General features: G+C 43.3%; 1 protein-coding gene and 1 long non-coding RNA gene across 3 annotated transcripts; one reads left to right on the top strand and one right to left on the bottom strand.

Moving 5' to 3' along the window:
* Positions 1-18256: 18256 nt before the first annotated feature.
* On the bottom strand, positions 18257-19118 carry LOC142652673 (uncharacterized). The gene is made up of 3 exons (XR_012847881.1): positions 19080-19118; positions 18778-18997; positions 18257-18307 (listed from the first exon to the last, which is right to left on the bottom strand). It is a non-coding gene; the product is annotated as an uncharacterized LOC142652673 (long non-coding RNA).
* A 20965-nt stretch (positions 19119-40083) lies between these two features.
* LOC142651491 (ethanolaminephosphotransferase 1-like) lies at positions 40084-120746 on the top strand. 2 transcript variants are annotated; one of them, XM_075826271.1, is made up of 11 exons: positions 40084-40393; positions 65984-66052; positions 71349-71457; positions 82708-82782; positions 89211-89479; positions 90398-90506; positions 95340-95388; positions 97165-97345; positions 104418-104600; positions 107641-107693; positions 120494-120746. In XM_075826271.1, the coding sequence occupies exons 1-11, from the start codon at positions 40337-40339 to the stop codon at positions 120504-120506; spliced, it is 1167 nt and encodes a 388-aa protein (XP_075682386.1). In that variant the 5' UTR covers positions 40084-40336; the 3' UTR covers positions 120507-120746. The 2 variants fall into 2 exon arrangements, with proteins under 2 accessions (XP_075682386.1, XP_075682385.1); XM_075826270.1 differs by lacking the exon at positions 120494-120746 and having other exon boundaries at positions 107641-107994.
* Positions 120747-133797: the final 13051 nt, after the last annotated feature.

The following is a 133797-nucleotide window of genomic DNA, read 5'->3' on the forward strand; positions in this document are numbered from 1 at the left end:
GCTGCGCATTACCTTTTACACAATAACTGTGGGGTCAAAATGCTCACTACACCACTAGATGAATGTCTTAAGGGGTGTAGTTTTTAAAATGGGGTCACTTCTCGGGGGTTTTAACTGTACTGGTACCTCAGGGGCTTCTGCATACATGACTTAGCACAAGAAAAGCTCCAGTAGGCCAAATGGTGGTCCTTTCCTTCTGAGTCCTGCCATGGGCCCAAACATCAGTTTATCACCACAAATGGGGTATTGCCGCACTCAGGACAAATTGGGCAACAAAATGGGGTGTTTTATTCCTTGTGAAAATAAGAAATTTTGAACAAAAATTACATCTTAATGGAAAAAAATATCATTTTTTTAATTCACAGCCCAATTCAAATAGGTGCTGTGAAAAAACGGTGTGGTCAAAATGATAACAACAACCATAAATGAATTCCTTGAGGGGTCTAGTTTCCAAAATGGGGTCACTTCTGGTGGGTTTCCATTGCTTTCATACCTCAACACCTCTTCAAACCTGGCATGCTGCCTAAAATATATTCTAATAAAAAAGAGGCCTCAAAATGCACTAGGTGCTCCTTTGTTTCTGAGGCTTGTGTTTTATTCCACGAGCGCACTAGAGCCACATGTGGGACATTTCTAAAAACTGCAGAATCTGGACAATACATATTTAGTAGTATTTCTCTGGTAAAATCTTCTGTGTTACAGAAAAAAATGGAATAATATTGAAATTCAGCAAGAAAAATGAAATTTGCAAATTTCACCTCCACATTGCTTTAATTCCTGTGAAATGCCTGAAGGGTTAAAAAACTTTCTAAATGCTGTTTTGAATACTTTGAGGGGTCTAGTTTTTAAAATGGGGTGTTTTATGGGGGTTTCTAATACATAGGCCCCTCAAAGCCACTTCAGAACTCAAGAGGTACCTTAAAAAAAAGGCTTTTGAAATTTTCTTAAAAATATGAGAAATTGCTGTTTATGTTCTAAGCCTTGTAACGTCCAAGAAAAATAAAAGAATGTTAAAAAAACGATGCCAATCTAAAGTAGACATATGGGAAATGTGAACTAGTAACTATTTTGGGTGGTATAACCGTCTGTTTTACAAGCAGATGCATTTAAATTCTGAAAAATGCAATTTTTTCAAAATTTTCTCTAAATTTTGCAATTTTTCACCAATAAACACTGAATATATCGACCAAATTTTACCACGAACATGAAGCCCAAAGTGTCACGAGAAAACAATCTCAGAATCGCTTGGATAGGTTTAAGCATTCCGACGTTATTACCACATAAAGTGAAATATGTCAGATTTGAAAAATGGGCTCTGAGCCTTAAGGCCCAAACTAGGCTGCGTCCTTAAGGGGTTAAACATTGTTCACATTTTTTTTATTTTTTTCACGAGTCAGGAAATATTATAAATTAATTCTAATTTATAATATTTCCCATTGCTGGTCACTAGATGGAGCTATTCCCAAAATTGCAGCATTGCAAAATTGGGTAAAAAGCCCTCGCTCTAGTGAGCTCTCAGCATCCCCCCCCCTCCTTTATCCTGGCTAGTGCCGGGATAAACGAGGGGTTTGAACGGTCTAACCTCCTACACTGTGTGTCGCCATTTTTTGAGCTAACACACAGTGTAGAAGGTTTACATACAGTAGTAAACGTACACAAACACGAACATACATAGAAATCTCTTACCTGCTCCTGCCGCCGCGGCTCCCTCCGGCCCGTCCGCTCCGTCTGCTGCCGCTGGTCCAAGTGCACAAGTCCGGAAGCCGCGACCGGAAGTAGTAATCTTACTGTCCGGCCGCGACTTCCGGTCCACAGGAAAATGGCGCTGGACGGCGCGCATTTCAAATTGGACTGTGTGGGAGCGGCGCATGCGCAGTTCCCACACAGACGGCGTACATGTTAGTGGATGGAACGGGCCCCGTTCGCAGTCCCTATGGGACTGTGGCTGCCGTATTCCATGTCTGTATGTGTCGTTAATCGACACATACAGAAATGGAAAAAAAATGGCAGCCCCCATAGGGAAGAAAAAGTGTAAAAATAAGAAAAAGTAAAACACAAACACACAAATAAATATAAACGTTTTTAATAAAGCACTAACATCTTTAACATATTAAAAAAAATATTGTGATGACACTGTTCCTTTAACAACACCCCTAGCTACTACTGCTGCATGTTTGGGTCACTTAGGAGACCCAGCGATGAAGCTGAAAGCTGCAGGCCGACGGCCATGAAGAGAAGTTGGGGGTGGCCCAAGAAGGACTTTTGCACCAAGGCCCATGAGCCTTTAGCTACGCCCCTGGCATGCATCATATGTTCAGCTGTGAGAGCCACTTGTTGAGAAGGATCTGGGTGTACTTGTAGATCATAGACTAAATAACAGCATGCAATGTCAATCACCTGCTAAGGCCAGCAAGATACTGTCGTGTATTAAGGGCTTATTCAGACGAACGTGATATACGTCCGTGCAACGCGCGTGATTTTCACGCGCCTCGCACGGACCTATGTTAGTCTATGGGGCCGTGCAGACTGTCCGTGAGTTTCACGCAGCATGTGTCCGCTGCGTAAAACTCACGACATGTCCGTTATGTGTGCGTTGTTCACGCATCATGCACCCATTGAAGTCAATGGGTGTGTGAATATCCCGCGCAGCACACGGAAGCACTTCCGTGTGACGTGCGTGATTCGCGCAACAGCAATAAAAAGTATGAATGAAAACAGAAAAGCACCACGTGCTTTTCTGTTTACAGAGTGTGATAATGATGGCGGCTGCACGAAAATCACGCAGCCACGCATCATATGCAGCTGACACACGGAGCTGTTAAGTACCTTTTGCGCGTGCAAAACGTCGCGTTTTTTGCACGCGCAAAAGGCACACGCTTGTGTAAATCCGGCCTTAAAGGAGGCATGGACTCGCAGGACAGGGATGTAATATTACCACTTTACAACACATTAGTGTGGCCTCAGCTAGAATATGCAGTTCAGTTTTGGGCTCCAGTTCATAGAAAGAATGACCTGGAGTTGGAAAAAAATAATAAGGGTATGTTCACATGGCTTATTTTCAGCCGTTTTTCGGGCCGTAAACTCCCAGAAAAACGGCTGAATATATGGAAGCTGAACGCCTCCAAACATCTGCCCATTGATTTCAATGTGAAAAACAGCGTTTCGTTCCGACTAGGGCGTTTTTTTACGTAGCCGTTTGAAGAAATGGAGCGTAAAAAAACGCCCCATAAAAAGAAGTACATGTCACTTCTTGAGCCGTTTTTTGAGCCGTTTTTCATTGGGTCAATAGAAGGACAGCTCCAAAAACAGCTGCAAAATACACGTAAAAAAACACTTGATGCTTTCCCTTGAAAACAGCGCTGTATTTTACAGGCGTTTTTTGTTTAGTGTGTGAACATACACTAAGGGGTGTGTAGAATTTTAGTTATGAGGAAAGATTAAAAGAATTACATTTATTTAGTCTTGAAAAGAAGACATGATTAACCTGCACGAGCATATATATAAATCATACAAAATATGATGAAAGCTGTTCCATGTCAAAACCCCTCAAAACCAAATGGGACACTCCCTCCATCTAGAGAAAAAAAGGCTCAATCTCTAGAAGAGACAATTCTTCTTTACCGTAAGAATTGTGAATCAGTGGAATGGCCTAAATGAGAAGCCGGTCACAGTAGATGACTTCAAAAAAGGCTTAGATCATTTCTTAGAACAAGAAAATATTAGCGCTAGTAATGAGCGAAACTCTCAAGTTTCGTCTAGGATTCGGGCCTGGGTTTCCTTTCGGTCCAAATTTAAACAACAGTATTAGGACACCCTGAGGTATCCTAAGGCTAAATTCACACAAACGTATCAGATTCACGCGCTTGAAACAGCATTATGCGTCAGTGTTTTTTTGCGAGTGGCATGCGTTATTCACGCGCTCGCAAAGCACATCTTTTTTTTAATTTTCAATTGGATTGATGTGCATCCATGTGCGGTACGTGGTTTCACCGATTGACTTCAATGGGTGCATAGGTGCGTGTTAACGCACTAATATAGGACATCCAGTGAGTTTCACGCAGCGGACTCTCGCTGAGTGAAAACTCCTGCATGTGTGAATAGCCCCATTGAAATCAATGGGTCCGTGTGACGTCTGTGATTTCCATGCGCAGCACACGGACGTTATTCACGTTCATGTGAATGGGCCCTAACACTGTTTATTAACATTTAAATATTTACATTTTAGTTTTTGCGGGTTAAAAGTTGGTCAATGTCCGTGAGTAACACCTGAGTGCAGGGGCTCCATCATTACAGGAGCCATGCACTCTGGCGCACGGAGCCCCTAGATGCGCCAAACACCAGTTTTTTTTATTATAGATAAATAATTAAAAAAAAATTATGTGTGGTTCCCCCCTTTTTTCATACCCAACCAGATACAATAAAGCAGCAGCAGAATGGCATTACTAGGGTGGAAAGGCCCACAGTTTTTGGGCATTCCCAGCCTAATAATACCAGCCTTTGGTGCCTGACCTTGACTAGATGGTCGGCTACTGGATTGTACCCGGGTCTTCCCGGTACTCCTGGTGGCGGTGGATATCGGGGTAATAAAGGGGGGTTAGTGTTAGCGTTTAGCCTTAGTCAATCAGATAGCGGCTATAACTAAGGCAGTATTATTTAAGTTTTTAACATTTTTTATTGAAATAAAACCTGCCCCACACAACCCTTGTTGACCATTTTATATTAAAAAAAGAAAAATAATGCTGGTCATCGAAGTAGTCCACCGTAGTCCAAAGAGATCCTAGGGAACCTGTAAAAAAAAGCACACAAAAAATATTTATAAACATAAATATACAGTACAAGTATTAAAGCTCCAGCGCTGCTTCCCTGGCAGAGTAAACCAGCCAATGACTTCCCATTGGCTGGTTTACATCACTAGACCCAGGTGACTAGATTTCATTGGCCTACTTTCAAAAGTAGGCCAAAGAACTCTAGTAACCCCAGTGTTTCGTGTACAGAGTCCCGGAGATGCGCCTCAATTGTGGCGCATCACAGCACTCCGATGCGCTAGAGTGCAGGACTCCTTATGTAATGATGGAGTCCCTGCACTCAGGGGTTTCTCGCAGTCAGCTGCCGACCGTGAGTAACCCCTTGTACGCCAGCTGAAGTGCAGGAATCTCTGCCCTCTGGCTGGTTTAGGGTTACACTCGGTCATGCAATACTAATAAAATAGCCGGCTGCCATTTTTAAGCATTCGCCTGAAAGGAATCTCAAAAGTTGCGTTTTTGGATGAAAACAAAACTTTTCTTGGTGTCGAATCCCAGTTCTACCAAAACGTTTCGTACATTTCTAGTCCGCATTTATTTCAATCTATACAATTCTTGGAATGTTGATCCAGTCTGACCCCACTTAAAATCAGGAGGAAACTTTTTCCTCTTTAGGGCAGACTGGTTCATGCCATATGGGCATTTTTCATTCATTTTCTTACCTTCCTCTGGATCAATAGGGGAAAATAAAGTTCTATAGTTTACCCATATCCATTCCCTTTCTCCTATCCTTTGGTTGAACTTGATGGACATATAGTATGTCTTTTTTCACTGACTATCAAGAGATCAATAATATTACCATCAAGAAACGCTATAACGCCTTCAAGGCCTAAGGTTGCCAGGATATGTTTCTAAATTAGACCTGAAGAGTACTTCTGCTTTCGAGAATCCGACAAGTGGAAATCCACTTTTCACACTCGCTAAGTTTTGAACTATATCTGGTGATGCCTTTCGGGCTTTATAATGCCCCTGCCACTTTTCAACATTCTGTTAATGATATTCTTGGAGATTTCTTGGAAATTTGTGTTATTGTTTAACCTGACAACATTTTTATCTTCTCTGCATCATAGGAAGAGCACTGTACAAACATGAAGAAGGTTCTAGGCTGTCTAGATGTTCACAGACTGTTCGCAAAGCATGATAAACGTGAATTCTGTAGAGACACTGTTACTCACCTTATCTGGTTCCTGCAGCAAGTCCCCTATCTTCCACTGCGGCGCTGCTGGAGAGGGCCACTGCTTTCCTTCTCTGCATGAACGGCAGCATCGCCAACCGTCACTTGAAGATCACCTCAGGCCTCGCAGCCTATTTAAAGGGGACTTCGACTTGTGCACCTTGCCTGTACATCAAGGTAAATTCTTTTGCTATTGTTCTTATTTCATTTTGATTCTGTTCTTTACTCCTGATTCTGACCTTGACTTCGACCTAGTTACTGGATTACGCTCCTGTCATGTCCCTTGGATGTGCCACATGTTTCCTATGGTTCCACTCCTGATATCAACTCCTGGCCTGACTACTGACCAGTTCCAGGGTTTCCTTTTTATGGTCCCCGTCCTCTCAAGATTTTCTACAGCCCCAATACTTATCAATACAGGCTTTTTTTTACTGTTTATTGTCGAGGTAGATGCTTCAGAATGAGCTGTTACAGTGTAAAGGATCTGCCAGACACAGCTTCTGTGTCGACGCCCGTGGTTAATCAGTCTGCATCTACTCCTAGGTCAGATAGAGTGACTCGATCTGCTACCACTCAGGTTTGTAGGCTTAGGAGTGGGAGAACCTATCACAGCCTGGCCAGACGATTCTAGCCTCCGCCCTCGGTCTATGTATACCTTCACTTGCTTCTTGTCTTTGCCTGTGATTCTGTCTTGTTTCCTGGCTCTGCTGTTCCTGCTTGTACTATTGACCTCTGCTTCAAATTGACCCTGGCTTTACTGACTACGCTCCTGCTCTGCGTTTGGTACCTCGTACACTCCTGGTTTGATTAGGCTCGTTCACTACTCTTGTTGCTCATGGTGTTACCGTGGGCAACTGCCCCATTTCCCTTAGCTTCTGTGTACCCTTGTCTATTTGTCTGTCGTACACTTATTGCGTGTAGGGACTATCGCCCAGTTGTACGCCGTTGCCTAGGACGGGCCGTGCAAGTAGGTAGGGACTGAGTGGCGGGTAGATTAGGGCTCACCTGTCTGTCTCCCTACCCCGTCATTACATACAGCTATCCTCTCACGAAGTGGGGTCAGTATGTCTCATTCACCCTATCACCTTGTTTTCAAAGAAATTGCGGATTTTACAGATAGAGAACTGTTAGCTATTAAACTGATATTAGAGGAATTATGACACCTGTTGGAAGGAGTGGCTAATTCATTTATCATTTTCACCGACCATAAAAATCAGGAATATTTTAGAACTACCAAAACATTAAGAGCCGACGGGCTCTCTTCTTTTCCAGTTTTTCATTACATGCAACTTATTGCACAAGAACAAAGAATGGTAAGGCTGATGCCATACCCCATTTAGACTTTTCAGATGCAATCTTTCATTACACTAAAGTTCCGTTATTACAGGAGAAGAGCTTCCTCTCTACCTTTCCTGATCTGATAACCCTTCGTAAGCATTCTTGCCCACAGTCTGCTTCTGAAACAAGCAATGAAGAACATTGTCAGTCTAAGGCAGGGGTCTCAAACACGCGGCCCGTGGGCCGCATGCGGCCCCTGAGGCTGTTTTCTGCGGCCTGCAGGACACAGAGCTGCTAGTATAGTCTCTGCTCCGGGACTCTATGGACAGCGATGTCAGGGGCTTCCCCAGAGCCAGAGTCCCAGACAGAGCGCTAGTATGGGCTCTGCTTCGAGACTCTGTGGAATCCCCTGATATCACTGTCCATATAAGGACAGTGATGTCTAGGGCTTCCACAGAGCCAGAGTCCCGGCAGAGCGCTAGTATAGGCTCTGCTCCGGGACTCTGGGGACTCTGGCAGTATCTACAGAGGGCACAGTAGCATTATCTACAGAGGGCACTGTGACAGTATCTACAGAGGGCACTGTAGCAATATCTACAGAGGGCACTGTGACAGTATCTACAGAGGGCACTGTGGCAGTATCTACAGAGGGCACTGTAGCATTACCTACAGGTGTCACTGTGGAATTATCCATAAAAGGCACTGTGGCATTATCTACGTGTGTGTGTGTGTGTGTGTGTGTGTGTGTGTGTGTGGCCGTATCTACAGAGGACACTGGTATTATCTAGGGGGGTGGCATTATCTACAAAGGGCACTGTGGCATTATCTACAGAGTGCACTGTGGCATTACCTACAGAGGGTACTGTGGCATTACCTACAGAGGGCACTGTGGCAGTATCTACAGAGGGCACTGTGGCATTATCTACAGAGGGCTCTGTGCCACTATCTAAAAAGGGGCTGCCCAATCTTGACATTCGTGTGTCTGCCAAATGCTGCCAACTGAGCCGCCAGACTACATTTAGCGACACTTAAACTGGAAAACTGGATTGTTAAAATAAGCACGTGGAGAAAACTCGCAAATTCCGTTAAGTTTGAACCTAGCAGTATTATTACAGTAATGTAGTATTGTTATAGTAATGAATGTAGTATTGTTATAGTAATGTAATGTTGTTATAGTAATGTAATATTTATATAGTAATGTAGTATTAGTTTAATCATAGTAATGTGGTATTGTTGTAGTAGTTCAAATAACTAATTGATTAAAATAATTTTGTATTGTATCAAATTTGAAAGTAATGCGGCCCGTCAACTTCACAATTTTTCTATATGTGGCCCACTTACCCGGCCGGGTTTGAGACCCCTGGTCTTAGGGTATGTTCACACGGCCTATTTTCGGCCGTTTTTCGGGCCGTTTGAAAAACGGGCGCGTAAAAAAACGGCCGCAAAAAAGAAGTGCAGGTCACTTCTTGGGACATTTTTGGAGCCGTTTTTCATAGACTCTAAAAAAATAAATGCAGCGAAAAACGTGAGTGGCCCCGTATTTTCAGACGTTTTTGACTCAGCGTGTGAACATACCCTAAGGCCTTCTCTTCCATAATCAAATTTTTGATCCTTCAAACCTCAGATAGACTGTGATCTGTGCTTGATTCTCAGCCCTGGTGGTGAGTTTACTGGCGTTTTCCTGTTGACCTCCTGTGATTCCCTGTGTTTTAACTGGCTTTGTCTTGTCTCCGCTTGATCCAAAAATCTCTGTACCATCCTCTGGCTTAACCCTGACCTTACTAATGATACTTGTTTGTGGACCCGACCTTGCCCACCTTTTACCTAACCTGCACACAACATTTATTTAACCCGTCATCTGCAGCCAGACTTTCTATTAGGGACTATCCTGGGACCGTGACCTGGAAATCCTACCGGCAAAGTACATAGATCCCTGCAGGAGTTAAGTGTCTGGAACTGGGGATCCTTTAGACCGTTCACTCGGGGCCAGCCAGCAGCAATTCAATAACAGTCCCGTAATCCATTTTCCTTGCCTTCTGTCAAACTGGTGCAGCTCCATTTCCCAAAAATTTCTCAGTGTCATTCAAGTCTGTTCTCGCTACGCTGTGCTACACTTCATCACCACTCCTTAGTCGCCACCCAAGTTCCGGCTACGCTAGTCGTGGGCCAGCATCTAGGTACGCTCTAGGGCTTATAGTCTAGTAGAGAAAGTTATATCCACATTCTCTTGAGTTAAGCTGTGTTACTGTTCACTCCACAGTGGGTGAACGGGAAACATTCTATGCAGAGAAACTTCCAGAGGAGCTTTTGCCCAGAGGTCAAACCACTACCAATCACGAAGTAATGAGATATCCTAGCGATATATATCATCACTCTTACCACTTTACTATGTTTACCCATGCACATATAAATGATACATAATATTGTCAAGTAGAAAAAATATTAAAAAGTGTTAGAAAATCGATTGAGGCCTTGACTTATTTTTTATTGAATCACTGTATGCAAAGACTTCCTGTACTTCACAACTGTTGTAGGGGAAAAGGTATATTCAAACATGCAGGTCTTGCTGCGCTTGCCATTGCGTGCACATACTGTATGAACCCAGATTTATTGTGGTAGCAAGATGGACCTTGGCATAATGTTTTACTGCTTTTGCCTTTTAAATTTAAAGTTAGATTTAAAAACTATGTAAAGTGTGTGGAAAGCATGTTTGTGAAGACAACAAAATGATTGTTAATTCCTCATTCTGTCAATCTTGTACACTTTAAAATGTTAGAATTGAAAATGTATACAGTATTTTATCTTGATGTTTTGCTATTGTAAACATTACCACTAGATGGGACCATATCACAGTATGAAAACCGAGTCAAAGAAAAATTTTGTTTAATTAGATCCCACATTTCATTCTTAGGCTGGGTTCACACGACCTATTTTCAGGCGTAAACGAGGCGTATTATGCCTTGATTTACGCCTGAAAACACGGCTACAATACGTCGGCAAACATCTGCCCATTCATTTGAATGGGTTTGCCGACGTACTCTGCCGACAACCAGTAATTTACGCATCGTCGTTTGACAGCTGTCAAACAACAACGCGTAAAATGACTGCCCCGTCAAAGAAGTGCAGGGCACTTCTTTGAAACGTAATTTGAGCCGTTTTCGTTGAAGTCAATGAAGAACAGCTCAAGATTACGGGCGTCAAAGACGCCTCGCATAATGCGAGGAGGAGCTTTTACGTCTGAGACGACGCAGCTGTTTTCTCTTGAAAACAGTCTGTCTTTTCAGACGTAAAAGGAAGCTAGCGTGTGCACATAACCTTTACAGGTAAGTAAATAAACTAACTTTTTCTCTTTATATTTACTACTGTTACAATAAAAAGCACATTCTCTTTCCCCTTGTCCCCTCCTTTCTAACATACTGTACTGCCCGCAAATAGAGCCATATGTTGGGCTACATGCACACATTGCGTATTTTGTTGCGGAAAATAAGCAGCAAAACCGCCAGAAATTTGCAGGAAAAATAAATGCACCGTTTTTTACATTTTGCTGTGTAAATTGCGGCATTTTCATGCTGCGGGTTTGCTGCGTATTTCATGGAACTACAGGGATAGAATTCGCAAGCGGAATCGCAAGATAAATTGACATGCTGCGGTTTCGAAAATACGCACCGGGTCAATTTATTTCCCGAAAAATACTGCAGCTTGGACATGAGATTACCTGGAATTTCATTGTCTATACTGGTACTGTATTACTCTGTGGTTTTGCCACATGCAAACAGGGCCGGCTTTAGGGGTGTGCGAGCAGTGCGAGCGCACAGGGCGCTGCACCCTCCCAGGATATAGGGGGCGCCACTGGGCTCTGCCTCTACTCTGTGTCACGTTGCGGGTTTGTGGACCCACTAGGCTGTACCACCGTAGCGGGGAGGCAGCTGGATAAACAGGGAACCCCAGTAATACAATGTCCCGCACAAGGGTACCTGGATAGTCCAGACAGTAGCCGCAGCTCTGGCACAGATGGAGATGGGTGCAGCAAGTAACGCCAAACGTGACAGATGACACAGGTGCCGCAGGTTACGCCAGACGTGGCAAATTCTTCCGGACGTGGCAGATGACACAGGACGTGGCACAACTCCGACAGGAACAGGAACAAGAACAGCACGGGATACAGGAACAGGTAACAGGGCACGGGTAACAACTGGAACGGGAAACACTAGGGGACCATTTGCAAGACAGACTTGGGATAACTAACAACGCTTAGGCAAGGAACAGTAGGGCTGGGGCCTTCTTATAGACCAGGAAATCATGGGAAGTTGATGATGATGATTTCCACTTATGACCCTATGGGACACAGCAAACCGGAGCGGAAGTGAGCGCTGGCGTCTCCTAGGAAGGAGATGTTGACCAGCGCTCACGGATCCATGGCTGCGGGCGTCGGGAGGTGAGTAAACCCGACGGCCCGCGGCCATGGACGCTACACTTTGTGCTCTGTTCTTAGTTACACAGATAGAGTACATAGCCGAGGAGCAAGAGGAGGAAGCTCCGCCCACATCTCTTCCTGCACGAAGCCAGTGATCCTGTCAGCATGGAGACATGGTAAGTTTCTATGTGTGTCTGTGTATACAGTGTGTGTGTGTGTGTGTGTGTGTGTGTGTGTGTGTCTGTATGTGTCTCTGTGAGTATACAGTATGTGTCTGTGTGTATACAGTATGTGTCTCTGTGTATACAGTATGTGTCTCCGTGTTTGTATGTGTATATGTGACATTGTGTGTGTGTGTGTGTGTGTGTGTGTCTCTGCATGTGTTTATGTCTCTTTGTAAAAGTGTGTGTTCATTATTAAAGTATAACAGATAAAACAAAGATATCTGTGCTGCCTCCTATATACCCTGCTGCCCTCTATATATCCTGCTGCCCCCTATATATCCTGCTGCTTCTTATATACCCTGCTGCCTCCTATATATCCTGCTGCCCCTATATATCCTGCTGCCCCTTATATAACCTGATGCCCCCTTTATATCCTGCTGCTTTCTATATACCCTGCTGCCCCCTATATATCCTGCTGCCCCTATATATCCTGCTACCCTGCTGCTTCCTATATATCCTGCTGCCTCCTATATATCCTGCTGCCCTCTATATATATCCTGCTGCCCCTTATATAACCTGCTGCTTCCTATATAACCTGCGGCTCCCTATATATCCTGCTGCCACCTATATATCTTGCTGGCCCTATATATCATGCTGCCCCCAGTATATCCTGCTGCCCCTTATATATCCTGCTTCCCTTCTGCTTCCTATATACCATGCTGCCCCTATATACCCTGCTGCCCCTATATACCCTGCTGCCCCTTATATACCCTGCTGCCCCTTATATAACCTGCTACTCCTTATATAACTTACTGCCCCCTATATACCCTGCTGCCCCTTATATACCCTGCTGCCCCTTATAAACCCTACTGCCCCTTATATACTCTGTTGCCCTTATATATAAACCTCTGTGTGTGTGTTTATATGTGGCTGTGGTTATAGTTATCATCTACAACATTATCTGTACTCAGAGATTTATCGCTGTGTTATCAGCAGTATTACATAGGACTGCAGGTAACATCGATTACATTATCTGTAATCAGAGACTCATCATTGTGTTTTATCTGTAGTTTTACCTAGGACTGCAGGTAACATCTACTACATTATCTGTACTCCGAGACTCATCATTGTGTGTTATCAGCAATATTACATAGGACTGCAGGTAACATCGACTGCATTATCTGTAATCAGAGAGTTATTACTGTGTTTTATCTGTGGTGTTACATAGGACTGCAGGCAGCATCAACTACATTATCTATACTCAGGGAGTTATCACTGTGTTATCTGTGGTGTTACATTTACTGCATTATCTGTACTGGGTATATATGGGTCTGTTTGTGAATGTGTCTTTGTGCTTGTATATATGTGCCTTTTATGTATTTGTATACACTACCGTTCAAAAGTTTAGGGTCACTTAGAAATTTCCTTATTTTTGCAAGAAAAGCACAGTTTTTTTCAATGAAGATAACATTAAATTAATCAGAAATGCACTCTATACATTGTTAATGTGCTAAATGACTATTCTAGCTGCAAACGTCTGGTTTTTAATGCAATATCTACATAGGTGTAAAGAGGCCCATTTCCAGCAACCATCACTCCAGTGTTCTAATGGTACGTTGTGTTTGCTAACTGTGTTAGAAGGCTAATGGATGATTAGAAAGCACTTGAAAACCCTTGTGCAATTATGTTAGCACCGCTGTAAACAGTTTTGCTGTTTAGAGGAGCTATAAAACTGACCTTCTTTTGAGCTAGTTGAGAATCTGGAGCATTACATTTGTGGGTTCGATTTAACTCTCAAAATGGCTAGAAAAAGAGAGCTTTTATGTGAAACTCGACAGTTTATTATTGTTCTTAGAAAGGAAGGCTATTCCATGCGAGAAATTGCCAAGAAACTGAAGATTTCCTACAACTGTGTACTACTCCTTTCAGAGGACAGCACAAACAGGCTCTAACCAGAGTAGAAAAAGAAGTGGGAGGCCCCGCTGCACAACTGAGCAACAAGACAAGTACATTAGAGTCTCTAGTTTGAGAAATAGACGCCTCACAGGTCCTCAACTGGCAGCTTCATTAAATAGTACCCGCAAAACGCCAGTGTCAACGTCTACAGTGAAGAGGCGACTCCGGGATGCTGGCCTTCAGGGCAGAGTGGCAAAGAAAAAGCCATATCTGAGACTGGCTAATAAAAGGAAAAGATTAATATGGGCAAAAGCACACAGACATTGGACAGAGGAAGATTGGAAAAAAGTGTTATGGACAGACGAATCGAAGTTTGAGGTGTTTGGATAACACAGAAGAACATTTGTGAGACGCAGAACAACTGAAAAGATGCTGGAAGAGTGCCTGACGCCATCTGTCAATTATGGTGGAGGTAATGTGATGGTCTGGGGTTGCTTTGGTGCTGGTAAAGTGGGAGATTTGTACAAGGTAAAAGGGATTTTGAATAAGGAAGGCTATCACTCCATTTTACAACGCCATGCCATACCCTGTGGACAGCGCTTGATTGGAGCCAATTTCATCCTACAACAGGACAATGACCCAAAGCACACCTCCAAATTATGCAAGAACTATTTAGGGAAGAAGCAGGCAGCTGGTATTCTATCTGTAATGGAGTGGCCAGCGCAGTCACCAGATCTCAACCCCATAGAGCTGTTGTGGGAGCAGCTTGACCGTATGGTACGCAAGAAGTGCCCATCAAGCCAATCCAACTTGTGGGAGGGCCTTCTGGAAGCATGGGGTGAAATTTCTCCCGATTACCTCAGCAAATTAACAGCTAGAATGCCAAAGGTCTGCAATGCTGTAATTGCTGCAAATGGAGCATTCTTTGACGAAAGCAAAGTTTGAAGGAGAAAATTATTATTTCCAATAAAAATCATTATTTCTAATCTTGTCAATGTCTTGACTATATTTTCTAGTCATTTTGCAACTCATTTGATAAATATAAGTGTGAGTTTTCATGGAAAACACAAAATTGTCTGGGTGACCCCAAACTTTTGAAAGGTAGTGTATGTTCCTGTCTGTGTATTTATCCGCCGGTGTGTGTGTGTGTGTGTGTGTGTGTGTGTGTGTATGTGTCTGTACGTCTATATATTTACCTGTATGTATATATTCCAGATGTGTGTATGTATATTTGCCTGTATGTCTATATATCTGTCTTTATGTATGTACAGTATATATGTTCCAGTATGTGCGTGTCTATACATGTGGTTAATTTTTGGTCTGTGTAGGGGGTGGCAATAGAGAGTCCCGCACGGGGAGCCATCCAACCTAAGGCCGGCCCTGCATGCAAATAACGTGTGGCAAAACCACACATAATATGCATCGTGTGCATTGACCCTAAAATGTTTTATGTTGAATATTCATAAATATTCTGCCGTGATGTAAAGATATTGTAATCGCTCATGTCAGTCCCTCTGTCTGAAACACATACTAGTGCAATTTATTTTTTTATTTTTTTATAGAAAACCTATTCTATCAGTATGTTTATGGAGCGTGGGAGGAAACTGATGCAAACTACGCAACGATACAGCACGTCGATTGGCGCTCATTCGTCCCCATACATGCATCGTGTCGGCAGCACATCCTCTGTTTACACAGTCAGATGTGCTGCTGACTAGCAACCAATTTTTTGCTGCATAAAAGATGCGATCAGCCAATGAACGAGTGTTTGCTCATTAGTCGTCTGATTGCTGCCCTGATTACACAGCGCAATGATCAGGAACGAGCGTTCGTATGAATCCTCATTGAGCCGTGCAATAGGGCCTTAAGAAATGAAGCTCTTAAAGTGTAGCTAAACTTTAAAATAGTGACATGTCAAAAGTTTTAATCAGTAGAGGCCTGAGTACTGAGACCCCCACCGATTGCTAAAACGAAGTGGCAGCAGCGCACTCGGGTGAGCGCTGTGTTGCTTAGTTTCTCATCAGCTTTCTTTGGCTTCCTTGGAGCGGTGTATAGGCTCAATGGAAAGCTGAGCGAGCAGTGTATGGACTCATAGACTTTCTATTGAGCCCAGACACTGCTCAGAGGAAAGCCGATCAGAAACAAAGGGGCACAGTGCTTACTTCAGCGCTTCTGCTGCTTCATTTTAGCAATTGGTGGGGTCTCAGTGCTCGGACCCCCACCGATCAAAACAACTGACATGTCATTTTGACATGTAAAAGTTTTTTAAAAGTTGAGTTAACCTTTAATTTACCAAGGGCTCACTGTTTCGATATCGTGCACCCTCAAACGGTTTGATACCGTTATTTCATGTATTTCGATACTAAGCTGTGCCGCCATATTGTAACACATGAATGTATGAGAGCGGGGCTGCCGCTGTGTGATACAGTCATTGCCCTGCTCCTGAGTCCTGACAAGTGCGCGCGGTCAGCATGATGTGATGCGGCCGGCGCTGCAATAATTATTGCCGGCACTGAAGACAGAACATTGTGGGCGCACTGCAAAACACCCCATTGTTCTGTCTTCAGTGCCTGCACCACTGCTCATTAGTGCAGTGCCGGCCGCATCACCTCATGCTGACCGTGCGCGCGCACTTATTGTCAAGAGTGGGGCAATGGCTGCATTACACAGCTGCAGTCCCGCTGTAATGGTGGAGATCAGAGAAACCTCTCATCTCTGCCATTATTCCCTTGAATGCTGCGATCAAAGCTGACCGCAGCATTCAGAGTAAATGAGAAGGGGGATGCCCTTTGGATCGCGTCACAGGGAATCCCTGTGATGGATCGATACCATATATGCGCAGTATACAACCTATAGAGTGAAGGGTACAATTAACACAACACATAAATGATGAAAAATATATAAATTTTATTGAAATATCACAATATTAAAAGACGAGTCATGCAAAGCATGACTAAAAACGTCTATCAAATGCAGAGGGCATATGTACACAAATGAAGTATGACAAGGGCATGAGCATATAGGTGGTATACACAAACAAATTCAGTCTATCTGGACAATAGTATAAAACATTAAATAGGTAATGGCATAAACAATGTAGTGTTAATCTCAAAATATGTCCAGAGGGCTGAAGTGAAGTAGAGCTGCAGCACCAGTGCCCCTGTAACTAGACACCGTCCAAATGAGGTTGAACTCATAGTGAGATACAATCAATAGTGTCAAAGAGAGGTTTAGACAGAGCAATATGTAAAAGGTAAAGACATGCACATACCCATGTTGAGCACCTCTGCAGAGAGAGAACGTCAGACCCGACGCGCGTTTCGTCAGAATGCCTTCGTCCAGGGGTGGCGTCTCTCCTGCGGAAGCCTCCCTTTTGAGAATCGTCTGTCCAATCGCATACGAGTACAGCACACTGAACGTCACAGGGGGTTTGTCAGTATTGGCGTCTTGCGCCAGGTGTGGAGATGGTCAGCTGTATGCTTCCGACCGCGCGTCATTAAAGAAAGCGTGGATCAGCGGCGTCTGACGCCGAAGAGACACGCCCACCTCGATGTAGACACGCGAATCGCAGAACAGTCAGACCCCTCCCCCCCCCGACGCAAGCGCACAGAGAAATCCCACTGGGAGGTAAGTGAACAGACCTGTGTGTTACGTACCCGTCTGGACAGACTGAGCCCGGAAGAGGGGCGGTGTAGAATAAAAAATACAATAATACAACTGTGGAGCATAATCGCATATATTGACACTATAATGGTTAGTGTGATAACGAAAAGTATGTGTAGACAAACATGATAGAAAATGTGCAGAACTGAAGCAGAAATACGTAACTTGTGATGTTCCAATAAATTAACGCATTTATATAAAAATAATAATCTGAATAGTCCCATTAGAATTACATGAACATACAAGCAGGTAATTTGCATTTGTTTAGAAAATGTAATAATATATGTTGTGCAAAGAATAAGAGATATGTGTGTGTTGACATGAGTGGTGTGAAAACACATAAATACCAAACGCAATATATGAATATATTAATGACGTGCATTAAAAAATTGTGTAAAAAGTGATGTGAAAATAACACATACAAAAATAAATAATGGAAAAATAATAATAATAAATATATAGCAATAATGCAGTAATAATGTGTGTGTGTGTGTATCAACAAACAATAACATTTATTGAATACCAAATTAATAAATAAATACAATAGAAATATATGTTTATATATGGTGTCTAAAAAATAGTAAACAAATATATATATATATATATATATATATATATATATATATAATAAAAAATATATAATTAAAATATATATAAGTGAAAAATGTGCAACAGAATTGTATATATAATTAAAAAATGTGCATATCAATACATATTAAAGACATATAAATATAATGAAACAACATATTACAATATATATCGTGCGAATAATGCGGTATGCATCAAAAAGAATAATAAAAAATACAAAATACTGAAAAATAAATATAGAATATGATATTATTCTTCATGAAGTTGATAATTTTCATCACAGCATTCACCGCTCATTTCTTTCCAGACATGGTAGAATAGATATACTCTATAGTAAAAAGGGAAACAGTTAGACAAGCACATAGAAATCATAAAACATACTTAAAAATGACCCGCTGGAGGTCAATGGTCAAAGAAATGGAGCGAAATTCAAATTTTCATTAAGTCCAAAAGGACGCATCGTCCCCAGAGTCCAGATCCACTTTGATTCACATTTTGCCAAGTTTTTAGAGATTTCACCCTTTCTAATATTTGGTTTGATACAGTCAATCCCTTTTACTTTGAATTTTGTTGGGTCGCAAGCGTGGTGAACCTTGAAGTGTCTTGCGACAGGTTTCAAGGTTTCGAGACTCCCTATATCTTTTGCCGCTATAATATCTCGAATATGCTCTCTCACCCGAACTTTGAGCTCTCGGGTGGTAAGGCCAACGTATATCTTAGGACAAGGGCATGTGGCATAGTAGACCACTGCCCTAGTTGAACAGGTAATAGAGTGTGTAATACTGTAAGTACATTTACCTGCTGAATCCATGAAAGACGTTGCTTTCTCAATATTAGAGCATGCAACGCAGTGTCCACAGGCCTTACAGCCCCACTTCGGGCCCTTAGTGCCAAAAGGGAACTTCAGACTTTTTTGTTGTTGGTAATGGCTTCTGACAAGATGATCTTTAAGATTCCTTGAACGTCGGGCAGATACACTCGGGTATTTGGACAGTGATATATTTTTCGATGGTAGGGTCTGTGAGTAAAATAGGCCAAAACTGCTTTAAAATTTCTTTCATCTGAAACCAGCCTGAATGATATTCAGTAGTGAATCTTACCTGCATCTCAGATTTGTTTTTCGGTTTAGGGAATGCGCAGACAGCCCAGGGTCCATTGAAGGACCCCCAGGGCTGTCTGACCATATTTGCTGTTGTTAGGGAATACTTAGTACACAGGCAGTTGTTAGGACATGCCTATCAGTACACAGGCTAATGTACTGGTATATAGATATATGCTAGTACATTGAAGTTTAAAAATAAAAAGTAAAAAAATAACGTGATAGGAACATGATGGGGTTAATTACTATTAATGTAAAATTCATCACACCACGCGCCTCACATCAGAAAATGGAAGAACTTTATTTTTAATTTTTATTGTTGGTAAGAGTATCGTTTTGGTATCGGGTATCGCAATACTACACAAAGTATCGGTATCAAAGTTCAAATTCTGGTATCGTGACAACCCTACCCTGTACTGCTGCAAAATGTCTCTACCAGTCGTATTACTACTACTGCCACTCTGTGTGCCAAGAATTGAATTGAGCACGGGGACAAGCAGTATCTGATGGTGACCATCCCACAAGAGGAATGGCGCAGTAACGACAGTCACAGTTCAATTTAATTTTCAACTCAAACTACTTTACTTCTCATAGGTAACTGGCCTCAAAAACACACGCAGATGTTTATAATTGGTTACACAGTTAATCAGGCTGGCGGTTGCAGTTATTTTTCTCACTGACGGTCTTTCTAACTCTCTCTGACACTGCCTGTCACACGTTCGTATGTCTAACACTCTGGTCATTGCCCGTCTACCACTACTCTCCCTCACGGCTGCAGCACCCAGCAGTCTCATACTCTCTGCTAGTTTCTTTCCCTCTCTGGGAAGCACACGGCACGCTTCTTGCTATTGTAGACTAGTGTGAAGTATTCAGTCTTAGTTTCTGATGTCTCAGCAACCTGCAACAGTCTCAGTAATACCCAGCTCAACAACCATGCTGCTGGGAAATCCACCCTTTGTTGTTGGCCCTGAAACTCCATCCACACATGTGATCTTGCGCTCACAATGCCTCCTACCTATAGTCACCCACAGGGCTTCCAATCCTAACACCTGCATAAACAAGCAGCATGGCATGTGAAGGCGGTAATTCCCTCCAGCCATGGTGCTTAACCGACTTTAATAACCACCAGGCCTTTACAGTGTACAAATAACATGCATTTAAAAAATAAAATGTTGTTAATAATACAGAACACATTCACAGAGCCTTCAAAAAGTCTCTTCTCTCCTGTAAAAGAAACAAATCACCAACAACACAACTTATACACATCATATAGTTGCAGAAATGCACAGCAGATTGCGTCCATGACAGTCTATTCTGGGTACATCTTACCCGTAGTCACCTCTAGATTCAATGCTTCTAGGGGAGAATAGCTCAGTGTATGGTATGTATTGGAGCATGCCACTATTTATTTTCTCAGCAGTTTTATATGAGTCCAAGAAAAAAATATCCTTGTGCCTCCTTATAAAATTAGGGGCACACAGAGGTACAGCATGGGCCCTTAGCAATTTATGGGCACCATACAACATGGATCAGTGATACTGCAATGTGCATGAGACTCTAAGGTGGCTGCTGAACAATACAGAGGTTGCCACATGATACATTGATACCCAGAGCAAGGTTAGAAAATACAGCAATAGTTAATATTTTTGCTGAAGCCTAAGATTTAATGAATTCTCTGTATCACCATACCTCCCAACAGTCCCGGATCCGGCAGGACAGTCCCGGTTTCTCACCACTGTCCCGCCGTCCCGGTGGTCTGCAAAATGTCCCGCTGGGCGCTGCATCCAAACAGCTGATCGCTGCTGACTGCAGCAGCGATCAGAAGTAGTCAGGAGTCTTGCGGCGGTGTTCTCACTGCGATCGATGCCGGCCCGGGAGTGGACCAGTCCAGTCACATGACCTGTCATCTGACCTCACCGGTCAGGTGACTGGACTTGTCCACTCCCGGGCCGGCATCGACACCCGTGAGAACGCCGCTGCAAGACTCCTGACTTCTGACGGTGAGTGACGTCAAAAGCAGAGTGGAGAGTGGCAGCAGTAGGGCCGGCTACCTCTACCGCTCTCTGCTCTGGCGACAATGTGGCACCTACAGGGGGACTGTGTGTGAAGCTATTTACAGGGGGCTGTATCTGGCGCTATCTACAGGGGGGCTGTGTCTGGCACTATCTAAAGGGGGGCTGTGTCTGGCGCTATCTACAGGTGGGCTGTGTCTGGAGCTATCTACAGGGGGCTGTATCTGGCACTATCTACAGGGGGCTGTGTCTGGAGCTATCTACAGGGGGGCTGTATCTGGCGTTATCTACAGGAGGGCTGTGTCTGGCGCTATCTACAGGGGTCTGTGTCTGGCGCTATCTACAGGGAGCTGTGTCTGGCGCTATCTACAGGGGGGCTGTGTGTGGCGCTATGTACAGGGAGGCTGTGTCTGGCGCTATGTACAGAGGGGCTGTGTGTGGAGATATCTAAAGGGGTGTCTTGTCTGGTGCTATCTACAGGGGGGTCTTGTCTGGTGCTATCTACAGGGGGGTGTGTGTGGAGCTATCTACAGGGGGGCTGTGTCTGGCGCTATGTACAGGGGGGCTGTGTGTGGAGATATCTACAGGGGGCTGTGTCTGGCGCTATCTACAGGGGGGCTATGTGTGGAGCTATATACAGGGGGGCTGTGTCTGGCGCTATATACAGGGGGACCGTGTATGGAGCTATCTACAGGGGGCTGTGTGTGGAGCTATCTACAGGGGGCTGTGTGTGGAGCTATCGACGGGGGCTGTGTGTGGCGCTATCTACAGGGGGGCTGTGTCTGGCGCTATCTACAGGGGGGCTGTGTGTGGAGCTATCTACAGGGGGGCTGTGTGTGGCGCTATCTACAGAGGGGCTGTATCTGGCGCTATGTTCAGGGGGGCTGTGTCTGGAGCTATCTACAGGGGGGCTGTGTGTGGAGCTATCTACAGGGGGGCTGTGTGTGGCGCTATCTACAGAGGGGCTGTATCTGGAGCTATCTATAGGGGGCTGTGTTTGGCGCTATCTACAGGGGGCTGTATCTGGAGCTATCTACAGGGGGGCTGTATCTGGAGTTATCTACAGGGGGGCTGTATCTGGAGCTATCTACATGGGGGTTGTGTGTGTGCTATCTACAGGGGGGCTGTGTCTGGAGCTATCTACAGGGGGGCTGTGTGGCGCTATCTACAGGCGGGCTGTATCTGGAGCTATCTATAGGGGGCTGTGTGTGGAGCTATCTACAGGGGGGCTGTATCTGGCGCTATGTACAGGGGGGCTGTGTCTGGAGCTATCTACAGGGGGGCTGTGTCTGGAGCTATCTACAGGGGGCTGTGTTTGGAGCTATCTACAGGGGGGCTGTGTCTGGAGCTATCTACAGGGGGACTGTCTGGAGCTATCTACAGGGGGGCTGTATATGGAGGTATGTACAAGGGGGATGTGTCTAGCGCTATGTACAGAGGGGCCGTATCTGGAGCTATCTACAGGGAGGCTCTGGTGGATGATTTTTCCATTGACCGGTAGCAGAGTTACACAACTGGGAGAAAAAATCCCCATCATGTAACTCTGCTACCTGTCAATTGAAAAGTCATCAACCACAGGGTCTCCCTCTTGACTTTCATTGTTCTCAGCCTTTTGGTTTGTCCTGCAGCTGCTGCCGCCGTGATGAGCAAATGTTATACCCAAGATAGGAAAAGTAATACAAAGACGATATAACCTGAAATATAATATCTGTGATATCCAGACAGTCTAGAGATCCGCAGTGAGAATGCGCGTGTTATTTGCAGAAGGATCTGGGCGTGATTTGATGTGTTGATGTGGGATATTGGGCGTGGTTTGGGTGTGTGGCTTAAAATGTCCCTCTTTTCCGAATTCAAAAGTTGGGAGGTATGATATTGTGTGTGGAGCTATTTACAGGGGGCTGTATCTGGCGCTATCTACAGGGAGGCTGTGTCTGGCGCTATCTACAGGGGGGCTGTGTCTGGCGCTATCTACAGGGGGGCTGTGTCTGGCGCTATCTAAAGGGGGGCTGTGTCTGGCGCTATCTACAGGGGGGCTGTGTCTGGAGCTATCTACAGGGGGGCTGTATCTGGCACTATCTACAGGGGGCTGTGTCTGGCACTATCTACAGGGGGGCTGTATCTGGCGTTATCTACAGGAGGGCTGTGTGTGGCGCTATCTACAGGGGGCTGTGTGTGGCGCTATCTACAGGGGGCTGTGTCTGGCGCTATCTACAGGGAGCTGTGTGTGGAGCTATCTACAGGGGGGCTGTGTGTGGCGCTATGTACAGGGAGGCTGTGTCTGGCGCTATGTACAGGGAGGCTGTGTCTGGCGCTATGTACAGAGGGGCTGTGTGTGGAGATATCTAAAGGGGGGTCTTGTCTGGTGCTATCTACAGCGGGGTCTGGTCTGGTGCTATCTACAGGGGGGCTGTGTGTGGAGCTATCTACAGGGGGGCTGTGTCTGGCGCTATGTACAGGGGGGCTGTGTGTGGAGCTATCTACAGGGGAGCTGTGTCTGGCACTATGTACAGGGGGGCTGTGTGTGGAGATATCTACAGGGGGCTGTGTCTGGCGCTATCTACAGGGGGGCTATGTGTGGAGCTATATACAGGGGGGCTGTGTCTGGCGCTATATACAGGGGGACCGTGTATGGAGCTATCTACAGGGGGCTGTGTGTGTAGCTATCTACAGGGGGCTGTGTGTGGAGCTATAGACAGGGGGGCTGTGTGTGTAGCTATCTACAGGGGGCTGTGTCTGGCGCTATCTACAGGGGGGCTGTGTCTGGCGCTATCTACAAGGGGCTGTGTGTAGAGCTATCTACAGGGGGCTGTGTGTGGTGCTATCTACAGAGGGGCTGTATCTGGCACTATGTTCAGGGGGCTGTGTCTGGAGCGATCTATAGGGGGCTGTGTGTGGAGCTATCTACAGGGGGGCTGTGTGTGGCGCTATCTACAGAGGGGCTGTATCTGGAGCTATCTATAGGGGGCTGTGTTTGGCGCTATCTACAGGGGGGCTGTATCTGGAGCTATCTACAGGGGGGCTGTATCTGGAGTTATCTGCAGGGGGGCTGTATCTGGAGCTATCTACATGGGGGTTGTGTGTGGAGCTATCTACAGGGGGCTGTGTCTGGAGCTATCTACAGGGGGGCTGTGTGTGGCGCTATCTACAGGCGGGCTGTATCTGGAGCTATCTACAGGGGGCTGTGTGTGGCGCTATGTACAGGGGGCTGTGTCTGGAGCTATCTACAGGGGGCTGTGTGTGGAGCTATCTACAGGGGGGCTGTATCTGGTGCTATGTACAGGGGGGCTGTGTCTGGAGCTATCTAGAGGGGGCTGTGTCTGGAGCTATCTACAGGGGGGCTGTGTCTGGAGCTATCTACAGGGGGGCTGTGTCTGGAGCTATCTACAGGGGGACTGTGTCTGGAGCTATCTACAGGGGGGCTGTATATGGAGATATGTACAGAGGGGCTGTGTCTAGCGCTATGTACAGGGGGGCCGTATCTGGAGCTATCTACAGGGAGGTTCTGGTGGATGATTTTTCCATTGACCGGTAGCAGAGTTACACAACTGGGAGAAAAAATCCCCATCATGTAACTCTGCTACCTGTCAATTGAAAAGTCATCAACCAAAGGGTCTCGCTCTTGACTTTCATTGTTCTCAGCCTTTTGGTTTGTCCTGCAGCTGCTGCCGCCGTGATGAGCAAATGTTATACCCAAGATAGGAAAAGTAACACAAAGACGATATAACCTGAAATATAATATCTGTGATATCCAGACAGTCTAGAGATCCGCAGTGAGAATGCGCGTGTTATTTGCAGAAGGATCTGGGCGTGATTTGATGTGTTGATGTGGGATATTGGGCGTGGTTAGGGTGTGTGGCTTAAAATGTCCCTCTTTTCCGAATTCAAAAGTTGGGAGGTATGATATTACTGCTTCTCAAACTTTTCTACTGGGGCCTCAGCTGCCAGAACATGTGCATTAACCCCCTTAAGGACACAGCCTATTTTGGCCTTCAGGACACAGCCGATTTTTGCAAATCTGACATGTGTCACTTTATGTGGTAATAACTCCGGAATGCTTTTGCCTATCTAAGCGATTCTGAGTTTGTTTTCTCGTGACATGTTGTACTTTATGATACTGAAAAAATTTTGTCATTAAATTCAATATTTATTTGTAAAAAATACCAAAATTTAGAGAAATTTGCAAAAATCTGCATTTTTATAAATTGTAATGTACCTGCTTGTAAAACAGATAGTAATACCACACAAAATAGTTACTAGTTAACATTTCCTATATGTCTACTTTATGTTTGCATCGTTTTTTGAACGTGCTTTTATTTTTCTATGACCTCACAAGGCTTAGAACTTTGGCAGCAATTTCTCACGTTTTCAGGAAAATTTCAAAAGGCTATTTTTTCAGGGACCAGTTCAGTTGTGAAGTGGCTTTGAGGGCCTTATATATTAGAAAATCCCCATAAATCACCCCATTTTAAAAACTGCACCCCTCAAAGTATTCAAAACAGCATTCAGAAATTATTTGAACCCTTTAGGCATTTCACAAGAAATAAAGCAAAGTAGAGGTGAAATTTACAAATTTCAATTTTGTTTTTTACGAAATTCATTTGTAATACAGTTTTTTCTGTAACACAGAAGGTTTTATCAGAGAAATGCAACTCAATATTTATTGCCCAAATTCTGCAATTTTTAGAAATATCCCACATGTGGTCCTAATGCGGTAAAGGACCGAAACACCGGCCTCAGAAGCAAAGGAGCACCTAGTGGATTTTGGGGCCTCTATTATATTAGAATATATTTTAGGCACCATGTCAGGTTTGAAGAGGTCTTGTGGTGCCAAAACAGTGGAAACCCCCCAAAAGTGACCCCATCTTGGAGACTACACCCCTCAAGGAATTTTTCTAGGGGTATAGTTAGCATTTTTAGCCCACAGGTTTTTTGCTAAATTTATTGGAACTTGTCTGTGAAAATGAAAATCTACTTTTTTTCTGAAAAAACATACGATGTTTTCGTTTTTACAAGGAATAAAGGAGAAAAAGCACCCCAACATTTGTAAAGCAATGTCTCCCGATTACGGCAATACCACATATGTGGTAATAAACTGCTGTTTGGACCCACGGCAGGGCTCAGAATGGAACGAGGGCCATTTGGATTTTGGAGCGCAGATTTTGCTGGAATGGTTTTCGGTGCCATGTCGTGTTTGCAAAGCCCTGGAGGGACCATAACAGTGGAAACTTCCCAAAAGTGACCCCATTTTGGAAACTACACCCCTCAAGAAATTTTTCAAGAGGTATAGTTAGCATTTTTAGCCCACAGGTTTTGTTGCTAAATTTATTGGAACTGGTCTGTGAAAATGAAAATCTACTTTTTTTCTGGAAAAACATACGATGTTTTAGATTTTACAAGGAATAAAGGAGAAAAAGCACCCCAACATTTGTAAAGCAATATCTCCCGATTACGGAAATACCCCATATGTGGTAATAAACTGCTGTTTGGACCCACGGCAGGGCTCAGAAGGGAACGAGGACCATTTGGATTTTGAAGCGCAGATTTTGCTGGAATGGTTTTCGGTGCCATGTCATGTTCCCTGGAGGGATCATAACAGTGGAAACTCCCCAAAAGTGACCCCATTTTGGAAACTACACCCCTCAAGGAATTTTTCTAGGGGTATAGTTAGCATTTTGACCCTACATGTTTTTTGCTGAATCTATGGGAATTATGCCGTGAAATTGAAAATCTAATTTGTTTCTAATAAAATGTAGTTTTAGCTCAGATTTTTTCATTTTTACAACAGATAAAGGAGAAAAAACACCCCAATATTTGTAAAGCAAACTCTTCTGAGCACATCAATACCCCATATGTGGTAATAAACTGCTGTTTGGACACATGGCGGAAGTTAGAAAGGACGGAGCGCCATTTGACTTTTGGAGCTCAAGTTTTGCTGGAATGGTTTGCGGCCCCATGTCACATTTGCAAAGCCACTGAGGGGCCAAAATAGTGAAAACCCGGCAAAAGTGACCCCATTTGGGAAACTATACCCCTCGTGGAATTTATCTAGCGGTATAGTGAGCATTTTGACCCCACAGTTTTTTTGCTGAATTATTGGGATTATGCAGTGAAAATGAAAATCTACATTCTTTCCACTAAAATGTTGAATTGTTTTCATTTTCACAAGGAATAAAGGAGAAAAAGCGCCCCAACAATTGTAAAGCAATTTCTCCCGAGTACGGCAATACCCTATATGTGGTTATAAACTGCTGCTTGGATACACCGCAGGGCTCAGAATGGCAGGAGTGCTACTTGGCATGTAGATTTTGGTTGATTGTTTTTTGGGCGCCATGTCACATTTGCAGAGCCCCTGAGGTACCCGTACAGTAGAAACCCCTGAGAAGTGAATCCATTTTGGAAACTTTACCCTTCAGGGTAATCATCTAGGGGTGTACTGAGCATTTTGATCCCACAGGTGTTTCATAGATTGTATTAGAATCAGGCAGTGAAAATGAAAAAAATAATTTTTTCCCAAAAATATGTAGTTTTGCACCCAATTTTTTTCCCCACAAGGGGTAATAGGAGAAAACACATAATTTGTTACCCAATTTCTCCCGAGTACGGCAATACCCAATGTGTGGCCCTAAACTGCTATTTGGGCACATGGCAGAGCTCAAAATGGAAGGAGTGCCATGTGGCTTTTAGAGGACAGATTTTGCTGGACTGGTGTAGGGGCGCCATGTCGCATTTGCAGAGCTCCCTTAGGTACCAGAGTAGAGTGTAAAACCATGAGAAGTGACCCAATTTTTGAAACTACACCCCTCAAGGCATTTATCATTTGCCTGGATATATGACAGGGCTTAGGAGTGAAAGGCGCATGTGAGACCTATTATGGTGATTTTCGCAGCATTAGCCCACAATAGCAGGGCTCTGGGGTCAAATAGGAAAACAAACCCCCAAGTAGTGACCCCCATTTTGGAAACTGCACCCCTAAAGGCATTTTATTAAGGGGTGTAGTGAGCATTTTGACCACACAGGTTTTTTTTTTTCTATTAGAAATGAATGCTCAGTGGATGGTGCAAAGTGAAAATTGCAAATTTCCACAGGTATGTGCCATTTTAGTGCACAATATTTCGTGCCCAGTTCGTGCCACTGAAGACAAATACCTCAAACTGTTAAGCGGGTTCTCCCGGGTATGGCGATGCCATATATGTGGACGTACACTGCTGCTTGGGCACGCTGCAGGGCTCAGAAGGGAGCGCCATTTGGCTTTTGGAGCGTGGATTTTGCTCGCTAGTTGTTCTGTTTGGGGTATTGCTGGTATTTGAGTTTATGATGTGGGGGAATATGTTATCTGTGCGGAGTACATCAGGGTATAATAAGAGGGTATAATAATGGTGTAAATAAATAATAATCCGCAGATATGTGGCCGGTGTCGCACTGATAAATGGCGCCCGATCTTATCCGCTTTTGGACACTTTGCACATTTTGCATCGCCATATTCTGAGAGCCAAAACGTCTTTATTTTTTCTCCCCCGGAGCTGTGTGAGGGCTTATTTGTTGCGGGACAATCTGTAGATTTCATTGGTACCATTTTGGGGTACATGCGATTTTTTTGATCACTTTGTATTTCATTTTTTTGGCAAGCCAGGTGACCAAAAACCTGCAATTCTGATGTTTTTTATTATTTATTTTTTTACGGCGTTCGCCATGCGCTATGAATGACAATTTTACGTTATTCTGCGGGTCGGTACGATTACGGCGATACCAGATGTATATAGTTTTTCTTATGTTTTGCAGCGTCTGCACGATAAAATCCCTTTTGTTTCAAATAATTTATTTTTGGTGTCACCATATTCTTAGAGCGCTAACTTTTTTATTTTTCCGTCAAAAAAGCTGCGGGAGGGCTTGTTTTTTGCGGGACAGGCTGCGTTTTTTAATGGTATAATTTTGGGGTACATGCAACTTTTAGATCCCTTTTTTTATTCTGTTTTGTAAGGGGTAGTGACTAACAAACAGCGATTCTGGAATAGTTTTTTAATTAATTTTTTTACAGTGTTCACCGTACGGGTAAAATAGCGTGATATTTTTATAGTTTGGGTCGTTACGGACGCGGGGATACCACATATGTGTACTTTTTTTATGTTTTTTGTTTTTTTCTATAATAAAAGACTTATTATAGGAAAAAAGGCTGTTAGTGTTTTTTAACATGAAAAGTATTTTTTTTTACTTTTTTACAACATTTTTATTAACTTGTTTTAACTTTTTTTTTTTTGTCCCACTAGGGAACTTGAAGGCATGAAGCCCTGATCGCTATTCTAATACACTGCACTACCTACATAGTGCAGTGTATTAGAGCTGTCAGCTATTCACTGACAGCAAGCCTATTAGGCTTCGCCTCCCGGCGTGGCCTAATAGGCTTCCGTACTAGGAAGCGATTGTTATGCTATGGTTGCCATAGCAACCATCGGAACCTTCGCGGGTGCCGATGGTTGTTATTAGCAATCATAGGGTACGATCTAATCACTTAGATGCAGCGATAGCTGCATCTAAGGGGTTAATCGGCCGGATCGGAGCCTTGCTCCGGTCCTGGCCGTTAGGGCACGATGTCAGCTGTGACAAACAGCTGACACCCGCGCCCGTGGCAACCATCGTGGTTGCCGACAGGCTACAAGCCACTTCGATGCATCGATCACGTTGATCGATTCATCGAAGGGGTTAATCGGCCGGATCGGAGCCTAGCTCCGGTCCTGGCCGTTGCAGAGGGGTGCCGGACATCTGATTCCCGGCGGTGATAACGCTGGCTCAGCTTCTGAGCCAGCGTCATCACATACCCACGTCATAGAGCTGTGATTGGTCAGTCTGCTTTGACTGACCAATCACAGCGATCGCCGGCAGGAGACCGCTATGAATGGTCCCCTGCCGTCTTACTGTGCCGGTCAACTGTCATAAACAGTTGACGGCACAGTTCTGTCACCTTGTCCTTTGACAGGGTGACAGTTTTTAGCCAGGACGCACCGGTACGTCCCTGTGGCTTAAAGCACTTCAATGTAGGACGTACCGGTACGTCCTGGTGCGCTAAGGGGTTAAGATAAGCAGTGAAGGAATCAACATTGTTACTGAATTAGATTGGTGCACTAGAGGTAGGACTTTGCAGCTTATGGTCACTTCTGTCAAAACTGCCTCCCCAGCTGCACCCCACCTGAAGAAGGCCTGACAATTTTTTTAGATATAACGCTAGGAAAGTGGCGAGTTTCTAAACTGTAACACTAGTTCTCTGGATTTCCCATGTGTGAATCTGGCTTGTTACGTCAACGACCAGGAATGTGCTTTGCAGATACAGTACTGTATCAAAAACTGTAAGGGTATGTGCACACGGTGAGAGGCTTTTACGGCTGAAATGACAGACTGTTTTCAGGAGAAAACAGCTGCCTCGTTTCAGCCGTAATTCCTCCTCCTCGAATTTTGCGAGGCTTCTCTGACAGCCGTAAATTTTGAGCTGTGCTTCATTGAGTTCAATGAAGTACGGCTCAAATTACGTCTGAAAGAAGTGTCCTGCACTTCTTTTGACGAGGCTGTATTTTTACGAGTGGGCAGATGTTTGCCGACGTATTGTAGCCCTATTTTCAGACGTAAAACGAGGCATAATACGCCTCGTTTACGCCTGAAAATACGTCGTGTGAACCCAGCCTAACACTCATGGCAGGGAAAGGGTGAATGTAGTGTTAGCTGTGCATTCGAAGATAACAGTAGTTCTACAATTCTGATTTCCAAGGTCTGAAGTCCGTAGGTTAATCAAGCTTTCAAATAACAATTCTTAAAGGGCCATTATGCTGAAAACTTATGTTACTTTCTAAATCATTCAGAAAATATAAAGTATCTGTTTTGTGTTGTTAATATTTTCCTCTGTTACTGTCTCAGAGAAAAAGGAGCCCTTTTTCTATTTTCTTTGTTCTCTGAACCAGTTTTCACATGTGACTCAGTTTTCACATGTTTTGCAACTATAATACACATACCATTAACCCCTTTAGGACGCAGCCTGTTTTGGCCTTGTGGCACAGCCGATTTTTTCAAATCTGACATGTCACTTTACGTGGTAATAATTCCGGAACGCTTTTACCTATCCAAGCGATTCTGAGATTGTTTTCTCGTGACATATTGTACTTTATGTTAGTGAAAAAATGGTCGATAAATTCAAAATTCAAGAAAATATCAATAGGCCATTTTTTCAGGGACCAGTTCAGATCTGAAGTGGTTTTGAGGGCCTTATATATTAGAAAGTCCCCATAAATCACCCCATTTTGAAAACTGCACCCCTCAAAGTATTCAAAACCACATTCAGAAAGTATTTTAACCCTTTAGGCGTTTCACAGGAATTAAGGCAAAGTAGATGTGAAATTTACAAATTTCATTTTCTTTGCCGCAATTCATTTGTAATAAAAAAAAAATCTGTAATACAGAAGGTTTTACCAGAGAAACGCAACTCAATATTTATTGCCCAGATTCTGCAGATTTTAGAAATATCCCACATGTGGCCCTAGTGTCCTAATGGACTGAAGCACCAGCCTCAGAAGCAAAAGGAGCAGCTAGTGGATTTTGGGGCCTCCTTTTTTTTAGGAATATATTTTAGGCACCATGTCCGGTTTGAGGCGGTCTTGTGGTACCTAAATAGTCGAAACCCCCCAAAAGTGACCCCATTTTGGAAACTACAACCCTCAAGGCATTTTTATAGGGGTATAGTTAGCATTTTGACCCCACAGTTTTTTTGCAGAATTTAGTGGAATTAGTCTGTGAAGATGAAAATCACCTATTTTTCTGTGGAAACATAGAATTGTTTCATTTTTACAAGGAATAAAGGAGAAAAAGCACCCCAACATTTGTAAAGCAATTTCTCCCGATTACGGCAATACCCCATATGTGGTCGTAAACTGATGTTTGGACCCACAGCAGGGCTCAGGAGGGAATGAGCGCCTTTTGGATTTTGGAGCGCAGATTTTGCTGGATTGGTTTTCAGTGCCATGTCGGGTTTGCAACGCCCCGAAGGGACCAAAACAGTGGAAACCCCCCAAAAGTGAACCTATTTTGGAAGCTACACCCCTCAAGGAATTTTTCTAGGGGTATAGTGAGCATTTTGACCCCACAGGATCTTTTTTAGAGCTAAGGTGACCAAAAAACAAAGATTTTGGCGCTTTACATTCTTTATTTCTTACAGCGTTCACCGTGCGCAATAAATTACATTTTACTTTATTCTGCGGGTCGGTACGATTACGCCGATACCATATGTGTATAGTTTTTTTTAAGTTTTGCAGCGTTTGCACAATAAAATGACGTTTCTATAAAATAATTTATTTTCTGAGACACGCTATTCTGAGCCGTAACTTTTTTATTTTTTCGTCAAAAAAGCTGTGGGGGGTCTTGTTTTTTGCAGGACGGGTCGTAGTTTTTATTGGTACTATTTTGGGGTAAATGCGACTTTTTGATCACTTTTTTTATTCTATATCTTGGGAGGGGTGGTGACCAAAAAATAGCAATGCTGACATAGTTTTCCGTTTATTTTGTTTGCGGCGTTCACCGTGCGGAAAAATTAACATTACAGTTTCATAGTTTGGATTGTTACGAACACGGTGATACCAAATATGTGTACTTTTTTTTTAACGTTTTCATTTTTTCCCTATAATAAATGACTTATTATAGGAAAACAAAAACTTATTTTTACACTTTTATAAAACATTTTTATTAACTTTTTTTTACTTTTTACACTTTTTTTTTTGTTTATTAACTTTTCTTTTACTTTTTACACTTTTTTTTTTTGACCTGCAGCTTTGATCGCTGCTAGAATACATTACACTACCTATGTAGTGTAATGTATTCCAACTGTCAGTGTGACGTCACAGTCACTCAGAGGCTGATCTGAGCCTATGAGGCTGATCCTCATAGGCTTCCATACATGGCAGACCCGGAGGCCGTTGCCTGGCCTCCGGATGCCATCACAAGCATCAGCAGCCCCCAGAATTGAATGGTGGCTGCTAATGTGCTACAAACCCCCTACATGCGGAGATCGCAATCGAGCCCCGCATGTAACGGGTTAATTGCCGAAATCAGCGGCGATGAGCCGCTGATCGGCAACACTGGAGTGTCAGCTGTCGGGGACAGCTGATCTCCAAGTTCCCGATGCACACTGTCGCCGACAGTGTGCATCGGGAACGACACAGTGACTTCCTGTCACTCTGACAGGAAGCCTATCAGGACCAGCCGAAGGTTGGTCCTGATGGGCTTCCGTCCATGGCAGACACGGAAGCCATTGTTTGGCTTCCGTTTGCCATACTATCGGCAAACCCCGCAATTTCGGACCGGTGTCTGACGATATGTTAGAAACCCCCAAAATTCGGCGATTGCACCCGATCGCCGAATTTAAGGGGTTAAGTCGCCTAAACCAGCGGCAAAGGACCGCTGGTCGGCAAGAGTGGAGTGTCAGCTGTCGGCGACAGCTACCCTCCCGGTTCCCGGTGCACACTGTCGCTGACAGTGTGCACCGGGACCCACTCTGTAACTGTACGTCCTTGTGCGCTAAGACACTGGCAGCAGGGATGTACAGTTGCGTCCTGGTGCGCCTAGGGGTTAAAGAAAAGGAAACATTCGCCCGCAATGACAAAAAAAGTTGAAACGTAACGTGCAAAAATTTGTTTGACTTTTCTCATTACTGGTATATAAGTGATATATACTAGTATATAAATAAGTGACGAGAAAAGTAATCGTAGCTTAGGCCACTTTTATTAAGTAAACTAATTTAAATGGTGCAGATTTACACTTGCTCACAGCAGATGTAGATTTGATTTTCTGGCAGTTTGGCTGCATTCCCATGAGTCAGATACGCTGCAAAAACTATGCAGCGTATCCAACCTAAAACTCGCAGTGAATTCTGCCCCAAAAATATGCACCAAATTGTGCTGGTGTTTTCGGGGGGCAATCTCCACTGCGGAAACCAGAGCTTGTAAAAGAAACAAACCTTATATTAACCAAGGGCAGTTGTGATGGTGACGTGTCCCTCTGTTGTCCATGCAGTCCGGCCTCCTGGGACGATGCTGCTGCCCACGTGACCACTGTATCCTGTGATTGGCTGCAGCAGTCTCATGGGATGAAACATCATCCTAGGAGGCCAGCTGCTATGACAATGGCCCAGGATAAGTATAAACTTTTTTATGAATTTTAAATTAAAGAAAGGTTTTATTTTTCATTTGCAAATTTTGCAGCAAATTCGCAGCATTTCCGCTGCGAAACTCGCAACTTAGCTATTTGTTGCGGGTATTACATCCCCATTGAAATCAAAACCCGCAACAGAAGAGCAGCAAATCCACAGCATAAATTGGCATGCTGGGATTTAAATTCTGCACCGCATGGCAATTTATGAAAGTTTTGCACTGCTGATTTTTTTCTGCAGCGTAAGCATGATATTTCTTTAAATGTCATGCACTTTGCTGCTACTGTAAATGCTGCGGAATTTCCACACAGAATTCATCCTTTGAGAGATTTAAATGCACCAAATTTATTGAGCCGTGTGCCTTTTAATAAGTCTGGCATATATTACTGCAATTAACCCCTTAACTTTGACTGGTGTAAGATTAAAAAAAAAAACTTTCTAGACCCGCAGAAGGTCTTCTGGTAGCACTCACACTTTTGCTGTGGTCATGATAATTCTGCACAAGACATGCGGATCCATCATGGTTGCTTCTGCCGGTTACTAGGCAGCCACATACACTTTGCAAGCTCTGCACTTGCTAATACTTAACATACTATTTTTCGCCAGTTTCCCATTAACTGAAATCAAAATGGACCAGATTTTCTACTAATCTGGCATCCGAAAATAATACTGGCAAATTCATATAAGCACAAATATGTATACAGTTGAGCATGGGTTCAAAACCAGAACGCTTTGGAAATGTGTTTGCAGGCACTGATATGGTGTACGGCAAAACCTGACTAAGTATTAAAAAAGTATTGACACATCTAATGGTCCCTGATAAAAAAAAAAAATTGGTTTGACAGACCATCTTGCAAACAACATTGCACACTTTGCTCTTTCAGTACTTGTGTATATATACCTTCAAACATATACTATATAAATATATATATATATATACTAGTCCTTCTCAATGAATTAGAATATCATGAAAAACGTAATTTATTTCAGTAATTCAATTCAAAAGTGAAACTCAAACTCATATATTATATAGATTCATTACACACAGAGTGATCTATTTCAAGCATTTTTTTTATTTTCATGTTGAAGATTATGGCTAACAGTTAATGAAAACCCAAAATTTAGTGTCTAAGAAAATTAGAATATTATATAAGCCCAATTTCAAAAATTATTTAATATTAAATTATTTAATACCGAGATGATGGCCTACTGAAAAGTATGTACAGTATTACTGCATCAATGCGGCGTGGCATGGAGGCGATTTGCCTGTGGCACTGCTGAGGTGTTATGGAAGCCCAGGTTGCTTTGATAGCAGCCTTCAGCTCGTCTGCATTGTTGGGTCTGGGGTCTCTCATTTTCCTCATGAAATCAGCATCTCCATAAAGCTTGTCAGCAGAGGGAAGCATGAAGTGCTCTAAAATGTCCTGGTGGATGCTGCGTTGACTCTGGACTTGATATAACACAGTGGACCAACACAGTTGCTCAGTGGTCCAAAGTCCTGTTTTCAGATGAAAGTAAATTTTGCTAATCTGTTCAATTAACAATGTTATCTACACCATAGTGTCGGTATATGCGCCAAACAAGGGGCAGATTCGATTTTTCCACAAGGTAATGCGGATTGTATCGAAATTGCAACAGGGGAGACTTATAATGTGAGGAGACTTTAACTTGACTGCTGACCCCGATGTGGATGCAACCTCCTCTGCTCATGGCACGTACTCAAGAATTGATATGTTCCTTGTCGATAGGGAGGGCCTACTGATATCCCAAGCTTCCACTATCGAAACTATAACCTGGTCTGATCATGCAGCAATTACTTTATCCCTGGAAGAGAGACATGGTGTGAGCCGTTCATATTTATGGCGGAATAATACTTATATTATGTCACATTCCAAGTATAAACAGCTGTTTGAAGATGATTTGAGCAAATACTTTCAGTCTAATGTTAACTCAGTTTCAGACCCTAATATTCCTTGGAATGCTCACAAAGCTTTCATTAGAGGTACATTTATCAAATTAGGTCATCGAGATAAAAAAGATAGAAATGCCCGTATTACATCTATACTGGATGAGATCAAGCGGTTGGAACTCCTAAACAAAGCTCAGAAATCTATAACGCATATAATGCAACTTAACGAGTTGAGACAACAACTTCGTGGCTGTCTTCTACATACATATCAGAAACACCTAAAGACCGTAAAAGCTAAATATTATTCCCAAAATGATAAAGCAACTAGACTCTTGGCCTCCCGTCTTAAGGTGCAACATACGAAGTCTCGAATTCCCTTCCTGAGAAACGGGACGGATACTGGGAAATTATATAATCCAGAGGACATAGCCAATAGATTTAAAGACTATTATAGCGCACTTTACAATTTACATTCTGACCCCTTTTCTCATCCAGTATCGGAACATGATATTAATAGGTTCTTAAACGCCTTGTCGCTCCCGAAACTCTCACATGAAGACATAGCTAATCTGAACTCACCCATTACACAGCTAGAAGTATCTAAAGTAATAGCATCTTTGCCTTTGGGTAAATCCCCGGGCCCGGATGGGTTATCGAATGACTATTATAAACAGTTTGCTAGTATTTTAACACCTCATTTACACGCAGTCTTTGAAAAAGCCATAGCTACCGGATCATACACCTCATTTACACGCAGTCTTTGAAAAAGCCATAGCTACCGGATCATTTCCGAAAGAAAATCAATCGGCCTTAATAGTAACGCTGCCCAAGCCAGGGAAAACCCCCGACATAGCACAAAACTTTAGACCTATCTCATTGCTCAACTCTGACATAAAGATATATGCAAAAGTGCTGGCGAACCGCTTGGCTCCTATTTTACCTGATTTGGTGAGAGATGATCAAGTGGGATTTGTCAAGGGTCGACAGGCGTTTGATAATACTAGGAGAGTGCTGAATATACTACATACCCTTGAATCCCGAGGTGTACCAGCGGTACTGTTGTCATTGGATGCCGAGAAGGCGTTCGACCAGATTAGCTGGTCGTATGCATTTTCGGTTCTTAGACATATGGGTTTCGAGGGCAGTATCTTAGACGCAATTTTAGCCTTATATTCCGCTCCATCTGCTAAAATATTTACAAATGGCATACTTTCTGGGGAATTCCTCATCTCTAATGGGACCAGACAGGGGTGTCCATTATCGCCACTGATCTTTGTGTTATCAATAGAACCTCTAGCTCAAGCATTACGAGAAAATGATGAGATTTGTGGCATTACAATTGGAGATCGCACGCATACGGTTTCACTGACGTTATCAGACCCGGAGACTTCTCTTGCTCAGGTTATAGATGTTATTAAACTATTTGGGAACATGTCATACTATAAACTTAATACTCAGAAATCGCAGGTTCTCCCACTCAACATTTCAAGGCAATCTTTATACTTTTTGAGGACCAAATTTCCCTTTGATTGGCGATCGGACGGCATCAATTATTTGGGAGTATTTTTGACTAGTACACATAAACAGCTTTTTAAGCACAATTATGAACCTTTATTAACACATATACAAGTAGAAGCACAGAGAATGACTAAATCAGAGGTGTCTTGGATTGGAAGGATTGCGGCCTTTAAGATGTTATTGCTTCCAAAATTGTTATACCTTTATCGTACTCTCCCTATTCAGATTCCCATGTCCTTTTTCACTTCAATGCAAAAGATAATCTCTCATTTCATATGGGCCGATAGACATCCCAGAATTTCTTGTAGAATACTAGCTAAAAGTAGGAGAGCAGGCGGATTGGGAGTGCCCGATGTTTATCACTATTATTTAGCTTCGCACGTGTCACAGCTATCTTCGTGGTGGTTGGAGGATGGTAGTAAACACTGGGTACATATTGAGTCGTGTGGGGCACATCCAGTATCGTTGAAGTTGTTATTGCTGGCTTCGTGTTGGGGGATACCTACTCCTCCTTGCGTCCCTCCACTGACACGGGCCTCAATCTCTAGCTGGTCGAAATTTCATGAGTACTCTCAGTCTCACAGTCCCTTGTCTGGGGCCAATTCTCCATTAGACCTACTAACCTTAGCTATTCCTAACCTACATATTAAGCATTGGAAACTGGGAGGGGTGAGGGATTTGTCCCAGCTCTTGGAAGGATCTCATATGATATCATTTGAGACACTGTCCCAAAGGTTCAACTTACCTGTGACAGAATTCTATACCTATTTCAGAATTCATCACTTTCTACATCACCAACATAAGGACGCGACTTATTGCAACAACGCTATATTTCCCATACTCTCGCGACGAGGCAAATGCTTGAAAGCCATTTACAACTTTATACATGATCATGACTCATTTCGCAAATCATACCCATATAAGGATTGGGAAAAAGAGTTGGGACAGTCCTTTGCACCTGAGCAGTGGACAAGAGCTTTTAAGTGGATTAATAAATCACTGCAATGCAGTTCTCATTTTGAAGCAGCGATGAAAACCATGCTAAGATGGTACTATACACCAGAACGCCTAAGTAGGATGTATCCAACTTCTTCCTGTAGATGTTGGAGGGGCTGTGGAGAGAGAGGTACTCTGCTTCATGTTCTATGGCAATGCCCAATGCTGACAACCTACTGGCAGGATATATTCTGCTTGATTTCCTCTCTTACCAATCAATTGATCTCTAGCTCTCCACAGATGGCATTACTATTGCTGGACATCCATGTGATACCTCCCAGATTTAGGATCCTTATATGTAAAATCTTGATCATTGCTAAGATAGTGGTGACAAGATATTGGAAGTCCTCTTCCATTCCCACACGCGCGGAGGTCATTTCCTCTATTAATGACACATATACATATGAAAGGATTCTGCTGTATGGCTCGGACAAATTTGCTACTTTTTCAGGGATATGGGACGCGTGGAGGACTAGCTTGTATTGTCTAAACGTATGAGAATTGATGTGATACGACCCTGAAATTGCTATAAGAAATACCTGGAGAAAATATCTACAAATTATACCTGTAATGTTATGTTTTCTTTTATTACTGTTGTTAATGCTGTTTAGGTATGAATATACCTGATCGGTACCTGTTCTTTTGATCAATTCCCAAGGTATTGATATATAATTTGTATTCCAGTAACTCAACGAAACAGTACTGTACATTTTCACTTTGCATATATGGAAATATGTGGTTATTGATCATGTTTTGTTTGTTTGAAAATACCAATAAAAAAGATTGAACCATGAAAATCATTTTTGAAATTGGGCTTATGTAATATTCAATATTCTGAGAGACTAAATTTTGGGTTTTCATTAACTGTTAGCCATAATCGTCAACATTAAAAGAAAAAAATGCTGGAAATAGATCACTCTGTGTGTAATGAATATATAGAATTTTTGAGTTTCACTTTTTGAATTAAATTACTGAAATAAATTTACTTTTTGATGATATTCTAATTCATTGAGAAGGACTAGTATATGCACACTATATATATATATTTAAATTTATTTATATATATATATATGTATATATATAGATATATATATATATATATATATATATATATATATATATATATATATATATGGGGTTGCCAGATCCTATTAGGGCATATCGACCTCATAGAGGGGGGCCCCTCTTTGAGCCAAAATGCACCATAGGAATCCGATTGATAGTGAAAAACTTGTTTGTGAATATATAAGAATATATTTTAATGCTAAAACGTTAACAAACTGATAGAAGCATATGACTCAAAGTTGTATACACTTCTATCAAGTTGTTAAACATTGAATTCAGATGTTTCTTATATTTGCTTTTTTCCCTCTCTAATTTCCAAAAGTGACATCATGACATTATGTCACCTATGCAAGCAAGGTCATACCTTCTTAAATACCTTCCTTCCTGGTTAGTGACATCAAGAACTGTGTTCTCAATTGATAAGATAGCAGGAGACAGACTGACAAACACACGTATGCTAACTGTTCTTTCTGAGCCGACTGCTCACCTACAGGACCTGCATCCTGCTGCCAGAGGGAGAACATACAGAACAGATATTGTGGGGAAGAACAGAGCTGATTTGTATCTCGGCAAACAGCATCATGTTTAGTTACCAGTATATAACCTCAGATCAGCTCGCTGGTTTTGACAAGTACAAGGTAAAGTACATTCTAAATTGAAATTGTCATTCAGGATTATAAGAATGGATTTCAATTAATTTGCTATTAAGAATATGACAATAATTCCTACGCAATCTTATTTATGTAGAGGATATACTTTGTAATTGCAAATTCATTTAATATCATTTCATTTCTTTCTTGGAAGACCCTGAAAGAGATATTCTGGTCCCTGAAATTTTATTTACTTTCAGCTGTATATGGGATAAATAATTAACAAAGACCATATTCACCTTTTAGATACCCCACCTGTCCCCCACCAGTCTGTGTTTACATTGCTGAAGCTACTGGCACGTGACTGGTGGCAGAGGCACTGTCAGTATGTATGGCATTATGACAGATGTGGCCAGTGATGGGCTGGAGCAGTCATTTGCTGGTACGGCTCTTTACTGGTTCAGCTATTTTAAACCATTGGCATGGATTTGCAAAACATAACCTTAGGTTTGCAGTACATCCATGTGTAGTAATAAAGGGACACAGTCCATAGAGAAATGGAGAATGACTCACTATTAGCCTCGTGATGGTTGTGTGTGTGAGTGACACTGGCGATCTCAATATCTCAAACAAATATAAAATACTCACAAGAGATCAAAAAATCTAATTACCGGCCCTTATGCAGCACACAAAAATGGTATTTCAAAATGTATTTTTTGTCTACATTTTTATATACATTTTTAAATACCATTTTTGTATGGTGCTTGAGGACCGGTAATTTAATTTGTCAATCTCTTATATGTAATATGTTTTACATGTCTCGTTTTTTTCCATCATAACAAAAATGCATTACCTACATCATGGTTTGATAAAAAAAAATGCAGTGTTCTCAAATCACAGAGAATTCTTAGCAAGCAAAATTGTGATGTATGAATGGGAATTTAAATGAATTCTGTTCTACAATATTGCTTTTTTCCCCAATACAGTCTTGATGCCGTTTTTGTGTTATTTCTTTGTTCAGCCAAAGCCTGTTGTGTATGCAAGCAGATGAGCAAGCTGTCTTTCCTTTATCTTTTTCCTTCGTTCAGGAACCACTCCTGGTTTTGGCAACACAATAGTTCACTGAACTGTAGTGTCCAGAGGTCTTACATCGTGAATAACGTATCAATGTAGCATGATATTTCTCCAAGTTTTGCAGAAGAAAGTTTAGTTGAGCGCCTAACTATTCTCTGTGTGTTAAGAATCTAGGTGAAATGGGCTTATGATTAATTAACCAAAATTAGATCTTATTTCTTCTAGTGGCCTACTTCTGCACTTAGAAGCTGGATTCTGTTGCAAGTTGACATTGAAAAAAGTTAAAGCAAAATCCTCTGTTAGGGTGTGTTCACACAGGGTGGATATGCTGCGCAAAGGTACACAGCGTATTCGCCCTAGAGCCCGCAGGGAATTCCGTCAGAAAAAAAGCACCAAATTGTGGTGCAGTTATTTGTCCGGAATGTCCACTACGGAAAACAGCATGTACAAAAAAAGGTCTATACTAACCAGTAGCCATGGCGACGCATCCGTCTGACGTCCTGCCGCGCGGCTTCCTGGGATGACATTTCATCCCATTTGACCGCTGCAGCCTGTGATTGGCTCCAGCAGTCACATGGGATGAATCGTCATCCCTGGAGACCAGGCTGGACGCAGAAGCAGAAAAATCTGGGTAAGTATAATATATATATTTTTTTTTTTCTGAGTTGTGGTTTTTGTGGCGGAATCAAAGCTTTTCCACTGCACTGCAGGTCAAATTCTGAACTTTTTTTGGGCGGGTTCTTTACGCTGCGTGTGGATGAAATTTGTTCAAATCTCATTCACTTTGCTGCTACTGTATTACACTGCAGATTTTACGCAATGAAATCCATTGCGGAAAATCCGCAGTATTTATGTTACATGTGGACTTACCCTAATATGCACTTTCTTTGAATCTGTCTCCTATCTATCTATCTATCTATCTATCTATCTATCTATCTATCTATCTATCTATCTATCTATCTATCTATCTATCTATCTATCTATCTATCTATCTCATATTGAATATGTGACAACAAAAAAAGAGTGTTTATTTAATGTTAATTCTTGGAAAAAGTGAAACCATTTATGCACATATGTAGATTTTGTATTGCGATAATTTTGAGAATTTCCATTGAATTATAGGTTTGCAATGATGATTCTTCCTTTGCACATAAACATATTTAAGACGGTTGCAAACATCTGTAATGCAGTAGCATTTTAACATTAATTTAAATTATGGCTGCAATACCGGGACCTCCAGCAGTTCTACTGAACTTAGATCACTATTGGTTCTATAGTGATCTAAGATCTGTTCAGTTAAACCGCAGGAGGTCCGGGTATTGCAGTCATAACACAGAAGCGAAAATACAGCTGCTTTATGGCCGTCTGAGATGGATCTGAGGGCATTTACACACATGGTAGATTTGTTGCAGAGATTACTACACTAGAAAATCTTCTTCATGTGAATGGGGTTGTTTCTGCTGCATATGTATGAATTTTTACAGACCTTATTGAAATGTATGGTACAATCACAGAAATGTCTGCAACAAATCCGCCACGTGTGAACATACCATTTGATTTAATACCTGCACAGCAAGCGTTAGTTCAGTTTCTCTGATTACCCACCGTAAACATTGGCAAGAACCAAAGACAGATGTCACATCGCAATATGTTTAGATAGTTTAGCATGAGTATTTCTGCATTTTTCATTATACCATGTGCACCATACCATATTTTTATCTAATCAGTTATCTGCCTTAGAAGTCTAGTTTTTATCTGTGTAAACTTTAGCTGCGTTCAGCATATTCACAGGAAGTGTCAAGTCATAAGCAATATGTCAGCCCTTATAATAATATGACTGCTGCAACTCTTTACTTATTGTATATGACAACAGGTTTGTGATTGGCTATCCCTAATCCCTGTCCTCAAAAAAGGCTCTGCATGGATCCATAATTATTTTCATGCCTAATAAATAGCACAACGTTAACCTCCATTTCAAACATTATATTAGCAGTTCCCTTATATATTTCACAATTTGGTTAATAGAGCAGAGCAGCAGGGAATTCAGATATCAAGGACTGTCTACCTTGCAGCATTGGTGGAATTCACGCAGCGTTTATAGTAGCCTGTTTGTTTTCCTACCGCCAAAACATGAATAAAGCCTACTAAAAATCTGCTTGTTTTTATCTCTGACGCAACACTTCTTAGGGTAAGTTGACACTGCTTATTTTCGGCCGAAAAATCGGAAGCAGAAAGCCTCCAAATATCTGCTCATTGTTTTTAATGGGAAAAATAGCGTTTTGTTCCGACGTGGTGTTCTTTTACACAGCCGTTTAGAAAAACGGGCGTGTTAAACAATGCCTGAGAAAAAGAAGTGCATGTCACTTCTTGAGCCATTTTTGGAGCCGACTCAATAGAAAAACAGCTACAAAAACGGCCGTAAAAAAAGCAGCGAAAAACACTAGTTACTTAAAAAGCGGCTGAAAATCAGGAGCTGTTTTGCCTTGAAAACAGCTCCGTATTTTCATACATTTTTTGCTAAGCACTTTTTTTTCGCGGGCATTTTCTAATGTGGCCGTTTTTCAAAACAGCCGCGTAAAAAAACGCCCCGTTGGAACAGAACACTCATTGAAATCAATGGGCAGATGTTTGGAGGCGTTCTGCTTCTGATTTTTTGGGCCGTTTACAGACCGAAAATAAGCCGTGTGAACATATACCTAATATATGCCGTAATAACAATTTATATATATATATATATATATATATATATATATATATATATATATATAGTGTAGGTGCAGGCCCAAGAGACTAGACCAAAATCCCAATTGTTTATAGAACAAAAATTAGGCAGCGCTCCGTTTGTAAAGGTGAAAAAAAGAGGGTACTTTTATTGTCCCATAAGCAACGTTTCAGCTCCTTCCCCTGGAGCCTTTCTCAAGCATCAGTGTGATTGCTGCAACTTTGTAATTGCCTTTTATTAAAATGTATTTTTACTTTTTGAGATACAGCTGCATTGTATCCTGTAAATAGAGTATCTGTATATACAGTGTCTGTATCTTGCGCTGACACCTGAATCCGTCAGGTCAGCGGGACTGACGGGTTCAGTGATAGCGGGTCCTGCGTGAGCATAGCCTCTAAGGTTGATTTCCTTTAAATGCGTTGCCTAATATTATATATATATATTTATATATTGTAATGTCAAAAGATAACATTGGTGGGGGTCTCTGTATCCAGACAGCCAGGTACAGATGATTTTATCTTTCTCACAGAATGCCGTCATTAAAACATTGCATTTATTTCTCTATATACTGACATTTATGATTTTTACAACTTTTTGTGCTAGGCAATAAGAACTAAATATGTGTTTTATGTATAGTTTCTTATCTTTCTTTATAACCTGTATGAATCAATGGAAGTCCATCTTTGGGAATTCAGTGGGTGGACTCATTACATTTGGCTAATGACAAGAACATTTGTATTACTCTTGCATTTATTGCTTTTTATCACAGCAAGTCCTATAGTACCTCCTGGTACGTTTGTCAGTTAATAGTAAACTACGAAGTCAGCGCCTCACATGGCAAACATTCAATAACCTTGCAAAAGATAAATCACTATTGTTTCATATCTCTAGTATGAAAAGCAGATGGTACTACCTACTTATTAACCCTTAATAGCCGCACAGATGTAAAATACTATAAGTAATGGAAGTACAATTTTAGTGTAGCATGTTTAGATATTGAGAACATCTTGACATTTGATAGACTGAATTCAGACAGTAGATAATAGTATTCATTAAATTAAAAAATCATACAAACCCCCCATATCCATATATGTAGACACGTGGCTCATTGTCAAAATGTCTCTCAGCACTTTATACACACAGGGACGTTCATGCAATTTTCTAAGTATAATTTTTCATTTAAAAAATGCATAAAAATTGTTAATTGTGGCTAAAAGTGTGAACCATGTAGAAAATTAGGCGCACCACACATCGTAAAAATAGTTCATTCATAACACTTTGGTCTACAGTATATCTACATGTATATATCTTTTTAAAATCACCAGAACTGTAGAGACCAAAATAACGTTTAGGGTAGGAACACACTAGGCGGAAACACTGAAGTTTTTCCGCAACAGATTTTATTGTGGAAAATCGGCAGCGTAATGCAGTAGCAGGAGTGTGGGTGAGATTTGAACAAATCTTATCCACAAGCTGCATAAAAAATATGCCGCAAAAAATGTTCATAAATTGACATGGGGTACATTTTTAAGCAATAGCATGTCAATTTATGTTGCGAAATTGCTGCTCTTCTGTTGCGAGTTTTCCCTATTGAAGTCAATGGGTGTAATGGCCGGAAGGAGGTGAAGGGAAAGTGAGCCCTAATCTACCCACCGCCCTGTCCCTGCCTACTTGCAACGACCCGCCCTAGGCGACGAGGTACAACTGGGCGGCGGTCCCTATGCTGTCTAAGTGCACAGGAAAACAAACAGGGAACATGCAAGGGAAGGGGCAGTAGCCACGGAACGCCACGAGGAAACGGAGCGGCGAACGGACAGTCAGGACCAGGACGAAGTGAGTACACCCAAGCGGGCAAGGAGACAGAAGCAAGCCAGGGGCAAAGCAAGGCAGGTCAAGCAGAACTGCAGCAAGGCAGAAGCACGGCAGAAGCAGGCTGGAGCAAGCAGCAGTGGGGCGAGGAATCCAAAAGAATTACAAGCACTGAGGGAGAGAACAGGGCAGGTAATAAAGGACAGGGGGCGGAGCTAACTCCGACAGACCAGGCCGCGATAGGCTCTCCCACTCCTGAGCCTGCCACCCTGGTTGGTGGGAGATGGTGTCAGTCGAACAGGTCTGGCCTCAGGTGTGGATTGATTAATCCCAGGAGTATACCTAGATGAAGTACCTGGCAGATCCCTAACAGTACTCCCTCTTTTATGAGGGGCCACCGGACCCTTACTAAGGGGACCCGGTTTAGTGGGGAAGAGAAGGTGGAACCTCCTGATCAATACCCCAGCGTGAACATCACGGGCAGGTACCCAAGTCCTCTCCTCCGGCCCGTATCCTCTCCAATGGACCAGGTACTGGAGGGAGCCCTGGACCATCCTACTGTCCATAATCTTGGCCACCTCGAATTCCACCCCCTCAGGGGTGAGAACGGGAACAGGAGGTATCCTCGAGGGGGACCAGGACGGGGAGCAGCGTTTAAGGAGGGAGGCATGGAAGACGTCATGTATGCGAAATGATGGGGGGAGCTCCAGACGGAAGGATACAGGGTTGAGGACTTCAATGATCTTATAAGGTCCAATAAATCGGGGAGCAAACTTCCTGGACGGGACCTTAAGGCGCAAGTTCCTGGACGACAACCAGACCAAATCCCCGACGACAAACCGGGGGTTAGCAGAACGTCTACTATCCGCCTGAATCTTTTGTGCGCTCTGGGACGCCTCTAGGTTCTTCTGAACCTGGGCCCAGACAGTGCACAGTTCCCGATGAACATCCTCTACCTCAGGATTATTGGAACAACCAGGGGAGACGGAGGAGAATCTTGGGTTAAACCCGAAATTACAGAAAAACGGGGAGACCCCTGACGAGTTACTGACCCGGTTATTCAAGGAAAATTCAGCAAGGGGAAGGAATGAGACCCAATCGAATTGACAGTCAGAGATGAAACATCTTAAATATTGTTCCAGGGATTGGTTGGTCCTTTCCGTTTGGCCATTAGTTTCGGGATGGAAGGCAGAGGAGAAGGACAGATCAATCTCCAACTTTTTACAAAAAGCTCTCCAAAATAAGGAAACAAATTGTACCCCTCTGTCAGAAACGATATTGACTGGGGCCCCATGGAGACGCAGGATGTGTTTCACAAACAAAGAAGCTAACGTCTTGGCGTTAGGTAGCTTCTTAAGGGGCACAAAGTGGCACATCTTGCTGAAGCGGTCGACTACCACCCACACCACCGACTTGCCCTGAGATGGAGGCAAATCGGTGATAAAATCCATGGAGATATGGGTCCAAGGTCTCTGGGGAATGGGCAAGGAACGTAGTAGGCCCGCAGGTCGGGACCTAGGGGTTTTGGACCTAGCGCAAACCTCACAAGCGGCGACGTAAGCCCTAACGTCTTTAGGCAACCCAGGCCACCAATAGTTTCTGGTAATGAGGTGTTTGGTGCCCAAGATGCCAGGATGACCAGATAAAGCGGAGTCATGGTTTTCCCTGAGTACCCTCAGCCGGTATTGCAGGGGAACAAACAGTTTGTCCCCAGGGACGTTCCCGGGAGCTGCACCCTGATCAGCCGCGATATCAGAAGCTAAATCAGAATCCGTGGCAGAGACGATTATACCAGGGGGTAAAATACAAGCAGGATCCTTCTCAGAAGGAGGATTGGCCATGAAACTACGTGACAGAGCATCAGCCTTAATATTCTTGGACCCAGCCCTATAGGTAACCAAGAAATTAAATCTGGTAAAGAATAGTGCCCACCGAGCTTGTCTAGGATTAAGCCTCCGGGCCGATTCTAGGAAAACCAGATTCTTGTGATCCGTAAGGACCGTTACCTGGTGTCTGGCCCCCTCCAGGAAGTGCCGCCACTCCTCAAAAGCCCATTTAATGGCTAGAAGTTCGCGGTTGCCAATATCATAGTTACTCTCCGTGGGCGAAAACTTCCTAGAGAAGTAAGCACAGGGGCGGAGATGGGTGAGGGAGCTGGTACCCTGGGACAAGACGGCCCCCACTCCCACCTCGGAAGCGTCAACCTCCACAATAAATGGCTCCTCTTGGTTGGGCTGAATCAGCACGGGGGCCGAGATAAAGCACTTCTTGAGGGTCTCAAAGGCCTGGACGGCCTCAGGGGGCCAATGGAGGACATCAGCACCCTTGCGGGTAAGGTCCGTAAGAGGCTTAGCGACGACCGAGAAGTTGGCAATAAATCTCCTGTAATAGTTGGCGAACACTAAAAAACACTGTAACGCCTTAAGGGAGGCAGGTTGGACCCATTCCGCCACAGCCTGAACCTTGGCAGGGTCCATGCGGAATTCATGAGGAGTGAGGATTTGCCCTAAAAATGGTATCTCCTGTACCCCAAAGACACATTTTTCAGTCTTAGCAAACAGATTATTCTCCCGAAGGACCTGGAGCACCTTCCTGACATGCTCCACGTGGGAGGACCAGTCCTTGGAAAACACCAGTATGTCATCAAGGTACACAACAAGAAAATTACCCAGGTACTCTCTCAGGATTTCATTAATAAAATTCTGGAAGACAGCAGGGGCATTACACAACCCAAAGGGCATGACCAGGTATTCGAAATGACCCTCGGGTGTGTTGAACGCAGTTTTCCACTCATCCCCCTCTTTGATGCGGATAAGGTTATATGCCCCCCGTAGATCGAACTTAGAAAACCATTGGGCTCCCTGAACCTGATTAAAAAGATCCGGAATCAAAGGAAGTGGGTACTGGTTCCTTACGGTGACCTTATTCAGGTTACGATAATCAATGCACGGCCTAAGACCACCATCCTTCTTCCCCACGAAGAAGAAGCCAGCACCTACAGGAGAAGTCGAGGGGCGAATGAAACCCTTGGCCAGGCATTCTTGGATATACACCCTCATGGCTTCACGTTCAGGACATGAAAGATTAAATATCCTACCCTTAGGAAGCTTGGCACCAGGCACTAAATCGATAGCGCAATCGTAATCTCTATGGGGGGGCAACACCTCGGAGGCCTCCTTAGAAAACACATCGGCGAAGTCCTGAACAAACTCAGGAAGCGTGTTTACCTCCTCCCGGGGAGAAATAGAATTAACAGAAAGACATGACATAAGACATTCATTACCCCATTTGGTGAGATCCCCAGTATTCCAATCAAACGTGGGATTATGCAACTGCAACCAGGGAAGGCCTAAAACCAGATCAGACGATAATCCCTGCATCACCAGTACAGAGCACTGCTCCAAATGCATGGAGCCCACAAGGAGTTCAAAAACAGGAGTATGCTGAGTAAAATAACCATTAGCAAGGGGAGTTGAGTCGATTCCTACTACAGGGATAGGATAAGGTAAATCAATACAAGGCATCTTTAGAGACATAGCAAATTCCGCAGACATGATATTAGCAGATGACCCTGAATCCACAAAAGCACTGCCCGTGGCAGCCCGGCCAGCAAACGAGACCTGAAAGGGAAGCAAAATTTTATTGCGTTTCACATTAACGGGAAATACCTGTGCGCCCAAGTGACCTCCCCGATGATCACTTAGGCGCGGAAGTTTTCCGGCTTCTTATTCTTGCGCCTGGGACAGGTGTTCAGTAGATGCTTGTCGTCCCCACAGTAGAAGCAGAGACCATTCATTCTGCGAAACTCCCTACGTTGTCGAGGGGACATGGAGGCCCCGAGTTGCATAGGTACCTCCGAGTCCTCCGTGGAGGGGCGAGGAGACGGGACCTCGGGGGGGATCGCAGAAAAGTCAGAGGGGAGCACACTGAAGCGTTCTAGCTGACGTTCCCTGAGACGTCGGTCAAGTCGTACTGCTAGGGCCATAACCTGGTCAAGGGAGTCAGACGAGGGGTAGCTAACCAGCAGATCCTTCAGGGCGTCAGATAATCCTAACCTAAACTGGCACCTTAGGGCCGGATCGTTCCACTGAGAAGCTACGCACCACTTCCTAAAATCAGAACAGTATTCCTCAACCGGTCTCCTACCCTGACGTAAGGTCACCAGCTGACTCTCGGCTAAGGCAGTCCTGTCAGTCTCGTCGTAAATGAGTCCGAGGGCAGAGAAAAAACGATCAACAGAGGAAAGTTCAGGGGCGTCAGGAGCCAAGGAGAAGGCCCACTCTTGGGGCCCTTCCTGGAGTCGGGATATGATGATACCCACCCCCTGGTTCTCGGAACCTGAGGAGTGGGGCTTTAGGCGGAAATATAGTCTGCAACTCTCCCGGAAGGAGAGAAATGTCTTACGGTCCCCTGAGAACCGGTCAGGTAACTTGAGGTCGGGTTCTAGAGGTGAGGTGAGGGGTACTACTAAAGCAGCGTCACCCTGATTGACCCTTTGGGCCAGGGCCTGGACCTGTAGGGAGAGGCCCTGCATCTGCTGGGCCAGAGTCTCAAGGGGGTCCATGATAGCGTCAGCGTAGGAGAAATGGTAGACTAGGTAAGGGCTTGTAATTATGTAATGGCCGGAAGGAGGTGAAGGGAAAGTGAGCCCTAATCTACCCACCGCCCTGTCCCTGCCTACTTGCAACGACCCGCCCTAGGCGACGAGGTACAACTGGGCGGCGGTCCCTACGCTGTCTAAGTGCACAGGAAAACAAACAGGGAACATGCAAGGGAAGGGACAGTAGCCACGGAACGCCACGAGGAAACGGAGCGGCGAACGGACAGTCAGGACCAGGACGAAGTGAGTACACCCAAGCGGGCAAGGAGACAGAAGCAAGCCAGGGGCAAAGCAAGGCAGGTCAAGCAGAACTGCAGCAAGGCAGAAGCACGGCAGAAGCAGGCTGGAGCAAGCAGCAGTGGGGCGAGGAATCCAAAAGAATTACAAGCACTGAGGGAGAGAACAGGGCAGGTAATAAAGGACAGGGGGCGGAGCTAACTCCGACAGACCAGGCCGCGATAGGCTCTCCCACTCCTGAGCCTGCCACCCTGGTTGGTGGGAGATGGTGTCAGTCGAACAGGTCTGGCCTCAGGTGTGGATTGATTAATCCCAGGAGTATACCTAGATGAAGTACCTGGCAGATCCCTAACAATGGGTAGGCAAAACCCGTAACAAAGAGCTATGTGTTGTGACTTTTGCAAGGGAAATGCTGCGATTCCGCCACAAAAGTGAGAGAAAAAAAATATGATTTTTTTAATTGAAATAGATGCTGCAGCAGTCACAAGGACTACAGCGTCATCCCAGGAGGATTTTGATCATTATTCCTGCAGGATTTCTGCAGTGGTCATGCTGCCCGAAAAAACTGCACCACAATTTGGTGCGGTTTTTCGTATGGAATTCCCTGCAGCTACCAGGGCGGATACGCTGGGTAGTTTTATGCATCGTATCCACCTAGTATGTTCCCACCCTTAAAATACAGGGATTATACACCTTGAAAGTTAGGGAACCTCCAAACATTATATATTTCCTAAAAGCAGATTTGACATGCTTTTCACAGTTATGTCCACCTTCATGTAACTTTGTGACAAACATGAATTTAATTTTTATTTTATTAAAACATTAATTTGTGTCTAAAACTCAAATATGAGAAGATATTTACACATAGAAACAACGAAAAAATAATAGATAACGTTGTGCAAAGTTCATATCCACCACCATCATCTACACTAAGGGCAATACCAGACGTGGCGGAATTGCTCTGGAATTCTGCTGTGGACAGTCCGCTGCGGAAATCCGCAGCGTACACGTTTCTCCATTGCTTTCCACAGCTTTTTAGTTAGGTTCGTTTACACGTTGCGGAAAACTCCGCTGCGGACCATAGGCTGCGGTGCAGAAATTGGTGTCCGCAGCATACACTGGTTGTTGCGGACGTTTAGCGCACTTGTTGTGGACTCATTGCGGAATTTCTCCATTGACTTCAATGGAGAGTCAAAATTCCGCAATGAAGTCCGCAGATGTTATGTGTGTTGCGTAGTGTATTTGTTTTACGAACATGACATTTCTTAATTCTGGCTGGACCTATGTATTTCTAGGTCTACAGCCAGACTGAGGCCCCATGCACACTAACGTAAAAAAGCCCGTAATCACGGGCCGTTATTACCCTAATCAATAATCGCAAATCTCTAAACCTAATCTAATGCGTTAACAAATTTTTGGGTGAAAAATGTTGAAAACAACCAGCAACATTTTCTGACAATTATGGGGACTGCGTGAATATTTTTTTGACTGACAGAAATGTTTTTCACCCATCAGAAATGCATTAGACATCCTCTCTAGTGATAATCGTTATTGTTATGATTATAGAGTTGTAACCAATATCGCAGTCTTTCTGCTGCCTTTTCTGGAAAAAGAAGACCACCCATATTTGCTCTCTGATTGATGAGGCGGGGGGTCATTATGTAAACAACATTTTCTGAAGCCATAAAGAAACACTGGCACCAGGGGCGGATTGGGAACTTAACGTGGCCTAAATCTAAGGTGGCCTTGATATTGTAGGTAGCTCAAAATTGGCAGCAGACGGGGCGAACACAAGTAGGCAGGCAAAAAAATTATTAGCCGTTGTCACATTGGTGGTAGGTTGAGCCAATGAAAAAATACAAGTCAGAGCATTTACAGTAGGGGGGCTAACACACAATTAAGCGAGGCATTGCACTGGTGGACTGGGAGAATACTACAAAACAGTAGGTGGAGCAAACAGCCAAATCACTGACCTGATCAGTCCCGGGCCGTACATACTGGCATTGTCGCTGAGGCCAGTGACTGTCTGCAGCGGTCATGAGTCAGTACAGCACGTCATCGGTCTTGGCAAGTAAACTATAAACAATTAATACCACAACATAGTGACTGAATAATACTACTGGAAAGCCCTATACAAAGATCAATATTAACACTAGAGACTAGCGAATTTCACAAAATTCCTTTTGGGCAATCAGATTTTTTTACGACATTGACGATATATCAAAACTTTGCACGCAGTGCAATAAATTCAAGCTGTACAAATTTACAGGTACATAAGATCAAAGGTAGGAGGTATTCTCCCAAACATAAAAAAAAATAAGAAAAGAGGAAATAATAACATCCAATGGCAAATAACAGCACAATATCCATATTCGAAAGTAGTGCAATATGTAGGGAAACCAGTCCCAAAGAACAAGTAAGAATGACAATTTTTAAGTGTTAATTTCAACACAAAGTGACACAAACACAAGACAACAGGAGGAAGCACAAACAAACAAAATCACACAGAATTGGCGATAGGAACGTTCAAAAGAGGCCATCCAACCAGAGAGGCAAATCAGCACCACCCCGAAACACCGACCAGACTGACCAATTTTGAACAAAGATTTCAGATTTACCCTGATCATCAGACATCAACTCCTCCATCCTCATAATCCCGTTCATTTCAGTTACCCATTCCTGCAAAGAAGACACATGAATGGACTTCCAGTGACGTGGTATGATAGTTCGAGCTGCAGTCAGAAAATGCAGAAAGATACCCTTTTTGAGATGTGGGAGTGATCCAGCAACCATGGAAAGCAAGCCGATAGAAGGAGATGTAGGAACTTCAGTGTCAAAAAGCTTGTTTCCGAGGTCAAAAATGTTTTCCCAAAAGGGATGGAGCTTGGGGCAATCCCACCCAGGACCGCCATCAGGGGGGTATTAGGGGTACTGTTGTGAGGGGCATGTCAATTTATGCTGTGGAATCGCTGCTCCTCTGTTGCGGAAATGCTGCGTTTCTGCCGCAAAAATCACAAATGAGAAAAAAAGGTTCTTTAGACTATAAGAGAAGTCATAGCTTTAGCACTGGCTTGTGTCCATTGTTAGAGCAGCATGAGTGTGCTAAAAGGTTCCTTTTAAAGGGATTTTCCAGTCCCTAAAAATTGATGGCCTATCCTCAGGATAAGCCATCATTAGTTTATGGGTCGGTCCGAGCGCTGCTTCCTCTTCATTTCTACTTGCTCTCTGTGAATCGTTGACACGGATGTAGCGGCGATTCACAGTATTGCAGCCTTCTCCCAATGAAGTGAATGTGAGGCGGCTGAAATACTCTGAACTGCACTACATCTGTGTGGACGATTCTCAGAGAGCAAGTAGAAATGAAGGGGTAGCATGATATAGTGCTGAACGGAGTACCGATAACAGGCGGTGCCACGGTAGGGGGGCCCAGACAATTTAGCTGTATGGAGCCCTGAAATTCCTGATGGCGGCCCTGATCCCACCAAATGTGCAACATGGTTCCAGGAGCCTCCCCACACCTCCAACAATCAACAGGTACGTCAGGAAATATCCTATGCAGAAAGGAAGGACAACGGTACCATCTGGTAAGGATTTTATAATTTTTCTCCTGAGCAAAACAAGAAGTCGGCAATTTGTGAGCCAAGAAAAAGGAAGTCCTCCAATCTTCTTCAAAGTGTCGAACCCCCATTTCCTCATCCTAGGCTGTAGTGAACACCAACTGAGAAGAAGAATAGCTAGGGCAGAGGATCCCATGCAGATAGGACAGCATGTGAGAAGGAGCAGAAGTCAAGGACAGATAAAGTTCTAAAGGAGTCTTATCCTGAAGCAACACAAAACAATCACTTATGGAGGAGAGATATGAACGCAGCTGGAAATAAGACCACCATATCGATCGTCTCCCCGGGCAGGGCTCAGAGACAGCAGCAAGCGACAAAATAGTACCATCGGGCGTAAGGGTCTGAGCTAAGTATCTGCCGTCCTGTCTCACCCAACATAGGAATGTGTCCACACCCACCGCTGGAGGGAAGGAAGGGTTATCAAAAAGAGGAGTCAAAGGACCCGAATGGTGAGCAAGGTCCAGGGTACCAATGATCCGCTCCCAGACTACAAGAAACTGACGTGTGAGGAAAGGCAGAGAAGATGTTGGTCGCTGGGGACCAGTCAACCAAGGCAGTGAGGACAATGCAAGAGAGGACATACCTTTCTCAATGTGCACCCACTGTTTACCCGCAGCCGGGCGGAACCAATCCACCAATCTCATGTGGATCGCAGCTTGATGGTAACGTTTAAAGTCCGGTAAACCCGCGCCCCCTTCCACTTTGGGCCTACTGAGGACAGAAAATCTAATCCGAGGCTTAGAAGAGCCCCACACAAATTTGATTATGGCCCTATGCAAGGTCTTGAAGAAGGCCGCAGGAACCACAATAGGGACAGTCTGAAATATATACAAAAATTTGGGCAATATATCCATTTTAACAGCATTAATACGCCCAAACCACGACATGCGCCTACCCCCATATGCCTCCAACTCTCACAAGGTATGCTGTAGGATAGGTGTGTAGTTCATGGTAAACAGGTCAGACAAATGTGTGGGGTTATGTATCCCCAAGTATTTTAAAGATGTAGATTGCCACTTAAACGGGAAAACCCGAGCGAGATGAGCAGCTAGAGGAGCGTCCAGAGATACATTCAACGCCTCCGATTTAGAATAATTGACTTTAAAATTACTCAAGTGACCAAATCGCTCAAACTCCCCAGTCAAAGACTGCAAAGAAATTATGGGATTCGTAAGGTACACGAGAAGATCATCAGCATACAGTGCTAACTTGTGATGCTGGGCACCAACACAAATGCCATTAATGCTAGGGTTATTCCACAGTGCCACAGCCAAGTGTTCCATGACCAAAACATATAACAGAGGCGAAAGTGGACACCCCTGTCTCGTCCCATTTGTAATAGGCAAGGAGTCAGACAAAAGACCATTAACTCGTACCCGAGCTGTAGGCCTGTGGTATAGCGCCATAATCCTATCTACCATTGTAGAGCCAAGTCCGACCTGAGTCAAGACACTGCAGAGAAACACCCAGTGTACCCTATCAAAAGCCTTTTCGGCATCAACAGAAAGTAAACACAATGGTATCTTGCATGTCTGGCAATATGATGTTAAAAGAAGGGTCTTGTTAGTATTATCCCGGGCTTCTCTACCACGCACACACCCCACCTGTTCATCCGTGACCAAGTCAGGCAATAACGGAGAGAGGCGAGAGGCAATCAAATTTTCAAGGATTTTCACATCCACATTAATCAATGAAATTGGTCTAAAATTTGCGCATGTCGTGGGGTCCTTACCCGGTTTTGGTAGAAGGGTAATATGAGCCTCAAAAGATTGAGGCGCCAAGGGACAAGAGGAAGACACAGAGTTAAAGACTTTTGTCAAAAAAGGAGCGAGTTGACCCTTAAATGTCTTATAAAATCTATTGTTAAACCCATCAAGTCCTGGACTTTTGCCCAAAGGAGAGTCCCCAATTGCCCGCAACACTTCCGAATCCAAAAAATCTTGCCCAAGTCCCCAGACGTCCCCATCCCCCAAAGACGGCAAGGCAGTGTCCTGTACATAATGATCAATTTTTTCCCGCAGCGCATCAGCTTGCATAGTATGAAAGTGATTATACAAGGTAGAATAATAATGTCTGAAACATTCAGTGATACCGACCGGGTCATGAACCTCGCCGCCAGTGGGAGACGTAATTTTAGGAATATACGATGCTTGTGTACGGGGATGCAAAATCCTTGCCAAGGACCTGCCACATTTATCTTCAAATTCGTAGGAGTGTTTGCGCATCCGATCTCGAAATCTAGCATGCGATTGGTCTAGCAGAGAACGCAAGGATTCTCGTGTTGTAGTAAGTTCAGAAAAACCCTGTGAAGGAGTGCACTTATGACTGGATTCCAACTCTCGTATCTGTGCAATGAGCCGTGCAATAGCTGCCCCTTTTTCCCTCTTCAATCGAGCCCCTTGCTGAATTAGGACAGCTCTAACCACGCACTTCAATGCCTCCCACTGTAGTGTAACGGAGTAGAGTCATGAGCGTGCATATCAAAGAAAGTGCCAAGCATATCCTTAAGTGCTGACATACACACCGCGTCCCGCAAGAGATTGTCATTAATTTTCCAAGACTGAAAATTGGGCACCAAATCAGGGAAGGTAAGGGACAAAAAAACCGGAGCATGATCCGACCAAAACATGGGACCCACCTCAGAAGTAGAGTGCCAGGTAAGCAAGTGGTGGCTAACGAGAAAGGCATCTAAGCGACTGTACATATTGTGTAATGGAGAGAAATAAGTATATTTTCGTACCTGAGGATGAAGAATCCGCCAAACATCAATCAATTGCATGGAATGCATCGTAGTCTTCAAGGCCGCCAGTTGTGTCTTAGGAACAGCAGACCTGCCCGAGGAGGTATCAAGTCTGGAGCCAAATGTCAAATTTAAGTCACCTCCCACAATTAAAACACCCTCCGAAAACTCCTCTAATTTCCTCAGAAATACTCGGCACACTCGAGCCTGATCCTGATTTGAAAGGTAGAAGTTAGCCAAAGTGAAAATCTTATTCCTAATGGACACCTTAAGAAAGACAAACCGACCACTCGGGTCAATCATGACATCTATGGTCTTATGAGAAAGCGATTTGTTCATACAAATACTAGCCCCTTTGGACTTGGATTCCGGGTTGGCACTATGAAACCAAACCGGATAATAGCGATTAGTAAACTGTGGTGTATGGCCCACCTGAAAATGAGTTTCTTGTAGGGACAAGATATGCACCCACTGTTTGTGCATGTTATACAGTACTTGTGAGCATTTTTCAGGGGCATTAAACTCTCTAACATTAAAGGTACATACTTTCAACTGTGCCATTTCCATCGTACTCAGAATAATCAAGCCAATACTATGTACTAAAGCAGCAAAGACAAGACAAACAAGGAAGGGATAACACGACAACAAAGACAAACAAGACGGGTGAAACAATCACCCACTCCCTGATCTAATCAGGGTGAAACAATTCAATAGACAATATACACCGGATACAACCAGTGAGTCCCTAAGAGGAGAAGTGTCAGGTCTAGCCAGCGCCCTGCACCCCCCAACCCAGCAATAAAACGAAACATAGCTGAATATACATAGAAATGTATGAAAAAGTAAAAGGGGAAAGGTTATGTGGAGTTAGGCCAAAAGACAGATGACAGAAAGCATACAGCATAAGGCATATGGCATGGTCAGGAACAGAAAGAAACCCCAATAAAGAACCACCCTTAAATACATTCATTGACAGCATTAATATACATTTAGGCAAATAAAATCAAGAAATAAACATTCACGTGGAATCAATTCCTACAGTCCATCAGGAGCAATCGACCAACAGCAAATGGCCAATATTCCATGAAGGAGTATCCACCTAGAATAAAGGAAAATAAGCAGGCGACAGTCTCATCATGTGAACATGGAAGCAGCAGACAACAGCCCCATAGGGTGGAGGCAAAAATAAAGAACCAACAGCAGACCGCAGAGTAGACATCAGGAAGGAATCACAGCGGATCAGAATCACGACCACCATTACGCCTCATAGGAGATGCAGGTGAGCGACTACGCCTGTGTGATCGTGGACGTGGAGGAGGAACGTAAGGCCATTCAGGTATAGGGACTCGAGGCAAATGGAGAGCAGCACAAAAATCTGAGATATCCCCGGGGTCTCAAACAATCAGCAACCCTCCATCTTTGCGAACCTGTAACTGAAAGGGGTGACCCCACGCGTAAGAAATCTCATGCTCTCAGCAAATCCAGCAAAGGACGCAGCACTCTACGTTTGTCCAAAGTCATCCTGGACAAGTCAGACAGTAGTTGAATCTTGACACCATTCAATAACACTTCGCCTTTATCACGGGCCTTCCTCATAATCTGTTCTTTGAGAGCGAAGAAATGAACACGGCATAAAATATCTCTAGGCCTGTCAGGATCCGGATTACGAGGACCAAGAGTCCTGTGAGCTCTATCCAACTCCAGAGGATCACCAGCAGGGCGCTCCAGTAGGCAATGAAACAGCGACTATAAAGTGGGTATGAGTTGCCCAGGAGAAACATCCTCAGGAATGCCCCGAAGTCGAATATTGTTACGACGGTACCGATTTTCATGATCCTCCGACAAATTAAAAAGCATATGAATCAGATGGGAGTGTTGATCCAAACGATCTGCATGTGAAGCTTGCTGCACTGAGACAGATGAGATATCTCCTTCCATACGCTGCACTTGATCAGACAAGTGAGAGAGATTAGTAGTGAGAGATTGAATCTCGGATTTATAAGTGGTCTCCAAGCGGTTAATATAACGCTCCATGACCGGCACCACGTGGCGAGCGTTCCATAGCAGGAGGCGCCATGACAGTCCCAGGAGAACTCAGCTCGTCCCCAGCCAGCAGGGAAGGAAACTGTCCCAGAGGACCACAGGGAGAGGAAGGAGTACAGCCGTTACCTGATGCAGCAGCGGTGGCCGCAGGTGGAATCCCATCAGTCCCGCCGCCATCTCGTCTCCCCTCCAGCGGCGTCATCTTGGAAGGCGCTCCAACAGCACTGTCCTTGAGGAAACGCTGAATGGAGCCGGCTGACGACATCTGCCTCGTGTGATATGGAGTCCCAGAGGTGGCCTTGGATTTCCTGACCATCAGGTAAGTTAATTTCAGCTTCTTAAGGTGCTAATAATAGGGTTAGGGAAGTGCGGGAATGGAGCTCTCATGCAGCACGTCTGGTCAGCGCCATGTCCAAGCCACGCCCCCTTGGGCAATCAGATTTAATGAGAATAAATTTGTTGCTAATTGAGTATCAGCAGGCATCGGCATGCTATCAGCACCAGGATTTAAATTTTTATTAAAATCTATTTATTTGCAGATCACGTGACCAACTCAAGGAGTTCCAGACTTTTTTTTTTTTTTGCGTATCTATGAATACTGATGCACTACGGAAAGATTTTTGTGGACAAATGGACAACGGATGTGTGGTTTTGCAGAACGCAAAATCGCTATGGTCGTATGCATTAGGCTGGGTTCACAGATCGCGGTCAAAATGCATTTAAGCTGCACAAAATCACATCAAATTGATGGACTTTTACAGCAATTCACGGCAAACCTAGCCTAACTGCTTCTGATCTGTGCCAAAGGGAACCCCCCCCCACCTTTTATGAAAAACAGGTTACAGATCATAGTCATTAATTAGAAGGGAGGGGCTTCTCTTTTCACTTTAGGCTGGGTTCACACACTGCGGTTGTCGTGCGTTTTTTTGCCGTGACTACTGTAAAATGACAGCAAAATTCAGTGTTTTTTGCGAAATCACTACAAAAACTTTTTTTTAGCCACTATATTGCGCTAATCAAAGCAAAAAAAAGACCATAACTGCAGCTTGAAATCCCAGCCTGAGGTCGAGTTCCCACGGGTCGGATACGCTGTATACAAAATGCGCAACTGACCTGGAACCAGCAGCACCTTCCATCCGAAAAACCGCACCACATTATGGAATGCAGCACTGGTTTAAAAAGAAAAACGTCCATGCTTACGATTTTAGGGAAAATCACGGCAAAATGGTGCGCTTTTGCCACAATTTTCGGAAAATCGCTGGAAAATGGTACAGTATAAAATGCATTTTGACCGCAGCATGTGAAACCATCCTTATAAATTTTTTACTTTTCTTCTCACCTGCCCCAGCACATTAAATATAATCAGACATTGCCCCCCAACATTACACTTACTTTTATTAGTACTTTGCAGCCTAGGCTCCTTATCTCCTATAATTTGCCTGCATTAACTTGCAGGGCTGCACTCTCATCATGTCCAATGTCACTCCATTGGTTCTCCCATAGCTGCAAGAGGACCTGGTGATTGGATGAATTCCTGTCAGCTAGGGAGACTGACAGGCTCTTATCCAATCAGCAATTCCAAGTGCCAAAGAGTGTGCTGCGTGCAGGGGAGCCGGCAGCTGGAGGTATGGGGGCTGACTGACCAGCGCACCGGGCATCTTTCCGGTAGGTTACATTGCCAATCTGCCCCCGACTGGTACACTGGCACGTTCCCTGCTGGCCCTCCTCTACTCTTCATATGGCCTGATGTGAAAGCTGAAAGTATATGCAGCTCCCACTTCAACCTGTTCTAGCTCAGACTAGATTGCGGCTAGAACAGCGATCTTGGTCTTGTTTTTAATCCAAGATTCTTATCTGCTCTAGCTGTGATCTAGCCTGAGCCAAAGCCTTTAGTAGCAAGGAAGTTCCTCCCTGCAAGGTCATATAGATACGTCCATGGCAGGGAAAGGGTTAAAGGTTGGGTATAGATAGTAATAAATGGTTAAATTAACATTTTTTTCAGGGCTAGAGAAATAGCCTTACACGTTGTGCATTGAGATTAATGGGAAACATCTGTGTAATGCATGAGTGAGAAGGGTCTTTCAGAGGGAGAACAGCTCTTTCCTGTAGTTAAAAAAATGAGGTTCCAAGTGTGTGGGGGGGGGGGGGGGTCACCTATTACATCCATATGCCATAAAATGGCAGACAACCTCTCTAAAAAGGACAGCTGACAGGTCTATTTTAATGCAGTCTGTATGTCCCTCGAGCAGTTTTTCCTTTCATCATTTGGATTCTATAGTCATTAAAAATGAGGTACATTTGCAACCATAGCAAAAAAAAAAAAAAAGACATTTAAAAAAAAAAAAACAACTTGCTGAGGGATAATGACAATAATTTGGAGTAGGGTTATGGTAGCATAAAAAACTTTGAAAAGTCCAACAGATGTTTCCTAATACCACCGCCCAATGTTGGAGAAACTGTGCCTGTAAGGGTACGCTGATCCATGTTTTATGGGAATGCCCTGTTATTGGTGGCTACCGGAAGGAGGTATTTTACCTTTTGGGAGAGCTCCTTGGGATTCGGGTCCCCATGTCACCACAAACAGCCTTCCTTTTTCTTCAAATGGAGGTGGTCTCTCCACACTCTCGGATTTTGATATGTAAAATCTTGGCCATGGCTAAGCTAGTTCTAACTCGCTATTGGAAATCTACTAAGGCCCCTCCACTACATGAACTGGTTACGATGATTAATATGTCTTATGTATATAAGAGAATTATGGCATACAGGAATTTCACTTTTGACACATTTATTAAGAGGTGGAAGATGTGGGTTCGCAGCTCTTACTGTATCTCCACATGATGGCCCGTTCATTCCTTCTATGTATAGACCTCTCTACTGTTTTCTCACAAGTGATGTGTAAGCTGGTGTTGTTCTCAACCTGTATTGTTGATTTTTGTTCTGTTGTTCATGTGCTCATTTTGCATTTTCTGTAAGTGCGTATAAAGGTCGGAATGTTACACTCTGGAGACTAATGCACAACGTGTTAACGGATAATTGAACTGTCTTGATGTATGTTGATTTAAGACGATGCACATTTCTTTGTTTGTTTATTATTATGTAAAACCTTTAATAAAAACTATTGAAACAAAAAACTTTGAAAAGGACGTTTTAGACCATTTTCTGCTGACTGTTGGTGTCTTTTTGTGACACAAACAAGCTTGTCTACTGCCCACCATAGGCAGATATTTTCTGAAAACTTGATCTGCCGTGTTGGATTATTTTGGTAATTGTCAGGTGCAGGCTATGCAAGGCAAATTTGCATCCCATCAATAGAAGTCCAGACCAGGCCACAGATCAAGGGAGAGATCAATTGATGATTTATTATTTAAACTTATGACATTTTAATTCAAAACAACAACCTTCACAGACCAACCAGGAATGGCAAATCATTCAGAAAACGGCCATCAGAAATCACTGATATATGGCTTCCTTAAGACCTTCCTGTTCCATGAACACGCTTGCTCTTTGATCTACATATAGTTTCCTCTCTGGTCAGGGGTGCACCTAGCCTTTCTGCTGCCTGAGGTGAACAGTATATTTGTACTGAGCTTGGTTCTGGTACTGTATTTATGTACTGAGCTTGGTTCTGGTGCTGTATTTATGTACTGAGCTTGGTTCTGGTGCTCTATATATGTGCTGAGCTTTGTTCTTTTGTTGTATATATGTACTGAGCTTTTTTCTGGTTCTCTATTTGATTACTGAGCTTGGTTCTGGTGCTGTATATATGTACTGAGCTTGGTTCTAGTACTGTATTAATGTACTGTACTTGGTTATTGTGCCTTATAAGTGTACTGAGCTTTGTTCTGGTGCTGTATATATGTACTGAGCTTTGTTGTAGTGCTGTATTTATGTACTGAGCTTTGCTCTGGTGCTGTATATATGTACTGAGCTTGGTTCTCGTGCTCTATATATGTACAGAGCTTTGTTATTGTGCTGTATATATGTACTGAGCTTTGTTGTGCTGCTGTATCTATGTACTGAGCTTTGCTCTAGTGCTGTATTTATATACTGAGCTTGGTTCTGGTGCTGTATATATGTACTGAGCTTGGTTCTGATACTACAGCTCCCAGTATGCGTCATGTCCGTGGCTGCAGTCGGTCAGGTTCACTCTCCCCCTGACGGCCGCAGCCATGGGTCGGTGAGCGCTGGACCCAGTCTCCTCCTCAGGAGACGCCAGCACTCACTTCCACTCACCTCAGCCGGGTCCTGTAGGGTGCGCGCGCATGCTCGTGCCCGCTGTTAAAGGGGCAGCACGCGCACCGGATTTTAATGTTTTAATCAGCCCATGAGTGCCCTGTACTATAAGAGGGGCCCAGCCCCTTGCTTCGATGCCTGAGCGTTGTTTGTCATATCCTAGTTTGTCTAAGCAAATGGTCTCCTAGTGTTTTCAAGTTCCAGTGTTCCATGTTCCTGTATCCTGTATCTTGTATCCTGTGCTATCTTGGTCTAGTGCCGTGCTGTGCTGTAGTCGTACTGTGCTGTATCTATGCCTATCCTTCTGCTCCACGCCTGTCGTCTACCCGCTGCCTGCCTTGATACTGTCCGAGCTGCCACAGGTACCTTATACGAGCTGTGAACTGTGACCTGCACCCTGTTGGCCAGCTGCCATACTGCCAAGGTGGTACGGCCCAGTGGGTCCACGAACCCAACGTGACAGTATGGTTTTATCAATGGTGAGGATATGCTGGGAGTTGCTGTTTCACAAAAATTGATAATACCACCCATCATCTCACTGCAGATAATACAGTGAATAAATTACTGATCAGTCAAAGGGAGAATAAACATTTACATTTATTGACTCACAAATGACATCTTCTCAAATTCTATTTCTCTTTTCTTCTCCATCCGGCCCAGATCTCCATGAAGATTTCTCCTGGTCATGACACATTTCTGCAGAGTTTACCGCTCAGATATGTTCTGCTACTCACTTTTCAAACATTTCCGCACCTATAAATTTAAAAAAAAATGATCACGGTGCCAAACAAAATGCCCCTAAATACAATAGCACCATACACTGTGCCCCTGAATAATTGTGTCCCAAAATGTAAAATAAAGCACTGTGCACAACACACACACACAGTGCCCCCTGTAGATTGTGCCCTAAGGAGGCCCCTGTAGACAGTGACCCCATAAAGCCCACTGTAGACAATGCCCTTTATAAAGCCCCCTGTAGATAGTTCCCCATATACAGTTCCCCCCATGGAGCCTCCTGTAGATAGTGCCCCGTGTAGATAGAGCCTCCTGTAATAGTACACTCTGTCGATAGTGCCCCCATAGATAGTGCCCCCCATAGAGCCTCCTGTAGATAATGCCACTCACATTAGTCACTGAAAAAAACCAACTTTATATACTAACCTGTTCCTGTTCCTGCGTCTACTAGCGACGTAGGCCTCTTCTAGCCAAGCCTGCTCCTTAGCAAAAATGCAGGTCACAATGACGTCCTCACATCGTCTGTGTCATTGAAAGGCGCTGAATGGCAGGTCAGCAGACCGCCACCTGAGACGAAGGGCACACCTCGCCTCATGGTAGGTGCCGCCCTGTCTCTAGTGGCCCAGTGTACACTTTATTTCCTTGATTCTGAAAGATTGCGGTGTTTCCTATTAGTCTAAAAACATGTCTAAAGGTACTTTTACACTGTCCGAAACTGCCAGAAAAAAGAGCGCCAATCGACAATGCAACACTTCGATCTGTGCTCGTTAGCTCCATTCACAATGAGCAACAATTGTTGAATGATTGTTAATACGACTTGCGACCGTTTTCTGCTCATTCATCGGCTGATCGTTCCCTTTTTACGAAGGGCAATGATCATGAACCGTTTACTGTGTTTCCTATTTTTAGAAAAAACAATGTGTTAGAAGTTGACATGTTAGGTAATATGCTTATCTGGCCTATCTGCATAGAGATTATAAAATCCGGGGTCCATAAAGTTATATTCTCTATCTGTCATATGAAAATACACAATCCATTATTTAGCTGCTTCCAGGCAAAAAGGCTGTTGCACTTTAATAAAAGGGAATTTAATTTACATCAAAGCAAGTTATACCCAAGGTGTGAAAACCTTCTAGCACTCTTTAGAAGTTATATGTATGGAAAATTGTATGATTAATAACAAACTAGCTGATTGAAACCATAAATTCTTCAATGTCTTAAGTTTATGCCTAGACCTCAGATCTCAGCTCTTTGTGGACATTTTGTTATTCATTCTTTATTTAAACTTTAACCATTGATGCTTGGATTTTCTGGTGCAATTACAATAAAGTGAGGGCGTTACAATGGATACGGACAGATTTTTTTTTATTATTATTACATTTATTTGACACTCTTGCATTGTGTACCATACCTACAAAATTATCACTTAATAATTTATAATTTGATCGCTGATACATGAGTAAACTTTCCCGTTCATTATTATAGTATGGTGCATGCTATCGGTTTCCTCTAATACTTTGCAATTACGTACAATATCAAATGCTTTACAATGAATTATGTTACAGAAATTATATATTTTGTAAAATGAAATGTCCACGTAAGAAGAATATCACCTTTTCTGTACCTGGCATAGCTGGGAAATAAGTTGCAAAACGTGCAACTTGTGAGCCTTGCTCGCTTTTCACTTCCTAAATAACGGAAAATTTGGTGGGGACTTGACAAATATGATGTACACCCCTTTGCAATTCTTTTTAATGCAATTTCGGCAGAAAATGCGTGTGTATTTTCTGACACACTCAAACTGACAGTTCTTTCTCTCTTTATTCAGTATAGTGCAGTGGACACAAATCCCTTATCTGTATATGTTATGCAGCATGTATGGAACAAAGTTGTACAGGTGAGATTCATTTACTCAGTTTTTTACTACTGCATTTCATCATGTAATTTTAGTCCAGACTTTTAAACTAAAAATATTTATCCATAAAACCTTTAATATTAAAAAGGTTGTAAAGTTTTAAGAAACTCTTATCAAGAATAGCTGGAAATCTGTTTTGTAGTGCCAACAGTCCCCCATTGGCAGAAAAAACAATCCTTTTTTCCTCGGTAGATAATCCGATGCCATAGTTGTCTGGCACCAACTTTTGCTCTCTCCCTATATCCATACAAGAAAGATCCAAACATTAATGTTTATGGGGAAGTTAGGGGCAGATAACGGTCAGACGAACCAGCTTCTACGGCCAAAAGTTATCTCATGTCAGGGGCAAACACAGGATTTTCAAATGCATACATTTTAAACCAAATTATTTTTGCTGCGCTCCCACTACCCTCTGTTTTTTACACTACAAGTATTGGTCTGCACATATCCACCAGCCTAACCCTTTATATTACATGTTCTAATATAATGGGCTAGCCTAGTGTATATGTGCTGACCAGCGTAGATAGTGCCACACACAGTGCTCCCTGTTGATAGTTCCCCCTGTATATAGTGCCACAGTGCCCCTGTAGATAGTGCCACACACTGCCCCCTGTATATAGTGCCACTGTTTTCATGTAGACAGTGCCACACACTGCCCCTGTAGATAGTGGCACACTTCCCTCTGTAGTTAATGCCACAGTTCCCATGTAGATAGTGCCACATTCTGCCACTGTAGATAGTGCCACAGTGCCCCTGTAGATAATGACAGTGTCCATGTAGATAGTGTCACACATAGTTTCCCTGCAGATAGTGTCACGCACTGCCCCTGTAGACAATGCCTCAGTGTCCCAAGTGGATAGTGCCAAAGTGCGCATGTAGATAGTGCCACAGTGAACATGTAGTTAGTGCCACAGTGCCCATGTACATAGTGCCTCCTATAGATAGTGCCACACATCACAACAAGCACTCACCTGTTCCCATGCTGTCGTCCAGCAATGCAGGCCTGGTCTCTTCTGACCAGGCCTGTTCCAGCGGAACGAAGCCGGCAGCCTCACAAGAAAAGCCCAGAATAGCAGGGAAGAGAACTGATTGTTCCCTTGCCTCGCCAGCGCTGACAATTGAGTCATGGGGATGGCAAGGCCTAGAGCTGGAGCTCAAATGATAATACGGTCCTAGTCACAAGTGTGTTTCTGGACAACTGGAAACCCGCCTGCATGCGCCTCTACATGTGTATGTCCAGCTTAAAGGAGTTGTCCAGGTAGGGGGCGGTTTTCATACTGATGACCTTTCCATAGGATAGGTCATCGGTGTATGATCGGTGGGGGTCTGACACCTGGACCCTGCACTGATCAGCTGATCCGGCTGTGGTTGGTGTCAGAAGCAGAAGACTCCAACCACTGTATAGTGGCTGTGCTGGGCTACTGCAACTCTGCTCTTAATAACTTAAATAGGAGCAGAGTTACAGTACTGCAGCATGGCCGCTATACTGTGACCAGAGCCATCTGCTTCCGGCAATGATCACTGCATAACTTCTGGTGCCTGGAGGCAGCCGGAACAACTGATCGGTGGGAGGTCTGGGTATCAGACTCCCACCGATCATATACTGATGACATACAATAATAAAAAAATGTATTTATATAGCGCCAACATATTCCGCATCACTTTACAGTTCAGGGGGTACATTGTACAGACAAAATCAGACATTATATATTGACAAAACTAATTTACAATTTAAACAAGAGGAATGAGGACCCTGCTCGCAAGAGCTTATAATCTATGAGGAAATAAGGGAGATACAGAGTGTAGAAAATGCTTAATTGCAATGGTTCAGCCATCTTTTATACATATGGGGTAGTCAGTGAGGGATTAAGTAGACCATAAGCCCTGAGCCTCCCTTCTCCATCACAGCCCTGCCACGTTGTGTCTATATTAAACACCACCTTTCTATGCGAGCATTGACAAATGAGTGTTACAATTCCCCTTGTCAAAGGGCTGTGTCCCTACATACTGACAGTCTCCAACCATCGCTGACAGTATCACACTGTGTAGGGAACACGCATTTGTCTATCAGTCCTGGGTACTCAAAGACTTTTTATAGAATACAAGGATTTCCTATAACAGACATGCCAGGAGAGGGGACAGAGCTATAAATGCAATGACTCACAAGTGATTTCTTCTCTGATGGGAGTCATTCTCTTCTCTTCTCAATTTGACACAGACCGCTATGGCGGCTTCTCCCGATGACTGAAGTTTCCTGATGTGAAATCTTTGCCCCCCGATTCTGCAGCCATTTTTCAGCGTCTATAGCAACACAAAAATTCAACTAAACACCATAAATTGTTTTATACCACAGACCAAACTCCTAAGCAAATTAAGACCCCGGGCCCATACATTAACTCAGACCAATAAATTCAGTCATCAAGGGGTAACTAAACATTTAAAAAAAAAATTGCGTGTCATAGTGACATACCAGAAGTTTTGATCGATTGGGGTCCGAGCACTGAGACCCCCTACCGATCACTAAAACAAAGCGCCAGAAGTGCTCGGGTGAGTGCTGTTCCACTTAATTTTTGATAGTCTTTACACTGATCCGAGAAAAGACTTTCTGTTGTGCCCGTACACCGCTTGCTCGGCTATCAGAGGAAAGTCTATCAGAAACAAAATGGAACAGCACAATGGGGCAGCGTGCTCACTGGACTTTTATGTTTAATTAGCCCATAGCACCCTGGACTATAAGAAGGGGCCAGCCCCTTCCTCCCACGCCTGTGCGTTGTTGTCGTACCCTAAGTTTGCCTATGCAAATGGTCTCCTAGTGTTTCCCAGTTCTCAGTGTTCCTTTATCCTGTTACCTGTGTCCCATGCTATCCTGGTCAAGTGCCGTGCTGAGCTGAAGTCGTGCTGTGCTGTATACCACGCCTGTCCTGCTACACCATGCCTGACGTCTACCTGCTGCCTAGTCCCAGCCGAGCCTGCCTTGCTACTGTCTGAGCTGCCACAGGAACCCTATACGAACTATAGACTGTAACCTGTGCCCTGTTGGCCAGCTTCCATACCGCCAATGCGGTACGGCCCAGTGGGTCCACGAACCCAACGTGACACAGACACACACCACACACTATATATACTTACACTATTTACACTACACACACACTATCAACTTTATACAAACAGCACACACTATATAGACTTACATTATACACACAACACACACTATATAGACTTACACTATACAGTATATACACTATACACACATTATATGCAATATACACACACACTTACACTATATACACTTACATTTAACACACTATAAACTCTATACACACAGCACACACTATATAGACTTACATTATACACACAGCACACATTATATAGACTTACACTATATTCACTATGCACACAATATATAGACTTACATTATACACTATACACACTATATAGACTTACACTATGTTCACTATACACACACACACTATATAGACTTAAATTATGTTTGCTATATACACACCACACTTACCAGAGCCTCTTCCTCTGCGGTCCTTGTGCTCTGGTACAGCCTCCAGGACCTTGATCATGTGAATGGGATGTCACCACAGGTCCTTCACCTCCTAGTTGCAGTCTTGCAGTTGTCAAGCAGCTGCTGGAGGTATAGACAGTCCGGACAGTGCAAAGAGGAGCATAATGTCAGGGAGACTCCAACACCTCAAATCAGTATGTCTGACAGTCTGCTCTCTACAGCTCATGTGCTCTGCCGCAATTGACTCCCCCAGCACTTGCCCCCCCCTCTTCATTAGCACGTGGGGCCGAGAATGCGGCAGGCAGCAGCCCTGGATCGTTTTTTTAAACTTATGTGCGGTTTGGGTGGCCATGGGCCCCCTGGGTGCCTTGGGCCCCGGGCGGCCGCCCGAACATCCCATATGAGGATCCGCCACTGAGGGTAGTAAATTTAAAGATGCATGTCACCAGCCAGTGTCAGTGTATGACAGACATGAAGTGTATTAGGGTGCAAGGAGTGTGGGGGATACTTCTGAATGAAGGGGCCTCATTATTAATGTAAAGGGGCCAGGGAAAGGAATTAGATTAGGGAATGTTATAGGTCTGTCTAAAAAGATGTGTTTTCAGGGCATGTCTAAAACTGTGGAACTTTGAAATTAATCTGATTGTCTGGGGTAGTGCATTCCAGAGGGCTGGTGCAGTAGAAGAAAATTCTTGGAGACGAGAGTGGGAGGTTCGGATTATGGCCGATGTTAATCTGAGGTCGTTGGCAGAACATAGAGCGCCAGTAGGGTGGTAAACAGAGATGAGGGAGGAGATGTAAGGCGGTGCAGCACTGTGGAGAACTTTGTGGGTGAGAGTGATAAGTTTGAATTTAATTCTGTAGGGTATGGGCAAACAGTGCAGTGACTGGCAGAGTGTAGAGGCGTTGGTGCAGCGGTTGGTCAGAAAGATGAACCTGGCTGCTGCATTCAGGATAGATTGGAGAGGGGAAAGTTTAGTAAATGGAACACCAATTAGTAATGAGTTACAGTAATCAAGATGAGAGTGAATCATGGCAACAATGAGAGTTTTGGCTGTTTCCACAGTAAGAAAAGGGCGGATTCTGGAGATGTTTTTAAGGTGAAAGTGACAGGAGCGTGTAAGTGATTGAATGTGAGGAGTAAACGTAAAATCGGAGTCAAAACTAACCCCGAGACAGCGGGCGTGCTGCCTAGGAGTTATGGTAGTGCCACATAAGATTCCATTTCAGATAGAGAGAGGACAAAGAGAGAGAGAGTGAGGGCAGAGATAGAGAGAGAGAGACCTCTCCTGTAAATAGAGGTCATCAATATGAAAAACCGCCTCCTGCCTGGACAAAGGGATTGTCTCATGAAGACCTGATACGTCATGAAAAGACCATAAGAGTTCATGACGTATCCGTTAAATGTATCCCATAATAGTCTATGGGTGACGGATGCCACTGTTAGTGATCCGTCACAGCCTACGATTAATATGTTTGCCTAGTCCATACAACAGTGGAAATTGTTTCATTTTCTGCCTCTCTGACATGAACTATAAGTTTATACTTAGGATGTCGTAATGATGAACAACCATGTCCTCTAGAACTGAGAAATGTGAAAGCTGCTACTAAGAGGCTGGCATCTGATTTCAGTAAAGGGGTAAACAGGATATCCACTGGTATCACAAGACTTACTGGATCAGCATTTCATGTACATGAACAGTTTGTTGTTGTGCAACAGTTCCTACACTAATATTTTCGCAACTTTTTCTATTTTTTTGTCAGGTAGTGCCCCTTTGGATTGCTCCAAACATTTTAACTTTCACTGGATTTTTAATCATTTTAGTGAATTATATCTTATTGTCTTATTATGATTGGGACTACTCAGCATCAGGTAAGAATAACTTCTTTTACATATTAGGGTTATTTTTAGACTCTGAAATATTATAAAGTGCATTCGGAAAGTCCTCAGACCCTTTCAATTGTTTCACATTTTGTTATGTTGAGGCCTTGTGCTAAAATAAAAAAAATATGCACGTTTTTCCCCGTCATTCTGCACTCATTCCCCCATAATGACAATGTGAAAACAGAATGTTAGTAATCTTTTCTAATTTATTGAATATAAATATAAGTTTTCAGACCCTTTACTCAGTACAGTTGAAGCACCTTCGACCGATAACAGTCTCCAGTCTTCTTGGGTATGATACCACAAGGTTTGCACACCTGGATTTGGGGATTTTCTGCAATTTCTTCTCTGCAAACACTCTCAAGCGCTGTTAGGTTGGATTGGGCCTGTCGGTGGACAGCCATTTTCAGGTCTCTCCAGAGATTTACATAGTTAGTACGGCTGAGATGTTCAATTGAGTTCAATTAAGGGCTCTGGCTGGACCACTCAAGGAAATTCACATAGTTGTCCCTAAGCCACTCCTGTGTTGTTTTGGTATGGCTGTGTGCTTAGGGTCATTGTCTTGTTGGAAGGTGAACTTTTGGCCCAGTTTGTGGTCCAGAGTACTCTGGATCAGGTTTTCATTAAGAATATCTCTGTACTTTGCTCCATTCATCTTCTATTCAACCCTGACCAGTCTTCCTGTCCAAGCCACTTAAAAACACCCCCACAGAATGATGATGCTGCTGCCACCACCATGCTTCACTGTAGGGTTGGTATTGGGCAGGTGATGAGCAGTGCCTGGTTTCCTCCAGACATGATGCTTAGAATTGAGGCCAAAAAGTTCAATCTTGGTTTCATCAGACCACAAAATATTGTTTCTCCCAGTCTGAGAGCCCTTTAGATGCATTTTTTCACATGTCTTTTAATGAGGATGTTATGACAGGAAGGAGGTGAAGGGAACAAGTGAGCCCTAATCTACCCACCGCCCTGTCCCTGCCTACTTGCAACGACCCGCCCTAGGCGACGGGGTACAACTTGGCGGCGGTCCCTACGCTGACTAAGTGCAAGGGAATACAAACAGGGAACAAGCAAGGGAAGGGGCAGTAGTCCACGGAACACCGTGAGGAAAAGGAGTGGTGAACGAGCCAGTCAGGATAGGATGTAATGAAGTATACAAACGCAGAGCACGGAGCAGGAAGCAAGCCGGGGGCAGAGCGAAGCAGGATAAGCGGGAACTGAAGCAAGGCTGAAGCACGGCAGAAGCAGGCTGGAGCAAGGCAGCAGTGGGGCCAGGAAACCAAGAAGAATCACAAACAATGAGGAAGAGAAAACGGCAGGTATAAATGGACAGGGGGCGGAGCTAACTCCGACTGACCAGGCCGCGATAGGCTCTCCCACTCCTGAGCCTGCCACCCTGATTGGTGGGAGCCGGTGTCAGTCTAAGAGGTCTGGCCTCAGGTGTCGATTGATTAATCCTGGGAGTATCCACAGACGTAGTGCCTGGCAGATCCCTTACAGAGGAGAGGTTTCTTTCTGGCCACTCTGCCATAAAGCCCAGATTGGTGGAGTGCTGCAGTAATGATTGACCTTGTGGACGTTTCTGCCATCTGCACACATGATCTTTAGAGCTCAGCCAAAATGACCATTGGGTTCTTGGTCACCTCTCTTACTAAGGCCCTTCTCCCCCGATTATTAGTTTGGTGGGGCGGCCAGCTCTATGAGAAGATCTTGTTTATTTCAAACTTCTTCCATTTAAGAATTATGGAGGCCACTGTGCTCTTGGGAACTTTCAGTGCAGCAGAAAATGTTTGATATCCTTCTCCAGATCTGTGCCTCCACACAATCCTGTCTCTACGCTCTACAGGCAGTTCTTTCCTCCTCATGGCTTGGTTTTTGCTCTGATCAGCTGTGAAATCTTATATAGACAGGGGTGTGTCTTTCTAAATAATGTACAATTAAATGAATTTATCACAGGTGGACTCCAATCAAGGTGTAGAAACAATTCAAGATGATCTAGAGAAATGGGAGGCCCCAGAGCGAAATTTCAAGTGTCATAGCAAAGGGTCTGAATACATATGAACATGCGAAATTTGAGTTTTCATTTTTAATACATTTGCAAAAATGTCTAAAATTCTGTTTTCACTTTGTCATTATAGGGTGCAGAATGATGGGGGAAAACGTTAACTTTTTTTTATTTTAGCACAAGGTCTCAACATAACAAAATGGGAAAAGAGTGAAAGGGTCTGAAGACTTTCCAAATGCACTGTATATAATATCACGTTCAGTAGTTATCCGGTGTGTAACATTTTTTTACTTTCATCACATAAATGTTAAACAAATATGAAATACTCCATATCATCTGGTAGCTAGCACCCAAATATATGATAGTAAGAGATAAATACATAAAACTAGAGCTTCTGGTCCATGGTGCCTGTTCCATCAGAGGAGAGTGTGAGTTTTCTGTAAGAACCATTTATTTCATTGCAGATATGACTGGATATCACTTCGGTTCCTATTCTAGGAGACCAAGGGGGGAATTTATTAACGTTTCGATACCAGTTTGTTGGCATAGAAAAGGCGCAAACGGCAAAGAAGATGCAACTTGCAGTGAAAATGTGGAACTTAGTGCCATTTCCGCCGCTCATGGCATTTTCCTATAAAGTGGGTGGAGCTTAGTGAAATGGGTGACACATTTACTATAATTTACACCAAATGATGACGTAAATTATAGCGGAAATCTATGCCAGCTCGTAGCCAGCGTAGATTTCACTTTATGGTTCACAGACAGCCTGAGATGCACTTAATTTATTTAGACGTGTGTGCCTCCTAATACATTAGGCACATTTAACTTCAGGGAGCTTTATTTTAGGACTGGCGTATGAAAAGCTGCAGATTTGTTACAGGAATTTGTGTGACTGAAAATCCATTGCATACATCTGGATATGGTTATTTCTGAACCATGGGAATGGATTTCTGCAAGCCCCATTCAGATGAATGAAACAGTCGCAGAAATATCTGCAACAAATCTGCTGCATGGGAATTTTCATTTATAAAGATTATACTGTCGAAGCAATGTACGATCTGCTTTTGTGCACGGAGAAGCATTATGTCAGTCAGTAATTGAGCAACTGAACCACTGCAGAACATCTTTAAGAGGGGAAAAACAGACCAATTAATTAATTTCCTGCAGATGGAGTGTGTTTAAGGCCACTTTGAAGTATTTATGTATATTGCATCAGTATTTGGAAACCAAAAGTAGGAGTGGAGCCTACACAGAGTAAAAGTGTAATGGCAAGATTTGTACCTCTTCTGTGTTTTGCAGCCACTCCTGATTTTGGCTTACAAATACTAATGCAAAATACTGACCAAAATACAGTCATGTGAAAGTGGCCTTAAGATCAGTATTTTGTTTCAGTATTTGGAAGCTAAAATTAGGTGTGGAAATATACCACCCAAATTTAAAGTATCGCAAAAAGGGGAACATTTTTTTGTTCCAGTAAAATGCCCCTATAGCTTCCCACATAGAGTATAATACCCCCATAGCTGCCCCAATACAGTATAATGCCCATGTAGCTGCCTACATACAGTATAATGCCCACACAGATGCCCCATACTGGATAATGCCCCCATAGCTGCCTCCATACAGTATAATACCCCACAGTGCCTAATGAAAAAATAATAAAACAAATACATGGGCTACATTCACACAAAAAATGGCCATTAAAAACTGATTAACTGTCAGTTTTTCATGGCCGTATTGAATCAGTGTTTCTTAAAATTTTCATACATTTCCAGTCTGTCTGTCCGTCTTTAATGGCCGTTTGTCATCCATTTTTTCATGGCTGTTAAAAAAACGGATGGTTTTCATTTGTCAGGATTTTTTGTCCCAACCCCTTGAAAACACCAAAGTGCACATGTAGATAGTGCCGCAATGCCCCTGTAGATAGTGCCACAGTGCCCACTGTAGATAGTGCCCACATATAGTGCCAGTGCCCACATACTACCACATTGCCCACAGTAGACAGTGCCACTGTGCCCACATATAAAGTGCCATAGTGCCCACATAGATACTGCCACAGTGCCCATTTAGATAGTGCCTCGGTGTCTCCTGTAGGTAGTGGCCATATAGTGCCACAGTGCCCATGTAGATAGTGCCAGACCCCCTTGAAGATAGCGCCACCCCCTGTAGATAGCACTACTATTCAATCTGTAGATAGCGCCATTGGGGCTCCCTCTAGAAGCGGAATCCCCAGCCAGAGTATCAGCCACGATGTGGGCGGGGATTCTGCTCCAGGAGAAGACCCTGATGTCACTGTCTATATATGGACAGTGACGTCAGGGGCTCCCTCTAGGAGTGGAATCCCCGGTTAGAGCGTTGGCAGCGCTCTGACCGAGGATTCGGCTCCAGGAGTAGCCCCAACATCACTGTCCATATATGGATAGCCAGGGGCTTCTCCAGGAGCCGAATGCCCAGCCAGAGCGTCGGTAATGCTCTGGCCAGGAATTCCGCTTCTGGACAGGGGCTCCCTCTAGTAGCGGAGTCCCCAGCCAGAGCGTCAGCAAAGCTCTAGCCAGGGATTCCACTTCTTGACAGGGGCTCCCTCCATGAGCGGAATCCCCGTCCAAAGCATCGGCAAAACTCTGGCCTATATGGACAGTGATGATAGGAGCTTTGAGATTTCGGAATCCCTGGCTAGAGCATTGCCAACGCTCTGGCCGGGGAATTCGTTCTAGGAGGAGCCCCTGAGGACGCAGATACAGTTGACACCGGGACATACCACCGGCCATCCGGGACAATGGATCACCGCCCGGAATCTGGGACTGTTCCGCTGAATCCGTGATGATTGGGAGGTATGGTGAAACCATGTGTAAAGGATCTGCCAGGCACTACGTCTGTGGATACTCCCAGGATTAATCAGTCGACACCTGAGGCCAGACCTCTTAGACTGACACCGGCTCCCACCAATCAGGGTGGCAGGCTCAGGAGTGGGAGAGCCTATCGCGGCCTGGTCAGTCGGAGTTAGCTCCGCCCCCTGTCCATTTATACCTGCCGTTTTATCTTCCTCATTGCTTGTTATTCTTCTTGGATTCCTGGCCCCACTGCTGCCTTGCTCCAGACTGCTTCTGCCGTGCTTCTGCCTTGCGTCAGTTCCCGCTTATCCTGCTTCGCTCTGCCCCTGGCTTGCTTCCTGCTCCGTGCTCTGCATTTGTATGCTCCACTACATTCCGATCCTGACTGGCTCGTTCACCACTCCGTTTCCTCACGGTGTTCCGTGGGCTACTGCCCCTTCCCTTGCTTGTTCCCTGTTTGTATCCCCTTGCACTTAGTCAGCGTAGGGACCGCCGCCAAGTTGTACCCCGTCGCCTAGGGCGGGTCGTTGCAAGTAGGCAGGGACAGGGCGGTGGGTAGATTAGGGCTCACTTGTTCCCTTCACCTCCTTCCTGCCACAACATAATAACAAGCCCATACCTAGTCTACCATTTCTCCTATGCTGACGCTATCATGGACCCCCTTGAGACCCTGACCCAGCAGATGCAGGGCCTCTCCCTACAGGTCCAGGCCCTGGCTCAGAGGGTCAACCAGTCTGACGCTGCCATAGTAGTACCCCTCACCTCACCTCTAGAACCCGACCTCAAGTTACCTGACCGGTTCTCAGGGGACCGTAAGACTTTTCTCTCCTTCCGGGAGAGTTGCAGACTTTACTTCCGTCTAAAACCTCACTCCTCAGGTTCCGAGAACCAGCGGGTGGGTATCATTATATCCCGACTCCAGGAAGGGCCCCAAGAGTGGGCCTTCTCCTTGGCTCCTGACGCCCCTGAACTTTCCTCCGTTGATCGTTTTTTCTCTGCCCTCGGACTCATTTACGACGAGACTGACAGGACTGCCTTAGCCGAGAGTCAGCTGGTGACCTTACGTCAGGGTAGGAGACCTGTTGAGGAATACTGTTCTGATTTTAGAAAGTGGTGCGTAGCTTCTCGGTGGAACGACCCGGCCCTAAGGTGCCAGTTTAGGTTAGGATTATCTGATGCCCTGAAGGGTCTGCTTGTTAGCTACCCCTCTTCTGACTCCCTAGACCAGGTTATGGCACTAGCAGTACGACTTGACCGACGTCTCAGGGAACGTCAGCTTGAACGTTTTAATGTTTTCCCCTCTGACTTCCCTGCGATTCCCCCCGAGGTCCCGTCTCCTCGTTCTTCCACGGAAGACTCGGAGGTACCTATGCAACTCGGGGCCTCCATGTCCCCTCGACAACGTAGAGAGTTCCGCAGGAAGAATGGTCTCTGCTTCTATTGTGGGGATGACAAGCATCTACTGAACACCTGTCCCAGGCGCAAGAATAAGCAGCCGGAAAACTTCCGCGCCTAAGTGATCATCGGGGAGGTCACTTGGGCGCACAGGTATTTCCCGTTAATATGAAACGCAATAAAATTTTGCTTCCCTTTCAGGTCCCGTTTGCTGGCCGGTCTGCCACTGGCAGTGCCTTCGTGGATTCTGGCTTATCTGCTAATATCATGTCTGTGGAATTTGCTATGTCTCTAAAAATGCCTTTTATTGATTTGCCTTATCCTGTCCCGGTAGTGGGTATCGACTCCACTCCTCTTGCTAATGGTTATTTTACTCAGCATACTCCTGTTTTTGAACTCCTTGTTGGCTCCATGCATTTGGAGCAGTGCTCTGTACTGGTGATGCAGGGATTATCGTCCGATCTGGTATTAGGTCTTCCCTGGTTGCAGCTGCATAATCCCACGTTTGATTGGAATACTGGGCCAAATGGGGTAGTGAATGCCTGACGTCATGTCTTTCGGTTAACTCTATTTCTCCCCGTGAGGAGGTAAACACGCTACCTGAGTTTGTTCAGGACTTCGCTGATGTGTTTTCTAAGGAGGCCTCCGAGGTGTTGCCCCCTCATAGAGATTACGATTGCGCCATCGATTTGATACCTGGTGCTAAGCTTCCTAAGGGTAGGATATTTAATCTTTCATGTCCTGAACGTGAAGCTATGAGGGAGTATATCCAAGAATGCCTGGCCAAGGGTTTCATTCGCCCCTCGACTTCTCCTGTAGGTGCTGGCTTCTTCTTCGTGGGGAAGAAGGATGGTGGTCTTAGGCCATGCATTGACTATCGGAACTTGAATAAGGTCACAGTAAGGAACCAGTATCCCCTTCCTTTGATTCCGGATCCTTTTAATCAGGTTCAGGGGGCCCAATGGTTCTCTAAGTTCGATCTACGGGGGGCATATAACCTTATCCGCATCAAAGAGGGGGATGAGTGGAAGACTGCGTTCAACACGCCCGAAGGTCATTTCGAATACCTGGTCATGCCCTTTGGGTTGTGTAATGCCCCTGCCGTCTTCCAGAATTTTATTAATGAAATTCTGAGAGATTACCTGGGAAATTTTCTTGTAGTGTACCTTGATGACATACTGGTGTTTTCCAAGGACTGGTCCTCCCACGTGGAGCATGTCAGGAAGGTCCTCCAGGTCCTCCGGGAAAATAATCTGTTTGCGAAAACCGAAAAATGTGTGTTTGGGGTACAGGAGATACCATTTTTGGGTCAAATCCTCACTCCTCATGAATTCCGCATGGACCCTGCCAAGGTTCAGGCTGTGGCGGAATGGGTCCAACCTGCCTCCCTGAAGGCGCTACAGTGTTTTTTGGGGTTCGCTAACTATTACAGGAGATTTATTGCCAACTTCTCGGTCGTCGCTAAGCCTCTTACGGACCTCACTCGCAAGGGTGCTGATGTCCTCCACTGGCCTCCTGAGGCCGTCCAGGCTTTTGAGACCCTCAAGAAGTGCTTTATCTCGGCCCCCGTGCTGGTTCAGCCCAACCAAAGGGAGCCATTTATTGTGGAGGTTGACGCGTCCGAGGTGGGAGTGGGGGTGTCTTGTCCCAGGGTACCAGCTCCCTCACCCATCTCCGCCCCTGTGCTTACTTCTCTAGGAAGTTTTCGCCCACGGAGAGTAACTATGATATTGGCAACCGCAAACTTTTAGCCATTAAATGGGCTTTTGAAGAGTGGCGTCACTTCCTGGAGGGGGCCAGACACCAGGTAACGGTCCTTACTGACCACAAGAATCTGGTTTTTCTAGAATCTGCCCGGAGGCTTAATCCTAGACAAGCTCGATGGGCGCTATTCTTTACCAGATTTAACTTCTTGGTTACCTATAGGGCTGGGTCCAAAAATATTAAGGCTGATGCACTGTCACATAGTTTCATGGCCAATCCTCCTTCTGAGAAGGATCCTGCTTGTATTTTACCCCCTGGTATAATCGTTTCTGCCACTGATTCTGATTTAGCCTCTGACATTGCGGCTGATCAAGGTTCAGCTCCCGGGAACCTCCCTGGGGACAAGCTGTTTGTCCCCTGCAATACCGGCTAAGGGTACTCAGGGAAAACCATGACTCCGTACTATCTGGTCATCCTGGCATCTTGGGTACCAAACACCTCATTACCAGAAACTATTGGTGGCCTGTGTTGCCTAAAGACGTTAGGGCTTACGTCGCCGCTTGTGAGGTTTGTGCTAGGTCCAAGACTCCCAGGTCCCGACCAGCAGGCTTACTACGTTCTTTGCCCATTCCCCAGAGACCTTGGACCCATATCTCCATGGGTTTTATCAACGATTTGCCTCCATCTCAGGGCAAGTCGGTGGTGTGGGTGGTAGTAGACCGCTTCAGCAAGATGTGCCACTTTGTGCCCCTTAAGAAACTACCTAACACCAAGACGTTAGCTTCTTTGTTTGTTAAACACATTCTGCGTCTCCATGGGGCCCCAGTCAATATCGTTTCTGACAGAGGGGTACAATTTGTTTCCTTATTTTGGAGAGCTTTTTGTAAAAAGTTGGAGATTGATCTGTCCTTCTCCTCCGCCTTCCATCCCGAAACTAATGGCCAAACGGAAAGGACTAATCAATCCCTGGAACAATATTTAAGGTGTTTCATCTCTGACTGTCAATTTGATTGGGTCTCATTCCTTCCCCTCGCCGAATTTTCCCTGAATAACCGGGTCAGTAACTCGTCAGGGGTCTCCCCGTTTTTCTGTAATTTCGGGTTTAATCCAAGGTTCTCCTCCATTTCTCCTGGTTGTTCAAATAATCCCGAGGTAGAGGACGTTCATCTGGAACTGTGCACAGTCTGGGCCCAGGTTCAGAAGAACCTAGAGGCGTCCCAGAGCGTACAAAAGATTCAGGCTGATAGAAGACGTTCTGCTAACCCCCGGTTTGTCGTCGGGGATCTGGTGTGGTTGTCGTCTAGGAACTTGCGCCTTAAGGTCCCGTCCAGGAAGTTTGCTCCCCGATTTATTGGGCCTTATAAGGTCATTGAAGTCCTCAACCCTGTATCCTTCCATCTGGAGCTGCCCCCATCCTTTCGCATACACGACGTCTTTCATGCCTCCCTCCTTAAACGCTGCTCCCCGTCCTGGTCCCCCTCGAGGAAACCTCCAGTTCCCGTTCTCACCCCTGAGGGGGTGGAATTCGAGGTGGCCAAGATTGTGGACAGTAGGATGATCCAGGGCTCCCTCCAGTACCTGGTCCATTGGAGAGGATACGGGCCGGAGGAGAGGACTTGGGTACCTGCTCGAGATGTTCACGCTGGGGTATTGGTCAGGAGGTTCCACCTTCTCTTCCCCACTAAACCGGGTCCTCTTAGTAAGGGTCCGGTGGCCCCTCATAAAAGGGGGAGTACTGTAAAGGATCTGCCAGGCACTACGTCTGTGGATACTCCCAGGATTAATCAGTCGACACCTGAGGCCAGACCTCTTAGACTGACACCGGCTCCCACCAATCAGGGTGGCAGGCTCAGGAGTGGGAGAGCCTATCGCGGCCTGGTCAGTCGGAGTTAGCTCCGCCCCCTGTCCATTTATACCTGCCATTTTATCTTCCTCATTGCTTGTTATTCTTCTTGGATTCCTGGCCCCACTGCTGCCTTGCTCCAGCCTGCTTCTGCCGTGCTTCTGCCTTGCGTCAGTTCCCGCTTATCCTGCTTCGCTCTGCCCCTGGCTTGCTTCCTGCTCCGTGCTCTGCATTTGTATGCTCCACTACATTCCGATCATGACTGGCTCGTTCACCACTCCGTTTCCTCACGGTGTTCCGTGGGCTACTGCCCCTTCCCTTGCTTGTTCCCTGTTTGTATCCCCTTGCACTTAGTCAGCGTAGGGACCGCCACCAAGTTGTACCCCGTCGCCTAGGGCGGGTCGTTGCAAGTAGGCAGGGACAGGGCGGTGGGTAGATTAGGGCTCACTTGTTCCCTTCACCTCCTTCCTGCCACAACACCATGACAGAAAAAGTATAATGCAAAGATTTACACCTCTTCCATGTTTTGGACCCATTCCTGGTTTTGACCAAAATACTGCCGTGTGAAAGTGGCCTCAGGCCTCTTTTACACGCAGTATTCTGATCAGTATTTGGAAGCCAAAACCAGGAGTGGGTCCAAAACACAGAGAGGTGTACATTTTTCGATTATACTTTTTCTCTGTGTAGATTCCACACCTAGTTTTGTCTTACAAATACTGATGCAAAATACTTACCAAAATACTGTTGTGTGAAAGGGGCCTAAGGCTGTACTTCTTTGTGCTGTTCCGGTATTGCTACGACTTATGTTGGTGTTTATGGTGCATTTTTTTTGTAAAAATGAAAGCAAATATATTTTTTGTCATTTTAACAAAAAAAAATGGCAAACCGTAGCAAAAAGGGCAAGTGTGATTACAGCCTTATCTGATTCTACAGCAGCTGTGTATATTAACAGATGCAATATACATAATACTATAAACTATTCTTCACTGTATTGGCTTAAACACATAGTTTACACAAGCAATATTGGAATAAATAAAGAAATAAACTGGAATATTGGATGCTGCCTTTCTTCTTTCTTCATTGATAGGGTTCGCCTAGTGCAGTTAAGGCCCTGTTCACATCTATGTTCGGCATTCTGTTGTTCTGTTCTGTCAGGAGCAGAACAACAAAAATGCCAGAAGCGCAGGTTCTGTTGAACAACGGAGAAAAACGGCGTGCAACTAAACCCATTGTCTTTAATGGGTTCCATCAAGGCGTCCGTGGATTTACCGGAAGCAGTAGCGCAGCATACTGCGCTATTGTTTCCAGTATTTTCGGTGGAATCTGAGATGGAGGCCCCGAATGGATCCTCCAACGAATATGTGAACAGGGCCTAACACCTCATGGCTTCCCCATGTTGGTAAATGCTGGTCCAGACTGAGTATTGTGTAGTATGCTAATTTTAAACCGTCTCATAATTTCAGGTATTGGCAATCAGCATATTCCAAACTGGATTTGGATCTCTGCTGCTTTGGGAAACTTTTTGGCTTATGCATTAGGTATGTTACTTTATCTATTAAAAACTCTTTGTATTATAAAGGACCTGTCATCTGCCCTAATGTGTCTATTTTAGTAAATATTAAAACAGAGTAAAATCACAGCATCAATTACAATGTCTTAACCCCTTAGTGACCAGCCTATTTTAGGCCTTAATGACCTAGAAGTTTTTGTTTTTTCATCGTCGCATTCAAAGAGCTATAACTTTATTTATTTTCCCATCTACATAGCTGTATGAGGACTTGTTTTTCGCGGAATGAGTTGAGTTTTTCAATGGTACCATTTTGGGGTACATGTACATTTTTTAATTGGCTTTTATCAACGTTTATTTTGGGGTGGGGATGCAACAAAACATCAATGCCGCCATTGTTCTTTGCGTTTTAAATTTACATCACAAGTAACATGTCACCTTTATTTTATGGTTTGGTATGATTATGGCGATGCCAAATATGTATAATTTTTCAAGTTTTACTACTTCTGCACAATAAAAACACTTGTAAACAAAAATATTTTGTTTATGTATTGCTGCATCCCAAGAGCCATAACTTTTTTTTATCTCTATATAAGGGCTTGTTTTATGTGGGATGATATGTAATTGAATTGGTAACACATTTTGGGGTTTATGGGACTCATTGATTAACTTTTATTATAATTTTTTTGGGGGGGTATGAATGGAAAAAATAGCAAGTCGGCTGCTGTATTTTGAATTTTTTAATGCCGTTCACTTTGTGGTTTAAATAACATGTTAACTTTACTGTTTAGGTCATTACGATTGCGGCGATACCATATACTGTATATGTATTTTTTATATTTTTTTTTACACTTTTATAAAATAGGACCAATGTTTTTTTAACCGTTTTTTTTAACGTTCTTTTAATAAATTTTCTTTCAGATTAATGAACTATTATTTCCCACTAGGGTACTTCTCTATGCGATCTCCTGATCGCTAATAAAATATTTTTGTATCATTGCCTGTCGGTGTGTAAAACTGACAGACACTCAATTAGACAATTCCTCTGCCTTGGCCTAATAGGCATACAGCTATGGCAACAGTGGGGGCCTTTGTTAGGTCCCGGTTGACATGGCAACCCATCGGTGGCCCGCGATTGATTTTGCAGGCTTCTGATGGGTAACTACTTAGATGCCTCAATCTCGTGGCACCGATGGATTACCATGGCAGCCGGTAGCCTAACAAAAGTTCACAGGATTGTCATCAGTAGCTGGCTATTAGGCCATGCCAGAGGCAGTGATACATTGGCAGGCAATAATGCTTTGGAATACTAAGTATATAAGCGATCAAAGAATTGGTGCGTCAAGTACCCTAGTGGGACAACAAAAAGTAATATGAAGTTGAGTAAAGTTTATAAAAAATTAAAAAGTACCCCCCCAAAAAAAAAAAAAATTGAATCCTTTTATCATTAAAAATGATTAGATTTCTTAAAAAAAAAACACAACTACATAGTAGGTACCACAGCAATCGTAATGACCCGTAGGATAAACATAAATGATTAGTTATACTGCACGACGCATGATGTTAAAAAAAAAAAAACGCAAACAACATTGATTAAATTCCTGGTTTGTTTTTCTTTACATTTTTTTGAAAGGCTAATCAATAAATTATATTTACCCCCAAATAGTACTAATTAAAATGACAAATGATACTGCAATAAATAAGCCCTCACACTGCTACATCGCTGAAAAAAATAAAAAACTTTTTGGATCTCAGAATGTGGAAACACAAAAAGTTTTATTGTGAAAAAGTGCTAAAAAATAATAAAAAAAGACTATACATATTTAGTATCGCCGTACTCGTACCAACCTGTACAATAAAGTTAGAGGCTCTGTCACCAGATTATAAAATCCCTATCTCCTATAGAATGTGATCGGCGCTGCAATGTAGATAACAGCAAAGTTGTTTTTTTTTTTTAAAAAACAATCATTTTTGCCCAAGTTATGAGCAATTTGCGATTTATGCAAATGAGCTTTTCAATGGACAACTAGGCGTGTTTTCTCGTTTTACCAACTGGGCGTGTATTGTGTTTTTGCCAACTGGGCGTTGTGAATAGAAGTGTATGACGCTGACAAATCAGCGTCATGCACTTCTCATCGTTCCCACCCAGCTTCTTTCACTGCAGAAACACAGCGTGACGTCACCCACAGGTCCTTCAACCTTGGCGTCGGACGAGAGAAGATACTCGTCTCGAGAGGGTAATATGCTCATCTCTAGGGAGTTTACTATGCTTACCTGCACACGGTGATGCTGCTGCAGATTCAACTGTACCCTCTCGGACGCCTGGAGACGATGCGTCTTCTCTCGTCCGACGACAAGGTTGAAGGACCTGTGGGTGACGTCACGCTGTGTGTCTGTAGTAAAAGAAGCTGGGTGGGAACGATAAGGTCAACCTTGGCGTCGGACGAGAGAAGACACATCGGTTCCAGGCGTCCGAGAAGGTACAGTTGAATCTGCGGCAGCATCACCGTGTGCAGGTAAGCATAAACACCGAAAAGGGCCATACTTACAAATGGACACAACTAGGTCAGAAACGCTGATGAAGAAGAGTGAGCAGGTGCTTTAAATAATAATAGCCACTCCCACTAGTCTTGAGGGTAGTGGTGTGTGGTGCATGGGATGTGTAATAAAGAATAATAAATGAATAGCGTATGTGCAAGTGTAATAATATAAGTGAAATATAGGGGGCAGTAATGAGTAAAGTGCCTCAATAAAAATAAATGAATAATGGGGTGCAAGTGTGTGAAACATGGAGGGATAGTGTGTAAGTCATGAGGCGCAACGTGTATAGCCAGGTAGAAGCCTCTTTGTGACGCCTTGATAATTCATAGAGCGAGCTACCCTGCTTGCTAAGCCAAACAACAACACACCATGCTCTCCCAGCATCAAAGACCCGGCTGTGTCCAAAAGAAGCAAATATAAGTAATAATGAAAAATACCTGGGGTATTAGTGATCATTTTGGCCAAAAGGATGCAAGCTCGCAATCCACGACAAGGATCCCCAGACTTGCAAGTCCCTAACTCCCTAACTGGAACGAAAAGCTCCTGATGCACAGACAAAACAGATAAAAACAAGGGGACATATATACAAAAACACCGAAAAGGGCCATACTTACAAATGGACACAACCAGGTCAGAAACGCTGATGAAGGAGAGTGAGCAGGTGCTTCAAATAATAATAGCCACTCCCACTAGTCTTGAGTGGAGTGGTGTATATGCATAGTAAACTCCCTAGAGATGAGCATATTACCCTCTCGGACGCCTGGAGCCGATGTATCTTCTCTTGTCCGACGACAAGGTTGAAGGACCAGTGGGTGACGTCACGCTGTGTGTCTGCAGTGAAAGAAGCTGGGTGGGAACGATGAGAAGTGCATGATGCTGATTTGTCAGCGTCATACACTTCTATTCACAACGCCCAGTTGGTAAAAACACAATACACGCCCAATTGGTAAAAACACAATACACGCCCAGTTGGTAAAACGAGAAAACACGCCCAGTTGTCCATTGAAAAGCTCATTTGCATAAATCTAAAATTGCTCATAACTTGGGCAAAAATGATTGTTTAAAAAAACAAAAACTTTGCTGTTATCTACATTGCAGCGCCGATCACATTCAATCGGAGTTAGGGATTTTATAATTTGGTGACAGAGCCTCTTTAACATGTTATTTTTACTGCACGGTAAATGGTGAAAAAAACAATGCAAAAAACAATGGCAGAATTGCTAATTTTTTTTTCATTCCGTTCCCAAAACAATTAATAAAAGCTAAATCAATAAATTATATGTACCCCAAAATGGTGTCATTGAAAAATACAACTCATCCTGCAAAAAACAAGCCCTTATATAACTACATCGATAGAAAAATAAAAAACGTATGGCTCTTAGAATGTGAGAATTAAAAAAATGAAAGAAAATGGTTTGGTCAATAAGTCCCAAACAGGTCCGGTCGTTATGGGGTTAATTAAAAATAGTTTTTACTGCGCTGCAGATCTTTTTTTTATGAATTTGTGTTTATATAGCTTTAGCAAATTAACTTTTATTAAAAATTCTGTTTATATTAAAACAGCTCCAAAAACGGTCGTAAAGAACACAGCAAAAAAAACGGCAGTTGCTTAAAAAAGTCTGAAAAACAGGAGCTGTTTTCCCTTGAAAACAGCTCTGTATTTTCAGACGTTTTTGGTTAAGCATGTGAAAATACCCTTAGTGTTATCCTGTGTGTTATCGGCACACAGGAGCCACTGTCACCCAAACTGTCGGTCCAGCTGACAGACGGAATGCTTACAGCTATGCACTTTCTATGTATAGTGCATACATAGAAGCTGGAGTTCGAAAAAGAAATAACATTTTTAATAAATGTCACATTTTAAAAATGTATATAAACTCATAACGCATACAATTCAAAAAAAGTCTACAAAAGGTTCACATAACCTTCAACCTTATTGAAGAGGTCTGTGCATGCAAGGCATCCAAGAAATATTGATGGACTAAAGCACATTTGCAGAGGGGAATAGTCCAAAGTTCTTCCTAAATTTTGTGCAAATCTTATGTGCAGCTTCAAGAAACATTTGTTGGAGGTAATTGCTGCTAATAAAGGAAATCTACAGGTTATTAAATTTACTTACGTTCTCTCCCTGCACTGTGAATGTTTACTCAATGTGCTCAATAAAAAACATGAACGGTACAACTTTTTGTATCTTATTAGTTTAGTTATTGTGTTTGTCTTTACCTGTGACAGATAACAATCAGATCACATTTTATTAGTAATCAAGGCAGAAATCCAGATAATTACAATTTATAAAAAATCTATTTATAAAATTTACGGCCAAAAGTGGCAGAGCAAGAGAGAGCCAGGGCTTAAATAAGCTCTAAAATGTAAGAGCTAACTGCGGACGCAGGCCTAGAAGCCTGAGATCGCGTAAACACCGCCGCAGACGGGGACAGGCGAGTAGAAGGGCGGGGTGTTCTAGCAGAGCGCCGCGTAGGCGGAATAACGCTGGGAGCTGTTGCTGCACTCTCTTCGAGGAGAGATTGGAGTCAAGCGCTCCCCTCTACCCGCATCCTCTGACTGATCAGCTCAGAAAACTCTTGCCGGTCCATAGTGAGGGAAAAATCACGGCCAAGAGAGGCAGAGCAAGGGAGAGCCAGGGCTTAAATGAGCTCTAAATTTAAATAGTAATGCCCCCTACCCAATCAGAGCTTTATTAGAATGAAGGGGCAGTAACTACACGACGTCAGCACACAAAAAAACCATTCTTGCCTACCAACTTGATTAACCCCTTAGGGCAACAGTCCCTGGCCCAGTGGCTATACGCCTGTGGGCCTACTAGTAATTCCAATTTCTAATGCAGTTACAACCCATAAATTGCTTCTATTTCATCAACTGGAGTATATCTAACAAGCTTCCGTCTATAACAGAAATTATATTGCTATAAGACATTGACTGCCTTTAAAGTGCATGCAACCAGACACAGGTTAGTGACCCAGTGACCTGCATTTCAATGACACTCATTTAGTCATTTGATTTGTCACATTACATTGAGAAGTGTAAAATAAAAACACACAGTTCCGGATTAAGCATGTATTTATAATCTCATTCAGTAGACATATAAAGGTAAGCAAATTCCTAATAGAGCACAAAGGTGGCGAATAAGTCATTGCTACAAAACGTCATACGGACGTCGTTCAGGATGCCATATTAAAATTTTATGTTAATTTTAGTTGTTTTTCTTTATCTTTCTGATTGCGTTATAGTAAAATATGTTTTACTATAAATCAGACACCCGCTTTAATTAATATGTGGGAGTAACATTATATGATTAATTTTGTACAGTTCATAAAACCTTTGACTCCTCAAATTCTACAATTACATATCAATATCTATGTAACATAGACCACATACCTCTAGCTTATTTTGCGGGGATTACTGCTAAACTTTGTGATTAAATTTCATTACAAAACGTGAAATAAAATGTACACTCATATGTCATGGGTCTGAAAGTGATCAAAACACAATACAGGGTCTAATTTGATTCCCATTTGTCTTTATACACACGGCTGTATTTGGGATTTTGAATCCTGACTACGTCACCCATAGGGGCCCAAATTGGACCTTTGTTGCCTCTAATTTTACACAGATGTTTTTTCTCATGGAAGGGAAATACCTCTACGTGCTGATTTTCAGATGTATTCTCCCTTAGACACATTGATTTTAGGGGGGAATACAGTGCCTCACAGAGGCACCACAGCGGCACACAGAACAGGTCCCTAATGCAGCCTTCTAGTTCACTCCCTGCTCTGCAATATGCCTTTATGCATATGGAATTGTTGTGAGGCCAAGGAGTACTTTTACGTATTAAGCATTGCAAAAATTGTGTTCAGTTCACTTTTACTATCTAGAGTTTCACTTGTTTGTTGTTTGCAGATTCAATTGATGGGAAACATGCCAGGAGGACTCAGTCCAGCAGCCCGTTGGGAGAGTTGTTTGACCATGGGCTTGACAGCTGGACAGCGTCTATCTTTCCATTGTCTCTGTTTTCAATATTTGGATGCGATTCAGGAGACGCTGGATTAACACCAATGAAGATGTATTTAGTGACTAGTGTTGTACTCTTCACCTTTATGCTCTCACACTGGGAAAAATACAACACTGGGGTTCTCTTTCTTCCGTGGGCATATGATATTAGCCAGTTGGTAAGCTGTTACTTTTGTCTTATATCTAACTTCTTTCTAGACTTTTCAGAATTACACAAGAGCCAGGTCAAAAGAAAACATTCATTATACTATGTATAGCAGAGTTTACATGTTTATTTCAATACAGAATAGGGGTTAAGTCACTGGAGGCCCTTATCTCCCAAAAGAAAAAAGGAACAGGCATATTGAAATCCAACATGACCGATTCTTGTTTCCTCCAGTCTGTCACTATACACATAGGTTGTCAAATTACATTTATCTAATGTGTATGCCCAGCTTACACATACGGTGGCTGACCTGTATCTCACCTGACTCCCCTATAAATGTCTACTGTCGGGGAAACAAGGTTTAGGCATGTTTAATTTCCTCTAGGTCTCTCATTCCCCCCCCGCCGTCCCCTTTCCATATGGCAATTAACTTGCATGCCTTGCCTATCTGAGTGTACATGTCTATGGGGGAGTAAGCACATTAATTTATGCTCTGTGTCTTGTTGCACTGGGCCCTTTTGCATGGGGCCATCATCTGGACTGGTCTATTACACTGACTGCCCAACCGTAATCTGCACTGTGACATAGTATTAAATCAATCAGTACCATGTGTTTAAAAACCTATGAACACAGCGCTCATAATGACGGCGGAGGATAACTGAAACAAAGGTAGAGAAGGTGTATGGCCACTAAAATGTTTACAATTGGCGGAGTTTTAACAAAACAAAGTTTACAAGGTGAAACCTTAATAAGTGGCTCCCTAATAATTTATGCACATCTCCATAATCCCAGTAGGTGAATGGATACTAGCTAGAATTATCGACAGGACTGTGTTTTATATTAACAAACTGTATAGTTACTTTGGTCTTTTTTATCAGTGATATAAACACTTACATGAGCCTTAACCGTGATTTTGTTGTTGTTCTTTCAGTCAATGACTTTGGTTTACATCCTCACTGCTATAGTTGGAGTAGAAACATTCCATAAATCGTTGTTCTCACATGTATACATGACGGATTTTTTAATTACATTCCTTGTAGGTATGTATGCCTAACTAGTGGAAATACATACTTAAAAGTACTTGAAACCCTATTTGATGCTTATGTCCCCCATGAGAATTAATGGGGAAAATCGGGTGCCTAATAACAGCAAGTATCAATAAAGTTAATAAAACAACTAGGGTAGCGGACTGCCAAGAGGGTCTAGATGAATCCACATTATGTTTTTCTTCTAAAGAATCAGAAGGTTCCTGACCACTAATGGAACAAAATATTCACAATTGTTCCTAATTTTTTGGTTAATTTCTTACATACAAAACTAACAACTTATAGTTGACCTGTCCCTATACTGCAACAGCTATGTGTTTATGCAAAGCATATGCAATAGCAAGTTGATATTTCTTGCCCAGTCAATATTATAGAGTAACTGGAAACCTTTTCGCAAGCATTTTTGGCTCCGTTCTGCCCTCTGCTGTCATTCATGCATAATTTCAAGAGAAAAATGGAAATGAATGACAAGGGAGTGGAAAAGGATAAAAAAAAAACTGATCTGATGGACCACGTGTGCATGCGTTACTTACATATTATCCTGTGGGCTGGATGCTTGTATGTGACTCATGGCAGCAATTATTAAGGGGCTTTTCTTTTGTAATATATGTTTGTTTAAAATTATCCTCCATTCCCCCACCGTCTCTGTGGATCCTTGCCACTTCAATATTATATTTCCTCCATAATAAAGTTTTGTCAAATGCCAGTAGTTTTGAGGTTTTATCCATAGTCACTGATCATAACATCGAAGCGACAGGGGACCATGGAGGCTGTTGGTGGGGGAACGGAGTTGAAATTTGTTGGTAATATTTTTTTTATCTGGGGAACAGAACTACACAAGTGCTACATACTATAAACACAAAAAAGCCTGAAGTGTGTATTAATTCCTGCTCTGAAATAAGAATTCTGAATGTGAGATAAATTACATAAATTATACTCTATGGCTGGATTCACACGAGCATGTTCGGTCTGTAAAGGATGGAACGTATTTCGGCCACAAGTCCCGGACCGAACACAGTGCAGGGAGCCGGGCTCCTAGCATCATAGTTATGTACGACGCTAGGAGTCCCTGCCTCTCCGTGGAACTACTGTCCCGTACTGAAAACATGATTACAGTACAGGACAGTTGTCCCGCAGTGTGGCAGGGACTCCTAGCGTCGTACATAACTATGATGCTAGGAGCCCGGCTCCCTGCAGTGTGTTCGGTCCGGGACTTTCGGTCGAAATACGTTACGTCCTTTACGGACCGAACATGCTCGTGTGAATCCAGCCTTAGGGTGCAGTCACAAGTGGCGTAATTTTCTGTAGCGGAAAAGTACTCTGCGGAAATTTACACCATGTATTCCTATGGGTGAAAAAATCTGCAACACATTAATGGTTTAAATTTCTGTGCAGAATTTTTCTGCTGCGGAAATAGTTTATTCAGCTTTTCCTGTATGTTTTGCTTATTTTGGATGCGGAATTTCATCATAGACTTCATTGCTATGTAAAAGTCTGCACTGAAATGCGCAACACTTCTACACAGCAAATTCACTACGAAATCCGCAAAATGAATTCTGCTATGGAATTTGCTGCGGAGTTACTGTTTTTTGGTGTGTGTTCTTACGCCACATGTGACTGCACCTTTAAGAGCAACTCTGTGATCCTAAGGGTATGTGCACACGATGACTGCATTTACGTCTGAAATTACGGAGCTGTTTTCAGGAGAAAACAGCTCCGTAATTTCAGACGTATTTGCATGTACTCTCGTTTTGCGAGGCGTCAATTACGGCCGTAATTTGGAGCTGTTCTTCATTGGAATCAATGAAAAACGGCTCAAATTACGTCTCAAGAAGTGTCCTGCACTTCTTTTGACGAGCCATCTTTTTTACGTGTCTTTTTTACTCTTAAAACGCCTCGTTTACGTCTGAAAATAGTTCGTGTGAACCCAGCCTAAGGGTATGTGCACACACAAAATAAAAAACATCTCAAGGGAAAACATCTTCAACAGAAAACATCTCCTGATTTTCAGAAGTTTTTTTTAATCAAAGTCGCGTTTTTCACTGCGTTTGTAACGGCTATTTTTGGAGTTGTTTTTCTATAGAGTCTATAAAAAATGGCTCCAAAAACAGCTAAAGAAGTGGCATGCACTTCTTTTTCGCAGCCTTTTTTTACGCGCCCGTTTTTAAAAAATCGCCTCGTCGGAAAAGAACGCAGTTTTTCCCATTGAAATCAATGGGCAGATGCTTGGAGGCGTTCTGCTTCCGATTTTTCAGCTGTTTTTCTGGATGTTTACGGCCCGAAAAACGGCTGAAAACACTCTGTGTGAACATACCCTTAGTGATTCAAACACGGCTTCTTGTAGAGGCTTACTCCAATCAATTTCTTCAATCCTTTGTGAAAACAAAAACTCACAATTACAAATTAGACATGGATTAAAGAGCAGATATTGTCCCATACAAAGTTCCATGTAATGATCCTTGCCCATCACGTTCCACGTTTTTGCTTCCCTAAATCACAAAGTTGCTTTTATAGAGGCTCTGTCGCCACATTATAAGTGCCCTATCTCCTATATAAGGAGATCGGCGCTATAATGTAGGTGACAGTAATGCTTTTTATTTAAAAAAACGATCTGTTCTCACCACTTTATTATCGATTTTAGATTTATGCTAATGAGTTGCTTAATGCCCAAGTGGGCGTATTTTTACTTTAGACCAAGTGGGCGTTGTACAGAGGAGTGTATGACGCTGACCAATCAGCGTCATGCACTCCTCTCCATTCATTTAGGCAGCGCATAGGGATCCTTTTAGATTGCTATGTGCTGTCTTATACTAACACATTAACAATACTGAAGTGTTTAGACAGTGAATAGACATTCCACGAGATGTCTATTCACAATCTCTGCACTTTGTTACTGTTTCTGTGCTAGTTACAGCAGAGGAAGCGTGATCTCGTTGTAACCTGTCATCTACAGCGTAATCTCGCGAGATTACGTGTCCTCGGCTGTAACTACCACAGACAGAGTAACGAAGTGCAGAGATTGTGAATAGACATCCCGTGGAATGTCTATTCACTGTCTAAACACTTCAGTATTGTTAATGAGTTAGTCTAATACAGCACATAGCGATCTAAAAGGATCCTTATGCGCTGCCTAAATGAATGGAGAGGAGTGCATGATGCTGATTGGTCAGCGTCATACACTCCTCTGTACAACGCCCACTTGGTCTAAAGTAAAAACACGCCCACTTGGGCATTAAGCCAATCATTAGCATAAATCTAAAATCGCTTATAAAGTGGTGAAAACAGATCGTTTTTTTAAATAAAAAGCACTGCTGTCACCTACATTATAGCGCCGATCTCCTTATGTAGGAGATAGGGCACTTATAATGTGGTGACAGAGGCTCTTTAAAGATTACGTCTGGTTTACTTAGTTGTCTGAGTTATTCTACAGTGTGAGAAAACAATAAAGCAAGTTTCGACTGTTTACTCTATAAACTCATAACACTTGGATATTTGGTTTAATAAAATAAGAAACGTAATGATCATCGTATAAGTGACTCAACTATTAACTACTCACTATATAACCCGAAAAAGAAATGATGCTGAAGAGACACGTAATGTATAAGGAAATAGAAAAATACTTTATTAACATACATGGTATGAGACAATAGACAATGCATAAAAACAGAAAAAATCCATAGACCAACAGTTAAAAAAGGGACAATAGGCTGTGTATCAGTCCAATATTCATGAATGGCAGATTAGTATCTGTGATTTGACTTTCAGGAGATAGTATATATAATATGCATATAATAAGGCCAATAAACCTTAGCTATACATCTAGTAAACTTGTGAAACCGAAATAAGGTCCACAGTAAAATAGAAGGTTAGTAAAAAACGCCATGTGTAAATATAACACTATGTAAGATGGCGATACAATGTAAGTGCAAAATATTGGTGAGCTACATAAGCAAAAACTAGCAAAAGTAGATAGACCATGAATATGGTCAAATGTAAATAGATACAACAATATGGATGCAGCAATATATAGCGAAAAATGAGGTCTATATCTATATGCACAAATACAACCTGGAAGAAAGAATCAATGGATGCATAATAAAGGTGGCAATTTAAAGCGGATAAAACATACCCATGATGGGATGCCAAGGAAGACACACAGCCAACGTCCACCCCAACGCGCGTTTCGGCGCAAATGCCTTCGTCTGGCTATATATTGCTGCATCCATATTGTTGTATCTATTTACATTTGACCATATTCATGGTCTATCTACTTTTGTCCCTTTTTTAACTGTTGGTCTATGGATTTTTTCTGTTTTTATGCATTGTTTATTGTCTCATACCATGTATGTTAATAAAGTATTTTTCTATTTGCTTATTACGTGTCTCTTCAGCATCATTTCTTTTTCGGGTTATATATTCTATTATGATGCTTTTGGGTGAACACCCTTGGATCAGCCCGTGTGACTTTGTTTAAACATTTCTCTATTTTCATATATTTAGTGGGCTATATTGATCCATGCTGCATTTTCGGTTGTATTAACTACTCACTGTTGTTGCATAAATTAGGATATATGGTCATTTATTTATATATATATCACTGAGTACTGTGGGGCAGATTTGTCAAAACTAGTACAAAGGAAAAGTGGAGCAAATGCCTACAGCAACAAGTCAGATTCCATCTCTCATTTCTGCTGATTGGCTGCTTTGGAAAACGACTACATTTTTTTCTTTGCACTAGATCTAATAAATCTCCATTATGTATATTCTGTTCTCATCTCTTTTAGAAAATAAAATCTCTTATATTTATTTGTTTTTGGTTTTTTTTAGGATGCAGTTTACTAATCGCCCTTCCCCAGACAGTGTATAACATTGTTATGTAAGTTGTTATTTTTAAAAATTTAATACGCATGTTAAAGGAGTAAATTTCTATAACCTGTGGCTGCGGAGGGGGAAGGCTAAAATGACTAACTTATATACCTGTCACATAGCAGTCTATATACACAAAACTAGAGCACATTTCATTCTGTTCTATGACCACAATTTGGTAAAAGTTAGCTTAAAAAAAGTACAAAAATATAAGCAGTGCTTAAAGAGGCTCTGTCACCAGATTTTGCAACCCCTATCTGCTATTGCAGCAGATAGGCGCTGCAATGTAGATTACAGTAACGTTTTTATTTTTAAAAAACGAGCATTTTTGGCCAAGTTTTGACCATTTTTGTATTTATGCAAATGAGGCTTGCGAAAGTCCAAGTGGGCGTGTTTAAAGTAAAAGTCCAACTGGGCGTGTATTATGTGTGTTACATCGGGGCGTTTTTACTACTTTTACTAGCTGGGCGTTCTGACGAGAAGTATCATCCACTTCTCTTCAGAACGCCCAGCTTCTGGCAGTGCAGACACAGCGTGTTCTCGAGAGATCACACTGTGACGTCACTCACAGGTCCTGCATCGTGTCGGACGAGCGAGGACACATCGGCACCAGAGGCTACAGTTGATTATGCAGCAGCATCAGCGTTTGCAGGTAAGTAGCTACATCGACTTACCTGCAAACGCTGATGCTGCTGCAGAATCAACTGTAGCCTCTGGTGCCGATGTGGCCGACACGATGCAGGACCTGGGGCAGGAAGTGAGTGACATCACAGCGTGATCTCTCGAGAACACGCTGTGTGTCTGCACTGCCAGAAGCTGGGCGTTCTGAAGAGAAGTGGATGATACTTCTCGTCAGAACGCCCAGCTAGTAAAAGTAGTAAAAACGCCCCGATGTACGCACATAATACACGCCCACTTGGACTTTTACTTTAAACACGCCCACTTGGACTTTTGCAAGCCTCATTTGCATAAATACAAAAATGGTCATAACTTGTCCAAAAATGCTAGTTTTTTAAAAATAAAAACGTTACTGTAATCTACATTGCAGCGCCGATCTGCTGCAATAGGAGATAGGGGTTGCAAAATCTGGTGACAGAGCCTCTTTAAAGCGAGCCTCTGGATTTGAGTTTGACATGTCATAGATATATGTCAAAAGCCTTCAATGGAGGAGGTCTGTAACCTGGGACCCAACGATCACAAGAACAAGGAAGGCTCACTGCCCTAATATGTGCTGAAACTCTCCAACTTTTAGCTCAGAGGACTTTGCTAGCTAAATGTTGATGACTTGCCCAGAGAGTTCACATCTTTTTGAGAGCCATCATTTAAATCTGAGATCTTTAGAGATCTCTGAGCTAAAATCCAAAGGGGCAGAATAACACTAGCAAGATCACTAAAGACACTTTGTTCTAGTGATCTATGCGGTTCCAACCTGTGTGTAAGTGCCTACAAATTTTATTTTATTTATTTATAATCTGGAAACACTTACAAACCCTTTTCAATCTTTTTAACCTAATGTACAGTTTCATTATATATAATATTAGAACATTGGTCTATATGTTCATGCCTGTAACAAATAAAACAACATCTGGGATAATAGCATTGGCTTGTATCTGGTTTGTTGCAGGTTGTCATACTTCTTGAAGAGAATTAAAACAAAAAAATACATTAATGAAGAAACTAAAGTCATAGGAGATGTCATTTGTATAAGGGATAAAATGCTGAGTTAGAAATAATAAAATATTAATTTGACACCAAAAATTACATCTTCCACCTCTTCTGCCTGCAGAGCTTATCGACAGAAAACCCTACTGAAGAGCTCCGTATATGAAGGACTTTTACCATTATTTTCTCCTTCCCTTTTATTTATTTTGTTGACTGTCTGGACCATTTTTTCTCCCTGTAATATCTTGGACAGACAGCCAAGGCTGTTTTTATGGATGGTCGGTATACTGTTCTCAAATGTAACTGTAAGTATGAGTTGGAGATGTTCTTCGTATAACTAGAAAGTCAACATGTTTGTTCCCTGACATTGTTTTTGGACACATAACCTACATTAGTGGTGCTTAACTACTATATTTTACCTTTTTATGGAAAAACATTAACAGCAAGTGTTTAGTTACATTTTACACAGTGCACCAAATTACATAATTGTGGGAGGTAAGAAAGGGGCTGCTCAAATCCACAGGTGGTAAACAATCATAAAGCAATAAAATCTCCAGTTGTGTTGCCTTCTATAATACTCAGTTTATTGAATATTTCATATACAGTATAACTCAATATAATTCAATACACATGGCTGTGAAAAAGTGTTTGCCCCTCATCATTTCTTCTATTTTTGCTAATTTTTCACATTTAAATGTTTCAGATTATGCAACTCATTTTAACATAAGATAAAGACAAGTAAACACAAAATGTAGTTATTAAATGATCAGTCTATTTATTGAGGATAAAGATCTGTACCACCCATGCAAAAAAAAAGAATTGCCCACCTAAACCTAATAACTGGTTAGGCCCCCCCTGGCAGTAACAACTGCAATCAAACGTTCGTGATGACTTCTGATAAGTCTTTTACATTCCTGTGGAGGAATTATGTCCCACTATTCTTTGCAGCATTGTTTTAATTTGGCTACATTGGGGGGTTTTCAAGCATGAACTGCCCGTCTAAGGTCATGCAACAGCATCGCAATGGTATTTAAGTCAGGACTTTGACTCAGCTGCTTCAAAACCGTAATTTTGTTTCCTTTGAACCATGCAGAGGTGGACTTGCTTGCATGCTTGGGATCATTGTCCTGCTGCATAACCCACTGAACTTGAGCTTTAGGTCAGAAACTGGCAGCCGACATTCACCATCAGGATTTTCTGATAGAGAGCAGAATTCACGGGGTCCTGCAGAAGCAAAGCAGCCCCAGACCATCACACTACCATGTTTAAATGTTGGTATGATCATCTTATGGTTGAATGCAGTGTTAGCTTTAAGCCAGATGTAACAAGACCCATGTCTTCCAAATAGTTCTACCTTTTACTTATCAGTCCACAGAATATTATTCCAAAAGTCTTAGGCCCCATGCCCTCTTCAGTTTTTTCCTTCAGGGTGCTATCCGTTTTTGTCACTGATAGCACCCTGAACCCATTCATTTCAATGGAGCCATGCACACTTCAGTTTTTTTGACGGTCCGTTGCTCCGTTCCGATCCAAAGTAGAGCATGTCCTACTTTGGTCCGGGATTCCGTGACCGTGAGGCCCATGCAAGTCAAAGGGGCCGTCAAAAAAACTGAAGGCACACGGAAGGCATCCGTGTGCCGTCCGTGTGTGACGGAGCCGTTGCCTAGCAACCGCCGGGCGGGCAGTAAAACATAACAGAAATATTACACTAATCGGCAGCCACTTGACTCTATCAATCACTGATAGAGAAAAGAGGCTTCTGATTAAAAATAAAATAAAAATCAGTTCATACTTACCCGGTCGTTGTCTTGGTGACGAGTCCCTCTTCTTTCTCCAGTCCGACTTTCAAGAATGACGTGGCAGCCTGGGATTGGCTGCAGAGGCAGCTGCAGCCTGTGATTGGCTGCAGAGGCGGTCACGTGGGATGAAGCGTCATCCCTGGAGGCCGGCCTTCTGACCGCCACTACAGCCAGTGATTGGCTGCAGCGGCGACATGGATGAAACTTCAACGCTGGAGGCCGGACAGGAGGAAAGTAAGTATGAAATTTTTATTTTTTTTATAACATTCAAATTGTATTTTCCGCGCGCCGAGCATGGTACTGTCAAGGGGGCTGAAAGAGTTACCGCCGATCAGTGCAGCCCATTAACTCTTTCAGCACCCTGGACAGGACCATGCTCGGCGCACGGAAACGGAAATACGGAGTGCACACGGGAGTGCACTCGGCCGATAAAACGGACACACGGATCCGTCAAAAACGGCCGTGAAAACCGTGTCTGAAGTGTGCACGAAGCCTTAGGCGTTATCTAGATGTATTGTGGCAAATGTAAGACGAGTTTGCGCCTTGTAACTCTCTCATAGATCTAAATTTTTTGCCCAGTGTCTTTCTTATTGTGGAATCGTGTAAATTGGCCTTAACTAAGGCAAGTGAAGCTTGCAGTTCTTTAGATGTTTGTCTGGGTTCTTTTGTGACCTCCTGAATGAGTCGTCGATGCGCTCTTGGAGAAATTTTGATAGGCCAGCCACTCCTAGGAAGGTTTACCAGTTTTTCAGGTTTTCTCCATTTGTGGATAATGGCTTTCACTCTGTGTAATGACAGGGGGGTAGGGAAACAGACAGTGAGCCCTAATCTACCCACCACTCAGTCCCTGCCTACTTGCAACGACCCACCCTAGGCAACGGGGTACAACTGGGCGACGGTCCCTACGCTCAATAGGTGCACGACAGACAAACAGACAAGGGGACACAAGCAAAGGGAAATGGGGCAGTTGCCCACGGCAACACCGCGAGCAACAAGAGAGGTGAACGAGCCGAGTCAAACCAGGAGTGTACGAGGTACCAAACGCAGAGCAGGAGAGTAGTCAGTAAGCCAGGGTCAGTATGAAGCAAGGTCAAATAGCTAGAAGCTGCAGCAAGGCCAGGAAACCACGCGAGAAGAATCACAAGCAAAGGAGGAACAGGAAAGGCAGGTATAAATAGACAGAGGGCGGGAGCTAGCTCCGTCTGGCCAGGCTGCGATAGGCTCTCCCACTCCTAAGCCTGCCATCCTGAGTGGTGGAAGATGGAGTCAGTCTCAGAGACATAGAACCAGGTGCAGACTGATTACCCATGGGCGTATACACAGAAGTTGTGCCTGGCAGATCCTTTGCAGTACCCCCCTTTTATGACGGGCCACCGGACCCTTTCTAAGTGGACCCGGTTTATTGGGGAAACGAAGGTGGAACTTCCTGAGCAATACTCCAGCGTGAACATCCCGGGCGGGTACCCAAGTCCTCTCCTCAGGCCCGTATCCTCTCCAATGGACCAGGTACTGGAGGGAGCCTTGGACCATCTTGCTGTCCACAATTTTGGCCACCTCGAATTCCACCCCCTCAGGGGTGAGAACGGGAACAGGAGGTTTCCTCGAGGGAGCCAAGGACGGGGAGCAGCGTTTAAGGAGGGAGGCATGAAACACGTCGTGTATACGAAAAGATGGGGGCAACTCCAGTCGGAAGGAGACAGGATTGAGGACTTCAATGACCTTATACGGCCCTTTAAACCGGGGAGCAAACTTCTTGGACGGGACCTTAAGGCGCAAGTTCTTAGACGATAACCACACCAGATCCCCGACCATAAACAAGGGGTTAGCAGAACGTCTACTATCAGCCTGAGTTTTTTGTATGCTCTGGGACGCCTCTAGGTTCTTCTGAACCTGGGCCCAGACTGTGCACAGTTCCCGATGAACGACCTCTACCTCGGGATTGTTGGAACTACCAGGTGAAACTGAGAAGAACCGTGGATTAAACCCAAAATTACAGAAAAAGGGGGAGACCCCTGACGAGTTACTGACCCGGTTATTAAGGGAAAATTCGGCGAGGGGAATGAATGAGACCCAATCATATTGACAGTCAGAGATAAAACACCTTAAATATTGTTCTAGAGACTGATTAGTCCTCTCGGTTTGGCCATTAGTTTCAGGATGGAAGGCAGAGGAGAAGGACAGATCAATCTCCAACTTTTTACAGAAGGCTCTCCAAAACAATGAAACAAATTGTACCCCTCTGTCCGAAACAATATTGACAGGGACCCCATGGAGACGCAGGATGTGTTTGACAAACAAGGTAGCTAACGTCTTAGCATTGGGTAGTTTCTTGAGGGGCACAAAGTGGCACATCTTACTGAAGCGGTCTACTACAACCCACACCACCGACTTGCCTTGAGATGGAGGCAAATCGGTGATAAAATCCATGGAGATATGGGTCCAAGGTCTCTGGGGAATGGGCAAAGAACGTAGTAAGCCCGCTGGTCGGGACCTGGGCGTCTTGGACCTAGCACAAACCTCACAAGCGGCGACGTAGGCCTTAACGTCTTTAGGCAACCCAGGCCACCAATAGTTTCTGGCAATGAGGTGTTTGGTACCCAGGATGCCTGGATGACCAGATAGTGCGGAGTCATGATTTTCCCTAAGTACCCTCAGCCGGAATTGCATGGGAACAAACAGATTGTTCTCAGGAAGGTTCCCGGGAGCTGAACCTTGATCAGCCGCAATTTCAGAGACTAAATCAGAATCAATAGAAGAAACGACTATACCAGGAGTCAAAATACAAGCAGGATCTTCCTCCGAAGGAGGGCAGGCCAGGAAACCACGCGAGAAGAATCACAAGCAAAGGAGGAACAGGAAAGGCAGGTATAAATAGACAGAGGGCGGGAGCTAGCTCCGTCTGGCCAGGCTGCGATAGGCTCTCCCACTCCTAAGCCTGCCATCCTGAGTGGTGGAAGATGGAGTCAGTCTCAGAGACATAGAACCAGGTGCAGACTGATTACCCATGGGCGTATACACAGAAGTTGTGCCTGGCAGATCCTTTACACTCTGGTTTGCTGGAGTCCCAGAGCCATAGCAATGGCTTTGTTACCCTTTCCAGACTGGTAGATTTCTATGTCTTTGTTTGGCATCTGTATCTGAATCTCTTTAAAATGTGGCATCATGTGCTGATTTTTGAGATCTTCTCACAGCTTCACATTGACAGACAGGTTCTATTTAAGAGCTGTTTAGACTCAGCAGGTCCGTCAGTAATCATGTCTGGGTGTAGTTAGTAAAATGTAACCCAATTATTAATAGAATTTGGATAATTGGTTGATTTAGTAGCTAAGGGGACAATTCATTTTTCACATAGGGCCACGAGGGCTGAACAGCATTTTACGCTCAATAAATGAAATCATCATTTAAAAACAACATGTTTTGTGTTAATTTGGGTTATCCTTGTCTAGCTGAAGTATAACATATATGCAAAAAGAAATCGTACAAGATCTAAATAATTTAATCACAAGATGTGTTGTGGTTTAAAAGACAAAACGAAAAATTGCCCAAAAGCAACGAGTCAAAGCAAACAGTCAGAAGTTTGCTTCCATCTTACAATCTGTATTTGAAAAGGACGTGATGCCATTGGTTACTCTATGGAATGTTATATAAATATAAATATATATATATATATATATATATATATATATATATATATATATATATATATATATATATATGACTTTTTACAACCAGCCATGGAATCCCATGGTAAACAGGAACACAACAGGGGGGGGGGGGGGATTAAAGAGCTCAGAAAGAGACAAGTCCCTAGGTCATTGTGGGGTATGTTCTGATGAGAGGGCTCCAGGGAGCAGGTCATCCATGGTCAGTCCAAATGAGCTTGCAGAGATACAGGAGAGGATGGGGTTTGCTTACACTCAATGTTCAGAATTCCAGACTACCAGACTGGAGCTGCAGTTGTGTATTGAAAGCTGGTGGTTAGCGGTAGCGAGGAGAAGAGAAAGCGAGGGAAACAAAAAAAAGGGGGAGAGGGAATAGGGATATGAGGATGCGCAGAAATGAACACCCCTGTGGTTCAAATGAAAGGGGGATTGCAAAGGAGACTATCACTTTGTGTTATACCAGGCCGCTATATAGGATCATCACCAACTAATGTCCGTTCGAGGAACCTGATGGTGGGACAAAAACAATCTCGTATTCTGGTCTTAATATGTGCATGAAGCATGTGGATTATGGGTTGCCAGGTCTCAAAGAAACCACGTACTCTCGATTCTTTTTGCAGGGAGGATTCACCCAATCCATGCGTAATAGGAAGACCAACTTTTTCAAAAATAAACAAAGGGACTTTTTCGGGCGGCAACGGAAATGCAAAAAATGAGCCTCTTGTAGAGCTGAGGGACAGGAGTGATGTCAGGCAGATAACCAAAAAGAGCCCAACTAGGGGTTAGGGGAATCTGTTGTTTAGGCCCCATGCACACCACCGCATTTTCATATTTCTGTAACTACTGTCCGTAAATACAGATCCATGGGTATCTGTATTTTATCTGTATATACGGAAATCTGTCCGTAAATACGGTCCATATTACATCTGTATTTGATCAGCATATACGGATCCGTAAAAAAAAGAGGGAGGATGCAAATGATGTCTCCAACATGTTGCATAGCAATGCTTCCGTAAATACGGACGATTTACAGATGCACATCCGTAGCTGTCCGTATTTACGGAAGCGCCCACAGGCTTCTATCGGAGAGTTTGTGCCGTAATTATGGACAAGAATAGGACAGGTTCTATCATATTTTCAGCATGGACACCCATGAGTAAAAATACTGAAAGGTGTCTGTGGAAAATATAAATCAATGGGTCCGTAATTACGGACCGCAATTACGGATGGAGTATACGGTCGTGTGCATGGGGCCTTATTACTGTGTGTGGGTGAAAAGTTGTATCCTAATCCAGAAAGACTGGGAAACTGGGCAGGTCCATAAGCAGTGGTACATGTCAGCCACATCTGCCCCGCAACTGGAGCAAGCTGGGGTTGGGACGTTTCCCATATGGAAGTTTCGTCGGGGAGAGATATAGCGTTTATGTGCGATTTTCAAGAATATTTCCCAGTAGAAAATAGCCGGTTTGTACTTCAGTGCCTTGTCAAGAGTGCGAAGGATTAAATCAGGTGTGCGCTCCTAGTCATGAGAAGTCCACTGCCCCAATCCAGAGTTTAGTGTCCGATGATAAACCTGTTTTCGGAGTAGTGAGTAGAAATGGGGGGGTGAATTAATGTTTTGGTGTAAGCTTGAGAGAACGAGATCCAAATCTCCCACCCTCAAAATCCCCCTGCGACATCCACTGACAGAATGTTATATTTTGTTATCAAATTTTCTGAAATACCATATGCAACTTATGGCTTACAGTGCTAGCGAAATAATGCAGTAAATGTCATTAGTCCCAATGTCAGACATAGTTTACACAATGATTTCCATCTATATTTAGAGTATACACGGTATACTAGATAATGTCATTCTTTGGCAGATTGCTTACTTATTTTCAGTTAATGTGATCATCTATATCTTTATTTGACAGTGCAGAGTTATTATATGCCAGATGAGTAACACCAGGTCAGAAGTCTTCCATTGGCTCCTTTGGCCATTGGCTTTAGTGGTTGGTTTAGCAGTGTCTGGATATCTTGAGACCCTGGAAGAGGTCATTTTCTTTGCCATCACAGCTTTTGCTTCTGCAGCTCACATTCATTATGGAGTTTGTGTGGTGAGTATTATTTTCTTAATATTGAAATTGGTGGATTTGACTAATTAAAGTCAGATTTGGTATAATTTGCAACAATCTTACATATATGGGGGCAACTTGACAATCCCCCAATAGCAGAATCAGGCATTTTGAAATTCTATCTCTCACTAATGAAAAATGCATGTACGCTTGCTTAAAGAGGCTCTGTCACCAGATTTTGCAACCCCTATCTGCTATTGCAGCAGATAGGCGCTGCAATGTAGATTACAGTAACGTTTTTATTTTAAAAAAACGAGCATTTTTGGCCAAGTTATGACCATTTTCGTATTTATGCAAATGAGGCTTGCAAAAGTACAACTGGGCGTGTTGAAAAGTAAAAGTACAACTGGGCGTGTATTGTGTGCGTACATCGGGGCGTTTTTACTACTTTTACTAGCTGGGCGTTCTGACGAGAAGTATCATCCACTTCTCTTCAGAACGCCCAGCTTCTGGCAGTGCAGATCTGTGACGTCACTCACAGGTCCTGCATCGTGTCGGACACATCGGCACCAGAGGCTACAGTTGATTCTGCAGCAGCATCAGCATTTGCAGGTAAGTAGCTACATCGACTTACCTGCAAACGCCGATGCTGCTGCAGAATCATCTGGTGCCGATGTGTCCTCGCTCGTCTGACACGATGCAGGACCTGTGAGTGACGTCACAGCGTGATCTCTCGAGAACACGCTGTGTCTGCACTGCCAGAAGCTGGGCGTTCTGAAGAGAAGTGGATGATACTTCTATACACAACGCCCAGCTAGTAAAAGTAGTAAACACGCCCCGATGTAACACACATAATACACGCCCAGTTGTACTTTTACTTTAAACACGCCCAGTTGTTCTTTTGCAAGCCTCATTTGCATAAATACGAAAATGGTCATAACTTGGCCAAAAATGCTCGTTTTTTAAAAATAAAAAAGTTACTGTAATCTACATTGCAGCGCCGATCTGCTGCAATAGCAGATAGGGGTTGCAAAATCTGGTGACAGAGCCTCTTTAAGCCGGGGCTGCATGTTTATGAGGGAGTTGGGAAAGATAGAAGTCGACTGAACAAATGAAAATATGCATGGTCAGTTTTATCAGCAGAAATCCTCCATACTATAAAGGTCCTTTTACACGGTCCGATAAGGGCCATGAAAATGAGCGCCTAATAACGAGACAGGAATATTGATCAGTTATGTATGTGAACAAGCGATCGTTACTACAATAGTTTGTCCTCATACATTTTAATCATGTCGGCAGAAAATCTCCCCGTTCACATAGGGAGATGTGCTGCCGACTAGCGACAATTTTATTAGCCGCATCAATGAGCAGATCAGCCGATGAACAAGCAGTTGCTGGTTCATCAGCTGATTGTTCCCTTGTTTACACAGGGCAATGATCGAGAGCAAGCTTCATATGAACGCTTGATTGTCCGATCATTGGCCCTTGTAAAAGGGTCTTTAGGTCAAAATTAAACACGCAGTTTTCGGTACAGTTTTCTACTCCCTTTTTTTGCCAAGCACAGGAGTGGAAAAGAAAGGAGATTCATGGGTCTTTACTTAATACCGTTCTTTACTTTTGGATCCACTTCGGGCTTTGGCTCAAAAACTGGACCAAAAACTGCATTATAACTGTGTGTGTGTGATCCTGTCCTAATACTGAATTTTTCCCCACAAAACGATGTATCAATCTGCTGAGCTCCTCCTGCTCTAAAACATGCTGCCTGCACATTGTTCAAAGTTCAATATGCCAGGTTCCCATTAATTATATATTATACAAAATAGCTCTCCTCCAGAAAAAGAAAACTGTCTAGTGTATCTATAGGTGAATACCTCGTAAGTCAATGCTTGGCCCTTAATGCCTCCTTCACACACAGAATTTTTCTGACAATTTAAACTGCATCAAAAACGCTTCCGAAAACACGAGCGTTATTAAAATGTAACATGCATTTTTTAAGGCATTTTTAGTGGTGTTTTTAGTGGCGTTTTTCATTTGGTGGCATTTTCTGCATGCTTTTTTTTTCTGTCGTTTTTGAAGTCTTATAGAGAAGCCTATGGGAAAAACGCCTGAAAAAAACGGCATACACAGAGCACGCTGCATTTGGAAAAAAACGCCACTGACCCAAAAAATTTCCTCAAAAACGCTGCAAACAAAAATGCAGTTATATGTAGTGCATTTTATATTTTACTATAAACTTAAGGCCGGGTTCCAACGGGACGGATGCGCTGCGTAAAAATCACGCAGCTTGTGGTGCGATTTTTCGGATGGAAATTCCTTTGCAGAAGAAAGCCGTTCATACTTATCCCCTCCCTCCTCTGACGTTCCGCTCCGGCCTCCCTGGATGACCTTCCAGGCCATGTGACGCTTCAGCCTGTGATTGGCTGCAGCGGTCACATGGGACACAACGTCATCCCAGGAGGCCAGACCGCAGGAAGAAGGAGGGCGTTCTGGATAAGTATGATATTTTTTTTCTTCTGGTGTTGCGATTTTTGTGGAGTAAACGCCGCAATTAAACTGCAAAAGTCGCAATGCTTAGCTTTCTGTTGCGGGTTTTGTATCCCATTGAATTCCCAATTGACATGCTGCGGAATTAAATTCCACACTGCAGGTCAAGTTATTAACGTTTACGCTGTGTTTTTGTTCCACAGTGTGGGCATGAGATTGACTAAATCTCACCCACTTTGCTGCTACTGTAAACGCTGCAGAGTTTCCGTACACAATCCCGTTGGGGAAATTGCGCAGCATTTATTCTGCGTCGGAACCCGGCCTAAATGTAACATCTGGCTGCACTAAAAAACGCAACAGAAACACAAGAAAAACGCCTTTAAAAACGTCATGAAAAGAATTCACAAAATGCAGCAAAATATTGTGTATGAATCCAGCTTTGAAACATTTGGCTTTTGAGCCAAACCATAGACACTCACCTGTGGAAAGCACGACAAATACAGTGTTGTTAAAGAGAAATCTGCTCCATCATGTATTTGTACAACCTACTTTATTAGATGTGTAAAATACTAATTTTCTTATATTTTTTTTATTATAGGGAAAGCAATTGAGCAAACATTTCCATATTTACGTATTCTCTCTAAAGAAGCGGTATGCAGATTGAGTAACTGACAGGTTTTATCTTTTTTTATTAAATTTGAAGAACTGTAAGCACGGTGCTGTAGATACTCATATTATTGTATTCTGGAGACATCTAGTATGAGCGCCAAACATTGTTTTATTATGTACATTTCTCGAATTTGGCAAATGGATTACAAGATCTTAAGAAAAGACTTTGCGGGAAATTTACAAATACTACTGCAAAAGAAAACCCCATTATAAGATTACTGTTTCATTTTGCAACCTGTACTAAAAAAAGACAGCTGTATTACGATTTTTTACTGTGGACCATCGATATGTTTTAATTTGCATGTTTTTTTTAAGTTTTTTTTTAGAAATCTTCCTTTATATTATATAATGGTAAAAGGTACTACTAAACTTACTTAGCATGGCTAAATACCTTACTCTACTAGAGTGTATAACAGGTAAAAATAGAATTTATACTCAGCCACATTAGGTCATATTGCACACTATAAAAAACGCTCAACTATAATTTCTTGCAGTGGCACAAAAATGCTTAGTTATCTATCTAGTTCATCACATTACAAACTAAACCATTTGGGGGTACATCTGGAGCTCTCAGGCCATGCTTCCGTAGAAGATTTCTTACCTCCGCCACAGTTGCAGCCAGTCTTTGTTATTGGTCACTGTTGCAGGCTGTCCCTGTAAGGCTCTGTTCACACCGTGTTCATTGAAAGTCTCTGCTAGTATGCGCCCAATGTATTGTCCAGACATGTGCAAATGGAGGCCAAAGAGTTGCATACGTCTGCCATGGACTCGAATTTTAAAAAACCGCATACTATGTGGTATTTGTTTTCTTATGGGATGCCCTTGTATTTGAAAGCATAGTTGACTACGCTTTCAAATACAGTTTAAAAAAAGGTATGCCAAAGTATACCGGCCATGCAAAAGCCAAAAGGTATAGATATGTTCGGCACATATATGCTGGGAGCATTTCCTGACAAATACGTGGACACGTACATAACAAATGCAGTGTGAATATAGCCTTGTAGTGAACTGTTGGATACTAACTGTGTTTTGGGTCCTGTGGCTGCTCAATAATGGGGGCACTGTGCCTGTCACCATAATGGCTGCAATGTGATTTTCTTTCTTAAAGGCCGATTTTTTATGGGGGCACTGTGGCTGGCTCTGTTATGGAGCCATTGTGGCACCATATAAAATTTACAAGGTGTGCACTGCATGTCACATATTTGAGTCCTAAGTTTTAATCTCCAAAAGGTGAAGCTATTCATTTATCTTTATCCATCTTTTGAAATTGCATCTTATGCTGTGTGTACTCTTCCCTGATACTTAAAAAAAAAAGGAGTTCAAGCAATGACATCAGCAAAATAGTAATCGCTGCAGCAAACTGTAATATTGTTCATTGTCATGACTGATTGTAAACCTGGGCGTTAAAATTTCTTTAACTAGGAGCACTTGTCTTAGAAACCTTGAGATCTAGTTTCCAACCATACATTTAATACCACATTATACTATTACATTTAGATTTATTTTAAAGGGAATCTGTGAGCAGAAAAATGCCAACTACCCCAGCCTACAAAACGTGTAGCAAAAATACAATAAAAGTCTGCTAATTTAGAACGTCAAATTCATTTTAGGGTATGTTCACACGAGGTCATGACTTGCCTAAGTAGAGTCGTTTGTTATTGAACATTTTGCTTATCCTTTCTTTTATCACCCCTTCATCTAAGAAAAAGACACGTGACAACCGAGGTTGGATGTGAAATGGCCACAGCAGCCGTTTATTAATTTACATTGTTTATAAAATGCAATTTTGATCCGAAACATTCGGATAACTAATTAGGAATCCAACCAGAGAATTCCTCCTATAATTCACATGACCCAACATGGGTCCGAATCATAAATAACAATTAACATTAACCTAATCAGAGCAGGGGAAGTCCTTGAAACCATTTTTTAGATAGGTTTGTTACCTCGAGTTAGCCATCTGCAACCACCACCAACAAATTACCTCCAGCCGTAAACCAGCTCGGAGGCACCGCTCACCTCTGCAGATGGCTCCAACCACCAGAAGACCACTTCAAAGCGATAACACCCTATGAAGTCTTCAAACAATGTACCTTTTTTGGGGGACGCATAACCCCGATGCGACCCCCCCACCATTTCGTACTGACCAACCTCAAGGACTCTCCCCGCCACAGCGAAACAGGCCTTGACCACCTTAAAGAGGCTCTGTCACCAGATTTTGCAACCCCTATCTGCTATTGCAGCAGATAGGCGCTGCAATGTAGATTACAGTAACGTTTTTATTTTTAAAAAACGAGCATTTTTGGCCAAGTTATGACCATTTTCGTATTTATGCAAATGAGGCTTGCAAAAGTACAACTGGGCGTGTTGAAAAGTAAAAGTACAACTGGGCGTGTATTATGTGCGTACATCGGGGCGTGTTTACTACTTTTACTAGCAGGGCGTTGTGTATAGAAGTGTCATCCACTTCTCTTCACAACGCCCAGCTTCTGGCAGTGCAGACACAGCAGTGTTCTCCAGAGATCACGCTGTGACGTCACTCACAGGTCCTGCATCGTGTCAGACGAGCGAGGACACATCGACACCAGAGGCTACAGATGATTCTGCAGCAGCATCGGCGTTTGCAGGTAAGTCGATGTAGCTACTTACCTGCAAATGCTGATGCTGCTGCAGAATCAACTGTAGCCTCTGGTGCCGACACGATGCAGGACCTGTGAGTGACGTCACAGATATGCACTGCCAGAAGCTGGGCGTTCTGAAGAGAAGTGGATGATACTTCTCATCAGAAAGCCCAGCTAGTGAAAGTAGTAAACACGCCCCGATGTACACACATAATACACGCCCAGTTGTACTTTTACTTTTCAACACGCCCAGTTGTACTTTTGCAAGCCTCATTTGCATAAATACGAAAATGGTCATAACTTGGCCAAAAATGCTCGTTTTTTAAAAATAAAAACGTTACTGTAATCTACATTGCAGCGCCGATCTGCTGCAATAGCAGATAGGGGTTGCAAAATCTGGTGACAGAGCCTCTTTAAGCCTGTGAGTTCCGCCACACCACCACCGCCCTTTCAATTCCTTCTGCTAGTGCCAGGCTCCACAAATCAATCCCAACCTCGGTCAGATGCACCCCATCACTCCTCCAGTAATTCCCTTCTCCTGACTCCAAATCCCTGTGCCGCACACAAATGCCCCCATTCTTGGCCACAAAACGGGACACCGCCCGATTCACTTTAATGCGGGCCTTATTAACCCTCTCCACAGACCGAGCCAGCCGCCAATGCTTCCTTGGAACTATGTCGGACCAAACTATCACTAGGCCGGGATAAGATACCCATAAACACAACATATCGTGTTTGATATCCCGCACCAACTCCCGAAAGGGGCGAACCCCCAAATCATTGCCCCCCACGTGCAATACCAGGACTTCCGGAACCCTATCCAGCCGAGAGTATGTCTGAAACTCTGCTAAAACCCGGCTCCACAACATACCTCTAAATCCCAGCCAATGCAAAACCGCATCCTGCCACGGAATGCGCAGCTGACGGCCGTCAGGGTGGACGTCCGCCCTCAAGGCCCCCCAATGCACGTAAGAGTGTCCTAACAACCACACAAGGCAAGGGAGCTGATCTGAAACGAAAAAGGACAGGCACACACGCTTTTAACAACAAATAATAACATGACTCATAACAAATGAGGGCGCACGTATGACCTAAACCTGTTGGACTCCCAACGGCCAATGCGCCGCACCCCCTCGTCGTCAGCGCCCCGCCTCAGTTGCTGCGCCAATCCTAAAGGAGTGAGATGAGTAAGGGCCAGCAGCGACTCCGACTGCCGCCAAGCATTTCTTAAATACTGCACCAAATTGATATCTGGACAAAAATGACCCATTCTCGTGACGTAGCAATGGCAACTCGGGCGACCCCACCCGTGGTTTAAAAGCACGCATACAAGCGACCGGACACATCGCCGATCCCGGGAGGGCAAACAAAACTATGCGCTTTCCCTTGCCCATTTGATCAGTTTTTGACCGCCGCAACCACAACTCGAGTCTATCCCCATATAGACCCACCTCCTCCAGTCTCAACCCCCCTGCCCGCTTGGTACTAGGTGAAACCAACTCGCCAATTCAAAGTGCACCAAAAAACGCTAAGGAAAATGCTAACCGATATAACTCCACCTCAGAAGGAGAACGACAGACAGACACTAGCGATAAACCCAAAGAACCAAGGAGAGCAAAAGACACGGGCCGTCTACAATCTGCTTCGACCCTACCTCGACGCAGACCCTTTAAAGCTGGTCCTACTAAAAATTCCTTAGACACATCCCGAAAGCCCCACAACTTAAAACCAAAAGCCAACGCAGAGACGAAACGATTGACCTTAGCCAGGGAAAACCCCGCCTCCCAAGCATCCCCCAACCAATACAAAAGTGCCACCAACATGTCTTGATCCGTGCTGACGTTACCCAAATTTCTTACCCACTCCTCCCACTGCTTCCAACAAGCAGAATAAGCACTCCACGTTGTACGTGCCAATGACCTTTCAACCAATCGTTCTACGGGACCGAAACCAGATCCCAGTGATGCTCCGGACAAGCCAAACTGAGCCACTCCGCTCCCGGTGCCAATTGTCGAAATCAATCCCACTGTGAGCGAGAAAGAGCATCAGCGATACAATTCCGTACCCCCGGCACATGCACTGCAACTACCCACGCGTTCAAAGACAAGCACACCAAAACTAAATGTCACAACGACTGAACTACCGGAGGAGAGGATGCGGTGATGTTATTAATGGCCAGCACCACCCCCATGTTGTCGCAGTAGAAGCGGACCTTCTTGTCCCTGAGCCTGTCCCCCCAAATGGTCGCCGCAACCACGATAGGGAACAGCTCGAGCAGGGCCAGATTCCGCGTGAGTCCGCTGGTCACCCAGCTAGCCGGCCAGTTACCCGCACACCAAGGACCACCCCCGTACGTGCCAAAACCACCTACCCCAGCCGCATCCGTAAAAATTTGTAAATTACTCGTATCCTGTGCTGGAGCCATCCATAGAGAGCGACCATTATACTGACCAAGAAAATCATCCCAAACCTGAAGATCAGCCCGATGCTCCTCCCTGAGCCGCACAAAATGATGTGGCGCCCGAACCCCCGCCGTTGCTGCCGCCAAACGTCTGCTAAAAACTCTCCCCATCGGCATAATCCGACAAGCGAAATTCAACTTACCCAGCAGAGACTGGAGATCGCGCAACGTCATCTTCTTCAACCTACAAGCCCGCCGTACCTCCTGACTCAATGACCCTAATTTATCCACCGGAAGTCGACACTCCATCGCCACCGAATCAATTTCAATCCCTAAAAAACAAATGGTGGAGACCGGGCCCTCAGTCTTTTCCGGCGCCAAGGGAATCCCAAAGTCCTTCGCAACTTTCTGCAAGGAATGCAACAAATTACCGCAAATAGGCGAAACCCCCGGGCCGATGCACAAAAAATCATCTAGATAATGTATCAAAGAATCAACTCCGGCTACGCCCTTCGTCACCCATTCCACGAAGCTACTAAATGCCTCGAAATATGCGCAAGAAAGGGAACACCCCATAGGAAGACACCTATCCACATAAAAAGCCCCATTCCAAAAACGACCCAACAGCCGCTGGCTCTCTGGATGAACTGGCAACAACCGAAAAGCCACCTCAATGTCGGTTTTTGCTAACAACGCGCCGGGCCCCGCTGCGCGAACTAATCCCACCGCCTTGTCAAAGGATGTGTACACTACTCATGATCAATCCCATCATTCACCGACGAGCCCCTGGGAAAAGATAAATGCTGAATTAAACGAAATTTCCGGGGCTCCCGCTTCGGCACAATACCCAATGGGGACACCACTAAATTATTTATTGGCGGATCAACAAACGGCCCCGCCATGCGCCCCAACGAAACTTCCTTCAACAGTTTTTCCGACACGATCTCGGAATGCAAGTAAGCCGACTTAAGATTGCGCCGAGTAACCGGAACCTCATAAGGAGGCGGAGGAATAACGAAACCAACACGGAACCCTTCATAAATTAACTTGGCCGCAACCCTATCTGGATATTCATTTAGATACGGGGCCATCCTTTCCACCCTCACCGGCGACAACCCCTTGACCAGCTGAGGAGGACTGGTTCCCTGACCGCTTCTTCCGCATACACTTGGCAGCCCCGTGTGATGATCCATTACATTCTGAACACACGTGCTTGAACTTACATGCGGCCCCGAACTTACACTGGCCGTCATTAAATTGCCAGCAGAACCCGAGTTTTGCCCCTGAACCTTGCCCGGCCTGGCTAGACTGACCTCCTTGGCCAACGCTCCCGGGAAAGGACTGCTTCACCGGAGCCGTCACCCTCAACCAAAGCGCAATATCCTTCTGGTCCCACCGAATCGCCGGCCAAACCGCCTTCCGCTGGCGAAATTGCTCATCGTACCGCAACCACGCCTGACCCCCGTATGCCCTATGAGCCTCTCCGATGGCATCGAAATAGCAAAATAACGCCGAGCAATTTTCAGGCACCTTCTCTCCGATCACGCTGGCTAAAATGGCAAACGCTTACGACCAATTGACGAACGTCTGCGGGATAAGCCTATACCGCCGACGTTCCTCTTCCTCCTTCTTACTCTCATCCCGCTTGCCTTTATCCAAATTGAATTTTGCAAGCGGCAGAAGAGAAAAGATCTCCACGTACTCATCCTTCCAGATCCGCTCGCGGACCTCCTGTTTTAGGTGTGCCCCTAAAGGACCCTCGAAGCATACATAAACCTCGCCACAAGCACGATCATCAAGCCGGATTCGATCACCATCTTTTTGCTCCTCGGTCTGAACTGACACCGCGACCGCTTCCTTAGATGCCGCCAACACTTCCCCAACCACGGGACGCGACTATAACACACCAACCTCACGAGGACCTTCCCAAACTACCGCCGGGGTACCCGCCGGAACTACGGGCGCCGCAGCCCTACCTAAGCGCCCGACCAACTCCCGCAAGCAACCCACTAAATCCGATAAGCCAACGCCGTCGCGCCCGGCGACGCCGCTACCTCTAGCCGATGCCGCGCTCGCTGCCCCACCCCCGACACCCGACATAAAAATCGCTGGATACGGCAAAGAAGGAGTTACGCACTCACCGGGCTGCCCAGGCGCTGTGTTCCCGCCAGCCGGAAAATCCTGACCTCGCTGAAAATCGTCCAATTCGCCATCCATCCTCCAGGTCCTCTCTTGCCGACGACTGGCCATCCCACCGACATCTCCTACACGGGGACAACGACATGCTGACAGATGGGCCGGCAACCTGCCGCCCGACCGCAGGGACCCAGACTTCCGACCGGACCTGTTGCCTCGTCGCCGCTGATGATCTAGGCGTCCTCCCTGACAGTCTTGAGGAAGCCTGCCCCCTGGCCGGAACATCACCATGCGGGGCGGCCGTGGGCTGCTCTCTGCATACGGCATCCGATGGAGGTGGGGTGACAGGGAGCCCGGCCTGCGACCCCCTGTGGACCCCCGGACCTCGTCGCGGCTGGGGATTCCTGCCAGGACGCAGGGCCTGGGAAGAGGCGGCCTTCCCAGCTGCCTGGCCTGCAGCATCCTTTGAAGGGCTCCCCTTGCGACGCCGTGTCCGCGGGACCACCTCTGGACTGAGGCGTTCTGGTGGGCGAGACCGCCGGGAGCGACGGGGAGACCCGGCCTGAGCCACCGCCGCCCCCGACGACGCTCTCTGCTTCATGCGAGCAGGAGCCCTGGGTGCCAAGTCCCCCCCCGCCGCCACAGTACTAGCACTACGGAGGGGGCCGGGGGAGGGGAGCCTGTCCCTCAGATCCACTGACCCTGAGCGCCGGGCCTGGCGTGGAGACGAGCCAGCCTCCGGCATCCTGGATAGTGCTTCCACGGTCTCCTCTAACCACCCGGGACCGTGGAATGCAGCTGCCGCCCGCAGCTGCTCCAACATGCAGACCTCAGACATGGCGCAGGTAAGGTGCAGGCAAGCACGGTAGCAGAGGGAGCTTGTCTATTTGCTCGAGCTTGTCTATTTGCTTGCTCTTCCTCCCACTGCTTCCGGCTCACTGCCGAAAACAGCGGGAAGACGAGCAACGTACCCTAACTCCTCCCTTCCCCTCTTCGAACTCCCCCTTCTACTCCCTCCTACTCTCACTCTTAACCCTTTCCCTCCTATGTCCGTCATGGAGGCTTCCCTCTGAAGCCCTTCGTGCTGCGTCCAGCCTCTTCTTTACGTCCGTAATTGACGGTCGTATTTCGGCCGCAAGTACCGGACCGAACACACTGCAGGGAGCCGGGCTCCTAGCATCATAGTTATGTACGATGCTAGGAGTCCCTGCCTCGCTGCCGGACAACTGTCCCGTACTGTAATCATGTTTTCAGTACGAGACAGTTGTCCGGCAGCGAGGTAGGGACTCCTAGCGTCGTACATAACTATGATGCTAGGAGCCCGGCTCCCTGCACTTTGTTCGGTCCGGTACTTGCGGCCGAAATACGTCCGTCAATTACGGACGTATTGACCTCGTGTGAACATACCCTAAAAGTCAATCGGGCAAAATAATCCCAAACACAAATCCAGGGACTCTTAGAAATTTATATTAGAGTGAGTTAGCCTAAGTCATAAGGCAGAGCTGTGTACACAAAGTACGCAGTACACGGAGGCTCCGCCGAATGCCCGATGTATGTAGCTATTCCCTTCTGTACATAGGGCATATGAGTGAACCTGACTCCGGTTTTTTTTTGTCAGATGTGTACTATATATGCATCTATGGGAGCCCTTATAGGCCTCTGTACAAGGCCTTCGTTTGTAATGCTATCTGAAATCACGGTATATAGGCTGAGTTGCCAATCCTTTGTCGGACCAGTCATAATTTGTTGAAAGCAATGCACAAGGTTTCTTGAGATTTGCCTGATTCTGTTAGCTTGTGCTGCACTTGTTGCTGGGTTCTGCATACTTTACCAACTTTAAAATGCCATGGATTGCTTGAACTGTTAAGTTTGATACACTATATGGATAAAAGTATTGGGACACACCTCTTAATCATTGAGTTCAAGTTTTTAATTCAGTCCCATTGCCACAAGTGTATAAAAACCAACACCTAGCCATGCAGCCTGCCTTTACAAACATTTGTTAAAGAATGGGTCGGAGTTCACTGAGAACGAGCATGGGACTGTAATAGGATGCCACCATTGCAACAAGTCAGTTCGTAAAAAAATCTCTTCCCTCCTAGATATTCCACAATCAACTGTGAGTGGAGTTATTGCAAAGTGGAAGATTTTATCAAACACAGCAACTCAGCTATGAAATGGCAGCCCAACGAAGGTTGCACAGCAGGGTTACCAAGTGCTGAGGCACATAGTGCATAAAAGTCGCCAACGCTCTACTGACTCAATAACTGCAGAGTTCCAAACCTCCTCTGGCATTAATATCAGAACAAAAACTGTGTGCTGGCAGCTTCATGGCATGGGTTTTCATGTCCGGGCAGCTGCATGCAAGCATTATATCACCAAGCACAATGCCAAGCGTTGGATGGAGTGATGTAAAGCACGCCGCCACTGGACTCTGGAGCAGTGGAAACGTGTTCTGAGGAGTGATGAATAACACTTCTCTATCTAACAGCCTGATGGACAAGTCTGGGTTTGGTGAATGCCAGGAGAACATTACCTGCCTGACTGCATTCTGCCAACTGTAAAGTTTGGTGAAGGAGGGATAATGCTGTAGGGTTGTTTTTTTAGGAATTTGCCTAGACCCTTTACTTCCAGTGAAGGGAAATCTTAATGCTTCAACAGACCAAAAAGTTTTTGGACAATTTTATGCTTCCAACTAGGGATGTCACGATACCAGAATTTCGACTTCGATACCGATACTTCGTTTAGTATAGCGATTTTGATACCAATTCGATACTTTGCCAACAGTAATAATAAAAAAAAAAAGTTCTTCCGTTTTCTGATGAGAGGCGCGAGGTGTGATGAATTTTGAATGTGCCTCACATTAATAGTAATTAACCCCATCATATTTCTCATTCATAATGGGTTAATGTGTAAGGTACATGATGGGGTTAATTACTATTAATGTGAGGCACATGGAGGTTAAATTCATCACCGCACCTCGTGCCCCACAATAAGTGATAGAAAGCCGTTTTTATTTTATTTTTTTACAGCGTACACATTATAAATGATACAAAAATATTATTGTGCAGGTTATTACGGCCGCGCCAATACTGAATGTGTGTATATTTTATGTATTGAGACTTATTTTAATGTTAATTGTAAAAAAGGTGTATGTGTATTTTTTTAAAATGTAACATGACTTTATGTTTTTACTTTATTTTTTAAACTTTAATGTACTGGCATATATCTATATTACAGTACATTAGCCTGTGTACGTATAGTATGCCCTAACAACCGGAAATATGGTAGGACAGCTCTGGGGTCCTTCAATGGACCCTGGGCTGTCTGCCCATATATGGTATGTCCCTCAATCGCGTCATAGGAATTCCCTGTGACGCGATCCAAAGGGCATCCCCCCTTCTCATTTTCCCCTGAATGCTGCAGTCCGCTGTGATCGCAGAACTCACGGGAATAACGGCGGAGATGAGAGGTTTCTCTGATCTCCACCAGCGGGGCTGCGGCTGTGTAATACAGCCATTGCTCCGCTCCTGACAGGAAGTGCACACGGTCAGCATGAGGTGATGCGGCCGGCGCTGCAGTAATGAGCGTCAGTTCAGGCACTGAAGACAAAACATAGGGGTATTTTGTAGTGCGCCCGCCATGTTCTGTTTTCGGTGCCGGCAATCATTAGTGCAGCGCCGGCCGCATCGCATCATCCTGATGGCGCGCACTTGTTGTCAGGACCCAGGGGCGGGGCAGTGGCTGTATTACACAGCCGCAGCCCCGCTCTCATACATTCATGTGTTACAATACTGAGCTGTGCAGCCGCACAGCTAAGTATCGAAATAAATGAAATAACGGTATCAAACCGTTTGGGGATGCAGAGTATCGAAACAGTATCGAAGTTTCGATACATCGTGCATCCCTACTTCCAACGTTATGGGAACAGTTTGGGGAAGTCACATTTCTGTTCCAGCATGACTGTGCCCCGGTGCACAAAGGTCCATAAAGGCACAGTTGGGTAAGTTTGGTGTGGAAGAACTTGACTGGCCCGCACAGAACCTTGACCTCAACCCCATCGAACGACTTTGGGATGAACTAGAACAGAGTTTGCGAGCCAGGCCCACTTGTCCAACATCAGTGTCTTTATATTGGGATGTCATAAAAGGTCCTGCAGCTGTCCCAAAACTTTTGTCCATATAGTGTATGTCTTTAAGATGTTGTTCAACAGTTTCCCTGGCGTGGGACTTGTGAAAGTAATTATGCTTTTTGGTAATTATTCATTTTGTGATGGTGATCCCCTAATAATACATGGGCAGACTTTTATCTGCAAATCAACACAATTCCATGCCAAAGTCTTAACAGGAAAATGCCTGTGTGTAATTATATCCAAATCTACCAGGTTGTGCCAATGAATGTTCTGGCACACACTAAGAGGCCGGTGGAAGTTTACTGTAATTACCAATGTCTAGGAGTGTAAAAAAAACAAGACCAGTCTTACAGTGTAAATACATGTAAATATGTACGGTAACTGAATGTGTTCCGAATTCATATCTAGTCCTTTTAAAGTTTCATTTAAAACCTTCTAATAGATGCAAATCTTTCCATTATACTTTTTATTTTTCATTCCTGGTTTTGACGTTCACATACTGATGCAAAATACTGCCGTATCCTTTCTCTGTATGCCTCTGGAGCCATACGGAAGCATACAGAGGTTTTTTCTAGTGAGTTCATAACGAATCGTAGCATGCTCCATTTGATCTGGTGCTGTATGAAGGAGTTCGAACAGCTCAGTAGTACAGCGTTGTATTGCCTCTGGGTGTGCATGAAGCCTAATACTTGAGGAAATCTGACCTTCGGCAGAAATGGTTGGAAATGAACTTAAAGAGGCTCTGTCACCAGATTTTGCAACCCCTATCTGCTATTGCAGCAGATAGGCGCTGCAATGTAGATTACAGTAACGTTTTTATTTTTAAAAAACGAGCATTTTTGGCCAAGTTATGACCATTTTTGTAGTTATGCAAATGAGGCTTGCAAAAGTCCAAGTGGGTGTGTTTAAAAGTAAAAGTCCAAGTGGGTGTGTATTATGTGCGTACATCAGGGCGTTTTTAATACTTTCACTAGATGGGCGTTCTGACGAGAAGTATCATCCACTTCTCTTCAGAACGCCCAGCTTCTGACAGTGCAGATATGTGACGTCACTCACAGGTCCTGCATCGTGACGGCCACATCGGCACCAGAGGCTACAGTTGATTCTGCAGCAGCATCAGCGTTTGCAGGTAAGATCGACTTACCTGCAAACGCTGATGTAGAATGTAGATGTAGAATCCCCGCTGCACAATTTTTTTTCAAAATGTCCTCTATTTGGTTAAATAAAAAACAAATCGATTTTCAATGTGTGGATTGGACTGAAAGATCCGCAAAAACAGACAGGGATGGGACCTCCCTGAGTTTTGGGCACATGGATTCGCAAAAACAAAAAACGGATGTGTGCATGGCCCCATAGAAATAAATGGGTCCGTGTGTTATCAATTTATGTTAGTAGTTTATGTTAAGCTTGGGAACTAGTGTCTCTGTAAAATTGCTATTGTCCCCTAGGCTAGCATTATCATGGACATTCATTATTTTAATCTATCTTTTAGGGAAATCATCTGACAAAAGATTTCGCCAATTAAATGTCTTCCTTGAAGAAACTCTATGAAGCCTGAAAATCAAAAGTCTCTGAATACCTTTTTTCTATAAGTAAACAGGCTCTTTCATGTGCAGATTTCAGCGTAATAAGCAGAGTACCAGCTTGTATATTAATGAATGAGAGGAGACAGGGTTTTTTACTATATTTATATAACTGGGTTATGGTATACGTCATTTTATACAATCTTGAATAAGAATGTTATTATCAATGTATTTCATTTCTTTTTTTTGCATTTGCTCCTTTAAAAAAATAAAAACAATTGTGAAAATGCACTGATTTTGTTCATGTCAATGCCTAACTATGCCGTTATGGATGCGGGGTGAGGGTATGTTCACACGTGCACGTCCGTTACGGCTGAAATTACGGAGCGGTTTTCAGGAGAAAACAGCTCCGGAATTTCAGACGTAATGGCAAGTGCAGGCGTTTTTCGCAGCGTCCATTACGGATGTAAATGGAGCTGTTTTTCTATGGAGTCAATGGAAAACGGCTCCAATTACGTCCCAATTCCACCGCAAAAATCGTAACTCAGGAAAAAAAATAGATCATACTTACCCAGAACTCTCTCCTTCCTGCAGTCCGGCCTCCTGGGATGATGTTGCATCCCATGTGACGCCTGCAGGAAATCACAGGCTGCAGCGTCACAGGGCCTGCAACGTTCTCTAGGGAGGCCGGACTACGCGCAGAGAAGAGGTGGGGGTAAGTAGGAACGTCTTTTTTTTTTCCACTGCGCTGCTTTCCAGAGCGGAAATTCAGTTTGAAAAACCGCACCACAATCTAGTGCGGTTTTTCGGACAGAAGGTGCTGTGGGTACCAGGTTGGATACGCGCCACAGTTTTTACACAGCGTATCGGACCTGTTCACATTGTGTGTTTTTGTTGAAAAATTCAAATGCTGCCAACAAAAACGCATATAAAAAACGAATGCGTTTTTATAAATACTCGCACATCTTTACAAAGTGTATGCCTATGATTGTTAGATTCAAAACCAGATTACAGCTAAAACATTTAAAAAAAGTTTTTGAGATGCGTTTCTTTTGGTTGCGATTGAAAACGCAACAAAATGCGTAATGTGAACCCAGCCTTAGGCCGCCTGCACACATAGCGTAATTGCTATGGCATTTTGGAAAATCCACAATGTATTACTGTGACAGTAAAATGAATGAGATTTTACAAATCTGCTGATAATCTGTGTCACTTTATACTACGGAATGGTTCCATATTTGTTGCGGACATTCCCCACTGAGTTCAACGGGGAAGTGAAAGTACTGGTGATTTTTTGCTGCAGAAAAACTACAAATTCGTAGCAAAAATTTCAAGTAAGACTTTAAAAATGTATAAATAAATAAAAAATGGATATTCACTGCTCCTGGCGTTCACACAGCGACGCTTCACTCCTCCCCTGTCTGGTCTCAGTGCTGTTGGTCTCCTGGAATGTGATCACTGGATCAATCACAGGCTGCAATGGTCAAATGAGAGAAAACGTCATCCCAGGAGGCAGGCAGCACTGACTCCAGCCCCGGGAGCATTACATTTTTATTTCTTCCCTCATCAGCTGTACACAGTGGCAATTCCAGTCGAATGTCCCTGTGGTATCTGGTTCTGATTTACTGCAGTTTTTTGCAGTGAATCCGACCCATGTGCACGGGGCATTAGGCTGGGTTCACACGACCTATTTTCAGACGTATACGAGGCGTTTTTTGCCTCGTTTTACGTCTGAAAATACGTCTCAAATACGTTGTCAAACATCTGCCCATTACTTTCTATGGGTATAACGCTGTATTGTTCCCACGACGCGTAATTTTACGCGTCGTACGGCAATTACGACGCGTAAAATTACGCCTCGTAAAAAGAAGTGCAGGACACTTCTTTGGACGTTTTTGGAGCTGTTTTCTCATAGACTCCAATGAAAACAGCTCCAAAAACGGACGTAAAAAACGCTGCGAAAACGGCACGAAAAACGCAGCAAAAAATGCGAGTTGCTCAAAAAACGTCTGAAAAGCAGGGTCTGTTTTCCCTTGAAAACAGCTCTGGATTTTCAGACGTTTTTGGTCACTACGTGTGCACATACCCTTACAGAGATAAAGATAAACATTGCTTCTTAGGGTATGTTCACACGCAAACTCAAAAATGTCTGAAAATACGGAACTGTTTTCAAGCTAAAACAGCTCCTGATTTTCAGACGTTTTTGTAACAACTCGCGTTTTTCGCGGTGTATTTTACGGCCGTTATTGGAGCTGTTTTTCAATGAAGTCAATGAAAAACTGCTCCAAAAAGTCCCAAGAAGTGTCCTGCACTTCTTTTTCGCGGGCGTCTTTTTACGCGCCGTATTTTGACAGCGACGCGTAAAATTAAGCCTCGTGGGAACAGAACACCGTAAATCCCATTGCAAGCAATGGGCAGATGTTTGGAGGCGTAGTGGTGCCATTTTTTCAGGCGTAATTCGAGCCGTAAACGGCCCGAATTACGTCTGAAACCACTGCGTGTGGACATACCCTAAGGGATTATATGGTCAATCACAGAAGCACCGTATGTGGGATGAATCAGTGAGAACACCTAAGTTGTGGACGGATCATGGATTGATTGATTGATTGATTGATTGATTGATTGATTGATTGATTGATTGATTGATTGATTGATTGATTGATTGTCTGTGTGAAGGGTCCGTTGAAAAATAGAACATGTCCTATTTTCTTTTGTTTTCACGGATCTCTGTATAGACTCAAGTCTATTGGGATCCGTGAAAACAGGACTTGCATGGGGCAACGCGGACGTGAAAAACATCAGTTTTTCACATCCGAGCTTCCCCACGTCCGTCTGAATAAGCCCGTAGTCACCATGGTTGTTTTTCTTTAGTAGGCTTTGAAGATTGTAGTGTCATATAGAGATGTGTTGCATATCCATGACTTGAATATTCCCACTTTCCTCTTGTCATGCTTTACTTTTGTCACAAACACTAAACATGACATACATTACTTCCCCTCTGCGCACACTCTTCCCTGTTCCATGTTGTATTAGCCAGTCATAATGAAGAATGAGTGACTGTTACAAAACCTGCTTCTCCCAGGCAGAGATTTATTCACCTATTAGAGATATAGGAAAGGATCTCTCATGTCAAACTGTCCGTGTATTTGAAGTGGGAATATAGTTAGTGAAGATCCTATGTCCTGTTTATAATTTACATTAGAAACAACCGAGAAGCAATAAAGCACGGGGGATAACACACCCCAATGAATGATATTCAAAATATATTAGTCATGTATTGTAAAAGAATATATAGATCTTTATTAGTAAATAACAATACATGGTATCACATAAAATACAATAAACATACAAACAAACATATGGAGAGCAGCAGCACGGTAGACTGATAAGTATACCAAAGGGTTTAAGCAAACCTGGCCCAGCTCAGAGTCTACCATCCAAAGTCAGATCCCAAAATAGAAGATAAATAATAGATATGTGTTGTAGAAATGAATATATCAAGAGATGCTATGGAGACTGCATAGTATATAAAGAACAGTAATCTGCTATATAGCTCTGGAGATATGTAACGAAAAATGTGAGGAGAACCAAGCAGGAAAATGGCAGTAACAACAACATCAATTGATATCCTAATATTAACAAAGATTGACACACATACCTAGGGACATGATGGGAGAGAGCTGAGATGGAACACAGGAGCAAAAACGCCTCGACGCGCGTTTCGCCACGGACTGGCTTCGTCAGGAGGCTAACGAATATTAAAATAAGGGGGACTATATAAAGGGGAGCTGGCACTAATAATGATACACACCTGTGGATGCTGCGCAGATCGACGCTCACACCGCATGTTGCGAGGCACCTCATCACCAAGTGCGCCAGAGTGTTCGCATGGTGATGACGCATTACGTCAACTGACGCAAGGCACACATCACCAAGGAGATGCGAACAAACAAATTTGGCACCATGGAATGAGATACTCACAGCGCATGCGTGGAGTAGCGTACATACATACAAACACTAGGTGAAATCAGAGGGCAGGAAGAATAAATGCCCGACAGCTCAAATTAATAAAGAGCTCAAATGGGGACGATTTGATCCAACTATAATACAGATGACAGATATCGATGTTCAATTTATACAAAATATATTAAAAATAATAAAAAATATAAAAATGATAGACATGAGTAATCTATATGCGACTCAATTTAAATATAATAGCAAAAAAAAAAAAAGCAATAATGATATGTGTTATATACATGAAAGATATAAATATATAAACAATATATTCCTTCCTTGTCTTTTTATAGTGTCAACATTTATTAATTAATAATGCCTACGATTTCATTATAGGTGATACCTATATACACTCTATCTAATAATAATAAAAAATAGGTGGAAAAAACGTGAAAAGTGAAACTACGTAAAATGAATGTGAAAAAAATGTAAGAAATTATTATGTGAATATTATTGTAAGACAAAAAATTGAATACAATAGAAGGTGTTGCAAAAATAAGTAAGTGAGTGAGAATAAATATGTATATATTATACAACCAAAAAACACAGTTGGTGTTTAAAAAAATATATATCTATATGTACAATTTCAATAAATGGTGCAAAGAAAGTATATTGTGAAAGGGAAGTGAACAGAGAATACACAATGATATCACAATAGACATTAATATTCAGATAACATGCATGTAACGACATCTAAATGACAAATATATACGAAGGATAATAGTGACATAAAATAAAGGATAAAGATCAAATAAACATATATAAATAATGAAAACAGTGAATAATAAATAATGAAAACATCATTGGTGTAAAAAATAATGCCGAGAATTCCATGCCTGTGACCCCAGAGGCCTTAGAGTTCGGGGTATTGACAGGGTTCATTTGGGATGTAGGGGTGGTGACATCCGTAAGGCCCTCTTGAAAAAAGAAATGAAGTGGATCACACTTTTAAACACCACCACACCTTTTGGCCTGAATGAGGCCACTAGCTTCAAACCCTTTCTGTAACTGTCACCTTTTGCGCTAATTTTAATTTTTCTTTACAATTTATTTTTTATCAATAATGTTCTTTTGGGGGGACTTTGTCTGTTTAATTGTTCTAATTTTTGTTTTTTATGTTCAATGTCCATAGTCTTGCTGGCCTATTCTATTGTGATGTTCTTTTGGGCCGAATATCCAGTTCATGAAGATATTATATAGTATGAATTTTTGAGCATCGGGGGATGATCTCTTCAATCAAGTTTGAATATATAGCTTCAATCTACTCAGTTGTCTATACATATATTGTTTAGTTGTATATTCTCTTTCTCTTTTTATTCTCATATTCCTATGCATTATTTCAATAAAGGAAGGGGATAGAGAAATTTATTTTCTATTTTCATAATTTTTGCACTTTGTTTACATTTTTTATTTTTTATTTTCACTGTTATACTTATTCATTAATTTTTATTAGTTTTCATTATTTTTATTTATTTTTTATTCATATATTTTTTATTCTATTTTATACTTTATATTTTATATTTTTTATTTATATATATATTGTTTAACTTTATTATTTTTTACACCAATGATGTTTTCATTATTTATTATTCACTGTTTTCATTATTTATATATGTTTATTTGATCTTTATCCTTTATTTTATGTCACTATTATCCTTCGTATATATTTGTCATTTAGATGTCGTTACATGCATGTTATCTGAATATTAATGTCTATTGTGATATCATTGTGTATTCTCTGTTCACTTCCCTTTCACAATATACTTTCTTTGCACCATTTATTGAAATTGTACATATAGATATATATTTTTTTAAACACCAACTGTGTTTTTTGGTTGTATAATATATACATATTTATTCTCACTCACTTACTTATTTTTGCAACACCTTCTATTGTATTCAATTTTTTGTCTTACAATAATATTCACATAATAATTTCTTACATTTTTTTCACATTCATTTTACGTAGTTTCACTTTTCACGTTTTTTCCACCTATTTTTTATTATTATTAGATAGAGTGTATATAGGTATCACCTATAATGAAATCGTAGGCATTATTAATTAATAAATGTTGACACTATAAAAAGACAAGGAAGGAATATATTGTTTATATATTTATATCTTTCATGTATATAACACATATCATTATTGCTTTTTTTTTTTTTGCTATTATATTTAAATTGAGTCGCATATAGATTACTCATGTCTATCATTTTTATATTTTTTATTATTTTTAATATATTTTGTATAAATTGAACATCGATATCTGTCATCTGTATTATAGTTGGATCAAATCGTCCCCATTTGAGCTCTTTATTAATTTGAGCTGTCGGGCATTTATTCTTCCTGCCCTCTGATTTCACCTAGTGTTTGTATGTATGTACGCTACTCCACGCATGCGCTGTGAGTATCTCATTCCATGGTGCCAAATTTGTTTGTTCGCATCTCCTTGGTGATGTGTGCCTTGCGTCAGTTGACGTAATGCGTCATCACCATGCGAACACTCTGGCGCACTTGGTGATGAGGTGCCTCGCAACATGCGGTGTGAGCGTCGATCTGCGCAGCATCCACAGGTGTGTATCATTATTAGTGCCAGCTCCCCTTTATATAGTCCCCCTTATTTTAATATTCGTTAGCCTCCTGACGAAGCCAGTCCGTGGCGAAACGCGCGTCGAGGCGTTTTTGCTCCTGTGTTCCATCTCAGCTCTCTCCCATCATGTCCCTAGGTATGTGTGTCAATCTTTGTTAATATTAGGATATCAATTGATGTTGTTGTTACTGCCATTTTCCTGCTTGGTTCTCCTCACATTTTTCGTTACATATCTCCAGAGCTATATAGCAGATTACTGTTCTTTATATACTATGCAGTCTCCATAGCATCTCTTGATATATTCATTTCTACAACACATATCTATTATTTATCTTCTATTTTGGGATCTGACTTTGGATGGTAGACTCTGAGCTGGGCCAGGTTTGCTTAAACCCTTTGGTATACTTATCAGTCTACCGTGCTGCTGCTCTCCATATGTTTGTTTGTATGTTTATTGTATTTTATGTGATACCATGTATTGTTATTTACTAATAAAGATCTATATATTCTTTTACAATACATGACTAATATATTTTGAATATCATTCATTGGGGTGTGTTATCCCCCGTGCTTTATTGCTTCTCGGTTGTTTCTATAGTTTCTTGGGGACCCCCCGCTTCCCTTTCTTTAGAGGTTGTTTGTAGGTTTACTATAATTTACATTAGAGCTTTTAGGCTGGGTTCACACGACCTATTTTCAGACGTAAACGAGGCGTATTATGCCTCGTTTTACGTCTGAAAATACGGCTCCAATACGTCGGCAAACATCTGCCCATTCATTTGAATGGGTTTGCCGACGTACTGTGCAGACGACCTGTTATTTACGCGTCGTCGTTTGACAGCTGTCAAACGACGACGTGTAAAAATACAGCCTCGTCAAAAGAAGTGCAGGACACTTCTTTGGACGTTTTTGGAGCTGTTTTCTCATAGACTCCAATGAAAACAGCTCCAAAAACGGACGTAAAAAACGCCGCGAAAACGGCGCTAAAAACGCCGCGAAAAATGCGAGTTGGTCAAAAAACATCTGAAAAGCAGGGTCTGTTTTCCCTTGAAAACAGCTCTGGATTTTCAGACGTTTTTGGTCACTACGTGTGCACATACCCTTAGGGAGTTCTCTAGAGTTAGATACAGTCAGACACTCAAGCTGACCCTCCCATGAGCAGAGAAAAGCAGCTGCAGCCTTCAGTAGGAATATGATTTTAAAAAGCCTCAAAAAAGTGCAGAAAGGTAAATAAATCCACTTATTTATACAATATTAGAAAATTAATGCCTGGAAAGTGTAGGTGTACGGGCGACAAATGACTAGGTAGTTGTTTCAATTAACTCTTTCTTTACTTAATTGAATGCAGCAAACTTTAACAATGCAGCAGTAACAGCTTTAAAAAATAAAATAAATATATATATATATTTATATAGGTCAGTCTGTTACCACTAGCAACAGTGACAACCAGGATACTGCAATGCTTTGCGATGTCCCTCGTTGTATCAGAACAGTTTCTATTAAGTAAACTGGCCATTTTATCAGAATAGTCCAACAGGACAACTTATGCCTCACAAACAGCCTGGGAGGCTGCTCTCTTTACCTCCTTTTGTGTTATGCTCACCAGGCACCAGGTGCTTTTTTATGTATGGATGACCCCCTCCGGCCATTCTGTGATGCTGCCACTGTTTTGCTCGAGACCTCAGTCTGGCGCTGACCTCTTCTCCGATTCCTGGAGTCTGCCCACCTCGTCTCCTCAGCTCTGGTTCTGGTTCCACTCAGGTTACTCACCGGGCTGCATCTCCTTCCCTGGAAACAGCCTCTTCAATTACAGTGTATTCTTCTGATGAACAGTTATCTGTCTCCCTCTTAGGGTATGTGCACACACACTAATTACGTCCGTAATTGACGGACGTATTTCGGCTGCAAGTACCGGACCGAACATAGTGCAGGGAGCCGGGCTCCTAGCATCATACTTATGTACGATGCTAGGAGTCCCTGCCTCTCCGTGGAACTACTGTCCCGTACTGAAAACATGATTACAGTACGGGACAGTTGTCCTGCAGAGAGGCAGGGACTCCTAGCATCGTACATAAGTATGATGCTAGGAGCCCGGCTCCCTGCACTGTGTTCGGTCCGGTACTTGCAGCCGAAATACGTCCGTCAATTACGGACGTAATTAGTGTGTGTGCACATACCCTTATGGTGACTGCGGGTTACATGCCTAACTTAGCATATGGAGAACATAGCTTTAATAAGTGTGCCTGTAATTCTTCTCTAAGGCAAAAATATATTGGTTAATTCAAATTACCAAAACTAAATAGTTCATAAATACAAAAACGTAAGTGCCTTTTAACCCCTTAAGGATGGAGGCGATTTTTTTTTCCCGTTTTTCATCTCCACTTTCGAAAGACAGAACTGTTTTATTTTTTTATCGACGTAGCTGTACAAGGGGTCGCTTTTTTGAGGGACTTGTATTATTTTTGAATGGTGCCATTTTGGGAAATGTATTAAATAACTTTTGTATTTTTTTGGGGGGGTGGAAAAAAACAGCAATTCATGTTATAAATAACATGATAACTTAATTATGTGGATTGATACGATTACAGCGATATCACATTTATATGGTTGTATTTATATTTTCCTACTTTTGCACAGTTAAAAAACTTTTTTAAGAAAGTCAGTTGTTTTGTGTTGTCACATTCCACAAGCCATAACTTTTTTATTTTTCCATCGACGTAGCTTTATTGAAGCTATTTTTTAGAGGAAGATTTTGAAGTTTTCATTGGTACCATTTTGGGGTAATAAACTTTTTGATTAGTTTTTATTCCTTTTTTTGTAAGGCAGGATCTACAAAAAACTGCAATCCTGGCAATTTTTTTTGCTTGTTCTTTTTTGTTACATTGCTCACTCTACGGGATAATTAAAGTGATTTTTATTTTTCCCATAATAAAGCATTTTTGGAAGGGAAAAGGGTGTTTTTTTTTTCTTTCTTTGTTTTCACTTAGGATTTCTTTTTTCAATACGCTTTATTTAACTTTTTTTTTACATTTTTTGTCTTACTAGGGGACTAGCGATCATGCGATTATTTGATTGCTTACATAACAAACTTCACTATTTATAGTATGTAGTGTAGTGTATTATGCCTGTCAGTGTTATAATGAATGACAGACAGCCAATTAGGCCCTGCCCATATTCACGGGGTCGCCGACGGGTTTACAGACTAAGCCCAGTTGTTAAACTATGTATTACCACTTATGCAGTTGCTATTGACCTTGGCATCTGAGGGGTTAACTGGCCAGGATTGGACTTAGCGGGATCCCGACCATTGTTACAACTGACACCTGTCGCTAACTCAGTTTTCGAGCCCATGCTATGCCTGTGCTGTACCAGCGCCGTAAATGTGCAGCACAGTGCGGTAAGGGGTTAAAGGCATTTTCTAGAGATAAAAATAAATAAAATTACCAATATAAAACAAGAAAATTCTTATTAGACTTCTTCACCATCCTGTGCCACACCTGTTTACATACAGGTATGCAGCGAAAAATACCCTTAGGCCGGGTTCCCACATAGCATAAATGCTGTGGAATTTTCGCAACGGAATTGTGTGCGGAAATTCTACCGCATTTACAAAAGCAGCAAAAGTGGATGAGATTTAGAAAATCTCATGCCCACGTTTTTGTTGATTTTCTGTTGCAGGTTTTCCCCATTGAATTCAATGGGGATGCAAAACCAGCAACAGAAAGCCAAGGTTGCGACTTTTGCGGCGTAATCACAACAATTTCGCCACAGAAATCGCAACTCAGAAAAAAATATCATACTTACCCAGAACGGTCTCCTTTTTCCTGCAGTCCGGCCTCCTGGGATGACGTTCCATCCCATGTGACTGCTGCAGCCAATCACAAGCTGCAGCGTCACATGACCTGCAACTTCATCGTCACAACTTGTCACACACATTGACCTGCAACTTCGCCACAACTTCATCTGCCACAGAGAAGGAGGGAGGGGGGAATTAATGACGTTTTTTTTCTTTCCGTAGTAGAAATTCCGTCTGAAAAACCGTACCACATTGTGATTTTTCGGACGGAAGGTGCTGCGAGTTCCTTGTCGTGATTTTTACGCAGCGTATCCGACCTGTTGGAACCTTACAGTGGCAGCAAGGGAATGTTCAAGAATTCTAAAGGCTGCCTGTCTGTTTAAATCTGATGGTTATAAAACACTGCCCTACATAAGTACTGCGGTGTATTACAGTTTAACTGTGATCAGAGATTCAGGTCTTCATGTCCCCCTAGTGGGAATAACAAAACATTTACAAAAAGTAAAAAAAAAAAGTGTCAAGTAATAATAATTTTAAAAAAATAATCGCTTTTCATCCCTTATCAAGTCCTTTATCATTGGAGAAAAAAATAATATGAACTGTACATAATTGGTATCATCATGTCTGTAATGGTCTGGACTATAAAATATTACATTATTTATCATGCGTGGTGTAATAGGACGTGTTTGTTTGACAAACTAAAGTGTCTTATTGATGTGACATGAAGGGGTTACATTCTGTTACCAGTAATGAGTTAAATGTTAGAGCGACTTATACTAGTCCTTCTCAATAAATTAGAATATCATCAAAAAGTTAATTTATTCCAGTAATTCAATTCAAAAAGTGAAACTCATATGTTATATAGATTCTGTCGTGGAAATCCATCGCTCAAAATATATTAAACTGAAATTTATACGAGTCCAAACAGACTCTCAAGGCCAGACCCCATTAGTCAGTATCCTAATTAGGATATTTCACCGATATATATCGAGAGAGGAGAAGAAAACACACAGACTCTGTTGATATGCTCAAAATGCTCCTCTGAAGGATTTATTACCAGACTCAAACTGTTAAACTGAAATTCAGAAGGGGTGTAAGCTTGAGGTTAACCAATCAGAGACAATGTAACAATATTTGTTATTCAGTAAAAAGCATACAATAAAATACATCCCAGATACATCATTATAAGGCTATGTTCACACGGGGTCTTTTGACGAGTTTTTTGACGCGGAAACCGCGTCGCAAAACTCGGCAGAAACGGCCCGAGAACGCCTCCCATTGATTTCAATGGGAGGCGTCGGCGTCTTTTTCCCGCGAGCAGTAAAACTGCCTCGCGGGAAAAAGAAGCGACATGCCCTATCTTCGGGCGCTTCCGCCTCCGACCTCCCATTGACTTCAATGGGAGGCAGGAGAAAGCGTATATCTCGCTGTTTTATGCCCGCGGCGCTCAATGGCCGCGGGCGAAAAACGGCGCGATAATTGCTGTTCACACGGAGTATTTTGGGGGAGGAATATCTGCCTCAAAATTCCGTTTGGAACTTTGAGGCAGATATTCCTCCCCCAAAATACTCCGTGTGAACATAGCCTAATTCTTCACACATTAGGTTTTGCAGGTGCCTTATCTCTTTTGGACAGAATGTTCCCGTGGAGATGGGGGAGACCTTCCCTCACGCATACTTGCCACCCTCCCATCTCCCTCCCTGTCCATTCTCTACCAACTTCGCATGGGAACCAAGGTCAAAGATAAAACATACGAAATCAACATTACTTGTATTAAAGGAACAATTACTTTTCTATTCACTACAAAAGAACCAAGATGGGAACTCCAGACAAGATGGCTGCTGCACGAAATGAAATCATTTAAACATTATCATCACTTTCACATAATACATATCTTAGTAATTCGGCATCCTGCTTGATAATTCACAATGTAATTTCATACAGAGAATATAAGCAAATAAATCATCCTTCACAATTCATTACACGCAGAGTGATCTATTTCCAGCTTTTTTTTTCTTTTAATGTTGATGATTCTGGCTAACAGTTAATGAAAACCCAAAATGTAGTCCCACAGAAAATTTTAATATAATATAAGCCCAATTTCAAAAATGATTTTTAATACCGAAATGTTGGCCTATTGAAAAGTATGTACAGTATATGCAACTCAATACTTGGTCGGTGCACCTTGTGCATGAATTACTGCATCAATGCGGCGTGGCATGGAGGTGATCATCGCGCGCGCACTTGTCAGAATCGGGGCAATGGCTGTTTTACACAGCCGCAGCCCCTCTCTAACGGCGGAGATCAGGCAAACCTCTGATCTCCGCCACTATTCCCTTGAATGCTGCGATCAAAGCTGACTGCAGCACTCAAGGTGAAAATGAGAAGGGAGGGATACCCCTTTGATCGCGTCACAGGGAATATATAGGCAAACAGCCCAGGGTCTATTAAAAGACCAACCCCAGGGCTGGCTGACTATATTTCCTGTTAGGGCATACTTAGGTATGTCCTAACAACTGCCTACTTACTATCAGCACACAGGCTAATATACTGGCAAATAGATATATGCCAGTACATTAAAGTTTAAAAATAAAAAAGTAAAAAAAAATAAAGTAATGTTAAATTAAAAACAAAAATAAAAAGAATACACACACATTTTTTACAATAAACTTTAAAAGTCTCAATACATAAAATATACACATATTCGGTATCGTAGCGACCGTAAAAACCTGCACAACAAATTTATAGTGTGTATTTATGATGCATATGCTGTAAAAAATAAAATGAAAACTGCTTTCTTTCACTTATTATTGTGATGCATGAGGTGTTATGAATTTAGTACCTCCATGTGCCTCACATTAATAGTAATTGC

Source organism: Rhinoderma darwinii, chromosome 5 (assembly GCF_050947455.1).
Source record: "Rhinoderma darwinii isolate aRhiDar2 chromosome 5, aRhiDar2.hap1, whole genome shotgun sequence".
In the NCBI taxonomy this organism is placed as follows: domain Eukaryota; kingdom Metazoa; phylum Chordata; class Amphibia; order Anura; family Rhinodermatidae; genus Rhinoderma; species Rhinoderma darwinii.

Coding starts and splice junctions, on each gene's coding strand:
- LOC142651491 (XM_075826271.1), top strand. CDS start 40,337: ATGTTTAGTTACCAGTATATAACCTCAGATCAGCTCGCTGGTTTTGAC. Junction 82,783..89,210: donor CTTTTTGGCTTATGCATTAG/GTATGTTACTTT, acceptor TGTTGTTTGCAG/ATTCAATTGATGGGAAACAT. Junction 89,480..90,397: donor CATATGATATTAGCCAGTTG/GTAAGCTGTTAC, acceptor TTGTTCTTTCAG/TCAATGACTTTGGTTTACAT.